Source organism: Netta rufina (genome assembly GCF_964035555.1).
Source record: "Netta rufina genome assembly, chromosome: 8".
Taxonomy (NCBI): domain Eukaryota; kingdom Metazoa; phylum Chordata; class Aves; order Anseriformes; family Anatidae; genus Netta; species Netta rufina.
The window spans coordinates 21291622-21429295 of NC_140131.1; the positions used below are offsets into that span (position 1 = coordinate 21291622).

General features: G+C 56.6%; 3 protein-coding genes across 29 annotated transcripts; 2 read left to right on the forward strand and 1 right to left on the reverse strand.

The window, feature by feature from the left end:
• Positions 1-6136: 6136 nt before the first annotated feature.
• On the forward strand, positions 6137-74002 carry CACNA1E (calcium voltage-gated channel subunit alpha1 E; the record flags this gene model as incomplete). Its single annotated transcript, XM_084291173.1, has 49 exons — positions 6137-6507; positions 9066-9187; positions 11656-11751; positions 12171-12310; positions 19438-19541; positions 20162-20314; positions 20537-20718; positions 28801-28904; positions 38243-38358; positions 39442-39495; positions 39705-39839; positions 39945-40154; positions 41103-41215; positions 41297-41409; positions 41492-41623; positions 41880-41952; positions 42307-42424; positions 42736-42803; positions 43664-43761; positions 46109-46165; positions 47196-47795; positions 47896-48158; positions 48356-48515; positions 48900-49029; positions 49555-49614; positions 49894-50000; positions 51807-51818; positions 53136-53232; positions 54004-54164; positions 54497-54634; positions 55069-55270; positions 55420-55584; positions 56243-56353; positions 57178-57261; positions 57350-57475; positions 57645-57710; positions 59264-59355; positions 59453-59618; positions 59764-59891; positions 61728-61824; positions 67411-67516; positions 68542-68649; positions 69113-69213; positions 69356-69462; positions 70007-70115; positions 71013-71141; positions 72511-72691; positions 72809-73002; positions 73466-74002. The coding sequence occupies exons 1-49, from the start codon at positions 6138-6140 to the stop codon at positions 74000-74002; spliced, it is 7095 nt and encodes a 2364-aa protein (XP_084147299.1). The 5' UTR covers position 6137.
• A 22430-nt stretch (positions 74003-96432) lies between these two features.
• On the forward strand, positions 96433-106141 carry LOC311212253 (uncharacterized protein). 9 transcript variants are annotated; one of them, XM_084291505.1, is made up of 6 exons: positions 96433-96551; positions 96927-97082; positions 98179-98252; positions 98426-98757; positions 99742-99897; positions 102470-106141. In XM_084291505.1, exon 6 carries the CDS (start codon positions 102582-102584, stop codon positions 103746-103748), a length of 1167 nt encoding a protein of 388 aa, XP_084147631.1. In that variant the 5' UTR covers positions 96433-96551; positions 96927-97082; positions 98179-98252; positions 98426-98757; positions 99742-99897; positions 102470-102581; the 3' UTR covers positions 103749-106141. The 9 variants fall into 9 exon arrangements, with proteins under 9 accessions (XP_084147631.1, XP_084147634.1, XP_084147638.1 ...); XM_084291508.1 differs by lacking the exon at positions 96927-97082 and adding an exon at positions 101497-101613; XM_084291512.1 differs by lacking the exon at positions 96927-97082 and having other exon boundaries at positions 102470-102556; positions 102631-106141.
• Positions 106142-124130: 17989 nt separating this feature from the next.
• LOC311211964 (uncharacterized protein) lies at positions 124131-135778 on the reverse strand. 19 transcript variants are annotated; one of them, XR_014618652.1, is made up of 5 exons: positions 135546-135778; positions 132634-132721; positions 129255-132318; positions 129024-129121; positions 124131-127342 (listed from the first exon to the last, which is right to left on the reverse strand). XR_014618652.1 is itself a non-coding variant. In XM_084290988.1 (5 exons), the coding sequence occupies exons 1-3, from the start codon at positions 134127-134129 to the stop codon at positions 129385-129387; spliced, it is 624 nt and encodes a 207-aa protein (XP_084147114.1). In that variant the 5' UTR covers positions 134130-135535; the 3' UTR covers positions 124131-127342; positions 129024-129121; positions 129255-129384. The 19 variants fall into 19 exon arrangements, 1 of the variants encoding a protein (XP_084147114.1); XR_014618654.1 differs by having other exon boundaries at positions 129255-129389; positions 135546-135773; XR_014618655.1 differs by adding an exon at positions 133525-133598 and having other exon boundaries at positions 129255-132721; positions 135546-135581.
• Between the last annotated feature and the right edge of the window lie 1896 nt (positions 135779-137674).

The window sequence follows — 137674 nt, forward strand, 5'->3', positions numbered from 1 at the left end:
CCCGCTGTCTGTGTGGCTGTGTGTGCACAGCCTCAGCTGGGGAAGCTGTGCTGGTCCCCAGCACGGGGAGATTTGGGGCTGGAGATCAGCGGGGCTGCTGCAGCCCTTCCTAAAAGGCACCCAAAAGCTGGGGCTGATCCTCACCGTGGAGCCACCCAGCTGCAGGAGGGTTTGCCTGGAGGGAGCAGCTGCCCTGGCAGCTTGGGGCACAGCGCTGCCAAGCTGGAAAAAGCTCTGCAAAATCGGTGGAAAGCACACGATAGCATCCTGAGCCTCCACACCCCAAGGAATTTCCCAGGGGCTGTTTTTTTTTCCCCACTGCACCTCGTGAGATGATACCACACCAGCTAACACCGCAGCTGTCCCCTCCACACATTTCCTCGGGTGGAAACGAGCCTAAATATTTTTATTTTGTTTTCAGAAGGCTTTTTCCCCGTGGAGGAACCTCAGGAAGGCGATGAGGTGTGCTCCGCGAGGGCGTTCGCCTTCGCAGAGGAGCTGCAGCTCGGTGCCCACCTGGTGCCACGGGGAGGGGGGCGCTTCTCGCACCTCCCAGCGCCGAGGAGCTTTCGGAGAGAGGTTTTTGCTCCCTGGCCCCTTCTCTTTCGCAGGTTTGGGAAGGCGCGAGCAGCATCTCCTTCCCCTGGCTGGAAGCCAGGGCTGGTGCTCGTGTGGCTGCCTGGAGCATCAGCTGCTCAGCGCCAGTTCAGGCTTGCCGGAGAATTTCCACAGCTCCATCTTCTCCTGGCTCTCGTCCTGACAGCGTAATTTCACCGAAGCCACCCCGTTTGCTAGCAGGCGGGCACGGTCGCTCCTGAGAAAGCGGAGCCTGTGAGCTTGGCTTCGTTGTGTCGGGGATGGGGATGGTGGTTTTCTGGTTTGGTTTTCTGGTCTGGCTTTCTTTTTATTGCTGGGGGGATTTTCAGGAGGTCGCTGTGGTTGTTTGACTTGAGCCTTTGTGGAGGATGGGATAAGAGGATGTTCCTTGGGCACGGAGAGCCCAGAGTTTGCCTGCCTTTTGGGGGCAGAGGGGAGATCTGAGGAGAAAGTCTGCTGGCTTTGGCAGATGTAAAGGGGGCCAAGAGGATGCTGGTGGAGGAAGGGTGCCGGGGGGGTGACAGGGCACAGGCTGCCCAAAGAGCCTGGGGAGTCTCCTCCTTGGAGACCTCCAAAAGCCCCCCAGGTGTCCTGCTTTGAGGGGTCCCTGCCTGCACAGAGCTGTTGGTCCAGGTGATCCCAGAGGTCCCTGCCAACCTCAACTGTCCTCTGGATGGGAAGGATTTCCTCTGCTTCAGGTAGCACAGAGTTGGAGCAATGCCTGAAGGACCCTTTGCACCAGCAACAAGCTTTCCCCCGTCGAGAAAGGAGATGGCCATGGGACGTCTCTTCTGAGCTTGGTCTCCTGGGTCCTGTGCACACGTAAGGCTTGGCAGCTGAGCTGGGATGCTCCTTAGCCAAGGGGAGAAGCCACACGGAGGGGTTTTGGGGTTGGAAGCAGGGATGGGAACTCGCTGGTACAGACGGGAGGCAGGCAGGGAGCTGTTTGGGTGCTGGGATTGCTGCGTGCCTGCCCGGAGCAGCCGGGACGTGGCTGCGAATGCCAATTAGAGCCCGACTTGCCAGGCTAAATAAAGCAGCGGGGCACTCCAGGCAATTTATTAACGGGTAATTATTTCAGGGCTCTTCAGCTGAGCTGCAAAGCCTCCCAGCCTAAAGCTACGAGAGCTGGCCCAAGGCAGACGGTGGTCACGGAGAAGAGGTTTTGTCCCACAGGGGTCCCTGTGGCGAGCCTCTGCTGAGCCCCCAGCAAGTCCTGTGCTCTTTGGTGATGTGTGCTGTTTGGTTTTGGCATTTTGGAAGCTGTGGGCAGCCCATGGTGGGGCGGGTGCCTGGAGCAGAGGTTGCTGAGTGGTGAGACCAAGCACCAAAAGCACCTTGGGGCTTATAAACGCTCGGGACCGTGGGCTTTTTGGCTGTCTTTAGGTCCCTTCCAACTTGTTCAGCTCACAACCACTGGCTTTCCCCTGGTGCACGCAGCATCCTTCCACTAGCAGCTGTGATGGATGGGACGCTCCGAGCCCGGCCTGCGCTGAAGGGCGCCCAGGGAGAGCACAGGGAGCAGCGCATCCACGCGCCTGAGCTCTGTTCTGACATCTCGTCTGGCTCGTGGAGACACCTCCGGCACGTCTCCCCTTCTGCTTGTACAGGTGGATGTCACAACAGATCAGCCACTGGGAAGCATCTGTGCGTGCGCGCAAGCGCCGGGAGAGAGGGGAGGAGGAGAAGGGCTGGAGACGCGTGGGCGTTCATCCACGCTCTGCCCAGAGCTCCCCGAAAAAAAGGTAGTGAAGATGTGCCATGGGCCCTGGCAGCCCACCGTGGGTTTGGGACGTGTTGTGCTTTGCTTGTCGGCTGCAGAGCCGTGAATGTTGTTAAAAATGGGGCTGGAGTCTCTCTGGGATGGGTCCTCTTAGGGAAACACTTGGGGAAAGGTGAGGACGTGGTGTTGGAGCGTGGTGTTGGGCCCCCAGGATGCCACCCCCCCAGACCCGCCTGGCCCTTCTCCACCAGCATCCCGGCCCCACTGCCCGTGGGGGAGCTGTGCCGGTGGGGAGCAGGAGAAACACCTCTTCCTAGCCCTGCAGGTAATGAATCTGTTCCTGGAAAAAACTGCCAGTCCTGCGTGGTTATAAACACGCCTCTGAGTCAGAGCTACCCGGTCCCAATTTGAAATGGGGCCAGAGCCATGTAGACGATTCTCATTTCAGCCTACTTTTTTTTTTTCCCCCTTTCCGCACGGTTGAAGCCTTACTTAAAAAAATGAAAAAAAAAAAAAAAAAAAAAAAAAAGAATCATGATGCCAAAAGACACTTTCTAATCCAAGTGCAGCCCATAAGAGCTGCCGGGAGCTGCGGTCACTGAAACGGAGCCGTGCCCTGGGTGCCTGAGGGGCCTGACCCCGAGATGAGGGGTCTCACGTGTGATCTTGGGTTCACTGAGCAAACAGGGGATGCATTTAACCATTCTGCCCCATTTTTGGGTGGCAGCACGCGGGGGGGACAGGCAGGGTCCCCTGGGGTCCCCATGAGCTGGAGGCTGTGCCGTAAGGGCGCCGCTGCCCTCTGCAAGGCAAGGAGCGAGCGAGGGGTTGCGGTGGGAGCACGGAGTGCTTTTATTTAATTTTTTTATGTATTTTTTTTTTCTCTCAGGCGGGCTGCAGGGCGAGGCCAGCAGCCGCTAGATGGCGGTGCCGGAGCGGGCAGGGCAGCACCGCTCGGGGCATCACCGCGCTGCGAGCACCGGGGGGCTCCGGGGATGGGGGGGGTCCCCTGCCAGGGGCAGGTTTGGAGACCCCAGCCCTCGGTGTGCTGCTGGGGGAGAAGATCGAGGAAAAAAAGCTTGGGTTTCACCTTGCCATCGCGTGGGGAGGGGAGTTAGCCTCCCTCTGGAAGTCTTAACCAGGCTCCTTCCCGTCCCAGTGCCCAACCCCCCGGTGCCCTGTCTTCTTGGATTTCCTTCATTGACAAAATAATAATAATAATAATAATAATTAATAATAAAAAGCAGTGCAAAGCACTGCCACCGAGCTGGCTGCGAAGCTCCGTGCCATGTTGAATCATGTAGGCATCAGGCACGCTTCTCCCTGACTCACGGATGCCGGGGTGAGGGTCAAGACGGGGATGGCAATAAACATCCTGGGAAGCGGAGCCTGCGCCTCTTGGCACAGCCAGGGCTTCTTTTTTTGTGCCTTCAATCTTCGCTTAAGGAGCTGCTGGCTCATAAATATCCCATCCTTTAGCACCGGCGGAGAGGGAGAGAGGCTCCCAGCAGGGTCATCCTGCAGCGCAGAGCAGGGAGGAGAGCAAACCCAGCCCGGGGCAGAGGTGCCCAGGTAAGGGGGTGCCTGAGCTCCCGGGGGGGCAGAGGAGAAGCAGCGAGGCTGTCACGGCACCTCTGAGCCAGGAAGGGTTGCAGGGTCCAACCTTTTCCACCCTCAGCCTCTGGGTACCTGCCCTGGTGGCGCAGGAGAAGGTTTGGGGATGCAGAGGTCAGCTCAGGTGGGGGATCTGCAGGGCTGAAGATCTGCTCGGGGCAATCAGCACAGCCCTGGGCTTAATTAACAGCATCTTAAAGGGCTGAGAGGTGGCACGATCCTAATGGCACACCGGTGGTGGGGAGGTAGCAGAGGGAACGCTCCCTGGAGCGCTCCCCAAATCGTACCCGGTTTGGTTAGGGCAGCGTTTTGGGGTGGATCAGTGGGGCTGTAAGGAGTTGGTGGTGGGGTGGCCTCCCCCAGCAGCAGCAGGGTGAAATCCCTGCCTTTTGGGAGGGGGCTGCCCTGGGTGCTCCGCTCCTTGCTGTGATTTTGTGGTGGCAAAGCTGGGAGGGGGCCTCGCCAGATCCCCGGCAGCACCCTCACCGCTCGTGTGGGTGCAAGGCATGGCAGGTGGGTGTTTTGGAGAGCTGGTGGGCTCGGGGGACTCTGTCTGAGTGCTGGCGCAGCAATCCCGTGGCCTTTTAGCTAAATGCTCCTCTTTTGGACCAAAAAGACAACCCCAGGGTGGTGCCTGGAGGTGGGGATGTCGGCGGCGAGGTGCTGTCGGGCTGCCTGGTGGGTGCAGCCCTTGCCCAGCTGGGCTGATGAGGGCTGATTACCTGATTAAGGGCTGCTTTTATTTCATTTTATTTTTTGGGGGGAGGGAACGGGCGACGCCTGTGAGCATCGCTTGGGGGATGTGCAGGTGTGAGTGGTGAGGAGGGAGCCCTGGGGTGGGGTGGATGTGGGGTCCCCCACCCCGGTAGCTGCGTGCCCCAGCAGGATGGGGTGGGTGGGGGCAGCCACAGCCCCGTTCGCCTCCCCCGTGGGTACAAAAAATTAATAAAACAGCATGGGGTGTATTTGGGGAGGGGGGTGAAGGAGCCTAATCTAGAGGAGGGCTCTCCCTGGGCACCAGGGCAGCCCGGGGGGAGCCCCCAGGTTTCCCAGGGCCGCGCATGTGCCTGGAGAGGAGCTCAGTGCAGGCTGAGGTGGGGCGAGCCCCTCGCCACCCCGACCTGCAAACAGGGGGGGGGGGGGGAAAGCAGAGACCCCCAAAACCCCGTCTCCACCAGCAGCCACTCGCCTGGGTGCTGGAAACCCCTCTGCAGCCGGCGAGCGCTTGTTGCAGGGGGGGCTCCGCCGGCGCCTTTGTTCCCTTCAGACCCTCCCCTCGCCCGCTGCCTTCCCTTTTCGCAGCGGCTCCCGTGCTTGCCAAAAGAATGCACTGGATGGAGCGAGCGAGCGAGCCGGGCGTGCGTGCACGCGTGTTGTGCGCGCCCGCCTGCGTGTGTGCGTGCGGGGTGCGTGTGCGCGTGTGTCTGTGTGTGTGTGTGTGTGTGTGTGTGTGTGTGGTGTTGCAGCCGACTTCATTAAAGCAAAGCCAGCCCCGAGCTGCAGAGGCGCGGCGAGCGAGCCTTCGATTTGGTGGCCGGCTCCTGCGGGAAGCCGCCGGTGCCTGCGTGCTCGTGCCCTGGCAGCCCAAGGCTCCGGCATCCCTGCGGCGGCTGCGGGCCCCGCTGCGAGGCCCGGCGAGCTGGGCCACCCGGGGGGCTCCCGGGGGCTGCCGAAGATGGAGCCGGCGGGGGGAAGTTGGCTGCGAGGCTCCAACTAGGCTGGACCGCGCTGCAACCTGTTCCCCCGGCCTCCCCTGCGCTGCTGTGCCGGGTGCTGTGGCGGATGGAGGGCTTTGGGGTGCAGGGCTCGCCAGGAGGGGCAGGGAAGGGGCTGGTTTGGGTGCTGGGAGGGATGGGGCTGCTTTTAACCCCTGGCATCACGGCTGGAGGCGCGGGGGCTGCTTAGGGACGGGGCGCCGCAGCCTCCGCCGTGCCCCGGGGGCTCCCCGCTGTGCCCCCCCCCCCAGTTTGGGGTCCCGCTGTGCCGCGGGTGCCGAGCCCGGCGCTGCCTCTCCCTCCCCACGCGGGTCTCGGCTCCCTGGGAGGGCTGGAGGAGCGCCGGAGCTGAGCATCACCCGGAGAGGAGGAGGAGGAGGAGGAGGAGGGGGCCCCGCAGCCCCCCCACCCCTCCACCTCCTCCCTCCCTCTTCTCCCCCGCTGCCTCGGCCGCGCGGCTTCGGCTCACCTGTGCGTTTTCTTCCAGGATGGCTCGCTTCGGGGAGGCGGTGGCCGGCAGGCTTGGCTCTGGAGATGGGGGCTCGGAGCAGAACCGGAGCCGGCAAGGAGCTCCTGCCCCTGCGGGAGGGACCCCAGGAGCCTTCAAGCAAACCAAAGCGCAGCGAGCCCGGACTATGGCTCTGTACAACCCCATCCCCGTCCGGCAGAACTGCTTCACCGTCAACAGATCCTTGTTCCTCTTTGGGGAAGAGAACATAGTCAGGAAATACGCCAAGAAGCTCATCGACTGGCCATATCCTTTCTGCAACCCCCCCGGCGAGCCCCCCCCCTTGCTCCCCGTGCCCGGATTTGCCTCGGTGGCCTCCCAGGACACGTGCGAGTGGCACTGGCTGGCAGGTAAGCGCCTGCCTTCTGCTCTCCTTCGGCGCGCGGAGAGGGGTGCCCTGGCACCCCAGAGCGTCCCCGGGGATGCTCTCCTCGCCCTGCTGCTGCTGCTTCCCCTCCCTTGCTCTGCTCAGCGTGTGCTGGGGTGGGCTCCTTCTCCCTTCTCCCCCCTCCGGGTGACCCCAGCCCCTCTTGGGGCTTGAACTCGGAAGCCCCCCCGTGCTGGCGAGGGGCTCTCCGATGCGGTTTTGGCACTGCACGTTTCGGGGTACCTTTTCCTCGGGCACGGGTGTGTGTGGCCGGGGGGGTCACAGCCTCTCCTCTGCGCCTCGATGTCTCGCTGGAGTTTTTGCCACCCCACCCAGAGCCACCCATCCTGCTGGGGACGGGCCCCTGCCAGCCCCCCAGCCTGCAGGGTGGCGGCTTCCCTGTCCCCTTGCGGTCACCTGCGTGTGCCTGCTCGCTCCCTGGCGGGGACATGGCTGTCCTCACCCTGCAGCCTCCATCCCACTCCCCTGGGAACCAGCTGCCCCCTCCCTGGGGCACAGAAAGATGCCAGCCCCTCTGCCTGCCCCCTGCTGCTCCCCACAGCCTCTGGGATCTGCTCTGGGGACCGTGGTTCACCCCAGGAATCCACGATGGGTGGAGGAAACGGGTCCCCACAGCTCCCCCATCCTTCCATGTGCTTCTTTTCCCTCCCGCCCTCCCTATGGGTGCCCCCGGGCACCGTGGCTGGTGCCCAGCACCGCAGCGTGCTCCTCTCCATCCAACCTGTGCTTGGCACCCCCCTGCCCCCTGGGTCCCCTCCTCGCCGAGGACACAAGCCCGAAGTTTCCCCGTGGCCACGTTTTTTTTCCCGGAGGACCCTCCCCGTAGCGTTTTCTGCAGTGGTGATTACGTGCGGCTCTTGCTGGCGCTGGCTCTCCCTGCAACTTGTTGGTTAACTTGCCGGCTCCTCCGCCGGGCGCGGGATGGAGGCACCTGCCCTGGCACCGAGCAGAACCGGCGTTATTTGGTGCAACAGGTGCCTCGGGGACACCCTCGGTGCCGCGGGACGCGCCACCCCCAGCGCTAAGCATTGCTGGGGAGATGACCCCCGTGGCGTGCTGCTGCATCGCCGCCTCCGAGTCCTGCCCAGGCAGCTGCAGAGGATGCTCGGGGGGCTGGCTGTGCTCTGGGGGGTGCAAAGGCACCCCGGGGTGGGGGGCAGCTTCGCCAAGACCCCCTGCGCCGTCCCCAAATGGTGCCCTGGGAGCGGCGGTGCGGCGGCGTGGGTAGGCAGGCTCAGCCAGGCGGCAGCTCCGCTCAGAGCACTGCAGGGCGTTCGCCGGGCCGGCGGGGCTTGTTTTCCAGAATATGCCAAATTATTCATGTGCTTTTCCAGCGCGGTGTGGGAGGGCCCTCGCTGCTCAGCTTTGCTTCCAGGCGCTGCTGCGGGCCGGGGTCCCGTGCTGGCGTGGTGCGGCACCACAGCTCGTCTGCCGCGCTCTCCCGGAGCCTGGCGCTCGGCCGCCACGCTGCAAAAACCCCTCGGCGTTATCCTTCCACGGCATTTGCATGGCAGGAGGGAGATTGGCTCTTTATTTTTTATTTTTTTCCCTAAAAGAAGTGGCATATCCCTGGGTGAGTGTGTGGAGCTGAGCCCCCATGGCCGTTCTCTGCGTGGCTGCCAGCCTGCTCCATGTCGCCCACCCTGGGGCTTGCAGCGCGGCACGGCGGCTCTTCCCTTCGAGCTCCCGAGGGCAGGGCTTTTTGGTGAAGGCTTTGTACCCGTTGCGTGAAATACTGGGGAAAAGGGGGCCTTCAGAAGGTGTTCATTTCTGCTGGGAAAGGCAGAAGCCTCTCCTGAGGCTCCGTGGTTGTGCCCGCTGGAGAGGACCTCGGTGCCACCTCACTTTGCGCTAGGGCACGCTGCCCAACACGCCGGGCGTTGCCAAAATGCCCCGTGCCCAAAACCTCAGGGCTTTGGGCCACACCAACCTCGTGGCAAGGTCTCTGTGGGTGGAAGCTGGTGTCGGTACCGGTGGCCCTGCGAGCTGCTCCGCTCCTTGGAAGCCTTTTGGCAGGGCCAGGGGGATTTGTGCGCATCTGGCCCGCGGCACCCGGGGCCGGGATGGAGCGAGGGGAGGAGTGGAGGCTCTTCTTCATCCAGCTCCAGTTGACTAGGTAATAGGGCTAAAAATAACCGGTGATTCAGGCCTGGGTATCTGCTGGGTAACTGTATAATTATAACCAGCAGCCTCTGCAGTTTGGCTTCCCGGTGTAAATAGGGATGATGCATGGAGGGGAAGGAGGAGAAATACGATGAACCGGGGCCGGGATTCAGCTCCGTGGGGAGAGCGAGTCTTTGCCGAAAGCCCGGCTTGCTACCTCTGCCGGAGCTGCTCTTTTCTCTGCTCAGGCTCAAAACGCGAGGCAGCCGCTGCTTTGGCTGTGGGAACATCTCCTCCTCGCTTCTCCTCTCCTCCCGAAACAAAGCCCCGCTCTGCCGGCCAGGCCCTCAGCCCTGATTTCATTTGTTTGCCTGCCTGGAGAGCCGCAATTCAGTTAGCGCACGAGATGGGCTGCAGCTCCTCTCCCTGCTCCGTCCTTCATCCGCCTAATCGCATTTGACCTGGACAAGATCCCTCTCCCTCCCCAGGAGGGCCAGATGACAGGGGGTGCCATCTCTGGCTCCGTCCCCAGCCCCTTGGTGAGCCTTCCTCATCACCTTCCTCTGCGCCCGTGGTGACCTCCTGGTGCCCAAGGCCGTTCTTGGTGGCCACCGCGAGGAATGCGCGTGCCACACGGCAGCGATTTGGGGTGAGCGGGCACCCCCACATCAGCCTCTTGGGCACCGTCCCTTGGGGACAGCGGTGGCCTCTTTGTCCCCATCGCCTCCCCTCCGCCACCATTTCCCTGTGGGAAGAGCTCCACTGCGCCGTGCCGCCCTCGGGCACCTCCTGGCGCTACCCAGGAGCATCTCCTCTCCTCCAGGGCCCTTTTTTTGGGCCCTTCCTTCATCCGTCGGGGATTTTGAAGCGTGGTCTTTCGGGGAGGGGCGGGTGGGTGCAGGGCAGGGCCGTCTCTGGCAGCCGGGGCTGGAGCGCGGCCGCCCGTCAGATGGCGAATTCGGGCAGAGGCAGCTGTTGTCATGGCGACGCCAAGTTGCATCCCGTTGCTGCGGCGACCAAAGTTAAAAAACTGATGTTAAGGCAGGAAAATCACATGATGCGGTTCTTTTTTGTTTAAAAAAAAAAAAAAAAAAAAAGGAGTGGGGTGAAAAAAAAAAAAAAAAAAAAAAAAAAAAGAAAAAGGTTTTGGTTTCCAGTTCTGAGGAGAAGGCTTCTCCCCGGAGCTGGCTGCACGTGGCAGGCAGGCGCCTGCGCCCACGTCGCTGCGGGCAGCTCCGGCCTGGCTGCATCCTGCTGGGCTCAGCCCTCAGGAGGGTCCTGGGTGGGGACCAGGTCCCCGTGTCCTACAGGCAGAGGTGGATTTTGGGTTGCTCAGAAGCACAGTGTGGGGATGGGGGCACCCAAAAGGCGCCCGGTGGGGACGGCTCCCGGTAGCGGTGAGGTGGCAGCTTGGTGCAAGCGGGGTGAAGCCCCCTGATGGTGTAGGAGCTGAAGCTCCATCGTGGTCACAGCTTGGGAGCAGGGAAAGCCCTGCAGGGGAGCAGGTCCTGGGGGAAATTTAGGGATCTTTGGGGAATGGAGGCTTCGGTTTATAGGAGATGGGTTGGGGGATGCTGGAGGGGTGAAATCGCTCCTGCCCTTTGGAGGCTGGGTCCTTGGAGATGCCCAGGAGGCTTCTCTCTGCTCCTTCTGCCCCTACTGGCCTCGAAAGTGGGGAAAAGCACGAGCACGGAGCTGCTTCTGCTGGCAGGGGAGGTAAGGGGAGCTCCCTGTGGCTCCCAAACCTCACCTGGACTCAGGGAGGGATTCACATCCCACCCAGCCGCTCGGTGAGGTCTCACCAATGTGCCACCAGTGTCACAAATCCCAGCTGGGAGCTGGGCACGGTCTCCACGTGAGCGATATCTGCTGGGTGGGGATGGCAGGGCGAGCTCGGCATCTCCACCACGGCATCGCCACCACCAGTGGGGACACGGGTTGGGGACACGGGCTGGGGACACCGTAGCCTTGGGGCACCTTCCCCACCCCGAGCACACCAGGCTGCAGGTGTGCAGGGGGATTAGCAGAGTTGCTAAGGAAACGAGTCAACTATTCAGGGGCGAGAGCGTGGATAAAGGAGATAAATCAATAAGGGAACCTATTTTTATCGGCTCCCTAATGATCCTCCCGGAGAAGCCAGACGAAGGAGGAGGAGAAGGCTGGAGGGAGATGGGCTTTCATTGCTGGGCTGGGAGGGAGGTGCTCTGTGGTTTGGGTGGCTGGAAGGTCAGGGCATTAATGCTTAATGAGAGAGGAAATGATGTGACCGAGCGCTGTCCGGCCCCGAGCTGGGAGGACGCTTGCTGGTGTGTGGCTATTTTCCCCCTGCTTTGGGCGGCTGTTCCTGCTGGCCCTAGGGGAGGCTTTTTTTCCCCTCGGGCTCCCCAAACCCAGCACGTCAGGAGTTGTAGGGCATGGTGCCACGGCCCCAGCTGTCCCATGTTGGGAGAACTTGGGTCTGAGCTGGCCGAGCACGGGGAGATGCTCACTGTGCGCATCCGCACCCTCTGCACGGGACCCGTGCGCCGCAGAGGTCTCTCCCGGTTTGTTTTTGCCTCCCCAACTATTAATTTCCCTGAGTGGCCTTTTAAATGCCTTGGCTGAATCTGTTCTGGCTCCTCTCCCTAAATAAATCCCAGCTCCTGCAAGCTTTGGTTGGCTGCCCCTCCTGGCAGCCATCCTGCTCCGGTGCCCGTCCCGCTGGCACCGGAGACGGAGCCCACGTGGCTGCGGGGTTTTGGCAAGGTGTGAGAGGGTTTTGGTGCTCGGTGGTCACCGCTGCTGTGCCGCGACTTGCCATAAGCCTGGGATTTGGGATGCTGGCAAGGGTCTAAGCACATCCTGCTGATGAGGCACTCGTGGTCTCTCCAAAGGGTGGCTGTTGGTGGCAAATGTCCTGCCTGGAGGTGAAAGCCGGGCTCTGTGCATGCTTTTTGGGGATAAAAAGGGTGGTAGGAACTCCATCCACCTCTGCTCTGCTCCTTGACTCCCCTCCACGCCCTTCGAGTACATGATCCTGGCCACCATCATCGCCAACTGCATCGTGCTGGCCCTGGAGCAGCACCTCCCCGAGGACGACAAGACGCCCATGTCGCGGAGACTGGTCAGTGCCAGCCGAGGGCACCCCCTGATGATTTCGGCTGTTTTTTTGGGGTGGTGGGGCAGGAGGGCACCCCGCCAGCCTCCTCCTCCATGGAGAGGGTCTGGGAAGGTTTAAAAATCCTAAAAAGTGGGGTGGGGAATTGAGCAGCTTGAGTGGGTCACAGCCCCCGCGTTGGGTTTCCAAATTTTGGGTTTCCAAGGTTGGTGCTGGCTGAGAGAGGGCTGGGAGAGCTCCTGGGGGGGGGAGAGGGACTGGAGAAGGTGGGATGGGACTGGGGAAGGTGGGATGGGACTGGGGAAGGTGGGACGGGGCAGGAGCTGGGCACAATGTGAGGTGAAGCCACCCCACGTGAAATGTCCGGCGCTCTTTGCCCCGTGTCCCCCTACCCCTCACCGTGTCCCCCCGTTCCCCTCCGGCAGGAGAAGACGGAGCCGTACTTCATCGGGATTTTCTGCTTCGAGGCTGGGATTAAGATCGTGGCTCTGGGCTTCGTGTTCCACAAGGGCTCCTACCTGCGCAACGGCTGGAACGTGATGGACTTCATCGTGGTCCTCAGCGGGTGAGTCGGGCGGCGCGGGGACACGGCAGTGGCCGGGCGGGGGACGCGTCCTGGTGGTGCCACGAGCTCCAGGGCACGGGGTGATGCTGGCTCCTGGCAGCAGTGCTGGGGGTGGCAGAGCATGGCGGGTGCTGGTTGTGTCACTGCTCGTGTCACCTGCTGGGGACGTGGCCCAGATTCGAGCCCTGCTTGGGCCGTGACGAGCTGTGGTGGTGGCACAGCAAGGAGCGGGCGGCTGCGTTTGGGCTTCTGCTCGCTGGCGGTGGCAAGGGGCTCGAGCAGAATCGCCTCGGGGTGATGGAGGGAAACTGAGGCACGGCACCAGGCGTTGTACCCAGGGTTCTGCCGAGCTGCACAGCCCTCTCTCCTGGCCTGCAGCCTGCTCCTGTGTGGTGTCACCGCGTGGGATGTGGAAGGAGGGGTTTGGAGGGGACACTGAGCGTGGTGATGCCATGGGACGTGGCGATGGGCACTGCGTGCCCAGGGTGGAGAGATGTGGGCCGGGAGGAGAATCCTGGTGTGCCCACGGGCAAGGAGCTGGGCCAGGCCCTTGTGGTGGCACCTCTGGGGACAGCGGGGTGATGCAGGGACCGGGGGACGAGCCACGGTGCAGGGCTGCATCCACCCGAAGCAGCAAAGCGGTGACGGGGAATGCCCGCGGGCTGCAGGCTGGCCCAGCTGGGCATCCTTTGGGGCTCGCAGCCAAGGGGAAACGCTGTGTTTGGGGGTGGGGACGGGGCCGACGGGGACCTCTCCTGCGGGTCGGGACGGGCTGGCTGCGGCCGAGCCAGTGCTGAGTCAGCGCTCAGCAATTACTCACCCGCCAGCTCCCTCCTGCGCCGGGCCCCGTGCCAGGGAACCGATCGCCCGTGCCGGGCTGCTGGTGTGCCCAGAGGTGCCAACCCCCCCCCGGCACGCTTATGAGGCACAGAGGGGCTGCTCCTTCCCCTCCTGGCATCCCGATATGTGCCTCAGCAGATGGAAAAAGCTCTCCCCCCCGTGTCGCTTGCGCTTGGAGAGGCGCGAGTAGAAGTGGCGGCGGCACCTCCCCGCACCAGGGACTCGTGTGTGCGTCAGCTCCCCCAAATTTTGGGTGAATTTCTCCAGGAAGTGCTGCTGGGCTGGCCGGCAGCCTGCGGGCAGCCCGTGGGGGATACGTGCACTGCCTTGGGTGGGTGGCAAATGGGATCTCTGCGCGGGGTCTGGAGATGGTGCGAAATTTGGTTCGCGTGCCTCTGGACAAAGGGCTAGGGGAGGGAACAGGGGGGACATCCACAGGAGCAGGATCTGTCCTGGTGGACCCAGCATCACTCTTGCTGGCCCTTGTCCTGTCCCTCCATGGGTTTATTTCCTGCCTGGGTCTATTTTGCCACGTGTCTGGTCGGAGAGGTGCTCCATGCTGCTGGCATCTCCGCCCAGGCACCTCACTGAGGTTCCCGTGGGGGCACAAATTACCCCAACGAGGGGCTGCAAAATGAGCAGCCTCCCGGGACCCTGCGCAGGGATGGATGGCACCTCGGGTTCAACCGGTGTTTGCTTCTTATGTCAATAAACCCAGGTTTTTCATCTCGGTGGAAATCAACGCCCACCCAAAACTCCCTAATGCTAAAGCTTCCACCGGGGAACTAATAGGCACGCTTATAAACCTGCTCCGTTTATAACCTCTGGTTTCCAAATCATCGTCGCTGCCTGAAAAACAGCCTGTTCTCCCCTGGCCAAAAATACTTTTCTCAGAAAATGTGCAGTGAGCTGCCTTCACGGGTTTTGGGGCAGAACCGGGATGGGGATGGAGATGCTCACCCTGTGCAAGCCTGACCTGGCCAGGCACCCAAGCTGAGCTTGGGACCTGCTTGGTGCAGGATTTCTTGGACCAAAAAGGGGGAAAACCGCTCAGAAATGGTCAGAAAGGGCTGGTGGATCATGGTCACTTCTTAACCAGTGGTTCCTAAGAGGGAGAGGTTGGAGGTTAATGGAGCATCGGCGATGGGAGCGTCAGCTCCCTGTGCAAGGGCTGGGTCTGGAAGTGGTGTAATGAACGGAAAACCCCGACCCAAAACAGCCCGCCTGGTCCTGCACTGGACGGGAAAGAGCTCGTGGAAAAGAAGGGTTAATCTGGCTCTGAAAGCTCCCAGGCAGGCGTGTGCTTCGCCCTGTGTGCCGGCTCTTCTGGTCGCAGCAGCAATACAATAAGGCGCCACGTGCGAGATGAAGGGGTGGGGGAACACTTCCAGCGACAGGGAAAAAGGAAAACGGAAATCAAAAGGCCCTTGTGGAGTTGTGTGAAGGCCAGATGCTGGCACAAAAGGTTTTCTTTTCATTCTGACTGCTGGTACTACTTGTCGGGGGGTCGCTCTGCTTTCCAGCACGTGCTCTCCCTTCCTGCGCCTCCCTTTGTATCGCGGAGGTTTGGGGAAGCTCGTCTTTGGGCTGTGCCAGCCCCGGTGTCCTGGCGGTTATCCCTGCTGAATACAGAGGGGATAAATGCCCAGGTCGATAGAAGGAAGAGCTGGGTCCCTTTTGTCACCCCCTTGGGCACAGAGGTTTCCACGCGGGTGTTTTGTGGTGTGGAGCACAGCCAAGGGGCGGCAGGGTGGCCACAGCGTGTGCCATCAAAGCCTGCCTGTCCCAGCCCTGATGAAGATTAGGGCAAGTCGGTTTGGGGCTCATCATCATCAGCAAATGGGCACAGGATTTTGGGATGGCCACCTCGGTTATCCTTTTTTTTTTTTTTTTTTTTTTTTTCATGGATGGAGCCAGGCTCCAACATGGTGTCTCCCCCACCTCTCACCCCTCTCCCCTGCTCTTCCCTTCCAGGACAATTAGTAAAAGTGTTTGGTCTTTCGTTGGGATGAATAATTAATTCCCGAGCTTTGTGAATGATTCATGTGCCATATGCCATGGCAACGGGACGTGCCTGCCACCGGCACCTTGCACAAAGGGCAGGGATGGGGAGCGTCCAGGCGCAGGGGGCGCGTTAGGGCTGGGGGGCTCGGGGAGGCCCCTGGGCAGGCAGAGCCAAGGGCTGGGGTTGGGGGGCACAAAAATCCCCCCATCTTACTGCGTGGCCAGTTTAGGAGCCAGAGCGGCTCACCCCGATGCTCTGCACCATTTTCAGCTCAGGGTTTCCAGGAGCAAAGCGCCGTTTTGTTGCAGTTTTATTCATTTTCCATGACTTGGCTCGGTGACCATGTGGCCGTGTCCCCGTACCAGAGGGGATGCTGCAGCCCTGATCACAGGAGGTGCAGAAGCATCCTCCTGGAGAAAGACCCTGATTTCTAAACCCTAAAGGGTCTGGGCTCCTAATGCTTGGGGAGAGGGAGCTGTGCTGCTGCGTTCCCCGGGTTCAGGATCCATCCCGTGTGCCACTCACACACCTTCACCTCATCTTTCCCCACCCAGGAGCCACTGTGCCATCAGGACCAGCAGCTTTGCAGCCCCACAATCCACTCATGTTGCAGCCCCAAAACCTAGAAAGAACAAGGAGAAAAAAAAATAACGTCTTTCAGGTCGCTCCAAACCATGCTGTGGGCAGGGTGTGGGGCTGGCTTGTGTCCCCGTGGTGCATCCATCACTTTTTGGGAATATCAGGGCAAGCGGGGTTGTTGTTTGCAGGACTGCTGGGGTGTGTTGGTGTGCGAAACTGGTGCTGGTATCTGCAGAGAAGGGGGTGATCCAGTGGCCAAAAAGGGGAAGAATGGGGTAAATTCACCAGGTAGCTTCTTTTCCATGAGCCGTTTGACCAGTCTATTAATTACGCGCTAGTCTCCCTCACGGAGTCAGGTGGCAGTTCAGGCCTTGAGGGGCCTTTCCACTTAATTATAAATATTAATTTGTGTGCCAGCCAGCACCCTGCCTGGCCCAGATTTGGAGCTGGGATGGCTTTGGCAGCTCGCTGGCACCTCCAGCCCCGTGCAGGGCCCGGGTGGGCATCGCCGGGGGGTGCTCGGTTTGGCGAGGGCGAGATGGAGCCGTCTGCTTTGGGGGTCAGCGTTTGCTTGGGAAAACAGCTTTGGGATACGCATCAGCAGGGTCCCTAAGGACAGAGCTGCCTGTTGGGAACTTGGGATGTGATTTTTTTGTTTTGTTTTTCTTTTCCTTCCCCTCCCGGGACAAGGGCTCCAGCCCCAAGGTGCCCCCGGAGCTCACCATGCGCTCCAGGGGCTGCACGTAAATAAAAGGAGCGCATCCCAGCTCCGTCCGTTTATAATTTATTATTATTTATTTATTTATTTTCTCCTAAGCATGTGTTTGTCTGCTGCTGATTGCTCACTATTCGATGGTACTCTGCGGATTAGCATATCTTTCCCATCCTGCCTCCTCTCTTATTTGCATCCTTCCAGTGGATCCTCTCTGCTCCTTTCTCCACCTGAATCTCTCTTCCCCCTTCCCTTCGAAGAAGTAGAGCTCGCCCCTTTGCCTGGGTGACCTATAAAAACGCCTTCACTTTTTTTCCCTTTTTTTTTTTTCTTTCTTTTTTTTTTTTTTTCTCCGGTACATATGATGAAAAGCATGAGATCACTGGGATTTTTATAGCCCAATCTGGCAGCTTTTTCAGATAACTTGGATGGCGAGATGTAATTTTAGTTTGGGTCCTTGCCTAAAAATAAAGAATAATTATTAGTACCTCAGACGTGGATATTGTAAAGCGTTCGAGAGGGTTGAAATTGTTCTGCAGATACCAGAGCTGCCTCCTCGTATCGGCACGGAGCCGTCCCCTCTCTGCAGGAAGCCACGAGACACCAAAAACGGCATGCCAAAATCCGTGGGCACGTGCCGAGGGGATGCTGCTGCCCGGCCCTGGGGCTGATGCTCGCCAGCGGGCTAGGTGCTGGAGCGATTTTTATCCCTTGTTTTTCACATTTTGGCTGCTGAAGCTCGTTTCCAATTTCATTTCGGTTCGTTTTAGTTGACGAAGCTTTTAAAGACGCCCCTGGAGCAGATTTAAAGGGGGGAGGAGGAGAGGCTGGACCTTCCCCGGGTGGTTTCAGAACCAGGTCTTTCCCCGAGCGATGCGCGTGGCGCTGAAACCGGCTCGCGCCTTCCTGGAGCAGAAGTGGGTCGCGCGGCGCGATGTGGGTCACGCTGTGCCAAAAAAGCACACCTGGGAGGGTTAACGAGCAATTAACAGCTGCCCATGTCCAGAAACGCCCGTGTCCAGAGCAGGAGGGTGTTTGGAGCATCCTACGAGCAGAGATGTCTGTGCGTACAGAAGCCTGGCCATGGGGAGATGCGATGTGTTTTATTAGAGCAACCAAAGGGCTTGGAAAAAAGCAGACAGAAGCCAGGCTTGCGTGTCTGAAAGCCTGCTTGTTTTTTTCCAGCCACCTCAGTTGGTCTAAAATGAATCCTGGGCAGCTGAGCCCCTGCTCAGGGCCGTGTGGGTGCTCTCGGACTCTGGGCTGGCCAACAGCAGCTCCAGCGGCGCGCCCTCCTTCATGGGAAGGATGCGTGGGGTCATCTTTAGGCTGTTGGCTGGGGGAAACATCTACAGTGCCACCACCTCGCTTCGGGGATCTGTCCGACCCCCCCGGTGGCAGAGCTCGTGATGTGCCCTGTCCCCCCGCAAGGACAAGGAGCACGTCACCTTGCCACAGAGGAGTCCCATTCTTAGCAGCGAATTTAGGGCGCGGCGGAGGGCTGCCCTGGAATCGCATGAACCTTGCCTGGAGGCTCCTCGCACAGGCTCCCGAGCCCTTCAAAGCAATCTGGGTTAGCAGAGGACTTTGCAGCCAGGGCTGGTCCGAGCTCGTGGGGTGTCCGGCTGGCACTGGAAGCTGGGGAGATGCTGGTGAGGTTGGGATGGCTCCATCTCCATCGCTCCCCCAGGCTCTGTAGGACCAGCTCGGTGCAACTGCATTTCCTCATCCCTGTGGGACGCAGGGACACGAGGAGCAAAAGCTGCAGGTCCTGGGGGCCGTTTGGCACAGGGTGTGCTTCCACTGGTGTTTGGGGAGTGCTGGATTGTCCTGCTGTCACTGCAGGTGGCTCCAAAGACGTGAAAGCACCCGCGCTCCTCTCCCTCCCGTGCGCTGCCGAGTGGCCGCGCTGTATCGATTATCGATTTTGATCTCACAGACGATTTAACAAAGCAGCTCTCCTGAGCTTCTGGGTGCTCCTGGCTTCATGAAGCCCCTCTCCTCTCTCCCAGCTGCCTGGTGTCAGCGTTCAGCAGGGACTGGGGCTTGTCCAGAAGGTGCTACCGTGGCTGTGAGCCCAGGGGTCCCTTGGGATCGGGCCCTGGGTGGTGTCGGGGTGAGACTGGGGCAGGCTGTGCCGCCCTTCTGCAAACAAAACCGGCCTGGTAAAATGGGGAGGAGGGCACGGAAACGGGCTGTAAGAGCCTGCTGTGCTGCTGGGAGGGTCTGGTGCCAGGAAACCGAGCCGCCTTCCCGAGGGGCGCCGGGCCCTGCGTGCCTCGGGGAGCGGGGCAGGGAGCGAGCGCTAATTGCTCAGCGCGCCAGAGAGCCGCTCTGGCCTGTAATTAGGTGGATTAGTGGAACAATGACCCAATTTCCCTCGGTTTTTGGATTGCTGCAAGCAGCCCCGAGGTGGCTGCCGCCCTCTGTCCCGCTCTCCTCCCCGTCCCCTCCTCTCCTCCCCTTGCTCCTGCTGCCTTCTCCTCCTCCTCTTCCTCACCCAGCCCGGGTGGGACAGGCGGCCACAAGCTCTGGTGACACCGTCTTGTGCTGTCAGTGTCACCAAGCCCCCCGATTCCTCCTGCACTGCCAGCACCTCGGGTATTTCCACTGCTGGCCCTGCTGCGTGCGCTGGCCCCCTTCTGCCCCAGTTTGTTTTCTAGAGATTGGGAAATTTCTGTGTTTAAAAAAACACCTCTGGAGCCCTTCCCGTGCCTTCCAAGGTCATCAAACTTTCATCGCTGTATATTTTTGAATGTTTTTATCTATGGCGGGGTGATCGCTGGGGGTTCCCAGGGTTGGGGAGCTTTGTCTGGCTGCAGTAGCCTTGTGAGTTCCTGTTGCAGCATCCAAGGGGGCTTTGGTGGCATGCGGGCTTTGGGAGGCGCTGGATCCCTGCACCCACACCGGGTCCTGCCCGTGGGACCTCGTTCCCTGGGTGGGGGATGCTCCACGGGGCCCTAACCCCGCTCTCTCCGTGTCTGCCCACAGCATCCTCGCCACGGCCGGGACGCATTTCAACACGCACGTGGACCTGCGCACCCTGCGCGCCGTGCGCGTCCTCAGGCCCCTGAAGCTCGTCTCGGGCATTCCCAGTAAGTCAGACAATCCCAGTTCTCCTCCCGGGGTGTTCGTGTCCCTTTCCCGTCTCCTCCAGACCGAGGGGAGCTTGTTTCACCTCGGCGATGTGGGGTGGAAATTGTGGGAAGGGAGGGGAAGAAGCTGGTGGGTGACAAAGGGAGGTGACCAGCTGGTGTCCCCAGGTCCCCTCCGGCCCACCAGTGGCTTGGTGCCCCCTGCCAGCTCTGGGGTCTTGCTCCCTGGCCAGCAGGCTGTGGGTGGATCCTCCCAGGATTTGATTCAGGGGAGATTTCATCTTTTTGCAAGGTTTCCTCTGCAGGAACAGGGATAAATAAATAAAGTAGGCTGCTGCCGTGGCTTCCCTCCTTGGGCACCTGCTTGCGTTGCCCCGAGGAGATGCCCACCTGGATGCCCAGAGCTTTACCACCCCCTCCCAGGAGACTGTAGGGGTGATGTGCTGCAGGCAGCGAGCAGTTTGGGATTCTGGGGGTGTCGTGGGGTTTATCCCAGTGATGCCCAGGTGGTGCTGGGGAGCTCACCCTGCCCCCCTGGCTGTTGGTGAGGTGGGAGCGGGGGTACCTGGTTCTGAACAGCGTGTGCTGAGCTGAGCTGGGCTCTTCCTTTTCCCTCCCAGGCCTGCAGATCGTGCTGAAGTCCATCATGAAGGCCATGGTGCCTCTCCTCCAGATCGGCTTGCTGCTCTTTTTCGCCATTCTCATGTTTGCCATCATCGGCCTGGAGTTCTACAGCGGGAAGCTGCACCGAGCCTGCTACACGAACAATTCAGGTGAGGAAGGCAGCTCTGTGCACCCTAAGCATGCAAAAAAAAGAACCAAAACCAAACCAAAACAAAAAAAAATGGTTTGCTCCGTGTAGTGCATGCGACCCCTGGCTTGCACGTGGGGTGCATCAATTCCTCGTCGTGCCCTGCTCTGTCCCCAGCCCCCCTGCGTTTGGGCTCTTCTCCTCCCTGACCGCCGCGTCCTTTGGCTCTGCCCTGTGCCCGCAGGCGAGCTGGAGGAGCTGGACCCGCCCCACCCGTGCGGGGTGCAGGGTTGCCCCCCGGGCTACGAGTGCCGGGAGTGGATCGGTCCCAACGACGGGATCACGCAGTTCGACAACATCCTCTTCGCTGTGCTGACCGTCTTCCAGTGCATCACCATGGAAGGGTGGACCACAGTCCTGTACAACGTGAGTGGCGAGGCCGGGGGGTCCGTGGGGTGGCTGGGTGTGGGGACGGGGTGCCGGAGATGGCAACTCTGTGGCCTGAAAGGCTTTGAGATCCTGAGGGATGGAGATGGTGCCAGCGCGTCCCTTTTGGGTGGGATTTGCCCCGGCTCCCGTAACGCCTGGAGGTTCGCGGGGTGGCGTCGCTCTGCGGGAGGCAAATTGCACGGCTTGGCATGGGGAGATGTGCTTCAACGTTTGCTGAGGAAGACTGCTCTGTAACCCCAGAAAAGGCGGTGCGCTGCAAGTGTCGGGACCTTGTTCCTTTTTATTTGTGCTGAGGGATGCGGGTTGGCATCCATGGGGCTGATAAACCACCCAAACCCAGTCTGGGGGAGCGTTTCGTGGCCAGGGCTCCGTCTTGCCATGAGGTTTCATTTTTCCTCCCCCTAAAGGAGCTGTTGGTGCCTGGCTCTCGCTGCTTTGGTGGGGAATGGGGCAGAATTGAACAGCCATCACACCAGGGGGATGCATTGATGCTAATCTGGGGTTCTCAGGGATGCTGGGGACTGGGTGTCCGGATGATTTTCCCAGCAGCAGGCGCCTCGGCGGCCAGCTGTGCTCTGTCATCCTGTCCCCGACGGCCAGGACATCGCGCTGCCTCCCCTTCCCGCTCCTCTGCAGAGTACCAGCTATTACTTACCCGTAATGGGAAGTATCAGGGACCTTCCTCGGCTGCTAATTGAGTGAGGACTTGGGTCTTGGTGGTAAAATGCTGCTGATTCACTTTGCACATCCCTCGCCCTCCCCCTGTCTCGCAGGGATGCGAAGGCTGCGGGCACTCGGTCCCCGCACGCGACAGCAGCAAAATGGGCTTTGGACCCTTTTTATGGGGAAAAAAGCAAATGTGGAGGTGTGAGCAGGCATGTGCATGGGGGGCTGTGGTCCCCAGGGGGGTTCTCACTGCCTCTAGGTTTGGGGAGGTTGGCCAGGGGGTCTCTGCCTTACGCTGCTGGTGTCAAGTGATGGGATCGAGTCCCTTCAGGTGAGCGAGGCAGCCTTGCAGGGGAGAGGAGGTGGCAGGGAAAACGCTTCTGCAATCTCTCAGAGAAATTGCTTACTCTAATATTCCCCCGCGTAGCTGCTTCGTGATTTTAAGACCCATTTTCCCCCAATTTTGCCAGGTCTTGGAGCGCGGCTCTCACAATTTGTAGAAAGCGTCGCGGAAAGCTAATCAGCCCCGCGGTGCTTTCCACGTGTGTTATTTTGTGGATGCGCTCGGCTTTCGCCTTGTTTTCAACAGCCTTGCCTGCGTGAAAGGCAGGCTTGCTCTGCAGAAATTGGCGTGTGCTTGGGGGGAGGAAAAACAAGCCTCAGACTGCGGGGTGCTGTGTCTTTCCCTGGGAGCTTGAAGGGTTTAATTCTTTTTTTGAGGTGGGTTTTGGTTGGCGGTCCCTCCAGCTGTCCAAAATGGAAGCTGAGGAACATTTTGCTTTTCCTGCTGCTGGAGCAGATCCCCCTCGCCTGGGATGCTCTGAAACCAGACCTGATTTCTGCTGGGACCGCAGGGAAACCCCCACTGGCAGAGGGGACCCCTGTCCTGCCTCTCTGCTGCAGTGGCGCGGGGATGCTGAGCACGGCGGGGACGCTCAGCCTGGTGAAAAGGCAGGGAAGGGAGCTTGAAATCATGACTTCCTCCACAACACCGGCTCCGAGGGCTGTGTTTATTGTTTATTCACCAGGATTTGTTTGTTTGCTCCAGCTCCGGAGGCGCTCGGCTGCTGTTTGCAGGTAGCAGGCAGGAGCGTGTTTTTGGGAGCTGCTGGCAGCTGCTTCCCCCACGCTGCTGGGAGCTGGGATTTGGGGCAAAAACACCCAGTGAGGGCACCCAGTGCTCACACAGGCTGAGGAACGTGGCCTCGGGATAGGGTTTGACCCTCGCCTGTCCCAGCTGTGTGCTTTGCCCCCGGCACTGATGGAGCTGGGGATGTTGGCTGCGTGGTGCGGGGATCGCAGCCCGTGCCAGGTGTTGGTGCAGGACAAGAGCGTGGAAAAAACCTTCCTTTCCTCACTGGGGGAGGGATGCTGAGGTGGGAAGAGGCAGCCCCAGTGAAATGAGGGTGGCTGGAGCAACCCAAGGCAGACAGGAGGGCTGGCACAGCCCCAGTAGCCATGCTGAAGCTGGGTCATGCAAGCAGCTGGCTCCGTTTTTGCCCAGGGCCACGGCCGTCAGCACTAATGGGTAAAATCCTTCTGCCTCCCGAGCAGCACTGGAAGAGCATCCGTGCTGCTAATTAAAAATGTATGGCAAGGCGTCAAGGGAGCAAGCAGGCCACAGCTGCTTGCTGTAAACCCCAAATCCCTTTTGCAACACAGGAGGCAGGACTGGGGAAAAAGAGGGTGGTAAAATACAGGGGGTGCCACGAGACCAACATTTTTGGCACTGGCAGGCCCTGAGCATGGCTCAGGTGCATTCAGCCTGGTGCCTTTCCAAGGGAGAGGAGGCAGAGGGAGGGATGCTGGCGAGTGAAGGAGGTGGGAGAGGTGTCAAAAGGAGGAAAGCTCTCGGTGGCTGAGCCCTCCATGCCCTGGGACACCGCCAGGCGCTCGAGCTGGAGCCCTCGCCGAGGGAGAAGGAGTCCTGCTGCGTGTGCTTCAAATTAAAACAAACCAAAAATCCCGGCTGGGGAGGGATCAAAATTTAATCGACACACCATGCCTTCAGCAGGTGCAGATCTTATTACCTCCGTGGCTATTTTGGAGGGCCAGGGAAGACGAAAAGCCCTGAACACCACAGGACAGAGCCCCTTCTGCTCCTTGCCTGCAACTTAACCACAGGTTTAAAAGGCAAGTGAGGGCTTCAGGAAGGAGGAGCCGAGGAAGTTCCACCCCAAAGCCATAAAAACATCCTAACTTTTAACTATTTGAGCTGCTTTCCCCCCACCCCGAGGTTGCACCTGGTCGCTGCGCCCTGCTAGGTGCTGCTGCACGCACCCCGAGCAGAAACGGGCAGAAAGCCGGGTTTTTGTTCCCCTCCTGGCTCGGCTCTTTGTTAGCACTTAAAGCCAGACCCTCTCCAGCTTGCCAAATGTTCCTGCTTTTTTTTTTTTTTTTTTTTTTAAATGTGTGTGCACGCTGAAATGACACAGCAAGAAACAAACTGTGTCTGCTGGATCCACAGCTTCGCAGGCATGTTCTGTCGCAAGCTGCCTGCCCACACCCTCTGCCTGCCTGCCAGGGAAAGTCTCTGCCCTGGGCCGGCTGCTGAAGGCAGCAGAGCCTGGGATGCTCTGGCACTGCCCAACGAGAACGGGCAGGGGGCTCGGACCCCTCCTCATTAAGCCCAGAGCCTCTAATTGCCTTTCGCATCCCAGCAAAGGTTTCCTTCGCAGCCCCTGGAAGGCGGTGCTGGGGTGCCTGGCTGCGACTTCTCAGCAGATCAGAGTCGAACAGAGCCAAAACCAGTCTCCACGCCCGTTTCAGGAATTTCCAAAACACTTATTTTTTTCCATAATGCTTTTAGCATCATTTTTTCCCAGTCAAAAATTTAGAAAATAGAAAAATGAAATAGAACGGAGTTTTTTTCCCCATTCTTTGTTGTTTTTTTTTTTTTTTTTTTTTTTTCCCCCTCTCCCCATTCCTTCCCAGCAAGGCGTGTGCCCATGCGCTTCAGCCCTCGCTGAGCATCCCGTGTCCTGTTTTGGGGACCTCTTCCCACTCCCCATCCCCTTTCCCCCCGGGGTCTGTGTGGTGCTGTGGGCACAGCATCGGGGCGCCCACCAAGGGCAGGATGCGTCCCGCCGGGGGCCGGCCCTTGCTCGGTGAAGGAAATGTACCAATTTCCTCATTAACCTAATTTGGAGAAGAAAAGCATTTTCATTCAGATCTTGTACAGCACCGGGGTCGCTGATGGATACCAGGCGCGGCTGGCGGGGAGTGAGGCATGGCCCTGCATGCGGGAGATGAAATTACTGCTATTAAAGGGAAGAAGGAGATCTGTTACTGCGCTGGGGAGAGCAGCAGCGGGTGTCAAGGTCTTGAGGGAGCTGGTTAGGTCAGGGAATCTGCTGGGAGATTTTTGTTGTTGTTGTTGTCTTTCTTTTTTGCTGGATTGCGATGCTGCGCCTGCTGGCCTGTGCGCGCGGCTCACCTGGATGTGGCTGCGGTTTGTGGGGATGAGGAGGGATGGCTCCAGCCACCCCAAAAAGCCATCAGGAGATGCCAAACCAGGGATCTGGTGTGCGAATCGTGGCGCCCCGTGCTGCGCGTGTCCCCGAGCAGGTGGCCAGGCGGTTGCAGCATTGGCTGTATATCACCCCAATCCAATTACCTGCTGTCTCGCTCCAGATTCGAGCAGAAATCGTGGAGGCTCTCCTAATGCAGATGAATTTTGACAGGGGAGGTGGCTGTGTGCGGGCCACCGGTGTGTGCAGGGCACTGTGTGGGTGCTGGGCGCAGCGACCACCTCCACCAGAGCACAGCTCTGCTCCTTCTCCATCCACCCATCGCCCTTCCTCTCCTTCCACTTTCCATCAAGCCACCGGGAAATAAGGACGAAAGGTGCCCTGCAAAGGCAGAAGGCGCTTTCTGCTTATTTTTAGGTAGGAGAAATTGAGTTTGTGGTTGTTTTATTATTTCACCCCCCCCAACCCAGCAAAGAAATCCTGAAGTTTCCTATGCGAGCACAGCCTGAGGGAGGGTACGTGTGGGCTGCAAGCCTGTGCTTTGCATTCGACGGCGGGATATATTTAGACTTCTTTAGATTTCTGGCCCCCGAGTGAGACCTGCTTTTGCAGCTCCCTGCGCCTTTTCCTGCCCTTCGGAAGCACAGGGGCTGCCCAAAGAGCAGAGCTGCTCCCTGGGGTGCCCGGGTGCCCGCTGGGGTGGCTGCAGGGCTGGCTTCATCACCCCTGGGGACAGAGCTGTGTAGGGTGGCTTGGGTCCCTTGTAGGCTGGAGGCACACGGTGGTGTCTCAGGTATTCCCGAAGGTGGTAGCGAGCATATTTCTTGGGCAGGTGGCCATGGAAGAGCACGGGTGGTGGTGTTTTGGGGGCTGAGGTGCGTAGTGGGGTGCGCAGGGCTGTGGGGGCGTCCCATCCCTGGAGGTATCCAGGAGACATGTGGATGTGGCGCCGAGGGGAATGGGGAGACTTGGCTTGGATTTGGTGATCTTGAAGGTCTTTCCCAACCGAGATGGATCTAAAATTCTATAGTAAGAGGGTTGCAGCTTTAAAGTGAAGGGGAGAAGAAGGATCAGCCATCAGGCAGTGCCTTGGTTTCCCAAAGGGCTTGTGTGAGCGATGGGACCTGGTCTCCAGCACAAGGAGATTAGGGATTGTGTAGACTAGGGATTAAAGTACCGTGGTGTGTCTGCCCTGGCCTCTGCATGTGATGGATGACCAAGGGGAAAAACCTATGGGAAGGCACAGGGGACCAGGCCAATGAATTATTAACTGAGGAAGGTTATTAAAAATAAATGGTGCTCCAAAGGGTTGGGAAAAACAGGCTGCTTGGTAAAAAGAACGACACCTTTGTGCTGAAGAAGTGCCAAAACTGAAGCCAACACGGACCTCATGAAGGATGCTTGAAGGGGCAGCAAGCGGTTCCTCGCTCTGCCACTGGAAGAAGAAGGCTGGGGATGTTCCTGTGCTGGATGGACATCTCGCCCCAGCTTTTGGTGAACACAACCACAGAGGCAACCAGAGGTTGGGCAGCATGACCGAGAGCGTGGCCATGGCCCCAGCCCATGGTGCCCATCGCCGTGGCGCTGGGCATCGCCTCCCCCCGCGTTTTGGGGGGAGCTGGCACACGAAATGGCAGGTCTGGTAACGCGTATTTATAACAGCTCCGGCGTGCTGGGGGAGGCACCAGCTGACTGGAGGAGAGCGAATGCGATGCCTATATTTAAAAGCGGGGGGAGGAAGGAAAAAGTAAGGCAGGCAGGAATAAGGCTGCGAGCCTGACCTCAATTGCATGCCATTTCGGAACAGATTTTGGAGGCAAAAGAGGAAAATGAATCATGGGTTTGCCAAAGGTAGGTCATGCCGGGCTAACCTGGCAGCAGAGGACAGGTTTTCTGAGTGCAGGAAACGTGCAGAGCTGCTCGTCATAGTAAGGCTTTTGCTATGGGAAAGAGGTGACGAAGAGGAGCTGGTGGGAAGGGAGCAGCTCCGAGGTGGGGCTGGATGGGGCTTTGGGACCTGCTGGTGGGGTTTCATGGGGATGAGACACGTGTGTGCGGGAGGAGAGTGAAGACACCCCCTAAGAACCCGGGTTGCTGTGGTTGGAAGTGCCAGGGTGGAGGCGGAGGGGCAGGAGGAGAGGTTTGCCATCAGGATGATGAAGGCTCACAGCATTGTGCTGGGGTGCCCTGGGACCCATTGGGATGGCTCTTTCAGGTCTCCTGTGTCCTGGGAAGATGAACATTAACCATGGGCTGGAGCAGGGAAGGGGCTACTAGGAAAATCAGGGAGGGAGAGGCAGTGATTTAGGAGAAAACTGGGGGAACCTTGCTTTATCTAGCAAGGCGGAGGCTGGGGATGGCCGTGATCGCTATCTATAAACACATCGGGATGGGAAACGAAGAGCTCTTTAAGCCAAAGGCCGATGCTGGCAAGAGAACAAATGGGTATAAACTGGCCACAAATAAATTTAGGCTGAGAGTTAGGGCAACCATTAGAGCGTCTGCTCGAGGAGCCTTCCAGTGGGAATAGTGCGTTATTCACGGGCTGGCCTGCTTCAGCCTTGGGGTGGAGAGGTGGCCACGACGGGCTGGAGAAGCAGTGGGAAATGCCGAGCCCCTCAGGCCACGAGATCCTTGGGGGAGTAAAAGGACAAATTCTGGCCATTGGAGCAGGGCAGTGCTGGTCCCCAGTGCCACCAGTTTAGGCAGTGCCCGCAGAGCACAGTGGTGTTGGGGTGCTGCTGGTGACCCTGGGGAAATTGCCCTGTGTCCAGCCCCAGGGGAAGATGTTCACCCGTTAAAGACTCAGCTATTTTGCATCTTGGGGGAAATCCCCTGGCTTTCAGGCAGGGGCCAGGTCCGAAAGGGACCGGTCCCAGCATGGGTGGCAGGCACCCAACGGCACTGTGACAGCAGGCTGGAGTCCCGCGTGGGCTTGGTCCAAGGGGTGCACAGTGCCTTCAAGGCTGATGCCTTGGAAAATGGGGCTGTTGGAGAGCAGTGGCCTGGAGCCAGGACTCGGGGAGGTCTGGGTGTCCCTGGAGGGTGGTGGTGAGCGTTGGCTGCCTGAGATTCCCATACACCGTTCCCAATCCTTGTGCTCACTTCTGGCCCCAAGGAATGGGGCTTGTGGTGGAGTAGGACCTCGAGAAGATGTGTGGTGCCCCTGCTGCCAAAGGAGGAGGGCGATGAGCCTCCACAGGTGCTTGCCCTGACCCCAAAGAGGTGCTGACGGGATGGGGTGAAGCCAAGGCACCCGTTTGGGGTGCCCATGGAAGGGGCTGGCAGGCAGCACCGGGGTCTCTGCCCATAGCATCCCCCTCCGTGTGCTGGTCAAGCGCTGGGATCCTCCGTGCTGGCACTGTGAGGACACTTTGGTCACTGGAGGAAGGCTTGAGCATGGTGGCTTTCTCCTCCCTTCCAGGAGATGGGCTCGGCTCCTGCGCTGGCCGGCGGGGAGACGTAGTGCCAATGAGTCAGACGAAGATGAGGGCTTAATTAGCACGGGGAAGGGAAGGGGAGGGGGGGGGGAGAGAAGAAGGAGAGAGAAAAGAGAAAGAGCCTTTCATCGCAACAAGATTGATGCCACCTCCCCCAGACAGTCACGTTCTGCCGCATCACCCTCCAGCCCGGCGTCATGTGCGCGCTGCCTGGCGCCCGAGGACAAATGGGGCCGGGGAGCGGCTGCAGGGTACTGGGGGGGGCACTGCCTTATTAAAAGCCCCGGTGAATAATTGCCTGGAGCTGCAGCTTGCTCCTTGGGGCTCGGGTGGGATAACTCAGCGGGGTGACAGCAGGAGCCCATCAGGTTTGGGGGCACGGTTGTAATGCCCGGAGGAGGGTGGTGTGGTCAGTTTGGGGGGAGAAGTGCCCCCGTCTGCCTTGGGTGTAACCTCACACCTGTGTTTTCTTTCCCCTCCAGACCAATGATGCCTTAGGAGCCACCTGGAACTGGCTGTACTTCATCCCCCTCATCATCATTGGATCCTTCTTCGTCCTCAACCTTGTCCTGGGAGTGCTGTCGGGGTAAGCGAGATGCTGTCCTCCTCCGGGCCGTGCCTGAGCCCCAAACTCTGCTCTGCTGTGCCCCTCAGGTCCCCCTGTCACCTTCCACACCTGCCCCACAGCAAGGGGTTGCTCCAAATGTGGCTTATCTCCTCTGCTCCCTGGGGAGGGATGCCGGGGTGGGGATCTCCACCGGTGTCCTCCCCCTTCCCCATGGTCTCCGCACCACCCGGTGCTTGTTTATCACCCTCGTTGGACATGCTTTGGTTCTCCTTCCTGGCGAGCTTGTGATTTTGATCATGTTCGAGTTGTTGTTGGCACAAATCTGCAACCTGCTGGTGGGGACAGGGCACGGAGGAGCGATATGGAAATGGGTACGAGCTCGGGACGTGTCTGCAGCGAGGTGCGCATTTGCCAGCTGCTGGTGCGTGGTGGGCACAGGATGGGCTTGGGGCACCTCGGTGCTCTTCCCAAAGGAACGGAGATTTTAATCCAAGCCATCAAGCTGGGTTTGGAGAGAAAAAGGCTTCTTGTCTCCATGACGATGAACCAAGGTTGCACTGGCGCATCCTCAGCTCTGGCAGAGGTTAGAGAGCGGGGAGGGAGTGAGGCTGTCGGGAGCGAGGGGTGGCTGCGATGAGGGCAGGGGGCACTGTGAGGGTTTGTGCTGGGCTCCTGGTGTACGAGCAGCATCCCCACGTAGTTTTGTGGGCACTCCGAGCTGCTCTTTTGGATTCGGAGATAGCATTCAGTGAGAAAAAAAGACTTCCCTGTGTGTGCAGGCTGGTGCTGTGAGCAGCACGTTTCTCCTTGAGCTTAAAGCCATGTAGTACATTTCCTTGGTGCTTGTTTCTTAATGGTTTGTGATTTTGGGATGTGGGTATCGAAGTGGAAGCTGGTCCTGGCCATCTCTATCATCGTCCTAAATATCCCTGTGTGTTCAGGGGTGGTGTGGTGGTTTTGGACATGCTTCTAGAGAGGCAGGCAGGGCTTTGGCATCTCCAGGTGGCTTGCAGCTCCCCAGGTCCAGGTGCAGGGGCTGTGGGGACAGGCTGCAACGAGGTTACACGCTGCCTTGCGGAGGATGAAGAATCCCAAGCAGCACTGGGTGACTTTTGTGTTCCTTATGCCACGTCCAGCTTGGGGATGCCAAGTCTGGGGTGGACGCGGGGACACCTGGCTGTGCCCCGGACCCCCCTGGGTGCTTGCCCCCACCAGGACCGTATGGGGCAGCCCTTCCCGTGCCTGCCGAATTGGATGCAGTTGTCTCGGGCTCTTCCCAGGCGCCGGCTGGCATTTCCACTGTTTGTTTATCGCTGATAGGGTTTGTATTGGGGAAGGATGCGCGTGGGCGGGTGGCCTAATTGGCAATGGAGATGCTCTTGTGGCGTGCCAGCTACCTAGGGAAAAGCACGGCTGCTCAGCTCCCGCGGGGCTGGGCGAGCTGGGCTCTGCCATGGGTGCAAGGCCACCAAGGGGGCTGTGGTGTCCCCAGCACCTCCGTGGGTTCAGGACCCCCGTGGCAGCGAGGCTGGCTGTCCTCTTGCTGAGCTGGTGGAGGGTTGTGAGGCTCGGTGCTTCTGCATGCACGCCCCGTGCGTCCTTGAGCGAAGGTGTGTGAGGGCTCCTTGCCTCGCTCTGCTTGCTGAGGTTTTGTTTTTAATGCTTCTCACCCTTCTGTTGTGCTGGAGGAGAGCTCCGGGCTCCGCTCCAGGAGGCAAAGGTGACCTCTCCATCACCGTGCCCTGCAGCCGGGGTCCGGCCGCATCCCCCTGCGCTGGGCTGAGCGGGGAGGAGGAGGTCATGTTGGGGATGAGCTCCATGGAAACATCTCCATGGGAAAGAAATGTTTCCTGGTGTAATAGCGCTGCTCTGGGGGAAGGAAAAAAGGCTGTGTGTGGCCAGCTGAAAACACGGTTGCTCTGCTAACTCGGGGCGCTGCGCTCGGCAGCGAGTCCTGGTGGCCCACGTGCTCGGTCCCATCTGCTATTGTAGGGGAAAAGCAGGCAGGAGTCTCTTCTCTGGCTTCTGCCCTCCTGTTTGCCATGACTTCGGCTGAGACAGGGTTACAGCGATGCTGCTGTGCGTTGGCCAACCCCAAAAAATCATCTGCGTGACCCACGACGAGGAGCAGAAACCTGCAACCTGCACCGACTACTGACAAGGTCCCCTTGGTTCTTCCAGCCTCCTCCTCTTGCTTCATCTCGCAACTATTTTCACCGAGGAACCAACCAGACGCCCCAGGCAGGTCCTGAGTGCCAAGAGGCTGCAGGAGGACATTTGTTTAATGTGCCACCATCAGAAGAAGTTCGCCGGAGCCCAGATTTAGCAATCTCCTGGTTGCGATGCGCATCTCTCCCAACAGTCAGTTCCCCAACTGTTAGGCTGAGGCATGACCTCCGTGATGTAAACAGCCTGGATCCATCTGCTCCCGAGCACAATGTATGTGGGAGAGGAAAAGAAATGATTTCCATCCTAGCGAGGCTCCTCAGTTCTCTCTCTAAATACGCACACATGCGCTGGAATCGCATGCAAGGCTATTAAGAGGAGATGGAGTCGCTCCAGGCAGGGGCTTGGAGAGCAAGTTCTTCTGGGGCTTTGGCATTTATTACCGTGTCTATTAACTTTTCCCCTCTATGGGTGCAATTACGGATCAATTAATTCTAACTGAAAGCAGAAAGGAGAGGGGAAAAAAAAAAAAAAAAAAAAAAAAAAAGGAAAAAAATTGGCCCCATTCCGCTTTGAGAACATTTTGCAGGTATAGAGCCCAAGGAGATGTGACTGCTCAGCTTTTAAAGCTACACGGCTCCTGAAATAATCCTGGCAGAAGAGCTGGAGCGAGCGAGGATGGAGCACCAGCCAAGATGCCCTGCTTTCTGCCTCGTCGCAGCCTGTGGATCAGGAGCTCAGGAAGAACGAGGCTCACAGCAAGTCGTGTGTCCCGGGGCTGGGCTCAGCCTCGAGCCAGGGGGATGCAAAAGCTGCCCCGTGCTGGAGATTTGCAGAGGTCTGCAAATTTGTAGAGTTTTTTTTCATTTTCCTCGGTTGTTTTCCATGCAAACCAATTTGGATCCACGTGTTCGGGCTGCATCTCCAGCGTGGCAGTGCTTGGAAGCTGCAGAGACCTGGTGGGAGCAGTGATGCTGGCCTGGTGTGGTGGCACCTCGTGGTCTGCAGCATGGACGGGGATGGGGACTGACCCAGGGAGGCCCTGTGGTAGTGCCAACGAGAGGTCCTCTGGGAGCCGATGGCAGAGCAAGAAGCTGAGCACGATGGCAGGAAAAATGAGATCCATCTGCCTTGTACCAAACAAGAGAGTAATTTAAACCCTGCTAATTGCTTCCACTCATCCTGGTGATGTTAAGTCTTTTCTCCCTTTAAGTCTTTTCTGCCCCCCACCCCCAGCTCTTGCACTAAGCCTTTGAAAGAAACGACTAATGTTATAATTAAAGGATCAATTTGGCAAGATTTCTTTGTCTTAAGATCTTCTTTCTTTCAGGTTGGGTTAGCGCTGCGCTCCCGGTCTCCGGAGAGCATTCTTCAGCTCCTCCAGGAGCCTTCTGTACCATCTCTGAAATCTTTTCACTTGGCTTAATTTGAATTTTTTTCCTCTCCAATTTTGAGGCATAACAAACGATGAATAAGATTAAGTTTTAGCAATTAATAATAAGGGCGTTGAAGGAACGAGCGCACGTTTTCGACGGAGGCAGGGTTGGGTTTTTTTATTTTTTGACGGCTCCGCGCAAAACCCGGGCCCCGCGTTCGAGCTGGATCAGGTGCTTCGAAGCCAAGCGCTGGGAAGGAGAGGATCAACGCCTGGGAGGTGGGTGGTGTGCGGAGGGGAAAGCAGGGAGACACACTGCCACAGCACAGAAAAGCTGGTGGGGACGTCGGCAGTGACAGCAGGATGCCACCATGTGTGCCCGGAAAGCGGCGCGTTGGATGCGTGGCGCTCCCCGTTGATTCTCCTTGGGGATTATTTGCTAGCAGGTCTCAGCCACGTTGTGTTTTCTGGGCTCTGTGCCTTCCTGAGGATCTGCTCTGTAGGCTGGGGGGGGACAGGTTGGGGTTTGATGCTCTTCACAAAGCACTCAGTGGAAAGCTCATGTGTTGTTTTTGGAGTTTCACTCCAGGTCTTCCTTAATTTCAGTTGTCCTGGTTGGCGATAGCTGTCAGGTTGATGGCTGGACCCAATGATCCCAAAGGTCCTTCCCAACCCAGGTGATTCTATGACTCTGTGATGATCCCAAAGATCTTTTCCAACCGAGGTGATTCTGGCCTTGGAAAGGTGCCGACCCACGGTGACCAACACCACGTTACAAGGGGGTGTTTGGTGCCGGTGTTGGGTGGGTTGGGCAGGATCCCCTGAATGAATCACTTCACGTTGCCAGCTCTCCGCACGTCGTAGGAGGCTGTTTGTTTGTTTCGCAGCAGCAGAGTGACATACCTAGCGGATGCGTTGTGGGTTTCACGCTCGATGCTTAGCTCTGGATCCATTGTGTTCGCTTGGAAGCCATCAATTAGAGCGCTCCGCAGTTCCTGGGAAGTTAGCGCCATGAGACGTTGGAAATCGGTGGCTGCTTTGTGCTGCAGCTCACTCGCAGCACTGGTCCCACACCTTCTGTTTGCTGTCACGTGCAAAGGGGGGACAAAACCCTCCCTGTTTACAGAGACAAAATCCGGGGAGGGGATGGGAGGAGCGATGCGGTGTGAGCTGGGGGCAGCGATTGCTGGCAGAGCCCGGGGCGCTCGAAGCAGCACTGCCTGCACCGGTGCTGCCCTGCCTGCAGCGGAACAAAGCCCTGAGCTTCCACCTCTGCTGCTCTCGTTGGGCTGCCAGACGCTCCTGGCAGCAAGGGCTGACCCTGCTATGCTGCCTTCGATGCCACCCCCTCCGAGCAGGGGGGACGGAGCTGCGAACCCCCGCGCTGTCACCTCGGGACAAACGTTGGAGCTGCCACTCGGCGGCTGGCTCCCTTTTTCCATGTGCTGTTTGCCCTCTTTGACTTGTTTTCCTCTGTTTGGAAACAACCAGCTCTGCAAGCTCTCGGCTGCTCTTTTCTCTCGGGTCACGGAGTGCTGCTTGCTCCCGGAGAGCGAGCGCGGTGCGTGCGCAGAGGTGCTGAGCTGCCCTGGGGCTGGCGGCCCCGTGAAGTGCAGGGCACCTGCTCCACCAGAGACATCCTCAAGGGACTTTGCAGTGACACAGATGCCTGGCCCCGATCCCAAACGATGGTGGAGCTTGCTCTGGGATGGATGAGAGCTTGTTGACTGGAGCCAAGTGCAGACAAGAAGTTGCTGGGGAGAAGAGGGGAGGTATTTAATGCGCTCAGTGGGCTGCCTTCGCCACCAGCAGGCGCAGTGTGAGCCTCTCCCATGTTTCTCACTGCTCTGAGCACCTCGAACGCAGCGGGGGCTGCACTGAGATGCTGCTGCCGTAGCTGGGAGGTTAGGAACGACTCCAGCCGTGGGGATCCGTGGGTTTTGTGAGTTTAGATCCAAAGACTGCAGCCTGTACCTCGAAAGGAAACCTGAAGCTGGAAAAGTCCAGCTGGCTTGGACGGAGGGGCTGTGCTGCTGGCCCCAGTGGTTCAATGTGTCTGTGTCATCCCCGTGTCTCCATTCTGTCTTGTCTCCACTCTGGCTCATCCCCCGGTTATTTGAATTTTTTGATTTTATTTTCAAAGCTGCCCAAAGCCCAGGCCCGAGAGATCTCCAGGGTGCCTGCTCTCTCCTCCCATTGCCCGTCAGCAGCAGTGCCTGTAACAGCATCGCTCCTTGGGAAAAGGGAGGTGTCCCGTAAAATGACCAGCCAGTGGTGGCTGTGTCCCCACTGATTTTGGACCCGACGTGGAGCCACAACAGCCCACATCCCTTTGAGGGACCAGCTTATAGAAGGAGCTCTGTGGTGCTGGGAGTTGTGACTTCTCCTCTGGAGATTCCTCACCCTGGTAGAAGACTTCCAGCAGCACCCGTAGGAAAATCTGCTTTAAATCACGAGCTTTCTCCCTGGGAGAAGGCAACCACCACCACCTGCCTCTCTTAAACGCTGTAAGCATGCCCACAGGAGTACAGTCGGGGGTTTTGGACCCTCAGGGTCCCTGCTCCAGCCTTTGCTGTCACCTCGGTGCCACCACCAGACTTTCTGCCTGGTGCTGCCAGCCCTGCTCCCTGCTTGCCACCCTCTGTTTAGGCTCGGGTGCCGGGTTACAGGCTGCACCATTAGTTCAGCACGCTTACTGTGGTTCCTTTACGTCTCTTGGGTAAATACCATCCGATCCTCCTGAGTTGCACCTTTTCATCCCTGTTTTCCAAACCGCCTGGTGTCCATTCTGTCCCGTAACCTTTTCTGACACCCTCCTGGAGCGAGGGTGTTTTTCCTCAAATTGTGGTGCTTGAAGCTGGACAGGAGCCGTGTGCCAAGACCTTGCTGGTGCTGAGCAGAGCAGAAGTGTTACCTGATGCTGTACAGATGGTTCTCCTTGTCGTACAACCCACCACAGCTGGCTTTTCCACAGCAGCATGCTGCTGCTGCCTCCTCTCCAGCATGTAAGCCAGTACCTCTCCTCTCCCCACCCCATCCTTCCAGCTGCTTCGGGTCATTTCAAGACCCTTTTGGTAGCAGGTTTGTTGGAGGCATGTTTAAAGGCAGTGAAAGGTGATGAATAGATGGTTTTGAAGATGGTTGGCTTGTTTCAAAGCATGGAAAGCACAGTGTTGGTGTGACCACTGCTGTATCCCCTCTCTGGGCTCAGAGAAGCTCCTGGAAGGATACAAGTGGGCTGCAGCACCCATGATATTTTTTTCTTCCCCTTATTTATTTATTTATTTCCCCAAAATGGGGCACTTTTGTGGATGTTTTAACATGTTTCTTCTATTAAGACTGGATCTGGGCCCTGCAGAGCAGTGATGCTGAAGCAGCATTGCCGTGAGGGCGCAGGAGCCTGGGGCAGGAGGCTGCTGAGCATGGCCATGCCCCCGGGGTCTCCACCAGGATGCTCTCGCCCTGCGTCAGGGGAATGCCAGGGCTCTAAATGGGAATTTTCTTCCCTGGGAGGAGCGAACCATCTGCTCCCATCGCCACGGAAGGCTGGGCACAGTGTCTGGATGGTTCCTCGCCTGCAGGAGGATGATGGCACACTGCTTGCCAAGCTCCCCCTGCCACCTCCATCCCTCAGTGCCCACCTTTGGCTTTCCAAAGTGTACAGCTGCAACCATGCCAGGTCCAACACATCCCCGTGCTCGGCACAGGCTTTTCCATGGGGGAAAGAGAGGAGGCTGGAGGCTGAAACCCCTACATCAGGCTCTCTGTGCACACTTTCACCCTGCCTTTACAGATTTGGAGAGCCCCCCTGGCCTGGGGAGGGATGCCCTGCTCAAATTGCCCCCCCGGAGCCCCTTGCAGAGCCGAGCGGTGCCATCCCCTGAGCCGTGACCCGCACACCTCGGGGAGCAGCATCCTCCCGGGGGGCCAGCCCCGTGCCTGGAGCGTTCCCAGGCGGCTGCCAGTCAGCGCGGCCGGCCCCGTGCTCGCACCGCAGCGCTATCTCTACCCGCTGCTGCAAATTGGCTCTGAGCAATCCTTGATCTGTCAGCATCGCCTACCCACTCTCAGATGTCACCAGCCCCCGCTGCTGCCCCGCTCGGTAACGTGTCTCTCTGAGATGTAATAATTCATTAACTCGAATTTAACTTTATTTTTTTTTCTTCTTCTTCTTCTTATGCCTCCTCTCTGCCCCCCTTCCTCCTCCTAATGGACAAAAGCAATTAGGCTCCATTAGGGAGCAGCAGTGTGGGAAGCGGCTCCCTCGGAGATGCTGCCGCAGCAGAAGGGACCGCGGTGTCCCCGGGTTTGTGTGCGTGGCACCAGCTTCTTGCAAGCTAGGGCTGCACGAGCAAGCACTTGGACACGGGGAAGCGTTGGTGCCTGCTTCTGGCACCCCCCAGCTCCGAGGGACAAAGGACACCCAAGGGACAAAGGACACCGAGGGACAAAGGCAGCGTCCCCGCTGGCTCTGGCTGCGAATGGCAGCTCCCCGCTTCTTGGCACCTCGAGTTCGCTGCTGTGCAGAAAGCGGCGTGGGGGATGAAGCCAAAATCATCCTGCCTTTCCTCCGCGCCAGGCGAGGAGCGTTTTTCACATGCCGTGCCCAAACCGGCGAGCGCCTTTCCCCGCCGGCTGTGGGAGGTCTCCTCCTCGCTCTCCCCCCCACCCTCCTTCCCTCCGCTTAGGCTGCTTTTTTCTCTTCCTCCCCTTTTGTTCTCTTCCCCCTTCCCTGCCCTAGGAAGAAAGTCTCATTTCAGTCTGAAAGCCGGAGCTGGAGGGGGAGAGGCATTTGATGCTTAATGCCGGAGCGGCAGGAAACTTCACCTTCCTGGGGTGGAATTAAAAATGCTCGAATTGTCTGGGGATCTTAAACAAGAGATGCAGGGAACATTCAGGGCTTTTCACACAAACACGCGCGCGCACATGCAAAAGCCCACACAGCATTAAGGGTGTAATAGCTCAGCTGGGGTAATGCACTTGAACTCCCTCTGCAGCAGACAGACCGATTCTTTCGCTTCTTTTGAGTATTTGGAGGCTGGAGGTTGCTGCTGCTGCTCTCTGGGGAGAGAGATGCTCGCCTCGAACGGGAGCGGAGCTGTTTGTTCTTCCCCATCTGCTGCTCATCTGGGCACGGTGGGGCGGGGGTGCTTGGTGCAGGGCCCATCCTGGTGATGCTTGTGCGAGAAAGGGTGTGCTGGGGGATGTCTTTTTGCAGGGGGGGACACTTTTTGCATGTCAACGTGTCCAGCAGTAGAGATGGAACGTGTGGGTGGAGATGCCCCAGGTGTTTGGGATGTGCGAGCATGGGTGTGGGACTTCCTTGAAGTCATCTTCCATGTAACGCAGCGTGCTGGTGTGAGGATGATGTGCGTGGGGCTGCCTGCTTTGCCACATCTGTGTTTCTTGCCAAATATTTCCATTTCTTGCAAATTCTCCAGGCTCCTTCCCCATGCTCCATCCTCTGCCCTGTGCGAGAGGAGCTGAGGGCGCTGCTCCCCTTCCCTCTTTGCTCATCCCATGTCCCTTGCAAATAACTCCCCCATTCTGGAACTGTCCCTTCTGGCAGATTTTTGCTCATCCAGGCTCTTGGTCTCACCTTGCTTTGCTGGGTTTGGCCACCAGATAGGTGACAACAGCCACGGGGGACATCAGGGGACAGCTGGACACGAGGCGAAGCAGGGGACAAAGCCACACAGGAGGTGGCAGAGCCCAACCTGGGGGCTGCAGGGTGGCGAGGTGGATGGGATGGGATATCCGTGGGGCAGGAGAACCCCCTGGTTGTGCTCTCACCTCCCCCTCTGCCCTGTCCCAGGGAGTTTGCCAAAGAGCGCGAGCGCGTGGAGAACCGCCGAGCCTTCATGAAGCTGCGGCGCCAGCAGCAGATCGAGCGGGAGCTCAACGGCTACAGGGCCTGGATAGACAAAGCGGGTAAAGGCTGGGGACCTCGGGGGTGGAGGTGGTGCTGAGGGTGGCTGAGATGGGGACGGATCTCTGGACATCACCCAGCGTAACCCCAGGGCTGTCTGGGTGCTCTCATGGTGACCTTGGGCACACGGACGGGCTCAGCCCCAGCAGGAGTGATGCTCCAGTGGCTCTCCAGCCAGGCTGTGAGCAGGGACATCCCCAGCAGCTGATGAAACCTCGCGTTTTGTGGCACAGAAATGTAATATTTGGGGCGTGAGGCACGTAGTGTCACCAGGAGAGGCAGCTGAGCCCTCGCGGCCGTGAGCCTTGCTGCGCGACACGTCCCCGTCTGCTGGTGCTCGCTGGAGCTTCACGCAGAGGTGGGCAGTGGGGAAGCAGAGCAGTGAGCGGCACCAGTGGTTTTCCACCTGTTAACCTTATTTCTATTTTTATTTTTCTTCCCCTGGAGAGGTGATGGCTCTCAGGTTCCTATCGTTCCTCTAAACAAGGGTAGCACTGCTCACCTTCAGCTCTGCCTCATGCGCCATAGTCGGCTCCTTTTTCTGACGTGCCACTGCCTGCCCCTGGGACCCAGCTTTCCTGGCATCCACAAGACTCAGATAAATCCCCAGCTTTTTTTTTTTTTTTTTGGCTTTTTTTTTTTTTCTTTCTTTTCTTTATACTCATGAATTCATGAATAAAATCAGCTTGTGAGTGAGTAGAGGGCAGATGTTTTGTTCCTCCGAGGAGTTAGCAGAAGGTGAGGAGCCCTTCAGAGACACAGAGGATACGGAGAGGGGTCTCCTCCAAGAGCATGACTCAGAAAAGAGACTTTCTGTCTACAATACTCAGCTTGTTTATGGAGGCTGGTTACAGAAGCCAGGCTGATCAGAAGTAATTTCTCTTTCTGATGCAATGTGTGGTAGCTGCCCCTCGTCACCCCCAAAGAATTTGCTTTAGGACACTGCCCCAATGCTTGCTGAGAGTTTGCAACCTGTAGCGACCACCTCTGGGCTGGGCGAAGTGCTTAGGTACCGGGCAGTGACGTGTGGTGTGCTCCGCCTTTGGTGTCTTGTCTCCTGATGCTGAACTGTGTGTTTTGCGTAGAGGAAGTCATGCTGGCCGAAGAGAACAAAAATTCCGGGACCTCAGCCTTAGAAGGTAAGAGGAGCCAAGCCCTTCCTGGTGGCTGGCCACAAACGGAGGCTGAAACCCTCCTCCGTGGGTGGAGGGAGGTCTGCAGACGTGCCAGGGGGCACGTCCCACCTCCAGACCCGGGTCAGCCAAGCACTGGGGTGCGGAGCCATGAGCGTGTTGCTGGCAGAGCCGTGCCACCGCAGCTCCAGCACCCCTTCCTCTCCCCCTGCCAGTGCTCAGGCGAGCCACCATCAAAAGGAACCGGACGGACACCATGAACCGCGACTCCAGCGACGAGCACTGCGTCGACATCGCCTCGGTGGGCGAGCGGAGGCTGGCGCAGAGAAGACCTCTCCATCCCACCCTGGGTTGGTCCTGCTCCAAGCTTTTTTCGCCCCGACCTGGCTCCTGCGGGGCTGGGGCACCCGGTTCGTCCTCTCACCTTGGTATCTTCTCCTTTTTTCCCCCCTCAGGTAACCCCTTGAGCCGCTCGGGCCTGAAAGGTGCCAGGGTGGATGGTGCCTCCTATCTGCGGCACAAGGAGCGCCTCCTGCGCATCTCCGTCCGCCACATGGTGAAATCCCAGGTCTTCTACTGGATCGTCCTGAGCCTGGTAGCCCTCAACACCGCCTGCGTGGCCATCGTGCATCACAACCAGCCCGCCTGGCTCACACACTTCCTCTGTGAGTGCTTCGTGCCGGGGGCAGAGCGTGCGTGGGACAGCAAAACCTCCTGCACCCAGGGTAGCCTTTCATCTCCAACACACCCTGGCCACTGGTAGCAGTCTCGGCCTCACAGGGAAAAGTGGAGAAGTGTTCCTGGCCTTGTGCCCTTCAGGTCTGATGGGTTTCTCAGGCAGATTGCAGGATTTGGGTGGATTTATCCCAAAATTGTGAGCAGTGGTGCTCAGTACATCCACATCCAACCTGGCACGCTGCACTGTGCTCAACCCCCGGCAGCCGTGTGTTGCTCCTGAGCTGCTGCAGGAGGGACGCTGCTGCTTTCCCATCCACGTTTACTCTTCTTCACCTTGAAAACGTCCCTGTCAAGCAGCAGGCCTGCCCAAATCTGCATTGGCATGCTCAGGCCTGCCGGGATCCCAGCAGGGCACGGTGTGGGATGGCAGCTGGTCATGGTGAGACGCAGCTTTTGGGCAAGGGGAAGAGCCAGGCTCTGGCCCTCTAATGTTGGTGAAATAGCTTGAGAAGCTTCTCCCTGGCTCATGGCTGCTTGGCTTGGTTACCCTGGCCAAGTTCCAGCCGTGCAATGATTTATGTCCAGCTTGCTAATGTTCCCCTACAGTGCCATGTGGTTAACGTCGTTGCGGACACCCCAACTGCCACCATATAACGCTGAGGAGCTGCTCTGCTCCGTGCCAGCCCTCTCTGGCCTTCTCTAACCACTGGGGCACCAGTGTACCTACCCTGAAGATTAATTTGTGGGGTTGGTGCCCTGTTGTTCACAAATTAGCTCTTGGCAGGCTTGCTTCCCAACCCCGTCCTCTGGCCTGAGAGCTGGGTGAAGCAGCGTGCTCCTCGGCGTGTCCCACCTCTGCCGTGTGCCACGTGGGCTACTGGTGCTCCTCGATGCTCCGTGTCCCAAAGGTAGAACATCTGGGTTTTCTCTTCCAGACTATGCAGAGTTCCTGTTCCTTGGGCTCTTCCTCCTGGAGATGTCCTTGAAGATGTATGGCATGGGGCCACGCCTGTACTTCCATTCTTCCTTCAACTGCTTTGACTGTGGGGTACGTGGCCACGGGGATGGGGCATGGGAAGATTTCCCATCCTGAGCTCATCTTTGACTCACGGCCACGTCTGCTTCTCAGGTCACGGTGGGAAGCATCTTTGAAGTGGTTTGGGCCATCTTCAGACCGGGAACCTCCTTTGGGATCAGTGTCCTACGAGCCCTTCGTCTCCTACGGATATTTAAAGTAACCAAGTAGGTGCCAGCCACCCCCAGATCCAGGCGCTGCTCTCCTGCTAGCACTGCTGCGGGTGCTCCAGCCACGTCTCTTTTCTAGGTACTGGGCATCCTTGAGGAATTTGGTGGTCTCGCTGATGAGCTCCATGAAGTCTATTATCAGCTTGCTCTTCCTCCTCTTCCTCTTCATTGTGGTCTTCGCCCTGCTGGGCATGCAGCTGTTTGGAGGCAGGTAGGTCGTAGCGAGTCTGGGGAAAGGGCATCTAGGAAGTCTGCAGCCTTGCTCTCAGCCTCTGCTGGTACCTCTCCTGCACCAAAAGCTCTGCCTGGGATGTGCTCGGGGCTGGGGGGTCCTTCTGGCTGGGGCATATTTTGGGAACGACCTTCCTTGGAGTGGGGGAAAGCCTCCGAAGCACCAACGAGCTGATGGCGCAGAGCCGTGGCTTGCTGCCCCCTACCCCAGCCTGTTCTTGTCCTCGTGGTTCCAGGTTTAACTTCATCGACGGGACGCCGTCGGCCAACTTCGACACTTTCCCCGCAGCCATCATGACGGTGTTCCAGGTAGGAGCCGGGCTGCAGGGGGACACCACCCCATGGCCTTGGGGCCGTCTGCCCACTGCTGGATGGGGTCTTGAAGCCAAACGGGTCCAGCTGCTAGGACATAACTCCCTCGCTCCCTCTCCTACCACAAAACTGAGCAGCTGGCTCTCTTCTCCGTTATTATCAACTCTTCCAAGGTGGAAGAGTTTCCAAACCCTTCCGAGGAGACCCAAATCCTCAGCAAAGCCCCATAGCTTCTCCCTCAAGGCTGCCCTGTGTGTGCTGGTGGGGTGGCTGGAGGGTGTCCGGGTGACAAGAGGGTGTCAGGGTGACGAGGGTGGCCGGTGACTGACCTGCTGGCTTGCTCTCGTGCAGATCCTGACGGGCGAGGACTGGAACGAGGTGATGTACAACGGCATCCGCTCGCAGGGAGGCGTTCGCTCGGGCATGTGGTCCTCCATCTACTTCATCGTCCTCACCCTGTTTGGAAACTGTATCCGCCTGGCTGCTGTGCTTGTAGCAGGGCAACCCCGCCTCATCTCCCTCCCCGGGGACACCCACCCCTCCCAACCCTCTGCCCCTTCCTCCTCTCCCCGTTGAGGGGGTCCCACCACGCGTGGGGCAGCCCTGGACACCTCGGGCGCAGAGGAGGAGCTGCCTGGAGATGTGCTGCGGGCAGGATGGATGGGATGGGTGAGGAGTTTGTCCCCGAGCTGGCGAGGAGCCCCCAGGGCCACCTTCCCGGGGTGGCTGCAGACGCCCATGTCCTTACCACGAGGCTTGTGCATCCTTAGCTGCCCGCAGATACTCTGCTGAATGTCTTCTTGGCCATCGCGGTGGACAACCTGGCCAACGCTCAGGAGCTCACCAAGGTACGTCCCAGCTGCTCCTCCTTCTTGCTGGTGGGAGCTCGCAGGGCAGTGAGGGTGATTTAGGATGTGATTTAGGGTGGTGCTCAAGAAGCTTGCTGGGCTTGGCTGCTTTTAAGACCGCGCTGGGGAATATTTGGGGAAGGCTGCAATGTTGGGGCGCCCTTTGGGTAAAGCAGGCAAGAGCTGCAGGGGTCATTGCTGTTCTTCAAAGAAGCCCAGAGATCCCACGCTGCTCATTTTTTTTGCACAGCCTGTGCCTGTTCCTTGGCTCCTGTGGGCTCACTGGGTGGCCCCCATGGGTAAATCCAACCTGTTCCCAGCAAACAGAACCAGGCAGGAGAGCCCAAGGTGCTCCTGTCTCCCTGTCCCCCCACGGTGGGTGCCAGGAGCTGTGGCTCGGAGGGAGAGGCTGGGTGAGCCCCCGTGGTGTGCCAGTAGCACCAGTTCAAGGTGATGAGGTTCTTGGAGAGGCTGAATGAGTTAAGATGATTCCCAAGAACTTTTTTTCTGCTCTGGAGATGTGGCCAGGCTCGTTAAAGCTGTATGGTCTGTGCCGGGGTTGTTTGTGGGTCCCTGGCTTCCCGTTCTCTGCCCCACTTCACCCTGTGGCTGTGGAGGAGAGGCTGTGCTGGTCTATGCCATCTGGGGTCGTTTTGGCTGGGTTCACTTCTCCAGGTAGCACTAACGCCTTTGGTGAGATCCAGTGTGATGGGGAAATTGCATCCCCATAGCGTGAGACAAACGAAGGCTGTCTCTGTGCCTTTCTCTTGGCACCGAAGCTCACCCCACCGCCTCCGATGGGCCCACGTTCCCCCAAAACGCCGGCCTCCCCCTAAGCAACCCCTCCGTTTCCTCTGCAGGACGAGCAGGAGGAAGAGGAGGCCTTTAACCAGAAGCACGCCCTTCAGAAAGCCAAGGAAGTCAGCCCCATGTCCGCCCCCAACATGCCAGCTATCGAGTGAGTGACCCCACAGCCCCTTGAGCCCCCTTCCCCTCCCCGGGGGTGCAGAGGGGGACAGGAGGAGATGGATGTGCGCCCTCCGTGAGGCAGACACCAGGCCACCAAAGCAGGTCCTGGGGCTGCCCCATGCTCCCTCACCTCCTGCATACAGCAGAAATCTCCCCAGAGAGGCTTCCTGCCCCAAAACACAAAGCCTCGATAGGTGAGGTTGCTGCTAAGGGTGAGGGAAGAGGCTGATGAGGAGGAGGAGATGGGTGGTGGTCGCTCCTGTGCAGCGTTTCTTTGTGGTGGGGCAGGGGGAGAGCAGCAGGTGGGAGCAGGGGGTCCCAGCAGTGCCAAAGTCTGACCCCCCCCCCCCGGCTCCTTCCCCGGCTGTAATGCGGTTACACGGGATGGAGCAGGCCTGCAAAATCGCATTTCATGGTAAGGGAATTTGATTTGGGGAAGGCAAAAACCCAAACCCACATGAAACCCTTGACACTCTGTTGTTGAGGAGCCCTGCATCTGCGTTGCAGCAGAAGAAAGTTCTGTTTTTCCTTCCTAGACACCTTATTTTTCTTTTAATTTGCCCTGTCATATGGTCTAAATCACATAAAACTTTCTAAGTCAACATTGGAACGAGGCGTTTTGATTTGTTTCCCAAAACAGTACACTTCGGTATGGCTGGAAGGATTTATTTTTTTATTTTTTTTCATAGAATCCCTTCCCAGGGAATTTTAGGTTTCATTATGCTTTGAAACCAAGCCAAGCTCACACACGGCTGCGTCTCTTTGCAAATTTGCCGAGAGAAACCCAGGCGAGCTCCAACCCGTGGGGATGGAGGAAGCAGCGAGGTTCAGCTCGGATTTTGGGGAGCTGCCTGAGCTCCTCGGCTTCCCAGGGATGGGATGCGATGGTCCCCCACCCTGCTGGCTTTGGGGTGGCACGAGTGCCTGTAAGACCTGCCTGGGGGTGAAGAGAGATTCCTAATAAGAGAGAAATCTCCCTCTCTTCCTCGCAAGCAGGATTTGGGGGGTTTATAGGAGAGATGGCAGAGTTTGTGTGTTGTGACCAGCTCACGGGCATTGGCTCTGGCTGCCAGTGTGAACACGTTGGATAAAGTGAGGAAATAAAGGGATTTGGGCTGCAGAAGGGGCTGGAGAAGGGAGAGATAAAAGAGGAAGAGGTGGGAGATGGAATATATTAGGGCACTGAAGGATTTGCCCGCACATCCTTGCTGGTCTTCCTGCCGTTGTCACATCCAGCTGGCTAAGAAAGCAGATTATTTTTTTGTCTTAATTTGTTGTTGTTCCTGTGGCATTGAAATGGGAGACAGTGATATTTGCAGCTCTTTTTTCTAGTTCCTTCCCCTCCTCAGTGTCCCTAGTTCCAGGGGCAGGGCAGAGGGATGTGATGCCCTGTAGGTGATGTTTTCCAGGATCGGTTCGGGTTCGGGTGCACGCAGATGGCTTCGGTGGGTCCATGGCACGGGCAGGTTCGGCGCATGCGTTCGTGCCGGCGGAGAGGTCCAGTTGCCGTCGGGAGGAGTGCTCCCACGTGGCCAGGCTGCCGTGGGTGGCCGCGGTGCAGATTGGAGCACGGCGTGTGCGCACGGGCGCCCGTGGTGCAGATGGCTCGGGCTGCTGGGCGAGTGGGTGGCCAGATGGACGCACGCGGGTGCCGCGACGCAGCGGTGCCGCGCGGCCACTTGCTGCGGGGACGGTGGCAGGCAGCGGGCGTGCACCCTGAGCGTGGCACCGGGCTGTCCCTTCGCTCCTATGATGGTGGCAGTCACCAGCGGGGGGATGCTGGGGCTGCGGGTGCCCTGCAGGAAAGCAGCAGGGAGCGCCCCGACTCGCGCGCGTGAGCTCTGCGCGCACACGTGTGCTCGATCGCATGCAGTCGGGGTGTCTTTGCTCACAGCGCACATGCGGCGTTTGCAGGAAGCAGAAAATGTAAATTGCATGCAGATTTGCATATATGAGCTTCGTATCCTGTTCCGTGGTCTCAGGGCAGCACGCACGGTTGTGGAAATGGGTGGTGATGCTCTGAGCAGCTCGGGGCCGGCCTGGCACATCACCTCTTCTGTCAAAGCACCGTGTGTAGCTGGGTAGGAGTGAACAGCTCTTCCTTCTGCACTGGAAAGAGCTGCTAAATTCCTGAGGATCAGGATTTCTGAGTGGCTGGCGAGGTAGCTCGCTTGGCCACATCCCTCTTGCTCCCCAGAGCAGATCCGCAGCCCCGGGGTGAGCACCGCTGCGTGCATCCCATCACCCAGCGGTGTGTGAGCCCCGGCGGGGTGTGCAAATCGGGCAGGCACAGGAGGGGTGCTGGGGATTGAACGGGTCTGTTTTTTCCTCCCCAGAAGAGACAGGCGCAGGAGACACCACATGTCGATGTGGGAGCCGCGCAGCAGCCACCTGTACGTGGGTCGCGTGTCCTCTGTGGCCCCCCGTGTTGTTTTTTTTTGGGCAGCCCCTGCCCCTCCTGTGGGTGCCTCGGGGCGCTGCCCTGCACCCGTGTCCCTGCGTGCGCTCATGGCTCTGTGCGTGCCGAGCCTCCCCGCAGTGTGTGTGTGCGTGTCGGTGTACCCGTGGGTGTGTACTGGCGTGTGCTCCGTGGGTGAGCAGTGTACGTGTGTGCACGTGTGTGTCTCCGTGTGTCGGGAAGGGAATGTCTGTCCTCGCCAGGGTGTCTGTGTTCGTGTTTATGGCGGTGGAAAGGATCCGTTTACAGCCCCAGGAGGCGCAGCTCCCCCAGAGCGCACCCGCAGGAGCACAGAGGACCCCCGGACGGGGGGGAAGCCAACAGCTTTAGCCCCAAATCCTCGCACACGGGCTCCCTGTGGGACGTGCTGGCTGCACACCGAGATCAGGCAGGGAAAGGGGCTGTGTGTCCAGGGGTGCCCCACTGCAGATGTCCCATCGGAGGGCGGAGAGGGGCACCTCTCAGTGAGCAGGCCAGCCTTGTACCTGGCGCCTTTTCCCTTTTTACTCTCCATCCCCATCCCATCAGCACTGCCACCCAAGCTCAGCCATCATTAGGGCAGCAATGCTCCAAAAAGGAGCCTGGCTCCAAGGAGCTGGAGGAGAAAAAACATCCCTAGTGCCAGAATCCTGGCTGCAGCAGGAGGGCTTTGGCCACATTTTAAGTGGTGTCCCCAAGAAAGCAAGGGAACGGTGGTCACCACCTGGCTGGGATGGGGCAGAGGTCTTTTGGAGGGGCAGGGGTCCAGCTTCAGCCCGATTTCCAACCCCTGCCAGCACCAGGGGGATGCTGCAAGGCTAAAGGGGACTGACCCTCGGTGACCAGGCAGGTGTTTGTGTCTCCTTGTGCACCCCCATGTCTCGTCACCGGGGCGGTGGGTGCATGCAGTTGGGGTGCTGTGGGGTGAAATGCCAACATGGGGGGCTCGTGGCGCTGACCCCGCTCCCCGGCTGTCCCCGCTGCAGGCGGGAGCGGCGCCGGCGGCACCACATGTCGGTGTGGGAGCAGCGCACCAGCCAGCTGCGCCGGCACATGCAGATGTCCAGCCAGGAGGGCATCAACAAGGACGAGCCCCCGCTCATCAACCCCCACGCCAGCATCTTCCGACGCAAGAAACAGGGCGACGGCGTCGCCTTGGAGAAGTGCGACGAGGAGCAGGGCGGCAAGGGCGAGCGGCCGCCGGCCGAGGGCCCCGAGCAGCCGGCCCCGGGGAGCAAGGCGGGTGGCGGGGAGGACAGGAGGAGCCCATCGCCCCGGGCCAGGCGGGACAAGGAGCTGTGGCACCAAAAAGCGTGCCACGGGAACTGCGAGCCGGGCGAGGAAGGGGCAGGAGGTGGCATCGAGGAGAGGGCGCGGATGAGGCAGAGCCAGCGGCGCAGCCGGCACCGGAAAGCCAGGATGGAGGGGAAGGATCCGGCCCTGGGGAGCCGCTCGGGCAGCCAGGAGATGGGGCTGGAGGAAGCCGGCCCCACGGAGGGGACGCAGGATGGGGACCGGCGTGGGGATGCTGCCACGGCGCTGGACCTGATCCAGGGCGAGCCGGAGGCGAGCGGGGAGCCCGCCAGGTTTGTAGCTCGGGGAGGGGAATCTTGTAGTCTCTGTAAATCCTCAGGTCATCACTTTCCACTTATCATACGCCTTTTTGTCCTTCCCTTCCTCCCGCAGGACTAACGGGGTCCTTGCTGAGGAGGGGAGCCCCCCAGCAGCGGCACCCGAGCCCCCCCGGGGGCTGGAGGGCAGCCTGGGCGAGCAGGACTGCAGCAGCCCGGACACCAGCGAGCAAGCCCTGCTGGGGGGAGCGGCGCTGGGGGCCAGCCGCACCGTCAGCCGCAGTGAGCCTGACCTCTCCTCCGCCACCACCAACACCGAGAAGGCCACCGAGAGCACCGCCATCATGATCGATGTCCAAGAGTCCGCTGTGGTACAGAGTGAGGACCCCTCTCTCTTTCCTGAGAGCCTTGGGGGGGAGTTTGTGGGGAGCAGAGAGCTGCTTGCGTGGCTTTTCCCATCCCTGGCCATCGGGTGCCTTCTCCTCCCCGGGTCCCCACGGCAGGGAGCAGGGCAGGGCTGGAGGCAGAAGCTGGCCCTCGCCCCGTACCTGGCAAAGGCTCTCGTTTTTCTGCAGTTAGCAACAAGACCGACGGGGAAGCCAGCCCCCTGAAGGAGGCAGAGAGCAAGGAGGACGAGGAGGAGATGGAGAAGAAGAAGCGGAAGAAGGAGAAGAGCGAGACGGGCAAAGCGATGGTGCCGCACAGCTCCATGTTCATCTTCAGCACCACGAACCCGTGAGATTTCTTTTATTTTTGGCCTTTGTATTCAGGGCTTGGTAGGGCTGTGAGGGGACAGACACCTTGTATTCATGGAAAAGAGGTGATACCTTTGGGAAGGGGGCTGAATATCTCCCAACAACCTGGTTGACGGTGTCTTTCCCCTGCCCGAGAGTGCTCTCCCCCTGTGCCAGCTCCACTCATCGCTTCCTCTTGACCATTGGGTGCTAGCTGGGATTTTATTCAATGCTTGTTGCACACCCCTCCATTTTTCTGCCACCCTTTGCTATGGCCCAGCCCTGGGAGCCTGTACCAATAAGGTCACTAGCCGGGGACGTGGGGTGGGATTTGGGTGCACGGGGCATGCCGGTGGTGAGCGGGTCGGGCGCTGTTTCGGCACAGGGTGCGCAGAGCCTGCCACTACATCGTGAACCTGCGCTACTTCGAGATGTGCATCCTCCTGGTCATCGCCGCCAGCAGCATCGCCCTCGCGGCCGAGGATCCCGTCCTCACCAACTCCGACCGTAACAAGGTGACTGCAAGCCCCCTGTGATCCCCAAACGAGAGGGATGCCCACTGTGGTGTCGCGGTGATGTTTGGGGGTGGGCTGCTGGTGGGCTCCGAGGTGCTGTGTCTGGGCTGGGGGGAGAGCAAATGAGAGGGTAGGAACAAGGAGGCAAGGAGGAAATGGGTTTGGTGTGAAAAAGGGGTGTTTTGGGTTTGGCAGTGAGAGGTAAAACTGAGCTGGAGTGGCACATGTGGCCATAGGGACGGCTCGTGCCCTTGGCAGCATCTCAGAGATGGGCAGGTTGGATGGGGCAGAAAAAAAGGGAAAGCTGAGCAACTCCAATTGGCAAATCCCCCTTGGCCTTCAAGAAAATATTGCAGTGGTTAGGGGCCATGTAGGACCGCAGCCTCACGGGGGGAGCACGTTCAGACACGAGGATGTAGGGCCCAGGGGTCTGGAGCAGGGCTTTGTCCAGCTTAAAGTGGGGAGATAGTGATGTGCCCAGGGACTGGTTCCCCCCTTGGCAGCACCCCTGCCCTCTCTCCGCAGGTCCTGAGGTATTTTGACTACGTTTTCACCGGGGTGTTCACCTTCGAGATGGTTATCAAGGTAAGATAAGGCTGTGCTGGTGGCAGCAGGTCCCACAGCATCCTTGCTGCAGGGGGTGGCTCACGGGGGAAATAGCTCAGTTTTCAGTTCTGGTCCTAAACGTGAACAACAGAAATTTTAGAGCCTGGTTCTTAGCAATAGGAGACAGGAGAGCTCAGCACCACTTATACCAGCCTCCAGGCTCTCCCAAAACATGATGCTCCTTGATGTGTCTCCCAGCTTGGCTGGGCGCTCGATGGCCGAGTTGGTGATCTCCTGCCTGCTCTTCTCCCCTCCCAGATGATCGACCAGGGCTTGATCCTGCAGGACGGCTCCTACTTCCGAGACCTCTGGAACATCCTGGACTTCATCGTGGTGGTGGGAGCGCTGGTGGCTTTCGCCTTGGCGTAAGTGGCCGTCGTCTTTTGGGCTCTGCCTCGGCTGGGGCGGGAGGATGCGGCCATGTGGTGTGGCTACAGGACCCTGATGGGTTTGGGGGGATTTCTCCGTGCTCTGCTTTGGGAACGGCTCCTCACAATAGTGTGCAAAGCCCGGCTGTACCCCTGGTAGCCAAAACTTGGGTAGCCTCAGAGGCTCATTGCTCCCTGCTTGTCCAATACCAGTGAGCGAGGAGGCAGGGAGCGAGGGAGGGAAAGCAGTGGAGACGCTGGAAAGAGGTTGGTGGTGGAACCAGACCTGAAAGGGGCCCTTAACAATAAGGGAATGGGTGGCAGAAGTGGAGCTTTCACCTGCTAAGCATCCTCGCCAGGTATATGGGCTCTGGTGCTGAGTCCAGGGATGGGATGCATCCTGCTCTGAGCTCCTCCTCGCTGTGACACTCAGACACTGCCTGGTGGGCAGCATCGTGGCATTTCCCTGTCCCCAGCCGCCCTCCCAAGGGATGGAGAGGTCCCCTCTGACTTGAGGCAGCTGAAGTCTCGAGGGGCCTGTGCATCTCCACGGATGTTTGCAGCAAACACACGTAACCTGCCCCTCTGGCTGGGCAGTCACTGAGCTGCTTGTGCCACGGAGGAGGGCCCTTTATAACGTAAACCTGCACCATTGTCCCTCTCCCCCGTGTCCCCCGGTGGCTCCTGCTGGAGGAGATGATCTCATAAATTCGGGGGTGAGGGGAACAAAGGCAGCGCAGCGGTTTCCGATGGGTTTTGAATTGCGAAGCATTTATAAGAATGCCTGCATCTGCCATCAGCGCCCGGGAGTGACATGCTGCCACCCCCGGAGCCACGGGGAGTCTGCGGCAACAACTGTCCCGACCTGCCTGGTTCATGGTCTGGGGAGAAAAACTCTCACAGGGCTGTTTGAATTCCTCTCCCCTCCTTCTGCCTCGCTAAGCTCTTCGGTACGGGGAGAACCGATGTCTCCCCAGGTGCCCATCTCCTTGTCGGCAGGCATAGCGATGCCCGCGGGGTGGCTGATGCTGTTAGGTGGCGAGAGCAGCTCGTGGGCAGCTCCAGCACTCGCTGGCAGAAAATTATACGGGGTGCTTTGGTGTTGAATTGTATTTTCTGCCCCCTCTGTGGCTGGTTTACCCCTGTGGCTGCAGCAGGAGGTCTGCGAGCTGGCTCGTGGTGCCACCATCACCCTCCCATGGTGCCACCATCACCCCCTGGCCATCAGTACCACCTCGAAATAAAAAATGAGCTCGTGTCCATCCACGTCTCCAGATGATGTTGTAGTTTGCCCACTCAGAGCCTGCGCCTCGCGAGCGAGAGGCTGCCTGTGCCTGCCTCTTGTTGGCTGCTCTCAGCACGGAGAGCTTAATGCATCAGCCCGAGTGCAGCCTAAATAAAAAGCCTGATACGCTGCCATAAATCTCCAAAGAGCTGGAATTAAATTAGCTGGAATAACCAGAGCCATAACTAAAGACCCCGCCAGCTTTTGCCTCCCGTGGCACCCTCGGAGGAGGCATTAGCGGGCGGCTTTGCGGAGCTGCCAGGCTGTAAGACCTACGTTTGTGGGTTTGCAGCAGGTGGAGAGGCTGAGCAGTGGTCAGTGCCTGGCTCTTGCCACCTCCCCTGCACCTCCTCTTCTGGGCAGCCTTCTTCTGCACAGCCGGAGATGAGCTGAGCTGCCCAAGAGGGCTGCGGTCATCCCCATGCATCTCCTGTGATGCTTTCCTTACCTTCTTTCTCTCTCTCCTCTCTTTTTTTCCCCTCTGTTCATGCTGTTCGGTGGCTCGGGATCTCCGGCAGGAATGCTTTGGGGTAACTATGCCGCCTGAGTGTCCGTGGGGTGGGGACATGGGGAGGGAGAGCAGACGTCTGTCTGTCTGCCATCCGTGCTGCCCCTTAGTTGTGTCCCTATTTGCCATTCCCCGAGGTCTGAGCGCCCTGCTGTGCACCCTGCAGGTGCAGGAAGGATGGAAGGGTGGGCAGGACTTTCCTTGTAAGCAATGCATCTCCCTTCCTTTAGAGGAGGATGCATTCACCACGGGTCACAGTGTCCGTGCACACCCCGTGATGGTGGGAAGCACACCCAGGGGATGGAGAAAGCGCTGTCGGAGCTAAAGGCAGAGGGATCTGCCACAGACCCCCCCTCAGATGCCCCAGCTGCACGTCCAGGCCCTGCCACTGGGCAAAAATTGGGAGGTCGAAGGTGCAGAGCAGGTCCTGGAGCTGTTGGTGCAATCTCTTCCCACCCCTTTGTGAGGCCACGCTCCTGGGGAGGAGCATTAATTAGTGGCTTTGTTTAAATCTGTTAATGATTACGCCCGTTATTGTGCTCCCTGTTGCATTAACCCTCGCAAAGGAGCTGTGTAATTTGGAGCGTCTGGCGTTGTAAGTCCTTTCCTTGGTGTTTTTTTGAGAAATGAGGGTCAAGGGGGTGCCTTAGGGTTTTTTAGGAAGGAACCACCACTGGGGAGCTCTGCCTTGCTCAGCTGGCTTGGGGTGGAGGCGAGCACGACCCTGACATGGGGAGGGCTGACCACATCAGGGGGCACTGATGGAAAAAGGCAGAAAACCTTAGGATGAGGCATCTGTGCAAAAAAACCCACAGATGGTGTGGGTGCTGAATCCTGAGGTTGAACCAGGATGGAAAACCCTTGGTGAGGGACCTGCCTGTTGGGTTCATCCCTTATTTTACTGGGGATTTCTGGCAGGCAGCAGCAGAACGATTTGCAGAAGTGGTGTTTTTTTGTTTGCCCCATCTGGAAATGTCCTGTGCCTGCAGGAGGGGTTGGGGACGTGGGGACATGCAGCGTGCCACCTGGCATCTCCACACAGTAAGGGGATTCCCTAAGGTAGCTGAGACCCTGTAAAAGATGCTAATCCTCCGGGGGAGAGGCTGGCTTTATTTTTCATTTCCGACAAGCGTGTGCATGGAAGGAGACGTGTTTAGGTGGGCTGAGCTCTCCTTCAGCAGCACGCCTGTGACTGCTGCCCAGTGCTGTGGCACGTGGCCCCCATCCCCTCCCTGTGCACGTGCTGGGGGCAGCTCTGAAAGCACCCAGCCCCAGGTCCCGAAGGTTATTGTGTCTCCTCTTCATTTTTGGGTGCCTGCGCCTCCCTCCCACGCGGCAGGACCAACAAGGGCCGGGATATCAAGACCATCAAGTCCCTCCGTGTGCTGCGGGTCCTGAGGCCCCTGAAAACCATCAAGCGGCTGCCCAAGCTGAAGGTAACGCTGCCCGCCCCCGGCACTAGCGTCGTGATTAAACAAGCCATTTCCAGGGCGTTTGCTGTGCTTTAGGAGCCCTGTTTCCAAACACGGCTCCTCTCAGACTGCTCCACATCTGGCGGTGCCGTGAGTTATTTAAAGGCAGCCCAGCAGATAGATCCGAGCCGGGTGCTCTGCCAGGGACATCGGGGCTGGCACAGAAAGCAGGCAGCAAAGCCCAGCTGCTCTGCTGGTGAAGTACACGGCCCCGGCTCTGGGAGAGCTCAGATCCCTCTCCAAAGTTCATTATCTTTCCCACCAGAGCAGCTTGCAAACAAGCCCAGATTTTGCACGCTGTGCTGTCCTCGTGTCACAGCAGGGGGGTGGTTCCCTGCTGAATAGCGGGATTATTCATGCAGTGCAGGTAGGATCGTGGATTTCCCTGCTTTAGCTGATGGGGTATGGAGCCAGAAAGGACTAAGAGACCAAGGGAGCCCTGAGTGATCCCCATGAAGGGATATTTTTGGCTGGTGGATGAGGCCCAGGGTGGCACCCCAGAGACAGTTTTTTGCCCCAGCTTTTCCTCCTGGTGGGTGGATGGTCTTTGGCTCTTGTCACTTCATTTCTGGGTGTCTGCTGCCCTGATTGCAGAGAGCACTGGAGGCTCTTTCCTCTTTCCTTGCTCTCCTACTGGGAGTGGGAGACGTCTTCCACCTGGTAGTGTTGAGGAAGATTTGGGCCCTGCCCCGTGCCAGGGCTGCTGCCCACGGCGAGCTGTGCCCTCTCCTGCAGGCCGTCTTCGACTGCGTCGTGACCTCCCTCAAGAACGTCTTCAACATCCTCATCGTCTACAAGCTCTTCATGTTCATCTTCGCCGTCATTGCCGTCCAGCTCTTCAAGGGGAAGTTCTTCTACTGCACTGACAGCTCTAAGGACACGGAGAAGGACTGCATGTAGGTGCCCCGCGCATTGGGCCGACAGCTCTGGCAGAGGCAGGGCGCTGGGCAATGCCCCTTTGGGTACCCAGTGGTGGAGTCCTTGGCTTGGTTTTGGCTGTAGTTTCTTGGGATGGGCGATGTAGGCCGAGTCCTGTCCCATTGCTCTGTATCAGCACTCTGCATCCTGTTCCATCTTTCCTCCTCTCCCATTTCTTGCTCCCTCTATTTCTTATCCAGCCTCTCCCCCTCTGTGGTGTCCCCTCACCATGCGCTGCCCCCAGGTTTAAAGCCCCCATCTCCTGTCTGGCGATGTAAAGCAAGGCCTCTGCTCTCTCCCAACCCTGCAGAGGGAACTACGTGGACCACGAGAAGAACAAGATGGAGGTGAAGTGCCGGGAGTGGAAACGACACGAGTTTCACTACGACAACATAATCTGGGCACTGCTCACCCTGTTCACAGTCTCCACGGGCGAGGGCTGGCCCCAGTGAGTATTTTCTCTGTCCTCTTCCCTTGAATGGGGTGGGCACGTCCCCGTTGTGTTGGTTGGGTTAATTGGATATACCCAGGTGGGACGGGGATTGAAACTGATGGTAGCAGGGAGGAGAGGAGGGCTGAGAAACTAGGACAAGACAAAAGAGATTTTAACCCCTAGATGACGTTGGTGTTAGCTTCTTCCTTAGAAAGTGAATGATGGATGATCCCTGCTCCTGCATGGCTATAAGATATGATATATCAATTGTGGGTCAGTTTTAGCGTTGGCTGTAGGAGCAGCCCTCTCTTCATGCCCAGGAGAGCCTGGGACAGCACGGACAGCCCAAGGTGGCTGGCTGCACGAGGTGGATCCCATGGGAGGTGCTGTACAGCGGCAGTCCCAAGGGACACATCTCTGGTTGCTCTTCTTCACCTGTCTGCCCACAGGGTGCTGCAGCATTCGGTGGACGTGACGGAGGAGGACCGCGGGCCCAGCCGCAGCAACCGCATGGAGATGTCCATTTTTTATGTCGTCTACTTTGTGGTCTTTCCCTTCTTCTTTGTCAACATTTTCGTGGCTCTCATCATCATCACCTTCCAAGAGCAAGGAGACAAAATGATGGAGGAGTGCAGTCTGGAGAAGAACGAGGTACAGTCCGGGGAGGGTTTGGGACCGTGGGGCTCCCCGGGCATTTAAAAGGCTGTCCAGTGGTGCAAGTAACCCATAAAAGAAGTGTGGCAGCCAGTGTTCCCCACGTCACCATTGGTCAGGGTCTGACACACATGGTTTTGTTCCAGAGAGCCTGTATTGACTTTGCCATCAGTGCCAAGCCCCTGACACGCTACATGCCCCAGAACCGGCACACCTTCCAGTACCGGGTCTGGCACTTCGTGGTCTCCCCGTCCTTTGAGTACACCATCATGGCCATGATCGCGTTGAACACCGTGGTGCTGATGATGAAGGTGAGCTGGACAGGGTCAGGCTGCCCTGCTTAGGGTGGCGGGGAGGAGGAAGATCAGATCCTGTCCTGAATGGGACCAGAGGGTACTGAGCTTGTTCTTAGGAGATGCTTTGAGGCAGAGCCTGAGCGTGTTTTTGCTGCTTGACAAAAGGGTTAGCCTCAGCTCCTGGTGTCTTTAGTATGTGGTCCACAGTGGCTGTGACTGGTGAGTGGTCCACTAGAGGACCAGAGCAGCTTTTCAGAGGGCTCTGAGCAAGTCCCTGCAAGTTTCCACGTCCAGGTGAAAAATGTGACCACGTAGTTTGCTTGTCCAAACAGAGTTGTTCGTTCCCAAGCCTGGGTTTGGGGACTTTTTCCACTTTCCCACCATGAAAACTTGTTCTCTCCAGCTCTTGAAACTTTTAAAAAGTGAAAAGGAGTAAGAAAACTTCCAAATCCTGTAAAGGGTTATCTCTGCTGCAGGAAGATCTACAATTATTCTGTTCATCCTTCTCAGAAGCAGAGCCCCTGTCCTGGGAGAGGGGTGGGGAGGGGATGAAGAAGGTGGTCTCTAGGCACCGTGGGCAAGGAGCAGGGGCCTCCACACCTTCCTGGGGACAGACATCAGTCACAAGAGGCTGGCTGGCCCCCTCCGAGTTTGCAATGTCTGTCTCCATCAGTACTACTCTGCTCCATACACCTACGAGCTGGCCCTGAAGTACCTGAACATTGCGTTCACCATGGTCTTCTCCTTGGAGTGCGTCCTCAAGATCATTGCTTTCGGCTTCCTGGTAAGTGGCTGATCCTGTTGTTGACAAGGGCGTTAATTTGCACTTAGCACACCTCATCCCTCCAGTTCACGGAGGGAAGGTGTTAATAACACCAGGCCAATGCCATCTATTTTGGGTCCCAGCCTGGGAGCTGTTTGGAGGCTGGCGGTTGGAACCATTTCTTTGGCTCCCGTTAGACTTCCCACTGCTAGATGCTGGTTTCTCAGTCAGCATAGACCTTCCAGGCTTCCCGGGCCAGCAGCCAGAGCTGCTGCAGGTTGTGAAGCCCAAAGGGATCGATCGGTTCAGCCTGCAGCAGCAGGCATCCTGCGGCCAGAGCTTGGCACTGCTCAGCTTTAAGCAGATTTCCACTGCTGCGGGTGGGTGTTGTGCTGGGGGAAGCCATGCTGCAGGGCTTTTTGCCTCGTTTCTGCTGTGCTTGGGGCATGGACCATGTACCGTGCAGTCCATGCTGCCACCATGCTGGTGGCAGTGGTTTCTTGTCCCTGGGAGCCACCAGGTGCTGGTGCATTGAGCCAGACCTGACCAGCAGTGAGACCTCTCCATCTAATTCCTGGTCCTCAAGTCCCCAGCTGCTCGTTTAAGTCCCGGGCTGCTTTTTCTTTGCAACCCTTGGAGGACACAGCAGCCTTGTGGCCCCAGGGGTTGGTGTGATGAGTTATTGCCACCTGTGGCCACCAGCAGGCTGGGCATCCCGGTGCCAGAGCAGCCAGGGAAGGGATCCGTGCGTGCCTCCTGTGAGCTCTGCATGGGGATGTCCCAGCACCCTTCAGACTGGCCACCCCAATCTCAAATCCTTGCTCCTTCTCTGTTTCCTCCTGCAGAATTATTTCCGGGACACCTGGAACATCTTCGACTTCATCACCGTCATCGGCAGCATCACGGAGATCATCCTGACGGACACCAAGGTGACAGGCTGGGCTGGGCTGGGGGGGGCTGGCAGGGCTTGGGGGGCTCTTGCCATCCCCTGACCCCCTCCTCCTCCTCTGCTCGCAGCTGGTGAACACCAGCAGCTTCAACATGAGCTTCCTGAAGCTCTTCCGAGCGGCTCGGCTCATCAAGCTGCTGCGCCAGGGTTACACCATCCGCATCCTGCTCTGGACGTTCGTGCAGTCCTTCAAGGTAAGTTCCCCGTGCCCGGGGCTACTGAGGGTGCTGCTCCCTGGGCCTTGCTGCCCTGCTGGCTCGCAGGAGAGCTGGTTTGGAGCAGTTTACCTGCTCGCTGCTCTTTCTGTATGCCTCTGGAGCTGGACCCGAGCTGAAGGAGATGACTCATGTGCTTCCCTCGCAGGCCCTCCCCTACGTCTGCCTCCTGATCGCGATGCTTTTCTTCATCTACGCCATCATCGGGATGCAGGTGGGCACGGACAGCTCGGCGAGCAGCCCTCTGGCACGGCAGTGTGCTCAGCACCACACTGCACAGCAGCCAGCCCGGGTGCCCAGGGAGGTCCCAGGGGTGGGAGAGCTCATCTGGGAGCTGCAGAGCCTGTGGCACTGCTGGGACTTAAGCTGCCCTCCTCACCTGTACCCCTGGGGACATGGGGGCTCAGCTGGGCACCCCGTGTGGCAGCTGCTCCCAAATCACCACCCCTTCATCCCACAGGCGTTGTGCTTTTAGGGGTTGTACCCAATACCTCTAAAACCAAAGGGACCATGGCATGGCCACCTGCAGCCGTGCACCCACCCATCCCTCCACCTAGGGTTTTTGTGGGCTCGATGCTGGTGGGATCCCAATTTGAGGGCCCTGCAGCGACCTACCAAGGGGAGATGTGCAGAGCCGTGAGCTCCCCACGCTCCAGCCTGGTGCAGAAGCGGCACGTGAGCGAAAGCTCCCGGTCAAACACGTGCCAGCGGGGCTGCCTCGGTGACTAAGCCCCACGCTGAGGCTCTCACAAAGCATCTCTGCTCATGCTCGGGGTCTGGAGCCGCCGGGTAAGCCAGCCACCACGATAACCAACGCGCTCAGTGCTAAGAGGGGTCGGGGAGGGGAGGGAGCAGATTTTGGGGAGTGGGCAGCGCGGTCGCCTCCGGCTCGGGCTGCTCGGCAGCGCTGGTGTTTGGCCTCCTCCCGCCCCGAGAGGCGCGTGGCTGCTCTTGGCCCACACATCCCAGCACCGGCTCCAGGTGTTCTCCGCGCTAAACAACTGCCATCTGACTCAGCCCCCCTCCCTGCTGTGTGGTAGTATTTGATTTATTTTATTTTTTAACACTATTGTGAACAAATCCCCAAGCAGTAAAGTCTGTGGGCGTTATTTGAGCAAAATAGCTGGAGGCAGAAAATATTCTACAATTACACATTGCAAAAAAACCTGTACAGGGAAAAAAATACTCTGCAGTTGGTGTATTTTTAGATTCACGGAAAGTGGAATAAATATTTAACAGTAATAACAGCACATTTTTCCAATTTGAGGCACTTTGCAAGCGTTCCTTGTCCTATCGTGGCCTTGGCTGTGGGTCATTGTTAGGATATTACCCAAATCTGGGGACTCATTGCCTCTTTTGGCCCTGGGGACCTCCTGGGAAGGGCCGTGGGCTGGTAACCCCCAGTGTCTGTCTGTCTGTGGTGAGCTAGTGGTCCGTCTGTCCCTTGGGCACTGAGCATTTCCCCACCCTGTTTGTGCCACTGTGCCCGACTCCAGCATCGCGGGTCATCTCCAGCGGCCAAATTCGGCTCATCCCAGACCCCCTGAGCCCCCATTTCCATGGCAGCTCAGCCTCCAGCAGCTTCTACCACCTCCTGTCCTTGCTGGGCAGGATTTGTGCCCGCATGCCCTCACGGGGCTGCTTCTCCACCTGGGCTCTGGGGCAGGATTGATCCCACACCACATCGTGCGCCCCAAGCCAAGGTGAGCACGCAGCCACTTCCCCAGCACCGGCGGTGTTGCCCGAACCTTTTTCTCCCTCCGGCAGGTTTTTGGCAACATCAAGCTGGATGAGGAAAGCCACATTAACCGGCACAACAACTTCCGCAGCTTCCTGGGCTCCCTCATGCTCCTCTTCAGGTAGGGAACCGCAGGTGGGGGGCTCACAGACGGGGGTCCACCCTCCCTGCTCCATCCTGCCTGCCGCGGGGTGCTGAGTGCGGTGCCTTGGGCGCAGGAGTGCCACCGGGGAGGCATGGCAGGAGATCATGCTGTCCTGCCTGGAGGGAAAGGGCTGCGAGCCGGACACAACAGCGACGTCCGGGCAGAACGAGAACGAGCGCTGCGGCACCGACCTGGCCTACGTCTACTTCGTCTCCTTCATCTTCTTCTGCTCGTTCCTGGTGAGTTCCCCGGCCCCGTGCTGTGCGTTCTCGGTTCCTCGTTTAATTCCATCTCACCCTGACTTCCCTTCCTTCTCTCTCTCCCTTCCCTTCTCTGCTCCCTCTCCCATTTCCCTTTTTCTCCACCCTTTTCCCCCTCGCCTAGATGCTCAACCTGTTCGTGGCCGTCATCATGGACAACTTTGAGTACCTGACCCGCGATTCCTCCATCCTGGGGCCTCACCATCTGGATGAGTTTGTCCGGATCTGGGCAGAGTATGACAGAGCAGCGTGGTATGTAGCCAGCTCCTTCTCTCCCGGGCAGCCTCTCAGAGCTGGTTTTGAGCAGTGCCTCTGCCTGCTGCTGCCAAAATCCAGCTGCAGTGCCCAGGGCAGGGCTGCTCTCACTCACGGTCCTTACAAAGGTACCAGCCAGTTCCCACGACGCCTGGTGGCACAGGCACCTTAGCTGAGAGCCTGAAGACATCCGTGGCTGGCCGTGGTGTTTATCCTGAGAGCTGGAGGCTCCTGCTCCCCCTCTCCTCCCCTGCCATCCCATGGGCAGGTCCCTCTCAGCATCCTCCCCAGCCTCTGCCCAAGCAGCCTCCATGGCTGGGTCCCCAGTGCCCCCGGCTCCTGTTGGGGCAGGGCAGAGGGTGGCTTGTCCCAGGCCTTGGGGACATGCTGGGGGCCTGCTGGGCTCCTGCCAGGTCATCTGCAGACGAGATTCAGAGAGTTTTTGAGGGGTTTGGGGATTGTGGAGGCTGGGCACGGGCTTGCTTTTCCCCCAGCCAGCCCCCACCTCTCCAAGGTTGCCAGCCCCAGCACCGTGAGGGTGGCTCGTGCCACCCCCAGCGTGGGGACAGCCTCTGTGGAGCCGTGTCCCATCGCCACCGTGCCAGGGTGATGTTGGCTCAGCACCCTCGGCAGATGCATGTTCCCTTTGGAGACCTCACCTCCACTGCTGGCCTCCTGCCTGGTGAGAGGCCAGCTCCAGCCACAGTTTCATTTTTTATCTTTTTGAGCCTAAAACCATAATCTGCCCCAGGAGACTGTCCAGGACAGTCCCTGAGGAAGCCCCCCTCTGATTTTTGAGCAAACCACGGTGGTTAGGGGCCGTGCACGAGAGCTGGTGGTCCTGGGGCCACCGGGGCAGCCCCGACCCCCTCTACGGGGCGAGGAACGGGTGAGTACATCCCCAGGGGTCCCGGCACCCACGCAGGGCAGCAGCTCTCCCAGGAGGGGTCTCGTGGGGACAGCACGCGGGTCCGAGGCCAGGCAGGCTCAGGGACTGGCTCTGCCCAGACGGTTGGCTCAGCGATGGAGAGGGGACGGGGGGAGGAGGGCGAGGAGAAACCAGAGGCAAAGAAGGGTAGGACGGTAGCGCTGCTGCTCTTTGCCTCCTCGTGCGGTTTCCCTCCCAGCTTGTCCAAGGATGCCCAGGAGGCTGCAGCACGCTGCACCTCAGCACGGCCCCCGTGCGCTTCCCAAAAGGGCTCGGAGCTGGGGCTGGGGGCTCAGCACCCCTGCGCCCGGCCCTGCACAGCTCCTGCATCGACTGCTTTGTTACTCCAGCCGGCGGTGGGTGGATACGGGATGTATCCTGCCGCGATAACGACTGGGCCTGGGGGAGAAGGGGTGCGTGTACGGGATAATAATGTGGACCCTTGGCACAGCGTGCTCTGGTGAGAGACCTAGGTGCTAGCGCCAGAGCCAGCGGTCACATTATGTCTCCCTGCCTCGGGGTCCCCAGACACCGGAGACACGATTCGCTCGGCTGCCGGCCTCCCGGGCCCTCGGGAGGAGCAGAGAGCTGGTGGCACTGGGGAGGACGCGGTTCCACCAGCAGGGCTCGTGGTCCAAACCGGCTGCAACCTCCCCCCCTTGCCCCAAAAATCCCAGCCCTGTCCCAGCACCAGGTGTTGGTGGCCAGGGGCACGTGGGGCAGAGCGAGGAGGCGTGAGCTGGCCTGCGATGGAGAAGGCGGCCACCGATGCTCCCAGCTTTCCCCTCTCTGGGTCTGACGGAGCCAGAAGGAGAAGAGCCGTGCCCCGCAGCTGGTCCTAGCCCCCCTGGTTAAGGTCTCCACCCTCTCAGTGTCCTATTAACCCACCTGTGCTTCCTTTGCAGCGGCAGGATCTCGTATAAGGATATGTACAAATTAGTACGGGTGATCTCGCCTCCTCTGGGCCTAGGAGAGAACTGCCCCTACAGGGTGGCGTGCAAGGTTTGCCTCCCAGTCCTCCGCCACAACCTGGCCACGGGACGCACCATCCACCCCTCCTTCCCCCCTGCTCCACCACCACCGCGCCTCCCGAGGGAACCCTCACGTTGCTTTCCTTCGAGTTTAAAGAGGTCCGCGGCCTGCCAGGGCCAGCAGCTGTCCCCCCCAGGGGGGGCCCGGAGCCTCCTGGGGGGGTTTGGGGGTGTTTGATAAATTGCACTGCCCCCAGCCAGCCCCCAGCTCCGCCAGGACGCGTGCCACCGTCCCCGCTCGGTGGCATCAGTGGGACCAGGGCTTTTCCCCCCCGATGCCTGTTTGGAAAGGGGGCTCAGGTGTGGTTTGCTCCTGGGGATGGAGGATCTGGGGCTTTTGTTGCTTGGGAGAGGGAGGGTGGGACGCCAGGGTGACCCTTCTCCCTGTAGGACATCTGGGGACATCCCGTGGCACCCTCTTGGGGAGCCAGGTTCTTGTGCATCGTGCCCATGCCTTGCCAGCCCTGCTGGGAGGAGGTGTGGGGGCACTTGTGGGGCCAGGCGGGCTCCATGGGGTCTGTCCCAGCCCCAGCCTGGGCTGCACCTTTCACCCGGGGGCCAGCGGCCACCTGGGCTCCTTCCCGGCCTCTGGAGCTCAGCTCTCCCTCTGCTTGAGCCAGCTTCTCAGCCTTAAATCCAAGGTGGTGGCCAGGCCTCCTTGTGCATCTCTGCACCTCCTTTTACGCTTTTCCTCGGGGTGGCAACCGAGCAAAACCTTGTGCCTGCCGCCTTCTTCTTCCTAGTGCCACGCCACCCATCTCCATGGCACAACAGGCTGAACCAGAGCTCCTCCTTCCTCTTCACCCGTCGGGCATCCGAGATGTGCGAGGGGAGCTCAGGCACCCCTGGCCGCAGCCTTCATCCTGCGAGGGAGGAGAGCCTCACCCCACTGCTGCCCGAAGTCTTATGGGATGGGCTGGCACCAGGAGCAGGGCAGAGGAAACCAGACATGATAATCTCATTTATTGGGAGGGGTGTAAGGAAAGGTGGGTGCTCCTTTCAAGACCCTCAGATGTCTCAGCCCCTCAAGGATGGGGTCCCCGCAGCCTTTCCACTTTTCTCTGCCGCCTTCCTGGCAAAGGCTGGGGCTGTGCTGAGGCCCCGAGGACAGAAGACGCCTTCAGGAGGAGTTCCTGCTCTTTATCAGTTGATGTCAGGGCTTAACTGGAAAATGCTGCCCCCCAAAGCTGGGGATTTTGAGGATCTGAGAGATTTTCAGGGGTTCCTGCTGGCCTGGAGCAATTCCCAGAAGGGAACCGATAAAGAACGAAGACCCCCGTGGACGTCACGCTTTTGACACCGTGGACCAAATCCCCAAATGCCGACCCTACACTCATCTTGCAGTTTGGTCAGCCTGCCCCATGCAGCGCACAGGTTCCTGGAGGCAGCAAGAGCCCTAGCTTCCAAAATAACGTCAGAGAGCAAGCCCACACCCCTTTCCTACCAGGCAATTTGGCAACAAATGCTAGCAGAAAAGCCAAAAACGTGTCTGTGACGTGGGGGACAGGGTGCTCTGGGCAAGGTGGTGCCTGGGCATCCCCAGGGTGCTGCATAGGGGTGCAGCAGGGTGTGGAAGTGAATCTGCAGGTGGGTTTACAAGGGGGCATCGATGCAGAAAGCCTTCCCGTGGAGATCCAGCAAACTGTCCTTGTGCTGGGGAGAGCAGGTCTTGTAATCGTGTCTTGCTCCACTCCTTGGGGCTCTTCTTGCCTTTCTTCAACCCCTTCTGCCTCTGGCAGTCAGGCAGAAATGAGCCAAGAAAGCAGGCATCGCTTCTGCTGCCTGCAAGCATCCCTGGTGTTCGTGTCCCTACGGACATCTGCTCCCGAACCTACTCCCTCCCCGCTTCGTATTCTTGTGCTCTCTTCCCAACAGCAAGCGACGGCACGGTTATGGTCATTTCCTACCCGTGGGAGGGCAGATCTGCCCTAAATTCCTCCTCCCCGGGGACGTGGTGTCTGGGCACAGCGCAGTTTTAAGGCGTCTGCTCCGGGCAGATGCAGAGCGTGCAGCCCGTCTGAGAACAGCACGGTCCTCATGCAATATTTGCTGGGGTTTGCTGCAATCTCTTTATTTTCACGGGAATCTGTTCCTCCTTCGTGGTGCAGGGAATCTCAGCGCACAAGACAAAGCCTGGCATATGCTGTGGGTGCTCAAATCCGCCCCGCAGGGAACGGCGGGTTCAATTTCACTGTCTTGCTTCCTTTCCGAACAAAGTTCTCAAGTGTGAAGGCTTGAAGTCACCTCGCTGTGAGGCACAGCAAGTCAGTGCACAGCCAGCTCTGCAGCGGTGCTGCTTACGGACTGCTGGACCTGGATCTTTTCCCTTCATCATCCCACCTAACAGCCCCTGCTCTTGCTGTCATCCTCCCTCCGACCCTTTTAACATCTCAGGTCTCAAAGGGGACAGCTTGTCCCACCTGCTCTGTGCCCCAAACCCTCACTGCGGGTGGTCTCTGTCTCATGTTCACCCCCAAACCACCAGGACTAATCTTGCCGGGGGCTCTTTGGCCCTTTTTTCGCTGCCTTTTCTCTCTGCTCTCAGCACGGGGCTGGGGACGCAGCCAGCATCCCAGCAGGAGCACATTGTTTCCCAGCACCCTCCTCCCAGCCCCGCTGCGATGCAGCAGCAGAGGTTGGTGCCTCTGCTTTGCTGAGGTGTCCCCTGCCCCGCAGCCACCCCAAATATTGCAGCAGCTTGGCACGAGGGGAAGAAGAGGTGGCCGAGCCCGGCGCCCCCCCCGGGGAGACGCATTTGAGCATCCCGCTGGCTGTATGGCGAGAGGGAGGCACAGCCCAAACCCCTCAGCCCATCGCGGGGCATTTTTTGGAGCACCCCTCGCTGTGGCGATCCTAGGCTGGCCCTACGAGTGGAGGAGCGCGAGGCGGGGGTCCCTCCGTGCTGCCCCCCCCGGGTGAAACCCAAAGGCACCCCAATCGATGTTGGAAGGGCCAAACAGCTGCCTCTGCCGAGACTCTTTAAACTCCAACCTGGTGGAACTTGCAGCCGCATGCGGGAGAGAGCCAGGGCGGGGAGCATGGCATGCACAACTTTTTTTCCTCCTGATTTTCTTTTTTTCTTTTTCCAGCCGATTTACAGCATGCCTTTTTGCACTGCTGCATGGTGGGGACGCGGTCCATCCGCAGAGCCAGACGGAAGCAACTGGGCATCTTCCTTTGACAAGTGACCCTGGCCCACTGCCTTCTATGCAAGACGCTGCCTCCCAATTGCATAGACCCCACGAGATGGGGATACACAGCCTTCTGGCTATGGGTTAGGTGGCCGAAGCAACCCCCAGACCCCCCCCGGGAGGGAAGACAGGACACGGCGGCCACCGAGCGCTTTTGAGTCGCTGTGGGGCGCAGCGCCCTACCCCCGATAACCCATGGCTCGAGCGCCGTGTATCTGATTTATACCACTCGCACACAGCCCCGGAACCCGTGGGGCGAGCTGGGGGCTGCCGGGGGGCTGTAGGGACGGGGTGAGGCAGGACGAGGACCCCCGGGCTGCTGGCGGGGCAGGCGCTTTGAGGCCAGCAGCGGAGAGAGGGGTGAGTCGCTTTCCGCCGGCATTCCTGGGTCTGTGTGAGCAGTGCTATAAATCCGCAGCAGGACAGTCTCTCGTGTATGATTTGCCTTGATTAACGGGTTTCCTGTTCTTTTCCTGTTTGTCCGTTTGTTGTTTCTTTCTTTCCTTTTTTTTTTATTTTTTTTTTCTTTCTTTCTTTCTCTCCTGTTCCCTGTACTATTTTGTCCGTACGTTGTTTCCGCTCTCTGGGAATGCCTCCTTCTCTTTCTCTCTCTCTCTTTCTCTCTTTCTCTCTCTGCATCTCCCTCCCTCCCCTTCCCCCTCCATGAGCAGTGGCCGAATCCATTACACTGAGATGTATGAAATGCTGACTCTTATGTCACCACCGCTAGGCCTCGGCAAGAGATGTCCTTCCAAAGTGGCCTATAAGGTAGATCAACCCTTCCTTCTACGGGGGGCTAGAGCCCGGCAGGAGCTGGCGGGAGGTGGGGCTGGGGGAGCCGGGGAGGCACCGGGGGCTTCCCACCCGTCCTCAGCTCCTGGGGTGTGCCCGCAGGGGTCCCGGCCACGCTTTCTGGTCTCCCCTGCCCGTGCAGGTGATGCTGGCATCGTCGCTTGCAAGCCTGGGGAGCTGTGGGGTGGAAGACCCCTGGGGGAGAGCAGGGAGAGGGGCAGCAGTAGGGGTAGCCTGGAGGTGGAGAGGATGAGGAGCGGCCCCGTAGCACTCTCAGGAAGGTGGGATTTTTTGCAGGACCACGCTGGCCCAAGTTCATCCCCTGGGCTGGCAGCCACCCTATTCCCAGCCAGCTAAAAGCCTACGGAGGTGGGATCCCGCTGGGCTGCAAGGATACAAACCACAGGAACAGCCCCATGGGGTGTGAAGAGCCAGGCACATCGGCACGAGACATCCTAAGGACGGCTCGTGCGGGGCAGACAACAGAGCCAAACCTCTGACATTCCCCCCTACAGCTCCCGGGGCAGCCCTGGCCCCATGGGAGCAGAGCAGGCACCCAGGGAACCCTGAAGGATTTGGGGTGGGAGCCCCTAGGACAGGAGCCGGCGCTGTGCAGCCACGTGCTGCCCGCCTGGAGCGAGCTGGAGCTTTCCTTGGCTGCCCCTTCTCCAGCTCTCGTGTGTTGGTTCACACGTGTGCCAGCCCCCCAGGAGAGAAAGGGAGGGTTGAAGGCAGGGAGAGGACACGAGGAGCCGGGGGATGAAGGACTGGGAAGGGAAGGGACGACCCCAGGTGTTCTCAAAGCAAAATATACTCTCTGGAAAGTGGATCTGGTCACTTCGGTTTGCACCCCGCCTGCCCGGGGTGGGGAAGGAGCATGGCGTGTCTAACCTGCCTTGGTTGCCCTCCTCTCTTTCCTCCTGCACTTTTTCACCCCCCCTCCTTCCCCTTCCCCACCCTCGGATAATTCGGACCCTGTGCATGTGCTGGCAAACTTCATCTCTGAAAGACGCAAAAAGGGGGCGCCAGGATGTAGCATGCGAGAGGAACCGAGCCGAAGTCCCCGCAGGTTAGGGACCCTCCTCTCCCCTGCCCCAGCTGGGAAGGGTTGAGAGCTGGAAAGCCAAACCACCCGGGAACGGAGACCTGAGCCCCCTCTCCCCCTCCCGAACATCTCCGACGCCTTGCTGGCTCAGCGGCGTCTTCCCCAAAATGCCAGGAGGTGCCGCGGCAGCCCCGTGCCAGCCTCGTTTTTTTGGGGAGGGGGCCCAGGGGCCGTTCCTGGGGCGCAGGAGGAGCCCTGGAAGGCAGTGAGCCGGTGTCCTGGGGTGGAAGGAGCCGGGGGCGGGGGCGGCGGGGTGATCCTTGCCCTTCTTTTTTGGCTGTGCTGTTTTGACACTCTTTGTTGCTTTTTATTTTTATTTATTTATTTTTTATTTCCTGTTAATTTCCTTTTCTTTTCATTTATTTTTTTTCTTCCTTTCGTTTAACGTTTGATTTCTTTTCCTCCAGCCCGGTCGATGTGTTTTTCGATATTGTTTTCCGTCCGCTGTTTTCTTCTCTCTCTTGCGCAGAGACTGGTGCTGATGAACATGCCCGTGGCCGAGGACATGACGGTCCACTTCACCTCCACCCTGATGGCGCTGATCCGCACCGCCCTGGACATCAAAATCGCCAAAGGTAACGTCGGGGGGTTGAGAAAGAGCAGAGCAAGGAGGTTTGGGGGAGGTCCCACGGGCATCACAAGAGCCACAGTGGGGTTGAGCCTCGTGGATGGGGGTGATGCACCCAGGCAGGCAAATATCTGCCTCCTTCTGCAAGAGAAGCTGCTGCTAGAGAGCAGAAATATCCCAATGCCCAGAGTTTAAAGGAGGAGAAGAATTTCCTCTTTGGTGCAAAACCAAACCGAGGAGGGAGACAGTCCCGTGTGCCTGGCCTCCTAGGGCTGTGGAACAGAAATCCGTCTCGCAAGGAACATTTTATGTTCAGAGCAGAAAAAAACCTGCTTTGTTGTTGTTGCTGAAAACGCTCTGATTCATCGGATCAAAAGCTTTCTGCGGAAACATGCCACTTGCAATAAATCGTCCCCTGGGAACAGCTCAGAAAATCCAACCCAGGGTGAGCTCAGCAGAAGCCCGGTGCACAGCCCGCGCCCTGAAACACCAGGTTTGAACCCTGGCTGGATGATAAAGCAGGGATTTGAGCCTGGCCGCGTTCCTTCTCCCAGGATTTACTCCCTGCTTTGGCACGCGTTAGCAGGGCTTTCAGCACGGCAGATCCTTTCGCCGCTGGCCAGAGAGCTCTGCTCCCCTCCTGCTCGAGGATCTCAGCCAGGCAGAGCTGCTCTTGCACCAGCACATGATCCGCTCCCCAGAAAAGAGAAAGTGGGGCAGCAGCAGGTGTGTGTGGGCTGCAGTAGGATCGGAGCCGCAGAGACGGACCCAAGGCGAGCTCGAGGATGGCAGCTTTGAGTGGGAGGGCAGGGGATGGGAGGTGGCGGCACATATGGAGGGGATGGCAGGAAAGTTTCCCCGCAGGAGCAGGAGAGCCGGCTGGCTGATGCAACGTGGCTCTCCCAGCCCTGAGAGCTGGTTTGCTGCTTGTCTTTGCGAGGGGGCCCCTCTTCGGGGTGGGAAGGGGGTGTTGGGATGGGCCCAGGCGCCAGCTCTTGGTGCGCGCTGACCACTGCTTCCCTGCTGTTGAAGGTGGTGCAGACTGGCAGCAGTTAGACTCCGAGCTTCAAAAGGAGATCCTGACCATTTGGCCTCACCTGTCTCAGAAGATGCTCGACCTCTTGGTCCCCATGCCAAAAAGTGAGTCTCTGCCAAGTTCTGCAGCCCCGGTCCTGTCTGGGGAAGAGGTGGGATGAGGGCTTGTGCTCGTGGGAGTTCTTCTGAAAAAAAAAACCCTTTGATGAACCCAGAGTTTTCCGTAAGTCATCTCAGGAGCACATAGGGGCAGGAGGCTGAGCACCACTTGGCTGATCCACGCGGTGGCTGAGGTTGGGAGGAACTGCTGGAGGCCACCTGGCCCAACCCTCCTGCTCACAGCTCCTCCACATCTGATGGTGGCCTTGGTGGTTTATCGTGGTGCTGCCAAGCCACCTCCATCTCCCCTGGGTACCCGGGTGTTCGGTGCCCTCTCTGCTCCAGCACCGAGCAGATTTTGAGGGCGACCACAGCAGGGCTCTTCCCGAGGTGAGCGCTGGTGCCTTCAGACCCGCAGTTCCTGTTGCCATAAAAGCATCCCCCCTTCCTTCCCCTGCTGTGCTCTCAGCCTCTGACCTGACTGTTGGCAAGATCTACGCAGCCATGATGATCATGGACTACTACAAGCAGAGCAAAGCCAAGAAGCAGAGGCAGCAGCTGGAGGAGCAGGTGAGCTGCCCTGTTTGTGCATCCTCAGTGGTGAATGTGAGCACCCCATCGCCTTCCCAAGCGGCGGAGCCGTGCTTGGCAAAGCGCTGGATGCTCGTCTGCGTTTCGTCCAGGCTCAGCTTCTCCCTTTCCCCCATCACAGAAAAACGCGCCCATGTTCCAGCGCATGGAGCCCTCCTCTTTGCCGCAGGAAATCATCTCAAACGCGAAGGCTCTGCCGTACCTCCAGCAGGACACCCTCTCGGGCCTGTGAGTATCGCCCCGAGGAGAGGTGAGGTTTTTCTGCAGCTTTTCTGCTCCTGGAAGGGGGAGCGCTGAGGTGTCCGCACGGACACCTTGTAGCAGGAGCATCCAGCTCTAAGTGCACGCTCTGACCCCAAACCATTTCCACCCAAATTCTGGCTGCAGGACAGCACTGAGCCTTCCCTCTTGCTGTCCCACGGGGTTGTTTTTCACACCAGCTCCTGCACTATGTGAAACGGGTCCCTCCTGCAGGCTGGGGTGGCGCTGAAGCTGGGGGCAGCCCAGGTGGTGCAGGGCCAGCAGGGGACCCCAGCACCCTGGCTGAGGGCAAGGAGATGGTTGAATTACTGGTGCTGCATTTGGAATGGCTCCTGGCTGGCTGCCATGGGACATGCAACGCTGGTGTCCTCTCCTTCCCAGGCACCATTTGAGCTCTCCAAGGAGCATGGTGTCTGCCCTGGGGGTCTCAGCCCTGGAGGGTGAGTGTGGGGACCCCCAGTGATGGCAGCACCCCGTTTGTGCTCTCCCTGAAGCCAAACCATCCTTGCAGGAGCAGCCGGAGCGGGTTCCCCTCGCTGAGCCCGCTCTCGCCGCAGGAGATCTTCCAGCTGGCATGCATGGACCCGGCCCACGGGCAGTTCCAGGAGCACCAGTCTCTGGTAAAGTCACGCACTGCCTCCGGGGCTCTTGTCTGTGGTCCCAGGAGGACGCTGGTGGGCACGGGGAGGTGTGGGACCGTCGGCGTGGTGGGCTCTGGCCCCTCGCCTCCTGCAGCCGGAGCCGCGAGCGCGGCGCGATGCCCTGCAGTAAAATATCCTTCTCTCCGCAGGCTGCTCTTTTTTCCCCCGCTGAGCGCTCGTTTCAGCGGGTCACCCCGTGCTGAGCGATGGTATCTGATGTTTTCGGATCCGTGTTCATTTTGTTGTCAGTGCTGCTGCCCCCCGAGCCAACGCGAGCTCCCAAACCATCACTCCGGCGGGCGGCAGCCGTGTCCGTGTGTGTGTGTGTGTATATATACGTACACATATATACAGATACATATATACATATACATATCTCTGCCTCTCCGTGTCTGTGCGTGTGCAGCCCTGCACCACCCCGACGCCCGTCAGGCGCGGCGCTGTGCCCCCGTGCGTCCCCAGCCCGCTCCGTGTCCCCGTGCTCTGTCGCACCCTGTGAGCTCTGTCCCACGCACACGTGTGGCCCTCCCCGTCCCCGCTGCCACGTCCTGTGCCAAATTCCCCTGTGTTGGGAATTGGGAAGGAGGCAAAGCCCGGGAGGATGGGCTGATCCAGGCAGGGCTTCCACTGCCACCATCGGAAGGAAAGAGGTGCGAGGTGGGCATCAGATGAGCGTGAAGGTCCCCATATGGGCTCACCTGCACCAGGCTGTGAAATGCAGATCCTTTTCGATCCTGACAATCTGTCTCAGACCCTTCTGGCCCCCTGTGAAACCCAGCCCTGGTGGACCCGGGCTGTCCCCTGCAGAGCCGCAGGAGCAGCGTGCTGCCGTGACCCAACCCCATCCCAAGAGCGTGGCTGTGTGTTTGTTTCCAGGAGCCAGAGGTTAGGGAGTTTCAAAGAGTGCAGCCCTCTAACCGTGGCAGCTACCTTCCCGTGGACACTCAGGACCACGCTGTCTCTGGGAGGGCCTCCTCCATGCCTCGTCTCACTGTGGATCCCCAGGTAAAACCAAGCAAAGCCCCCACGGGTGCCGGGTCCGAGCAAAGGTAATGCTGGTGCTTCTCTCCACGAGGAAGCCACCCAGTGGTCCGTGGCCCTATTTCCCCATCTTTGGGGTGCCTCACAAGGAGGACAGCTGCTGTCCCCGTGTCTGGTGGGGACCAGCAGTGGAGAGCAGCCAGGAGCACCGAGCACCTGGTCCATGGTGGAGCAGGACCAGTAGCAGGGCCCCCAGGCAATGGGGCACCCCTCCTTTCCTCCAGCCCCAGGCTCTGGGTGAGGTTTTTGGGGTCTCTGCCCGGCTGTAAGGTCCCAGAGGATGAAATGCCTTCTCCTTCTTTTCCCTTTGTCACGCCACACGTGCTTGTCCGCATGTGTCCTCGGACAGTCTGTCCGGGGGAGCCCAGGCCACATTTCACCTCCTCGTTTGTCTGCCTGGTTTCTCTGTTGTTCTGTCTCGTATTCAGCCTTGGCCGAGGCACGGGAGCTTTTTGGGGGGTCAGTTTTGCAACCCTTCACCATGAAGCCGGTGGTTTCTGACAGAGGTGCAAGCACCCCGTGTGGGTGCGGGTGCAGCGTGGCGTTGCTGAAGGGTGCTTTGGGGACGTGAAGGGGAAGGGAAGCTTTTTTTGGTGGACTTCCCTGAGCATTTGGCAGTGGGGGAAGGTGGTTGGGAGGAGAGGAGGAAAGGAGACAGGGAGAAGGACTCAAGGTTGGAGAGGTACAAAGCTGTTAAAGCAAAGCAAGGGAAAATATATAAGGGGGTGATGCTTTCCACAAAACATATGAGAATGCAAGCTAGAAGGAAGGGAGAAGGTAGGAAGAAGAATGGCAGAGCAAAAGGAAAGGAAAATTGATAAAACAACAGTGTGCGTGGGGAGAGAGGGGATGAGTACAGGGCAAGGGGACATGGGGATAATACAGGACCAGGGAGGGATGTGTAAAAGCTGGGGAAATAACCACTAGAGAAGGCAGGGCCCTCCCTGCCTCCCTTCCCTCGTAAGGATTTCTTTTTCCCTGCCGCTGTTTGCTCTGCTGGTCCTGTTTCTGAGGCGGGAGGGATGCCAGGACAGCACCCGTGCTGTCCCCGTGCCATGGGCAGGATGCTGCCGCCCCTCCTCTGGCACCTGGCCGTGCCGCGAGCCACGCTCGCACGCTTTGCTGAGCAGCACGCTTCAGCTCAACCCACTTCCCTCCTGCCCCCGATCCGTGCTGAGATCATCCTGGGGGACTGTGCCCAGGCTGGCCGCTCCCCAAAACCTCCCCATTGCATTAAGGAGCTGCGGGTGTTGGTGGGGGTCCTGCTGGAGCATCCCACGGAGCTCCCACCTTGGTGCTCACCCCGTCCCCGGCCGGCCGGGGCTGCTTGCAGGTGGTGACGGACACCAGCTCCATGCGGCGGTCGTTTTCCACCATCCGGGACAAGCGCACCAACACCTCCTGGCTGGACGAGTTCTCCATGGAGCGCAGCAGCGACAACACCTACAAGTCCCGCCGGCGCAGCTACCACTCCTCGCTCCAGCTCTCCGCCCGGCGCCTCAACGCCGACTCGGGTGAGCGGGGTCGGGTGGCTGCGAGCCCCTTCCCATCCCCAAAAACCAGCCCAGCACCGTCCCTTCTCATCCCCACTGCTGGGGACGGAGAGCGGGGACTGATGGGGTTTGCTGCAGGCCACAGGTCCGACGGGCACCGCTCGGGCGGCAGGGAGCGGGGCCGATCCAAAGAGCGCAAGCACTTGCTGTCCCCCGACATCTCCCGCTGCAATTCAGAGGAGAGGAGTCCCCAGGCGCACGACGAGTCCCCGGAGCGGCGGCGCGAGTCCCGGTCACCCAGCGAGGGCAGGTCGCAGACACCCAACAGGCAGGTGGGTGGAGAAAACCTTCGGAAGTGCAAAAGGAGGCTTAAAAACAGAGCTCGCTGCCAAAGCTGGGGAGATGAGCCCCGGTTGTGGGGGCTCTGCGGTGTCTCTCCTCCCAGTGGTGGCATCTGTCCGTGTCCCCTGGCGTGGCACTGGTGGGTTGGGGATGCCCGGTGCGCCCTGCGGTGTGGTGGGGAGAGGGGACAAGGGTCTTGGTGCCTCTGGAGCCAATCCCACCACCGTGGCACCTGCTCCCTGCCAAGGCTGGGGTGTCCCAGCTGCAAAAGCTGGAGATGGCAGCGCTCCGAGCAGAGGGACCGGCAGCCAGAGAGCAGTTAGCACTTCCCACCACGGCTTTGCAGACTCCCTGCTCTCGCTGGCCGCGGCATGCCAAAATCTTTTTGTGCTTTTCACCACCGTGAGCAGAGCTCAGCCCCTGCATTCCCCCTCGTGTCTCGGTGCCTTGCAGGGAACGGGCTCGCTGAGCGAAAGCTCCATCCCCTCCATCTCGGACACCAGCACGCCCCGGCGAGGCCGCCGCCAGCTCCCCCCGGTGCCCCCCAAACCGCGTCCCCTCCTCTCCTACGCCTCCATGCTGCGGCACGCCGCCGGAGACGCCTCGCCGCCCCCCGAGGAGACCGAAGGGGGGTCCCCGCTCCTCTCCAAGGAGCCCAACGCCGCCGGCTTGACCGAGTCTTCCAGCTCCCCGGCGGGGAAGCCGAGCCGGCCGTCCACCCCGCAGCGCTACATCTCGGAGCCCTACCTGGCCCTGCACGACGACTCGCACGCCTCGGACTGCGGCGAGGAGGAGACGCTCACCTTCGAGGCGGCCGTGGCCACCAGCCTGGGCCGCTCCAACACCATCGGCTCGGCCCCGCCGCTGCGGCACAGCTGGCAGATGCCCAACGGGCACTACCGGCGGCGGAGGCGAGGGGCCGGGCAGGGCGTGATGTGCGGGGCCAGCATCGACGTGCTCAGCGACACCGAGGAAGACGACAAGTGCTAGAAGGCTGCGCCCCCCCCACCGCCACCGCCGCTGCCGCCCCCGCCGCCCTGCCCTCCCCAATGCATGCTCTTCGCCGCGCCTGGGAATGAAACGAAACCAAAACCAAACGCAAGGGGAAAATGAAAAAAAGAACAAAAAAACAAAAATGAAAAAAAAAAAAAGAAGAAAACCCAACTGACCGGAATGGGGAAAAAAAAAAAAGTCTTTGTGCAAAAAAAAAAAAAAAATTAAAATCTGTCGACTTTCATTTATTACGATCACTTTTTTTTTTCTGCACAGAGAAGCATTTGACCGGAGGTGGAGCGGCCCCGGCCGGGGACGAGCAAGAGCCCCAGGACCCGGGAAGGCTCGTGACGATGGTTTTCTGCTCCCCGCGGCCGGAAAAACCCCAGCAAGGGGGTCCCAGGGCTCAGTCGCTCGGGTTTGTGCTGCCGTGGCTTTGAGCCTCCATCCCCGAGGGTCTCAGACCGGCCCAGGGAAGGGGCGAGGTGCGGGGGGCCAGGGTGCACGAGGCGGCTGGGAGCGGCTGTGCCTGCCCCTGTGGGCCATGCCAACGCCAACTGGTTTGTACTGGGGCAGACGGGAGCAGCGAGGGGGGCTCGGCGCTGCCGAATGTACCCCGTCTGGCAGCGACCTAGCTGTATTTCTACACGGAGAACTAACTCTAGGTGTGCCTGTGCGTGTACATACGGTATGTGTGTGTATATATATTTATATGCTGTATATATAAAGATATACACATACATGGATTCGTTTTAGTCATCTGACCAAGCCTCTGCGGGGTTCGCTGCATGTCGGTGGATGTGACAGAGAAGCAGGGATGTCCCCTTGGTCCCCTTGTCCCCTTGGTCCTCTTGTCCCTTGGCGATCACAGCGGTGGGAATCGCGCTTTCTGCCTTAGGGGTGGCCCGGCCATGCTGTGTGGTGGCAGCGGAAACGGGATGCCCCATGCCGGTCATTAATTAATCTGGTAATTACATGGCCCCGTGGTGCCCGGTGGCCCGCCCTGGCTGTGAGTTTTGTCTGTGGGGAGCCAGAGCATGGCCATGGGGAGCAGGAGGGTGCTGCGCCCTCTGGAGCGCTGCGGGCCGGAGGTCTGGATGGTGCTGAGTTGGTGCCCTCAGGTGGTGTGTGCCCGCCGGGGAGGTGATGAACCTCATCCTGCCCTTCTCATGCTCTGCTTGGTGTCCCCAGGGCTGCCCCCGGCACTTCTGGCCGTCCAGGCTTGGCTTTGGTCCCCGTTGCTCCCCACCGAGAGATGCTATGGGCACGCACGGCCCCGCTCCTGCATGTGCAGATCAGTCCCTGCCCCCAGGGAGCTCCCCCAGAGCTGCTCTGCTTTGCAAGAAGCAAATCCCGCCCCGTGCCGGGCTTCGTCGTGAGCCAAAAACCCTTTTTCTAATGGCCAAAGCGCCCTCTGTTCACCCAGGAAAGGGGTTTCCGTGGTGGAACCAAACCCCTAGTGCTTCACTGCCCGGTGGGTGCACCTCTGCTGGCCCTGCCAGCCCCTTATTTTTTCTGATCGGACACTTCCAGCTGCAAAATGGTCCCCGAAGTCCCCCAAAAAAACCCCTACATCACTCCCAGCCTCCATGCTTGGGGACGAGCCATGCCCCGTGGGGGACAGGGACGCAGACGGGGCTGGCAGTGCTGCAGGGGGAGATGCTGTAGGTCCCTAAAATGTAGGTGCTGGCATTTTCTCCTTCCAAAGGCAGCGAGGAAGAGCCCGAGGGCAGGGGAGGAGGCAGCTCTTTGTGTCTGGCGCTGTGACCATGACCACCGGTGGCAGGGACTTGGGCGTGCAAGGAGGCGACGTGGCACCAGTCGGCGAACCTGAGCTTTGCTACCTGAGAGCTGTGTTGTACCAACATACGGAAACTGTACAAAGCAAACCAGAGCCTGTTTTTTTTTTTGTTTGTTTTGTTATTTTTTCCCCTCGAGGGGGCACGAAGATGCCCCAATCCTGCCTCTCCCGCAGCAGCCATCGCTCCTGCTCCCGTGGCAGGCAGGGACACGCGGGGACCAGGCGGCGCCTCCAAAGCAAGCCTGCGAAACCAAAAAGGACCCCGGGAGAACTGCGGGAAGGACTCCGCTGAGGGGGGAGCGGAACCAGCCCCCGGGCACTGTTGCAGCCCGCGTCTCTCCTTTTGAAGTCGCTGGACTCACGTTGCTGCTGCACGACCTCTCTTCCCTGGCTTTTTGGACCTTTCCTCCAGCTCCGAGCCCCCGACCCACCGTCGGTGGTCGTTTTTGACCATGGGAGGGAGGAGGGGGACAGAGGGGCGTGGGGGTGTGCGGGGAGATGGGGCAGCCCCGGAGCATCTCCCCTCGGGGCCGGCCGCCCCCTCCCCATCCTCGTGTCCCCCCTGAGGGTCTCGGAGGGCAGAGACCCCCGGTGTGGCCGCCAGGAGCCGAGGGGGGGTGGGAGATGTTCCGCCGCCGGGGCGGGATGTTGTAACAAACCGTGCTCGTTCGGACCCGGATAGGGAAGCAGACCGACGGGCGGCAATGTACAACTTCAATGTTTTTTGTCAAAAGGAAAGAAAAATAAAACCTTGTTGTAAAGAACCGCCCCGCGCCCTGTCTGTGCTGCACGCGGAGGTCGGGTGCTTGCAGCTCCTGTTGCCCGGCCTGGAGCTTTCGGGTGGGTTTTCCACCAAAGATGCTGAAATCAGGGCTTACGTCGCTCCTGTGCAGAGCTGTTGGAAGTGCTAAAAGTTTTCGGGCCAGCCTGCAGGCAGAGGGTGGAGCTGCTGTGGTGGAGCCCTTTGTGCATTTTTCCTTTGATTTCCCATCACCGTGCTACGTTCTGGTAGCGTTATGAGGAGCATGGCTCCTCCTTGGTGAGCCACAAGTCTTGCGTTAACATTTTTTATTTTTTTTTTTTGGCTTAAATCTGAATTGCCCCAAAGGTTCTGGGAGCAGGACTGAGCGTGCGGGTCCCCAAGAGGCTGGTACCACGATGAGACCTCCCTGCGGAGGTGATGGATGGCATGAGCTGAGTGCTCGAACACTTCTCCTGCTTTCCCACATGTCTGGGGCCATGGAGAAGACCCCCAGAGGGATTTTGGGGGAGGCAGAGCTTCGCCCTAGCGAGGGAAAAGGGGGCTGCAGAATGGGGAGCCTCTCCTGCCAGAGAGGCAGCGCTCTGCTGGCAGGCATGGAGGCTAAAAAAAAAAAAAAAAGAAAAAAAAAAAAAAAAAGAAAAACCTTGACAAATGGAACAGAAAGGTTAAAATTATCCGTACATCATCTGAATAACAATGGCGATGCAGATTGTACCTGCCTAGAATAGCTCCAGGAGACAGGGGATAAATCGGGAACAAAAGTTCCCCGGGAACAGATGCTGGCGGGGGCGCCGGGGCTGCTCCTCCTGGCAGGGCCCTGGGGAGCTGTGGGGACACCGGTGGCACCCAGAGGTGACCTGTGGCTGCTCCGGGTCCCCCTGCAGAGCCAAACGAAGGCTCCGGGTGCGTTTGTCAGCGTGCCAGACCTCGGTCCTGCTGGCGAAGGCGTCCCCGAGCAGCCCAGGGGCCGGTGCTTTCCGAGCAGCTGGGAGCTTTTCCCGAGCAGCTCGGAGGGGAGCTGCCGGGGGTGGTTCTCGTCCACCCCTTCCCTTTCTCCTTCCTCCGATGGTGCCTACAGGCGCGCTCTCCCGGTGCCGAGGATGTGTGTGGGCTGTGAAGTGGGGCTGTGCTTGCTCACGCTGGGAGCCACGTGGCGGGCTGGCCTGGGCGAGCACCTGCAGTCTGTGCTCCGCTCCTCGAGCAGCCTGGGTTTTAGTTATTTTCATCCTTCCCCTGTCCTTACGTCCCTGGGCAGCGACCTTCCTGCTGCCCTTTGCTTGGTGCTTTGGTGCTGTGCTGTGCTGAGCTGCCAGGCCCTATGGGAGCAGGTGAAACACCACAGGGCTGCCCTGGAAATCAGCCCCGATCATCTCGAGCTGGTGAATGCTGCCTGCTGGGAGCACTTGGGGAGCTCCTTCGGGTCACCTTGGGCTTTACAGGAGGAGAGAGAGGAAGGATGGGGCTTGTCCTGCCTCGGTACCCACCACCCCTTCTGGTTAAATGGCACAGAGCAGGGAAGAGCTCCCCAAAAGCCTCAGTTTCTCCCTTTCCCCAGGTCGAGCTGCCATGGGCACGATGCTCTGACATCCCAGGGGAGGCACGGGTACCACCCGGGGAGCCAGGGGTGAGGACGTAGGGGTGCCTGGCCGAGCCAGCCGAGTGCTCCCTCCCACGCTGCCTCCCCCGGGACCCAGGCAGTCGATTCACGGAGCACTCTGCCATAGCTGATGCGATTTGCAGATTGATTTTCGCAGATCTGCTTCGCGAGCATCGCAAGCGATGTGTTTTTTCCTTTCCGAAACGGGAGGAGCAGAGGAAGGAAATAAATCCAGGGGCTTTGCCTCCCAGCAGGGATCGTTCCTGTGCTCAACTCAGCAAGCAGTGCCCGGTGCCGGGGTCAGCACTTGGGGACAAAAAGCTGCACCTCTGCAGCCTCTGGATGAAGCAGGGGTGGCCGTGGCTGAGCCACCAGCCACCCTGGTCCCCAGGGTGCTGAGGTGGGCTTGCAATCCACTGCTCATTTCCTTCAGGTCTCGAATCAATCAGCAAAAAAGCAGTGTCAACACACCTTAAAAATATTTTTCTCGCCAAGGTGTGGGTTTCACTTACACAGGTGGCATTTTGGGAGGGCCTGTGTTACACCATGGCAGCAAGTCTCGCCTTTTTTTTTGCACATCTGGGAGCCAGCGTGAGCTGTGCAAAGGTGCTGCGAGTTAGCAAGCCCTCCCCTGCCCCTCGGGGAGCATCGTCTCGCACCGTGCAGCAGGAATAGCTGCCTTGTGTGGCACAAACAGGAGCAGAGGGGTGCAAGAGGGTGCTGCGGGCAGGGGGAAAGGACCCGGAGAGGTGAGGGTACTTTGGGAACTGCTGGTGTGCTCAAATTGAGGATTTCCAGCAGAAATCTGTGTGCTGTGTTCCCTCTCCTCCCTGCTGTCCTGGCCTCAAGCTCAGGTGCCTGTTCCCTGTTCCCAGCTGCTGTGTGAGCTGAGGATGCTGCAGGTGTGTTGCATGAGCCCCTTAGGAAGGAATTACACCTTATTTTTAGCCACAGATGGCTTTAGCCCCGGTGAATTAACTCCGAGATGTTATTACAGGCTGTGGGACCAGCTCAGGTTTCAGCCTGGGGAGGAAGCAGATCAACGATGGTCTGTGGCAGTCTCCTCCCAGCTGAAACGAGGCCAGAAAGCTGCTTTTGCACACTCTGCCCCTTCACTCAGCCCCTGGTGCTGTAGGGTGGGAGGACGCTGCCCTGCAGGGGCTTGGGGCAGGGGGAGCTTGTTTGACGTCTGTATTTTTCCACGAGCTCCCCTTTCTCTGCGTCTCTGTGCCGTGGATGAGAGCAGCCCCCAGAAGCCCGAAGCAAAGCCAGGCCCCTGCGTGCTGCAGGCAGGCGGGAGCAGGGGAAGCCATGTCGGCACCCTCGGTGCACGTGGGGACAGATGTGAAACATGGCTGGGGTGCAGCCTGGGCTGAGCACGCTGCCCCTCGAGCTGCCACGCTTTTATTTGCATTTCCAGGGCTCTGGCAGGAGCAGCGAGTGGCTGTGGGTTTCTGGCTCGCCACCCTGCTGGGGCAATCTGGGCGCTTGGCAGCCCCGCGGCTGTCCTGGTGGTTGCACAGCGGGGCTGGCTCGGAGCAGCAGCTTGGGAAGCTGTGGGCTGGACCAGCTGGCTGGGTTTTTTTAGTGGGTTTCGGTCCGTTAAGCTGAACCTCAGCCTGGCTTGGCTTCTCTGGTGCTGCTGGTTGTGGATTAAATTGTGCCGTGTGTTCAAGTGCACGGTGGGTGTGGAAAGGGAAGGAGGGCAAAAGCAAAAGGGAGTGGGGAGAGCAGTAGGGCTGGAGATGCCCACGCAGGCAACCCTAAAAGCAGGAGGGTGAGGCTGAACTAATGAAAATAAAAGGAAAAACCACAGCCTGATGGCTGCTCTTTCGCACCGTCGTAGCGCTGCGATGCTCGTAGGGCAGATGTCTGCAAGGTGGCACCACAAGGTCCCTGAGCACCCCCTGATGCTGTCCCCAAGCCCTGGGCTCGCTGCTGCGTGTGGCACGCTGACAGCTGGACCCACTGCTGGGGGGCCATCTGGGCGCACAGGAGGAGGTGATGCTCGCTCCCTGAACCACGTCGGCTCAGGGTGGAGGAAGCAAATCCTATTTAATGAAGGCAGGAACAGCCCCATCAAGCAAGGAGCTTTGACTAGAGGTGGCTACCGAGGCCAAAACATCGTGGCTCTGGTTCCAAGGGTGAGTTATCTGGAGATGTGAGCTTAGTGCTGCTGAGAGCAGCTGCTCACGGACAGCTCGCTGCTGTTAGGAGGCAGCCTGGATGATATCTGGGCTGCTTCTCCCCAGCTGTGCTCACACGCTGCTGGGCTCCCCCCGAAAACCTGCGCTGCTGCTGAGCCTCAGCCCCGCCGCCCTGGCTTCTCTTTTACCTGTAGGTTTGTGCAGATCCCTCACTCCTCCAGAAATAAAAAGAGGCTGCACGGCAGTGGCTCTGCGGCACGTGAGCCCTGCGGCTGGAAAAGATGAGTCAAGGTGCTCGAAGAGGCTGCAGCTGGGGAGTGAGCTCAGCCAGCGGGGGCTGCCGGGAGCAGCAGGGCACGGATCCCCCGTAAAGGGGGCTTCTGGCATTTTCCAAGCCCTCCCATCCGCAGCATCTCGCAGCAGCCTCCCCCGGGCAGCTCGTCATCTCCCCGTGCTGAGCAAGGCAGCGCAGCGGTGCCGCGTGAATCACGGCAGCCAGCAGAGCGCACGGCTGGAAAGGCGCTCAGGCGGGCGTGGATTTGGGGACAGGGCTTTGGTCGCTTGCCCTGAGCCGTTCCAGCGAGCACGGCGTTCGTGCTGTGTAATGAAACCTGCCCTCGGTCTGTTGCACGTCCTCCTGTCCCCACGTGGCTGCTGTGTGCTGGGGTTTGTGCCGCTCTAAGCACCTCCCTGCCCTCTGTCTGGTGAGCTTAAACAAGTGTCCCACTGGTGGTGGGAACTGGTGCACGCTGGCCCCTTCCTGCTGCTTTTTTACTGCCTGCTGCCTGTCTTTGCTGCTCCTTCCCTCTTCTGGAAAGCTGGGGAAATAATCAGGAGTTTGCAACAGTTTCCTAAGGAGCCTCTGCTCTGATTAAAGGCAAATAGGAGAGGCTCTAATTGCATCTGTGCTTTTATCTCCTCCCAAAGCAGCACTGCTTGTGGGGAGAACGAGAAAATCCTGGGTACCCGGGGCCGAGGAAACTTCTCCAGTCCCTGTGGCTCACCAGAAGCAGCAGGGCTCGCTGCCTCGATGGCTCTGCTGCCATCAGCAGTGTCCCAGCTCGCATCCAGCACGTGAGAGGAGACCCTTGGGACCAAAGGGAGGTTTGGCAGAGGGGTGGCCACCGGCACAGGGCTGTGGTCCTGTCCTACCCAGGAGAGCAGACACGGCTGGGTGAATCACAGCATAAGTGCTGCTCCACCGGAGATGTCACCTGGGGAAGGATGCGGGTGGGGACAGCCCCAGAGGGGGTGCCCAGACCTGCCAGCAGCAGGGCCACCAGCCCTGCACCCATAAGGGTTGGGGTCCTGCCGTGACACCCTGCTCAGCCCCCTCTGGGGCCGGGGGGCTGCTGGATGGGTGAGATGTCTCCTGTGGTGCACGAGGACGAGCCCTTGCGCGTTCCTCGCTAACCTCCCTCTCTGCTTCATGCATTTTCTAAGCAAATCTCTATGGAAACAGGTGCTGTTGGTAATGAAGCCTCCGTTTTTCACTCTGCTTTGCTGCTCGGGAGGAAGGAGGGGGCAGAGACCTGTGAAGGGCAGGCGAGGTTTGGGTTTGGGCAGGGAGAGAGGCTTCGGCTGCCCTGGTGGAGACGGGAGCTGCTTTGGCATCCCTCGATCCTGCCCTTGCTGGAGTGAGACGGGGGCTGAGATCAGCCCGAGCCCTCCTTGGCTGCCTTGGTTTTTGGCAAGGACTCGATGTCTGGCTTGCCCAGCCCTTCCTCCTGCCCCAGCTGGGTGGGGGAGCGTTGAGGTGTTGAACCAGAGGGAGGGCAGAATATTACCTAGAATTAATAACACCGATTTCATGTCTCCCCAGCAAGCTGCCAGTATTACAGGCTACCTCGAAGGTCACTCAGTGCTGGCCTTGGCTCAAAATACAGCCAACAAGGCACCACGGGGACCAGGTGAGCCCCCTCTGGGGGGCTGGAAACCACCCCAAGACGTGAGGACGCACAAGCCCCTGCCGCCGTGGGACGATGGAGCTCCGTCATCCCGCAGAGCTTCCCGCCCGCAGCCTGCTCCTCCCCGGCTCGTGAGCTTGCTAACTTGCTTATTTTTGGGAGGGTGTGTGTGTGTATGTGTGTGTGTGTTTCAGGAGGAATTCAGCACCAGATCGGCACCCTCCCTGCATCAGGCAGCAGCGCGCCGATGTGTGCTCGGAGCTGCGGGAGGGAGCTGTGTTTGTCGGCGCCTGCTGCAAGACACCCTTGATATTCAGGGCAATTCCAGGGGATGCTGAACCCAGGGGATTTTCAGGATGCTCCGGGCTGTTTCTATTTCCTGCCCAAAGTAAGCTTGGTCTGGAATCAGGTGTAAAAATCCTGGGGTGCAAAGGGGAGCCCAGGTGGGTGCCCAGCCCTCTGGGTGGCCAGGAGGGTCGCCCGCCCATCCAGGTGCCCAGGGGTGCTTGGCCAACAGGAGGGCACGCTGGAAGAGCTCTTCCTCTGCCTCCTTGCTTTTCTCTGAGCAATTCTTCCTGCTCAGACCAACCCAGCCATGTGCAGCCTTCCTGGCTCGCTCCAGACCACATCCCCGCTCCACTGGAGGTGCCAGTGCTGGTATTTGGGGACTGCCAGCGCCTTTCAGGGGCACCGAGCATGGAAAATGTTCCCTTCCCACTCCTGTTTCTGGGAGAATTGTATTGCTTTAAGAACAAGGGATTCAAAAAATAACACTAATGGTGCTTTCTTCCAAAACGAGTCAATATTAGAGTCTTTGTGGCTCTGCTACAATTACAATACGTGATTACTGGGGTTGAAACACTGGTTAATTACCTAGTCATTTGTTGTAATGCTCCCAATTAGCTTGTGAAAGCGTAGCAAATGCATTACTTCACACCTGTTTTTAATGGCTTGTACAAGGTTATTCATAGATAGTGGAAGATAAACCATTGTGCACGTGGTTTTAGGGTAGTATTGCATTTTGCTGCTTCATTACGTGTCCTTCTTTAGGCTGGGGAGGGCAGGAATTCGTACCCGAGATGAGCTGGGCGCCTTTTGCTCATCTTTCATGGCTTTGCATGGCTTTCAGGGTGGGTGTGGGAGCCCAGCAAGGTTCAGCCTGCTGGGAAAACGGCTCAAAAAGACGTCCCCCAACATCGCCCACCTCGCCAAGCCTTGCATAGTGTGGTTATCCTGTGCCAGAGGGAGCAGAGGAAAGGTTTTTGTGCCCAGCTGTCCCCAGCCCTGCTTCTGCTTGCGGCCGCTGCGCTCTGCCTGATTTTGTGCCCACCAGAACGCGCGCGTCGAGGCAGTGTTTGCCCATACAAGTGCCTGTTTGCCCACACAAAGCATTTGTACATCTGGCTTGGCAGATTGGTGCACATGCAAAAATGGGCAAGGAAACACGGAGGCCTGGATGGCAAAGCGGGGCTGGTTTTCTTCTTTTTCTAGGGAAGGTGCTGCTCGCAGGTACCCAGCTATGACTGCGTTGAAACGTGCCCTTCACAGGGATTTGGCTCGGGGTTTTTGCACTCTGACGGTTTAAATTTTGCCTGTGTTCAATGTGGTAGGTCATCTGAAACATTTGTTAGCTTTTTGCCCCTACAGCTTTCTAATGAGCCTTTCCTGACCTTGGCGTGGAGCGTGTTTCTGGACGTGGCTCTCTTGGCCTCCTCCATCTCCCATTCCTCTCTCTTTTAACCCAAGATCTATCAAAGCCTCTCTGCAACAGCTGAGATGATACATGGGTGTCTAGGTGCTACTCCTCATCTGATTTCCTCCCTCAGCAAAGCCATGCTCGAGAGATTATCCCAGCCCAGCTGATGGTTTTTAACCACAATGGCCATGAAACTCTCCATTATGCATCTCCAAGCTGCTTAGCGATAAGGTGGGTGGAGAAGGAAGCCACGTTTCCTGCTCAAAGAGTGTGTGGGAATACCTTTTCAAATGTTAATTTCTCATGTTTTTCAAACAGCTACCCGAAGGCACTGGTCCGAGCAAGCGCCGAGAAGCATGTGCATATGCAAACCAGCTACTGACAGAGTAGGATTTAAGAAGTCTGCAGAGAGATTTGTTGGTGGGGGGGGGGGGGGGGGGGAAGGAAGCAGAAGGAGCTGTGGGAGAAAGCCTGCCACCGTTTTTCCCCCACTTAAAAGTTAAAATGAGGTGTGTGTGTTTTCCCCTTATCTCCTGCTGGGAGAGAGGTGCTGGATGTGAAAGCCCAAAGGGAGAGGGACTCAAACACCCAACATCAAACCCAACACTGCTGAATGTCCCTCTCCCAAATCCTTCACCCTATGGCACCCAACATCAAACCCTGACCCACAGCAAAGCCCCCATGCAGGGCTGGCCTTGGGTAAGTGCCCAAAGGACGTACAAAGCCGCGTATCCTCTGTTCTACACCCAAAGTAGTTTGGTTCCCCCAATATTAAGATGTCCCACTGCAAAATTCTGCAACTTCCAGGACTTTATTATTGATAAAAACCCTTCCTGCAGGAGCCGCCCAGGCAACGCGTGGCTAATTGTCTGTTGTTAATACATATCCTGGGGTGTTCAGTTGGAGCTTTTGCTTTAAAAACAGGAAAAAAAAAGAGTAGTGTGTGATTTTTTTTGTTAATGCAGATCTGAAAGAAAAAAAAATCTCTTGGGTCTGTACCCACCGCAAGTTTTAAAGTGCAGAATCTATGTCTGTTATTGAATAAGAAATGCATGCTGACTGCCAAATTTCAGCATGAAAGCAGCCAGAAGCTATCTGGGAAAAAAAAAATAAAAAATGTTTTGCAAATACCTTTTGTAATTGTAAAAATTAAAAGGAAAGAAAAAAAAAAAATAGAAAGAATTCACCAGTCATTTATTTCTAACCTTTGAAAAATAAGAGATCTTGCATAACTCAGAGACCAGAACGACATCTAAGCTAACAGACTCTTCAAACGTGAGTTTATGGTTTGCATCCTATTCCTCGCAGCCAAGCAGTGTTGTAACCAGTGTCCCTTCATTTCCAGAGGTCTGATGCCATTTCCAGGTCTGAGGCCAAGGTGCTGAGCACAACTGAGCGGTGACTTTTTTGGGGATGAAGATCCAAGGTCCTTTCACCTCCTGCAAGGTAAGGAACCACAGCCTTGGTTATTTTTTCCTGGGAGGGTTTTGCTTGCATTTTGGACAGTCCTGGGACCGTAAAATCCCTTGTTTTTAAGACTGGAGGTTGTCATTGTTGAATGGGGAGTACAGAATTGTCTGATGGGGGTACAATAGGTACAGCTCTCCCCTGTCTCAGAGCCCCAAGTGTGGGACTGCACAGCTGATGTTGATGTGCTTTCCTCACCTTGGCTCTCCTGGGAGCCCCTCCTGCCTTACTCAGCTCCCACTCTACCATCAAGCCACTTAACACACAAAAAAGAAGCCTTCATGATGCACAAAGCAGAGGAAATCACTGGGAAAGGCTCTGCAAAACATGCTTTTTTTTTTTTTTTTTTTATTAGAGGTCAAGAATTTCACGACCTAGTGGAAGTCACGAACAGTACGGGACCAGGCATTTGTAACAGTTGGTGCCTGCTCTGTGTAGCTGCTGCTGCTAATATCCCCAGATAAATTCTTCTGTGACTAATCTCTTGGAAAGAAAAACATAAAGAAGCTGTCACATGAAACGAGATGATTTTGATGTTTGTTTTGTGTTTATAAACATAAATTCTGCCTCTTGGGCTGTGTAATGTGCTTTATCTAAAACCCTGTTAGTCTCTGGCTAGGAAAATATTTGTTTGCTTTCTGTCCTCGTCCCATCCTTCCATCTTCCTCCAAAAGCCAGCCAAGATGTCCTTATCCTTCCTTTTGGACTCAGGCAAACATCTGCATGTTTTGCTGGAGATCTGGAGGTACAAAGTCTTAAATTCTAAAAATAATTGCAATTTCATTCAATGTGATTAAACTATGGAAAAATTCTTTTTTTTTTTTTTATAACAGCAACAATAAAAATAATAATAATAAAAAAAAACAACAACCAACAAACCTGTTGGCGTCATCAGAACCTAAAAATAACAGGAAGACGACTGCTGGTGCCAGAACGATACCAAACAAAATCTATTATTGAATTAGATTCTTTCCAATTGTTGTTCTTAGGAATATATTTCCCTTTTCCCCTCAGGGTTTGTTTGGAGCCAAAGTATCCTGCCTGCCAGTGCCATTCCAGCACTCAAATTAACAAGAAGTGATGTCTCTTACAGTAAAAACCAATATCTATTAAAATATTGATGAAGATGAGGAGTTTGCGGTGTCTGGTTCCTGGCTGGGGATGGTTTGCAGGGATGGCAGCATGGCAGCCTGGAGCAACCACGTGTGGTCCCAACAATGGACCAGGAGCATGAGAAGAAGCCCAACACCAGGTATTGGTGTAGCCTGTGGTGTGCTGGAGGCACCTGGCTTTTTTTCTCCCTATTTTTCTGATGATGCCAGGTCAGCAGTTGCTGCTTTCTCTCCAGGGTAGGTTTAGAGGCCCTGCTTGCTGGGCTTTGCTGTCCATTCACTTAAAAGATTTCATCTTTTATTTATTTTGCCCATCTTTCTCTCTAATTAAGCTCCGACCAAGCTTGTTTCACTGGAGCTGAGCAACTCGGCAGCCGTGGGACATTCCCCTGTGATGGAGAAGGGACTCAGTCCAACAGGTCAGCTTTTATAGCTTAATCTACACCTCTAGCATCTCAGCACTACTTCAAGGCTCTCCTGAAACCATCTGTCTTCATCTCTCAGGGTATTCCTTGCTCGTTGGCATCTTATTTTCAGCTATTTCATTGTGACCACGGTCTTGGCCAGAAAAACTACATGACGGACCTGCCGTGCTCTGGGTGGTTTCTCCTTGGGTGTTGGACACGTCGCACGCGATGCCTTCAGCTCCGCCATCCAGACGCGCACTAAATGGCACCATCCGGGCTGGAAGGAGCCGTGTGTTTTCTTCTACCACCGTGCTGCCAAACACATCTCTCCTCCTTCCTCTCTGTACGGTAACTTTGCACACACAGACGTCAAACAGCAGCTGCTTGGCCGGGGTTTTGAACAGCAACTAGCGATTTCAGCTGCCTTAATGCCGGAGCTAGGGTTTCCACTCCACGCAGAGAAAAGGCTTCCTTTTCTTTTCCACTAGCTGGAGATGTTTTTACCAATTTTCTTTGTAAATGCAAGCCGTGGAAGCAGTCAGGCCTTATCAGGCGTGAACGTCTTTGAGGTTTCCCCTAAGTAGAAAGAAAATGTCACGGTGCCTGGCGGAGCCTCGTTAACCTGGCTTCTCTTGCTGTGATTAAGTGTGAGCAAACTGTGAGGTGTCAGATGTAAACAGCGAGCTGGATAATTCTGGAGGTCACTTCAGTGCTGTGCTTGGGAACTCGAGCAGAAAGCTGTGCTGAGAAAGGGTTTCTCAAGAAATCTTTGCTCCAGCCCCAAAATTTCTGGTGCTTTTACACTTGGAACAAAACGGGTATGTTGTAGGGTTGGAAATGAGGACCTGAGAATCCTCCAAAGCAGCCAAAGGAAGCCTAAGAAATGCAGCTGAAGGAATTGATTTTTAGGGCAGAGATTTCGTTGCGGTAGCTGAAATTTCACTCGTCAACAGGTTTGTTTTTTGCAGACCTCCCAGCTTGCAGTGCGTGGCTGCTGCTTTTCCAAGAAGCGCTGGAGAGCAGAAGGGAACCAAATCCAACAGGTAACCCCTTGGGAGCACTGCAGGAATGAGTTGCTATTCACTGGCAAAAAGGCTAGAGGATATGATTTTTATTTTTTTTTTTTTTGGTGTGTGTCCTCATTTAACTTATTTGATGACACGAGAGTTAAAAATAGTTTTTTTTCACCTGTGCTGGAAAGCAGTAGCACAGAAATCCTAACTGCAGGGATTAAAGTGCTGCACCAAGGGGCTGAAGACACCTATGGAGATGTGGAAGAAGGGGCATGCCTTTGTATTGCCAGAGAAGGGGGTAAAGCTGAGTATCCCCCCCAAGAGCACCTCCAAGGGGTGGTGTTGATGCCCCAAAGCACACAGGAGAGCCAGGCAGTGTCTGTCTTTTGATCAGAGTCAACGCTGGGACAAAGTGTCCCAGAAATTGCTCACCCTCCTGTGGATGGGGGTCGGGCAGGGACATTGCAGCGTGCGGCTTTGCCTGCAAGTCCCACTCATCACGCACCAGGTTGTCTTCTGTGTAATCCTCCCTTCTGCCACACGTGGCTGAGTGATTTCATCACAGCCAGGCATTGTCCCCGGTAACGTGATGGGAGGCGACCGCCTGAGTGGCTTATGCCAGAAAGTGAAAAGTATGGGGTAAATGCTGGAACAGATTGCGTGCGGGGTTACGGGGCCTGCATCCAAAAGGCTTGGGTGCAGAGCCACTTCTTAAGCATTTCTGCCTGGCATGGCTTTTCCTGGAGCTGACCATGCCCTAGCGTTGGAGAGGCAAATGGCCAGGCTGCTGCAGTTCCCTTCAGCCCTATTTTTCATGAGTTTTGTTGTATTGCTGCTGGAGATCAGGAAGTATAAAAGTGAGACTCTGTCTTCTCTTATAAAACTAGAAGTAAATGCATAACAGCTTAATTGAAATTACTGACTTCCCCAGACAAGCTGGATGTAACTAGATCTACAGTGATCTGGTTAATGCAGAAAAATGGCTTGTGATAGGGCACGGATGAAGGCACTGAGGACGGAGTGGCGAGACAGCCAACCTCCATGGGGAAAGAAGAACATGTAAATTCGTAGCTGACACGAGAAGGATAACTTGAGTAAACCCCAAATCTGGTAGCTTGACCCTAAAGCAGGAATAGGAGGGGACAAGGGATTGGCTTAAATTGCACAGTCGCTGGGGTTTGGGTTCTTTGTAGAGTTCGTTGAGCAGCTTCCTGATGTTCTGTACCTCATCTGAAGGTTGAGTACGAACTACAAAGTTGTAGATGAAAAGAAGTCATTTAAGAAGGTAATTGAAAGCACAACAAATCCATTGAGCTGAGGGGCTGAGGTGTTTTGTCCTTGAATTCATCTGGAAACCCTTTACCATCTGAAGGACAGGCTATAGGAAAGGAGGACTACCTAAAAAGCATCTGGAGAGGGGCTTCAGGTGCTCTTTTCCCTATTTATATTTATTAGAGATAAAATTGAAGAGCAACGTGATTGAATTGTGCGTATAAAGAAGAGCTTCCACAAACAAGAAAACATAAGCAATGTGGGAAGGAACAGAACTGCAAAGAGAACGAGAGGAGCGAAACCGAACAGGATGCCAAGCTGCAAAAGACATTTCAACAGCACCTAATTAAAACTGTTCGCATTTGCAACAGACAGAAGGTAAAGACATTCACTAGGAAACAGAAGAAAGGGGGAAAAGAAAAAAAAAAATTATAAGGAGTTATTTAGTCAATCACAGGAGATTCTGGAAAAAATAACAAGCTCGAGGAAAGGCCGGCTGCAGAACATGAAATGCATCGAGAGTTTGGGGGTTATTTCTATTTGTCTTACAGCAGAGCTGAGAGACTCCAGCTGGTAGTAATGAAAAAAATCAGATCACATAGCAACCAGCCTGGGACTGGGAAATCAACCCAGTTCTCCCAGGTCCCGCTCCACTGCCTTAATCATGAGATTATCTGCCAGCTTCTTTTGTTAATTGATGAATCTTAATCTTTTGGCTTTAGAAACCATAGGCACAGCCGCACTGGTGAGGCTGAAAATCTAGCGTGATGCCTTTGGTAGCAGGAGGAGCTAATAACAATTTTTCTCCCATGGCACATTTCAAAGTCTGATGTGTTCACCACTGGTTTGCCTGGTTTCAGCCGTGTAGCAGAGCAGCAGCACCTTAAAAGTGGAATAATCATGACAAATGAGTCCTCAGCCATCTTTCAAAGAGAACAAATCAAATCTTCGCTGGTGTGACAAAAACACAGAAGATGAAAAAGCAAGATGAAGAAGCTACACTGTGCTTTGCTTGTCTCTGTCTGAGCAAAATCATTTTAATAATTGGCAAACATGGAATGAAAAATAACAAATAACATTTGAAAGGGAAAAGACTCCAGTGTGGCATGGCTGAGAATGAAAACAGGAAGGTGTTTTTTTTTTTTTTTCCTTCTTGTGGCAGAGCCTCCGCTTTCAGGAAGAGCTAGCTAGGTGAAAACTGAGCTTTCTTGCTGGAGAGAGGCTGATTTATGTGTACACGAGAAATCTCGCTGTTCCCAGATAAGATACCTAAGTGCTTCGTTAACGATGACTGATGAAGAAGTGGGCAGAGCTGTAAGAAAGAGCTCTTCGTTAAGGAAACCAGGAGCTGTCAGAGGCCTTTGGTAACCAGTCTAGATGCTGTCTGAGATCTGGTCGTCCTCTCCTTGTCCACCCATGATGCTACGTGGAGATGCCATAAATCATGTCTACAGTCATCAAGAAATAAGATCAGACCACAGGTTAAGCAATCCCATGCTGGGAGGATGTTCGTTTTTCCTCTCTGCCTGGTTAGGTCTGAAATAATGAGCCCTGCCTTGGTGGATGGCAGCTGGCAGGGGTGTCTTATCTCCCCTAAATTCCCAGAGCAGGGGGTGCCAAGGGGCTGGAAGGCCTTCTCAGGCCAGTCCTGGTCACTCTCTTGCTTTGGCATGCTTGTGATCTGTTTGTGGCAGCCAAGGCCAGGCAGAAGTTGTGTCCCCAGCCCTGGCTCAGCCATTTCGTGCTGGGCACTCAGCTGCGTGCTCTTGCTGACCACAGTAGGAGCACCTGACACAAGAAACCCGCTCCTAAACGGGACAAGAAAGCATAAAAGCCAGTCTCTTTCTTTCTAAGCTGCTTTTGCATGGAATATCTTGAGAAATGAGCGGTGTCACAGGGAGACAAGTGGCCTAGGCATGTGGCTGCAGTGAGCATCCCCTCAATATCATCATTTTTGCAGGGGGAAGAGCAAAATCCCTCTCCCCCCCCCAGACTGCCTCCTCCTCTGGGAAGTGACTGATGAGCCTGGCAGCCTCTGAACAAATATTTCCGATGCAGAGAATTCACTTGTCAACGTGGAGGAGCCCCGGGAGGAAATTTCCAAAGCAAATCTGTCGGAGATAATGACACCGCGCGAGGAAGCCCTCCTTAGGAGGAATGTCTTCAGAAGATGTGGTGTGTCTGAAAATACCATCCTTCTGTGTGTTGCAGTTGATGAGCTAAAATTCAGGCAACCGAGGCTGAGTTTTTAACCTGTGAGCTGTAGCAGATGAAGCACAAGGAGGAGGTGATTCACTTTTTCACCTTCCCTGATGCTTCCTTGGTCAGCCAGAAATATTTTTTTTTTCCAGATCAGAAACCTCCCTTTAGTACTGAGATAACTCACTGTGTTCTGCCTCGTCTGGATTACAAAGCAGGGATTTTCTGTGCATCTGGATGTTTGTGTAATTGCCTAACAGAGTGAAACCCCATCTCAGCTGAAACCTCTTAGCTCCGCTGCAAGATAAAAACCAATTAACAGTAACCGTAACCAGAAACATTTTTAGTGTGAGGACGGGCAGAGAATGGCAAATAGATACATCAACAAATCTGTTTTTGCCTTGTACTTTGCTGTTTGCAATCAATGGGTCATTAATTTTTATGTGGCTACCGTGTACTTATAAGCAGTTTGGGAATCTTGGAGTTATTACGGATGACAGGGGCTTTGATTATGTTGGCTGCTCTGCGTTGCCCGTGATCCTTTGGTTTAAAAGTCACCCCAAAGGACACAGCAGGCAGAGTCACGCACCAGGGAAGACCTGGTACCCAGAAGAAACATGGCCACGGGCTGTGCCCTGTTCCCTGCTCAAGCTGGTTGAATCTCTCAAGTGCGTTTCATCAAAATGGGGCTGGATCTGTAAAGCCATCGCCCCTATGAAAGCTCATCAGCATGCATGCTTAGTAGGTGTTATTCAGCTTGTTCTTCTAAGTAAGTGGTATTTTATCCTGTCAAATATGAAATTGGCTCAGGTCAGAAACTTTGTGCTGAGCTAGACAATCTTCGTGGTTTTCAGTAATTAAATCTGGGACAGATAACCGATAGATTCTTCAGCTGAGCAAGAATAACTATTTTAACCTCTTTTTTCTAGGTGTTTTTGATTATTTCGTATTTTCTAATTCATTAGCTCAAGTTTCAGTTCTCTAGGAAGGAAAAAAAAATAACACAACAGAAACTGTTAAATACGTAGGGCAATTTAAATTTTACTTGGCGAGTTGATTGCTTTATATAAAGTACGGTTTATTTTCTGCAAAGTCACAGAGGCATCTGTACAGGATATATGCGTAAAACCACGTGAATAGTGCTAGTTGGATTCAAGCAAGTGATGCTTTTTTAATCTGAATAATTGCAGAGTTTCCAGTAAGGAAATACAGAGACATCAAGGATGAGATTGCCTGTTATCACACTCTGCACTGGAGCAGTGCTTCGGTTATCATATGTCTTAAGCTCTCTCTCCTGGTTTGTTTTGTGTTAGTCTGTGTCTCGAGATAATCTAGCAGTGATTACCTGTTTAGTATTATATCCTGTTCCCTTATGCACTCATTCAGGACTTCATTTGCTCCCCTCTTGCAGACGGTTTTAAAGGTTAGGCTTGCTCGTCCATATGGAGCCGAGCTGCCTCTGCTGCAGGTAAGTGTTTCGTGAGATCTCCCAGGTGTAAGAACACCATACTGCATTTGTTACACTTCAGATCAGAAAGGCTGACAAATGCAAATCAAACCAGACCCTCAGCGTCTCGTAGGTTAAGAGGGTTTTGCAGAGACACTTGTACATTTAATATGTAGCTGTGTGTCCTGCTCGGCCCATCGGTAGCATGCTGTGGGCAGTACAAAGGCAGCATGCTGGAGCCATTCAGCCTGGCAAGCTGTGATGCTGGCACAAACCTCACCAGTGCTGCCACAGCCACCTCGTGCCCATGGGACAGTACAGACTCAGCTCCCTGTCAGTGAAGGCAGAAATAAATAAATAAAATAATAATAATAAAAATAAGCTTCTCTGCTGCCCTGAGTGTGCCTAGTTCCACAAAAACATCTCTTTTGTGGGTGATGACAGAGAGCAGTGGCTGAAAAACAGCCAGCTGGGGCTCACTAGCTGCCCATCAGTAAGGGATTTTTATGTCTTGACTCTTCCAAAAGGGAGCCAAATGAAAAGGCATTCATACAAATATGCAAAGATGGACACCTTGGTCATTCAGCAATCTGGTCTGGTGGAACATGTCCCTGCCCATGGCAGAGGGGTTGGAAAGTGATGATCTTTAAGGTCCTTTCCAATCCAAACTGTTCTGTGATTCTATGATCTGTGGCCAAAATATTCAAGGCAGATTGATTCTCGCCCTTGAACTATGTGATCTTTGTGAGGATGGTCCTGCAAGCGGGTGCATAGACCCCAACAGAGATGTGAGAGAGATCTGTTGTGGTAGAAAACCGACTGTGTCAACCAGTCAAGCTGTGGTCCAACAGTTAATCTACTGAGAGTTTGCAGATAGGAGAAGGGAAAGCAGGTGTTCCTATAGATTTCTGTTTTTCCTCCTTGCTTCTTTTTTAAAAAGGATAAATCTCTGCTGTGCAAGTTTCCCGACAGCTGAATGCAAGCAGAAGACAGCCTGTCTTATCTCCATTTGCCCCCTTCTGTGCAAACGCTTCAGTTGCTTCCCTGCAAATTCAATGTTTCTCCAATTACTGACGTGCTCCTCTTCCCCGCACTGCAATTATGAACCAACGTGCTGATGTTTAAGTAAAATGTTTTGTTTTTAAATGTGCGACATCCAAATTTACAAAAAAAAAAATAAAAATTCACCTGCCTCCCCAGATTCTCTCCGATGGTAATTATAGAAATCTCAGCTCTCCAGCAGAAGTGTCAGTCGATGGAGAGTTCAGCTCCTTTTCTCTCTTCAGAGACCGAAGCTCTGGAAAAATATTCTGGGGATGGTGCAAACAGCTGGGAGGTGTGGCAGGTACATGCTGGAGGGGAATGCTGAGAGTTTGGAAATGAAAAGAGACTTGTGGGGCTGCCTGTCCCCTTCTTCCCACCACACCCAGAATATTGCTGGGTCTTCATTTTTAAATCCTCTAACACTCTGCTGTCAAGGCACGCGTTGTTTTCACAGAGTTGGCACCCGAAGTTATTTTTTTCCAGCTCCATTTAGAGAAGGGTAACAAACGTTCTGGGTTTGCTCTGAAATCATTACAGGAGGAGTTCCCGGTTTATAAATCACGGTTGCTCCTGCAATGAAAGCGCAGCTCTTCTGTCAGTGTCAGCTCCGTGGTGTTTCTGGCTGCTAGGACAAGGTCCCAGACTCTGTCCCCAGCACGACAGAGGCTAAGGGTACATTTGCAAAGTCACTTCAGGGATCGACTTTTTATTAGGGATTCTTATTTACTTATTGCACTCCCTTATTGCACAAGAAAGCTGGAGGCATTTTTTTTTTCCTAATTCATTTTAGAGGCAATCTGACATTTTCTAATGGCTCTCAGGTATATATAATTCATCCTGTTCCTTGTGTGCAAATATATACTGGAAAATTATTTGGGTTCCTGCTTTTTTAGGACAATCATTATTCTCACTTTTTTTTCCAGGTTGACCTATAAATGTCCATATGCTGCAGGATATTTGCAGTAGGTGTAGGTTCCTTTGGAGACAGTCTTGTGTGGGAGACAATATGACAGCTCATCTGCATAGCACAGGCATCATACCCCTGACTTGATTTAGCAAAGAGTCCTGGATCTGGAGGCTTCTCCCCTGCAGCCCGTGTATTTAGGGGATTGCTCACACACACACAATGCACTCGCACTCTCTCACACCGTCATTCCTCCGTTATCCGTGGGCAGTGCAGGTGGTTTGTGCAGAAATCACGGCACACAGCAGGCGTGGCTGACACCCTGCTCGGGGGCATCGCTTCTGGGCTTGCTGGTGGTGGATCCCCCTCATGCCACCGGACATCCTGCGTTATTAAATGGGTGTTAACAGTCTGCTGCTCCTGTGATGGCGTGGTGCTGTACCCTGATGTGTTTTTTGATGGCTAGTGTGACCACGGTGTGCATTCGTTGCTCTTTGGCTTCCTTGGCCCTGCTGGCTGAGTGGTTGTGTGAGGAGGGGGGTATCGGGGGACATCGCTGTGTCAGGCGATGGTGGTGTGACAGGTCAGGGGACAGGGGTGGTCTCAGTGCGACAGGCACACGGTGGGTTGGAGCAGGGGTTGTTCTCTGGTGGCGTTGGTCACACAGGTGTCTGTGATGGGGACTGATCTCAGGGCCTTGGTCACAGCAAGTGACAAGGCTGGTCCCTGGCTGCGTCAGTCACCCTGCGGGTGTGATGGGGCTGGTGGTCCTCTGCTTGTGACAGTCCCTGGGGGTGTGATGGGGCTGGTCCCCTGCCTGTGACAGTCCCTGAGGGTGTGACAGGGGCTGTGCTCTGCCTGTGACAGTCCCTGGGGGTGTGACAGGGGTGATGCCAGGTTGTGACAGTCACACTGGCGGTGTGACAAGGGGCAGTGCTCTGCTTGTGACAGTCCCTGGGGGTGTGATGGGGCTGGTCCTACACCTGCATCAGTCACACTGGGGGTGTGATGGGGCTGGTCCTTTGCCTGTGACAGTCCCTAGGGGTGTGACAAGGGGCAGTGTTGTGCTTGTGACAATCCCTGGGGGTGTGACAAGGGGCAGTGCTCTGCCTGTGACAGTCGCTGGGGGTGTGACAGGGGCTGGTGCCAGGCTGTGACAGTCACACTGGGGGTGTGACAGGGGTAGTGCTGTGCTTGTGACAATCCCTGGGGGTGTGACAAGGGGAGTGCTCTGCCTGTGACAGTCCCTGGGGGTGTGACAGGGGCAGTGACAGTCACACAGGGGTTGTGACAGGGGCAGCGCTCTGCCTGTGCCTGTCCCCCCGGGGCTGTGACGAGGCTTTATCACTCAAACTGAGGGAGGAACAGGGGCCGGTCTCCGGGTGTCAGTCACACTCGGGGAGCGCCGGGGGCCGCTCGGTGGCCGCGTCCCCGGCCCGGGGGTGTGGCAGAGCCGGCCCCGGCCGTGCCAGTCACGGGGGGGGTGTGCCATGGCGGGCAGGCGGGAGGCCTCCGTCCCCTCCTCCTTCACACCGATTGGCGCTCCGCGGTGCCAGTCACCGATCCCCGCGCGGCGATTGGCGAGGAGAGCCGTCAGTCAGGCAGCGAGGCGGGGCCTGGCGCGTCAGCGGCGGGCAGCAGCCGGGGGGCTGCCGATGGTCCCGGCAGAAGATGGCGGCCGCCGGCCGGGCCGGCCCCTGAGCAGCGCCGCGCCCGCTCCGCCCGCGGGGCCGAGGCCGCCGGGGGGCAGCGCCCGGCCCCGGCCGCACGGTGAGGGGCAGAGCGGGCACTGCGGGCAGCCCCCGGGCCCGGGGGGGCGAAAAGAGGGCGGTGGGACGGGATGGGGGACCCGAGGGGGTCGGGGGGGCGCGGGGCTGGCTCGCTGAGGGTCGGGCGGAGCGCCCCGGCCCTGCGCCTTTTTGGGCTGAAAAACCTGCGGAGAGGGTACGGCTGCTAAAAATCCGCGGCTGGAGCTTCAGAAGGTCCTGCTGGAGAAGTGTCCCGCTGCTGAGCGGCTGCTCCGGGAGGTACCAGCAGGTACCAGGAGAGCTGCAGGGCTCCCAGACCTCTTTCATTTTTTTCTGCCTTTTCTGTTTTTTTTTTGTTTGTTTGTTTGTTTGTTTGTTTGTTTGCTTGTTTTTGCAGCAAAATGTGTAAAGATACGGCATGTGGGCTGATAACAGATACACGATTCACCCCCCTAAAGCCCCAGCCCAGAGGGGTGGCCTTGCCCGTGCAGCGGTTGGAGTTGGCAGAGTTGGGCTGGGGGCGTTAGCAAAGTCAGGCGAATTCTGCACAGAGGTTTGTGACAGCCCAGATCGATACCTGCAGGAGAAAAGGGAAGTCTGAGAACCTGGAGCATGCCAGAAAGGCTTCTTGCAGTCCTCACCTGGTTTCCTCCAGCTGATTGTGCCTTGGTGACTCCAGATTTTGTAACAGCGCCTGGCGTTGGCTGTAGTGAGGAGTTGTCTTCTAGTTTGGAGCTGTTTTCTCCACACGTTCACTTATCTGAACGCCTTATTTACAGGATGATAGTTGTCTGGGACCCCAAGACCTGGAAGGCCCCAGAAAGCTTTGCAGAAAAGGAATAAAGCCTTACATGCCTTTAGGTGACTAAAGGTAGTGCAGTGATTCCTTGCACTGGGTCACTTGAGAGAGGGCAGCATCAGATCCTGAACCTTCCTTGAACTGCTCTCAGCAGGGTGCTGCTGTGCTTGTTCCCTTTCTGTAGCTGTAGCGTGTGTTATAACCAGCACTGGGAGGAGAGAGCTGCCCCCTGCCCCTTGATTAGGGCTTATTTTGCTGTGCTGCAATAAATCATCGAGGCTGATGGAAAATGCTTGGAATGTAGAATTTAATGAAATCATGTGCTTGTAAGTACAACGTTTGAAGCAGGAGGCAAGCTATGTTCCAAATACCTCATTATTAGGAGTAAAATTAAAAAAATATACAGAACTTGATGAAGCCAACTATATTAGCCTGAAAACCAACATGCGAGTGATAAGATCTCTGAGCTTCATTTTTCATTTTATTCTTTTCATTTAGGTTAAAAAGGTTAGCAGGGTGGCCTGCTCTTCATTACTGAAAGCAAGAGGCTAATGTGGGGACTGTGCTCGTGATTTGCATGAGTGTATCAACACTTCTGTGGGTGCAAGTCTTGGGGTGTGTAAATGCTGGCTGTGTTATCCTGACATAAGAGCCCTTTTCTGTCGTGTCTCAGAGCAACAACAGGAAAAAGTGTAGTGAATAGAGTTGTCCCGGGTCCTCAGTCTAACCCATGAGTTAGCATTTGGAGTGTTCTGAGTTGTGTATTACTCCTAAAGTATTTTGAACTAAATTGACATCTTAAATCCTAACTTTGCCCAGCAGATAATAAAATTCTTGTTTATTTTGTAAGGAATCTGCCCTGGAAGAAGCCAGCCATGAAAGGTCATGGGAACTTGTGCTGCCTGTCTCCACAATTACTAACAAGTAAGTACTCTGTGACTCTAGAGGCTGGAGGTGGACTTGGTTTCTGTTAGTGACGATCCCCACACAGGTGGGGAACACTTGGGTGATTCCAGACAGCCCTCAGAGTTGGTGGGCTGCAAATCCAGCCTCCAGCTGGAGGTGGAGGAAAATTACTCACCCCCATCTACTCCTAGGTGCCTTCCTGCTGGACCATCAGTTTGAGAAGACATTCGTATAGAACTGCAGTCTGAAGAAGAGGAAAGCTTTGAAACTTGCCACCAGAAACATAATTCAGCCACCGCTGGGGTTTTTGACACCTCCAGTACCAACTTAGACCTGCAGAGTGAAGACAAAGATTTAGAGCGCTGTTCCTCTGAACGCTCAGAGGAACCTCAAGGAGGGAGAAGCAAGGATGATGCAAGCATCATTCTTATTAATGCTTTTGGGGAGGAGGACCTGGAACCCATCTCTAGAGATGCTTTGACTTACAGGAGAAAGAAATGCAGTGCCTATTTCCAGGATGCAAGTGAGTTGCAGGAACTCAAGCAGATTCACCTTGTGGAAAACCCGTGTCACTGTTGGTAGCAAGCAGCTCTTCCTTACTGCAAATTTACAAATGCACATATGCATTGTAGTGACAGGCCACATGAGTGTCCAGGGTGTGACGAGGGTTTCGCTGGCACGGCTAGTATCTGGAGGCAGCTACCCAGTGTGCACAACATAGAGCACTCAAAGATTTTAGGAAATGGTGTGGCTGGGAACCCTTGGTCTCAAGTACACAGGACCCAGGAGGATGAGAACAACATCTATCAGGAATATTCAGATGACCATAAACCTGGAGAAGAATGTAAACCGTAAATCTGTCCAACGTGTGGCAAAGGTTGCCATGAACTTAACGTGCTTTCCAAGCACAAGGGGCTCTACTGGCAAAGTCACCACCCTCTCTCTGATGCTGGTTTTGCAGAAGTCTCACTGCAAGGCTGCACAGCCCGCTTGGCCAGAACCACTCATCATCCCTTCTTTCCATGCATCCCCTCGTGTTTTAATGTATCAGTCCTAATAACCCATGATTTGTGTGCGTATTGGGTTTGGGTTTTGAACAGAAAATGACCGTTTATCACCTGCACCCCACACAAACGTGCTGGCTGTTGGTCCCATACATGCTTCTGTATTGCTAGGGTCTTCCTAATGAATACTGATGAACAAAGGGATGTGTTAGGGACAGCGAAGAGGTACGTGACTTTGTGTGTCATGGGTCTAGGTGGAAGAAAGCCTTTGCTGTGCCCAACTGCTGCATTACAGTAAGAAATGTCAAAGATTTTAAATTCAGAAAAAATGCTTGTTTAAAAAAAAAAACCCTCACGAGTTTTTTCCTAGTTTGTGAGAGTTGAAATGACAGCTCTTTCTCTGCAAGATTCTCACAGCAAAACTTAAATGCCATATTTCCATGCTAATAATGTACACTCCTGTTTGGTTTTGACTTCATCTCTCCATGTGCTGTTATTTGTAGATACCCATTTTGAAAACCTGTGAGCTTTGTTAAGAAGATCCACCGAGACAGCTGTCCAATGTTCGGCATAACTGCAATGCTGAAAGCAGGAGCAATCTCTGCAAGATCATGTGGTGGTGCTGGAGAGTGATGGTGACTGCAGGAAGCACCGCACCGGTCAGTACGATAACTGGGGGAGGAACGTGTAGTGGAAGAGAAGCTGTTGGGAGGTTAATAACGGGGCTTCACGGGGACTGCAGCTTCGACTCTTTGTGTTGAACAATTAGTCTGATGGTGCTAATGCAAGAAAGGAGTTGTGGGAATGAAATGTGTTGATGTGGAGTATGAACAGAGCTGCAGAAAAATAAGAAGAATTTGGGAAGTGGTGGTGGACAAATGGTGAAATTTTCTGCTTCAAATTTGTGGCTTATCAGGTGTAAAGGAGGGAGGAAAGGAGCCTGAGAATGCCGGGGACTGCTGTTGTCCTGTGGCTTTGAAAAAGCTAGCTGGGATCCTAGGATGTGTCAAAGGACTGCCATTAAGAGTAAGGAAATAGTGCCAGGTAGTGGAAGGCCTGGTGAGACATCAAAGAAAATGCTGCGTGCAATTCTGGGTGTTGAGGCTGAAGGAAAAACTCATTCAAACAGGGAATGAGGCACAGGAGTCAGGGAGGTGGCCAGAGCCTTACAAGCACACAGCCTGTTTCTTCTAACAAACCAAAGCCTGGAATCAAATCCAATCGCTGCCGAACTTCTGTGGAAAGATGAGCAGTTACTGTTGGCAGGGGGTAATCGTGAGCTCCCTGATAGCCCTGGGGCTGTTCCTCTGCCTGTTCTTGCAGCTCCAAGCAGCAAGGCCACCCAGAGGGGCACTGGGGGGTCACCCTGCCACCAGCTGCTGTGGGGCTGGGTACGCTGTGACTGCACTGCCAGCATGGGGCCAAGCTGAGCCCAGGTTTTGATGAGAAGCCCCACAGGTAGTGAGCAGGGCAGGGAAAAGCGTGGTGTTTTCATTTTGCCTTAATTTTTCCTTTTTTTTAAAGCCTGCATCATGATTTAAATACTTTTCCCCCCATGGAAACCAGGCGGGCATGGTCAGGGAGTTTTATTAAGCCGAGCAGTGCCAGCCTGCTTTGAGAAGTTCTTCTTCGACAAAGGAAAAAGCAGATCAGTGACTCAACTAGGGATCTGAAGGTGTGCCACGGGAGATGCTCGGCATCTTGTAGGGAGTGAGGAATAGTTCCTGTTTTCATGCAAGTAGTATTAAATTAGTGGGAACAGTTGAAGTTGGTGGGTGAGTTGAGCCATTCTGTTCCAGGCAGTGACTAATGAAGACGACCGATTCAGGCTTGTTTTCTGCATCACAGAAGAAGAAAGCGCAGTTTGTGTCTCGAATGAAACCGGCCTTTCTGAGACGTGAATGAGACCTTTCACTTAAAGCACGCTGCTATACTGCCTTTATAACTATTTAAGCGAACTGAAATCAAATAGCCAAGCTTTGTATTTGTGTGCATGTCAGTATGGAATTGTATCCATGCATACACACGTGCTTACATGGATCTGTGGGGGTATATATGTGCTTGTGTTCAGAGAAGTCTTACCCAGACAAAAGCAGCCATGAGGAAGTGAAGAAACAGTGGGAGTGCAGGGAATATGAAACATGGGTGTTAAGGAGAACGTGGGGGTCAGGGACAACCAAGGGAGTCATCAGGATGGAAAAAAAATGTGCTTTCCGAGGTTAGATTAGCAATTCAATGCAAACACGTTTTTAAACCAGGTGATTGAAAGCTCCCCGTGGAGCTGCTGTCATCAGAGGCTGCTGGGACAAATCTAGAAAACCTTGCAAATCCACAGCTTGGGATGGCATAAATGAAAACATCTTCCTCACAAGAAGGTTTGTGACTCATGCGTTTTGGACCGATTACCTTTGCATATATTCATATTCTCTGTTAGCAAGGTCAGTTTGCAAGGGCTGTTTACCCAGAGTATTTGAAGCTGTCGCAGCGGACCAGCTCTGGAAGATTACTAGCGGCGCTTTGAAGCCTGGGAGGATGGTTAGTAAGCTTTCTGGACAGCTCTTTGATACCTTTTCTTGCCTGTTGCTGCAGAACAGCAGTCTTCTCTGCATGGTGCCAGCTGATGGTGGCACAGGGGTCCCAAACATCCTCAGGATGCTTCAGATAACGCTGGTAAAGATGACCGAAGGTGCTCCAGAGCTCTCCAAACCCACCTTCTGTACAGAGCCTCTTATTGCTGCTGGGTTTGGCTGCTTGGCATAGTCCCGCTGTCTAATTGCATTACCTTACCAGTCACAAGGTGCTTTCCTCCAGTAACAGGTTCTTCTAGTTTTATTTAGCAAAGTAAAAACAAACATGAGTCCTTTGGATAAAGACTTGTGGGGGCAACTAGGGAGATAAGTGCAGGACTTTGCCTAAAGCGTTTGCACCCTGGAGTTCTGAAGGCTTCTTGTCTTTAAGTGAGTTAAAATTGTAAGTTGTTTAACAATTTATATTTGTAGAGGAGGCTGAATTGTGACAGAGGATTTAACCTTGTTAAATGTAGTCTGTGTGTATTCTACATGCTGAATGTATATATTCTACAGCTATAATAGCAGAAAAATGGTTTTTCTCCTTCCACATAAATGACTGCCTGTCTCATTCTTTTAATTAAAAAAAAAAAAAAAATCTTTACTGTGTTAACTTCTATTAATACCAGAAAATCACTGTTGAAACGGGTGTTTTATTTTCAAGGGAGGACTGTAAGGAGAGCTGAGAATGAGATGGACCTACCATGAAAGACTTGACTCTCTTGGCATATGCATCATCAAGGAGCCGCAGGTGAACACGGCGTACACAGCAGAGGATGGATGTGAAGGTGGACTGGGGCTCTGAGAGTAACTCTTGTGACACAGGTGAGAAGCAGTCAAATTATTCCAGAAAGACCACTGAGGAGGTGGGCCACAAACCTAACCTTCAGGAGGAGGTGGACATGAATTTCTCAGAGACATCCAGTCCTTGTTGCAACTCTGCTGGACTGCCAGGTAAGCAGGAGCTTCCAACAGAGCTGCAGAGCGAAGACAAGGAATCCTATGAGAGCTGCTACCAGAAACGAGGTGAGAGCACGGCTGGGATATTTGTCCCTTCCAGTACCAACTTGGACCTGCAGTGTGAAGATAAAGACGCAGGGCGCTGTTCCTCCGAGCGCTCCAAGAAGCCACGGAGAAGAGCGCGTGGTGATAATGAGAACGCCATCCTTGGTGCTGTGTTTGAGGAGGACGTGGAACCCATCTCTGGAGAAGCTTTGCCGTATCGGTGCAAGAAGTGTGGTGCCTCTTTCCAGGGGATGAGCGAGCTGCAGGAGCATAAGCAAACTCACCTGGTGGAAAACTCCTATCGGTGTCCTGTCTGCGCCAAAGAGTTCTTCCGCGCGGCCAATTTGCGCATGCACAAGCTGATCCATTCTAGTGACAGGCCGCACAAATGTCCCGAGTGCGACAAGGGCTTCATTCGCACGGCCGATGTCTGGAGGCACCTGCGCAACGTGCACAAGATAGAGCGCTCCATGGTGATTTTGGGGAATGGCATGGCTAGGAACCCCTGGTCGATCGTGCACCGTAACCAGCAGACTGTTGAGTACACCGACCAGCCTTGTGCGGAGAACCACAAGGCTGAGGAAGAAGACTGTAAGCCTTACGCCTGTCCCACGTGCGGCAAAGGCTTCGATAAACCTAACCTGCTTTCCAAGCACAAGGTGATCCACCGGCAAGAGAAGCCCTATAAGTGTCAGGAATGCGGCATGGCGTTCGTGCAGCTGCTCAGGCTGAAAAGACACCAGCAGACTCACTCCGGGGAGCGCCCCTTCTACTGCGAGGAGTGCGGAGGGACGTTCACCCGCCTGGCATCGCTCCAGCGCCACCAGCGCATCCACACCGGGGAAAAACCCTACTCCTGCGACTACTGCGGTCACTCCTTCACCGAGTCAGGCACCCTGCGGAGGCACGAGCGCACGCACAAGCTGGACAAATCCTAATTCTTAGTTCCTTTGTGGCTGCGGTCTCCTTTGGTTGCTTCGTAGCCTGAACGAGGCCTGTTAAAGAGGCCTGGGGAAAGCACTCCACTGCATGCACTACAGCCAGTCTGGACCAACTTGAGCGAGGAGCTCAGGAACTTGTGCTGGTAGAGCTTGCACTTACTGGCGTTAAACTGTCTTCGCGTGAATAAATAGCTAAATTACCACTGAGTAACGAAATGTGAGACTTGTGAAGACTGAAATAGCTCACATGTGCTGGCACTGTGTCACCACTGTGAATCGGAGATGCATCTGCTTGAGCTTTTTGCAAGGATGCATGGGCTATGAAACTTCTCTCTGCAGTCTTGGTCACTGGACAGATTGGCCCTGCCCTCTCGAGTGTGGTGGCTCCTTGGCACTGGGTCTGGAGATCTGTTGTTGCAGGTCTTTGCTAAGCCAGAACAGTCCGTGGTTGTCCTTGCGTCCTCCTTGCATTCTGCAGAGTTTTTCTTTCCATTATGTATTTTTATTTGGAGGGGAAGTGTCATGTTAGTTACTTAAAAAACAAACAAACAAACAAACAAAAAACACAAACAAAAGACCTACCCACAAAACAGTTCCTTAATAAACTAAACACTTATCAGCTGTATTTCATAAATGTTTCGGTCCAAGGGAGCACCAGTCCTTTATGCACCTTTGTGTTACTGGTTGAATGACTGTTAATAATGAAGAGAGTTCTATTTTTGTTATGACACTGCATGTTCTTGGGGCGAGGGATTTGAACTCATTTATATTTATGATGGGACTGTGCGCTCTGTATCTGTCCAGCTGAGTACGACAGTAACAAAAGCTTGAGAACACAAAAATTGAAAGAGCAGGAGAAAGACCCAAATTAAGTCACCTTTGCTACTTGTTGCATAGGAATCTTTTCCTAAACATTATTTCCTAAACATTTTTGGACATAAGGAAGCTTCTAACAAAACCATGTTTTTTGCCCTGTCTGTGTACTACTCAAAGTGCGTGCTAGACTCTTCACTTTGATTTAGATTCAAACGATCAGTGAAGAACAATTTCCTTAGAAAATAGCCAGGCAGACTCGAGCAGATATTGCCAAATACCCCAGGACTATAACACTGAAAGAAGCATGTAGTGACACATTATGGCAGTGGGGTTTGTAACGTTGAAACGTACTTATGGCACTTAAAGTAGTCTATTGTTGAGCACTTTGGTAGAAGCATCCAGTTTGTCCTTAAGTGACAGCCCAAATTTCCTTTCTGTGTCAGAAAGCTTTGCTTCCTTCCCCTGCCAGCTGCTGTAATTTCACTGGTTTCTGTCTAATGCGTTCTGCCTTTTCAGCAGGAGGCTGTGCAGCAGGGTGAAAGTAAAACTTCAGGGTAATGTACCTTTGCATTTCCTACCAGGCTATTTCATGTAAAGAACTGATGTGCCATTTGTTTGCAGATTTCGTAAAGTAAAAATGACTGGCATTCCCCCGGATTTCGGTGCAGGTGTGAAGTCCAAGCTCCACGTTTCTGTGGTTAGCTGTGATGCTGTTTGAGGGGTGCTGACTGTTCAGCTGAGCAGAAGAGTTACAGTCCTGGTTACTGGAGAGTAAACCACCATCCTCTGCAACACTTTAGCCTGATTGTGAATGGGAGATGAAATCTCCCAGTCTCACCAGTAGATCACTACAATTTCATTCCTCAAAGGAGCCTCCGGATAAGGGCTCTGATCTGCATTTCAGATCTTAGGGATGTGTTACGCCGTCTCTGAAGTGATGTTACACAGATACCTGCGCTGGGATGGATCTGGACCCTGCGTACCATTTGCATTTACTACAGCTGCGAGAGAGACTTCTCCCACCTCCCCCCTGCAGGTAGTTCCAGTATCAAAGGGCTTTTCAGAGACTCTCAGCAAAGGGCCTTATCTGAGGGCTGCTTTGTCTCTGTGAGAGGAGAGATCTTCACACAGAGAAAGTTCTGGCTAAAAGGCAATAGTGGGAAAATGATCCGCAGAGAGAGGTCTGTTCTGCAGGAACCGTGCTGTTCCACATAATCTGGAGTGCCCCAGAGAGAGGGAGGATGGCAAGGTGACAGAGCTACCTTGGAAGCTGCCATGCACTGAGTTTGCACCCTCATCCTCTAAGCCCGTTTTTAAGGTGTCAGCTACAGTCTCCCTTTTTCAGCATCCTCCTCTCCCTTGGGTGTGCAGTACTCTTGCCGTAGGGGGGTTTAATATCCAATTAAGCTGCACCAGCGTGCACACCTTTATGTTGTGTGACTGTTCTGCTTAGGCAGTTGCTGTAATTAGGAGCATCGAGTTGTTCTGCTGATTGGGGTTAGCAATTGGTGGGATTTGTACCTGGGAAAGCATAATGGTGAAAGTGTTTTGAACAAAGGCCTGCTTAATGGGAAAAGTAAATGGCTGGTGAAATGGAAACTACTAGGCTTAACTAAAAGGTTATTAAAAAGATACTTGCCTGGAAGGTTGACTTGGATGTGTGAAGAGAGTAATTAAAATGTACGATGGTTTCTGGGAAAAGTCTCTTGGACCCTCTTCAAAGAAACTTCCACAAACTCCTGCAGAAGCTACAGGAAATCCCTTGCAACCTAATTTAGCCCAGAGCTCGTCACTTCTGTGTTTTACGTTTTTAATGTCAAGGTTTGGAATTCACTCCTCTCTCGGTGTCAGTGTGAGTTGCAGGTAGACTGCAACAGGCATAGCCAGTCGCGATGGTGATCAAAATACACCTCGTCTGCCCTGCAGCCCCTGGCCAGTCCTTGCCCTCTGCAATGCCCTTTTTTTTTTTGTTGACAGAGATGTTGCGTGGTAAGCAGGCCTGTGCAGTGGAATGAAATCCAGCAGTGGCTTTCTGCCTTCGCCAGCTCTTGAAGTGCATTCGGTACCAGCAGCAGCTGTGGCTGTAGGTGGGTGTAGCAGCCTCGCACAAAGGAAAGGCTGCTGTAGTACAGCCTTCTGCTCCTCTGCGTGCCATCTTCCTCCTCTCACAGCTTGCCTTCGAGTGTGGAGGAGTCTGCAGCAGCAACCTTTGATGTAAGCAGGGAGTGCTAAGCAATCCATCATTTGTCAATTAATCTGAGCAAGGGGGATTGAAATCTCGGGAGCTGGCAGCTCTGATTTAACGTGAGGCTTCGTCACGTGGTGATCTGCCTCTGATCTTGTCAAGTTCCTGGTGGCGTGAGGAGCCCCCGCTGCGGCTTTCCCGTTTGCAGACTGAAAACAAGCAGAGGCAGAGATCTCACCGACAGAGCAGCAGATGAATAGCATTTCACTCGTATCATATGCTGGAAGCAGAAGGGAAAACTGGGGGTTTTATTGTGGAGGCTCCAGTTGTGTTGGATGCTCACAAAGTCAAAAATTCATGCCTCTGTGCAAGGTTGGAGTCATTATAAAAGCAACCACCGAATGAGAAGTAGCCCGTGCAGCAGGTAGTATGGATCTCTGCATATTTACAGAGTGCATCCCCCCCGTAAATTCACCGTAGGGTGGCTGTGCCTCTGAACGTTGCTTTCCAGAGGAGAGCGTGCTAAAATTAATGTGCTTGTGCAGGCACAAGAAGGCAGGAGCTGTGAGTTCTGGGTGGGTCTGTTCCTGCACAAGCCACCAGCATGTTGTTGGCTGCAAGGACTCGTTAAGAAGCAAGTCCCTGGGCTCGGAGCCGTGCACAGGTACCAGCGAGGTAGGCTGGCTGCCGACTTGCCTGACCTTTCTTGAGGGACCTCTTGGGAAAATCACTGGTATTTGTGTCTCAGTACTTGCATTTAAAAAGCTCTTGGGCCAGTCGTAGCTAGATTTCATATTTATACCTCGCTTATTTAAGAAGTCTGGCTGTGCATAACGTTTTGCCCCAGGAAGCTGAAAGAAGACAGGCTTTGTACGGTGAGAAGAGTCTGCTGGTGCCAAGTGCAGCGGGCTGGGGATGGTTTTTTTACCCATGGCAGCGTGCCTTGGGGCTGGGGGATGCATTTCCTGAGCACAGAGGTGGTTAGCCGGTCCCATTTTCGCACTCACAGCAGCTCCTGGTCACACTGCAGCATTGTGCAAGTACAGTGGAAGTGGTACATGGAGGAAGGTACCTGGAGAAGGTTTGTGCTTGTGGTCCCACAGGTGAAACCTCTGCTGAGACAAAGCTGCCTGGACACTGTCTGCAGAGCCTCCCTCCAGCCTTGTGCACCATATCCCAAAACCAGGGATACCTGCAGGCTTGAGCTGAGGCCCAGGACGACATCTGTGAGTAGATGCAAGACCTCAGGTCCTGCTCCACCTCTGGATGTGTGCAGCTGCGCACCCACTGCGTGCAGTTACAGACACTGAAACGTGCTGTGTCTGTACAAATACCTGGCTTTGCTCAACGCCACTGCAGCACACGTGGGCTAAAGCACAAGAGACTTTGGTTTTAGCTGTGGCAAATGAGTAAATAGAGAGTATTTACTTTCCCATGTATTCACTTGAGATACAACAGCAGCATTAAAATAGCTCCAGGACTGGGGATTTTGTGCGAACACAGAGAATATCCCCGATTTTAAGCACGTTATTTTCTTCTCTGTTCACACAGCATTACGCAGCATCCACTTCGTAATAGACAGTAAGCACTGCGAGACTGAAAGACAGAACTGGGCTCCCCCCAGCCTGGCCAGTCGCTGGCAGTTAAAATACTTTAATGCTACAAGCACGTTTATTCTGAGCATGTTTATGGATCAGCTGCAGATATATTTCTGTGCATTCAGTAGCGCAGCACGGCCAGGTGGTCTGGGACCAGGGCTCGGCTCTGCAGCAGGTTTTTACCACGGTGAAGGACAGAAGAAAAAGTCGTGACATTCTGCACTGCTCGGGTGCTGCTCCCTCGCAGAGGGTGGGGAATATTGGCAGCGGTGTTTTTCCGAAGCTCTGACCCACCGAGGAAGCGATGTCAAAGACCTCTCTGCTCCTCTTCCAACTGGAAATGAGGACGGCGCTTTTTGGATGTGCTTCCTGAAACTGATGTGCTTTGTTGTCCCAGCTGCGATAGAAGACAAGCAGCTCTGAGCAAGAAAAGGCCTGGCTTGACCTGTTTTATTCACACTCTTAGAAAGGAGAAGCAAATCTGGGAGGTTTTCATTGCAGAGCCTTGCTGAGTGCACTGTGCACTCTCCTGTCTTCTGATCTGACTTTCTTTTTAATTCACAGATAGCTGTAATTGCATTTTGGCTCCTCTACCCTTAAGGAGGAGTTTTAAGTGACTTCTCTGTCACATATTGTCAAGATTTTGCTGGCTGACTGCGTACAGGCCTGTAAAACATGACCAGCACAGCATCCACCTTCCTTGCTCTTCCAGACTAGATCCCAAACCCTTCCTAGAAGAGCCTCACCCTGGAGGTTGGACGAGCTGAAGCAGAGCACTGCCGATGCTGGAGCAGCTTACACCCACTGTGGGTTCTGGGTTTTAACCTTGTGGGGCAAGGGGCTGCTCATCCTAAAACCCCAGCGAGCGCTGTGCTCCTTTTCAGAAGGTTAAGCAGTCAGTCTTCCGTGCAGGAGACTAAAATCTTAATAAACACCACTTTTTTCTTCTAGCTGATGAAACAGGTGGAAGGGGCTTTTTCTCGCATGCGCCAGGCTCTGAGCCCTTCCAGTGAGTAGCTGGGCAGAGGAATCTGGCTGGCAAAATGCTTTATTTTTGTTTGTTTTTTGTCACCAACAGATAAACGGGTTGTTGACCACTAAATATCACTGCCATCATCTGGAAAACCCCTGGGTTCCAGCAGCTGGGGAGGCAGCAGTAGCTGGCAATTAATGATCAAAAGAGAAGGAATTAAAAAAAGTCAAAAATGCGTCTTGCCCTTTTGTTCTTTACAACAGGCTGGCGAGAACAGGATGTTCCCGGCAGGAACTTTTAATTATTTCACCACTGCACATCTCTCTTATTCTGCAAGTTAGAAATGTCAGTTTAATTTTCTTTTAATTGCCTCAGCTCTCAGGTACTCGAGAAAAGCCATTTTTACCGACCGGCTGGTCCCTGTCCGTGGCCTGAGAGCAGCTCGCTGCTGCACAAACACTCGGAGCATTTCTGCTTTGGGAAGGGGCTGTCCTGGGAGGAGAACGAAGGGTGCAAACGCCTTGCTTGTAATTACTTTATCCAGCGTGCTCTGGGTGAAAGGGATGTGGTTTGCAGTGCTTGGCTTGGGACCAGCACAGATTTTGGGCTTCAGTGTGATTTTCTTCACCCATTTCCGCACAGAATTGAAAGCTGGGATGTGCCCATCTCCAAACACGTTCCTGGGGCTGCTGCCTGGGCTCACCGCGGTGTCCTTGGTCCTTGGTTTCCTGGCCACGCTGCTGGCCTTGATGATGGTGAAGGTTTTGCTGTCCTCCCCCTCTCCAGGTGGCACATGCTGGCTCCCCTTCTCCTCCAAGCTCCTCCTGGGCCAGGAGCTGGTGCCTTGCCGTGCTCCGCCTGTGCAGCAGGCACGGATATCTCTAAGGATCCGGGCTAGGAGCTGTTGCTGAACAGGAGCTGGGGATGGTTCAAAAATCAGAGGGCGAGAGAAAGTCACTGGAAGAGATCTGTGAAATGGGAGCCGGCCTCAGCTCATCACGGCGTCAGGGGCAGCATGGACCCATGGTAAGCTGGCATTGCCATGCCCCGTCCAGCCACACTGGGTGTTTTGGGGGGTCCCTCCCCATGCACAGCTCCCTGCCCAGGGCAGGATTGCTGCTATGGCCAGTTGAAAAGAAGAAGAACTATTGCAGAAGGAAAAGGTAATGTTGATGAGCATCCCTTCTCTTTCAGCCCCTCAAAAGAAGGGCTGAGCACATAGTCAGGGAAAAATACAGCAGCCTGTCCTCCCTGCTCCTGTCTGCGAGCAATGTGCTCCGGGCTGATTCCATAAATGCAGCAGAGCTCTGTGCTGAAGATGCAGCCAGAGGAAAGCCTTGTGAGGTGCCATATAATAAAAAAGCCCGATGCCTGCACCCTGGGTGGGGAAGCAGCGATTTAAGAAGACATCACAAGATCCCAGGGCTGTATCTCGCAGTTTACAATCCTGCAGCAAAACTGTCGTGGCTGTTCTGCTGGTGCAGCAGCGCTGCTTTGTTGTTTCCTTGCCTCTTCCTCCTCCTTGAGATCAGTCCCAATCCCAGCCGTGCTCTGGCCTGCTGTCCCCAGCTCATGGTTTTGGGATGGCAGCGGGGATATACGGCCTCACGGTGTTTTCCTGGTCTCTCCCTGGGGGAACCTAACTCAGCGATGAAGCTGAAGTCTGTTTTGTGTGGCTCGCCTGCAACACTCACTTAAAACCTGCTCTCCTCATCTCCTTATACGAAGCGGAGCGGTAGCAGTTGGGGCAAAGAAGAGTTTGGACGGGTGTCAGGGAAGGATCAGTGACAGCTTCAGGGCGCAGCTTCCCATATGGAGGAGCCTGACGTGTTACAGGGAGCAGAGGAGCCCTGCTCTGCCTGTCAGCACGATGAGGCAGTGCCATTCTGAAGGCAGGGTATGGGGTGAGGAGCCAGGACCCAAAGTGCCGGGGGAGCTCCAGAGATGGGCTGAAGTCCTCATCCTGCAGCACACAGGTGAGAGCATTTGTTTCTTTGTGAAGCCCTCCCTTTTCCCTTGTGCTCTGCTCTGAGATCCAGGTGTTTGCACTGGTTACTGGGACAAAAACTGCATTGCACGCCTGGAGAGGAGCACAGAGAGGTGAGGGGAGCCCAAATAATACCTTGTCCCAGCTGATCCCAGGCACATGGAGGGCACAGAGGAGATGGGAACCCAAATTCCAGGCTCAGAGGGGCCCACTTATAAAGTGCACAGCTTCAAAGCATTTAACAGGTATAGGTGGAAACCCTGTTCCTTCTCTGAAGGTGAACTTCCAAGCTGCAGGTAATTACCCTGTTCTCCCTTTGATGGCTTCTTTTGTTTTAGGCTGTAGAAACAATATGTAGGTGCTTGAAAGTTTAAAATAAATCGGTGTCTCTTGGTTTGGCTGTGAGCTACAAAAAAGAAAAAAAGAAAAAGAAAAAAGTGTTTGCAGGTGGTGAAAGGCAGGCACAGGGGGCTAGAGGGGTTTGGTGGTACCTAGAGCGTGGGTCACCAGGGCAGTGCTTGGTGACGGGGTCTTGCTCTGAGGAGGTTCAGGGCACTGATTTCTCTCCAAAACAGCATTTATTTCATCCAGATAAATTTCTGAAATATTTTGCAAGCCATTTATTGCCCATAAAACAGGCTCTATGGTGATATTTTGCCACAGCACACCACAGGGGTGACACCAGGCTGCCGGTACCCTACCCACCGGGGTGCTGGCGCTTTGCTTGGCTCTGGAGATGTCTTATTTTTACTCCTCGGTGCAAAACCAGCACAAAGCGCTCCAGGTTCAAAAAGCAACCCCCCCATGAGGAGAAACAGCAGCGGGTACCCGACCTGCAGGCATTTACAGGGGTGTCCTGGCCGGCAGCGGGCAGCAGGTGGCATTGTCGCCCTGCGAGAGCTGCGGGCTGCGCCAGCGGCTGGGGACAGGAGCGATGTGACCCCCCCTTGGCAGGAGCCACCAAGGCTCAAGCAGAGCTGGGGACCCATAGGGATGCTCCATAGCCCCCCGGTTGTTCCATGTGGGGACCAGGGTGAGCGAGGGGGCAGCAGGGGCACCCACTGCCCTGCTTCCCCCCTTTCCTGTCCCCTCATCCATCTGAAGCAGCCCCAAAACAGTCCTGGGTGTCCTCCCAGCTGGATTTGGACAGCTGGGGAAACTGAGACAGGGAGCGTTGTGCCTGGGAAAGGGCACTGGGGACACCGTGGGGCTGGTGTCCCCCACCCTGTGTCCTCCCCCTGGGGCCACAGGGCACCCCCGAGCTGTACCCTGGGACTTTGCGCGGCCGCGCTCCCTATCTGATGGGAGGCCAGCCAAAACCAAAGCGGTTTCTTCTCTTTTCTCCAAGCAGCTCCATCGCATCTTGTATCAGGCAGGGCTGCTGAGCTCAGGGAAATGGGAGCTGTCTGCAGCCAGGGCAGGATCCCAAGGAGCAGCCGTGGGATTTGCTCTTTCCCCCGGGATAACAGTGTGCCTGCGGCTGCGTCGGTGGCATGGGGCTCCCTGCGTGCAGGCGGCAGCTTCTGGGGGCCACCACCACCTGCTGCGGGCAACAGCAGCAGCCAGGGCACCATCACTGCCTAGTGATGTGATGGAGAGGCCAGCTGCTGTTGGGAAATAATTTTTTAACTGCTAGGAGCTGTTCTGTGGGTTCCCATGGATAAAACACGTGCCATCTTGGCTGGGGGTCGTGCTATTCCCGGGGAGAGGGGCACTGAATGTGGGCTCCATGCTCACAAGTGCTTCAAAAAGTGGCACAAGGCACTGAAAAATAATTAATTTCTTCCAGCGGAGAGCTGCTGATCCAGCACCTCTGCTTTACAGCGGCTGTGAGATAACAAGACGACGCAGTGTGGCACTCATCATGGCCAGGTATCTCCTGATTAGTGCAATTCAGCGATAGTGGCCGTGCTCTCTCAGCAGGCTGGGGACACAGGCGGGGGTTAGCGAAGGGTGCGTGGGTCATGGAAAGGGGGCTGGCACTTTGTGGCTGCCCTGTCCCCAGCCCCGAGATAAGGGACATGAGCACTTTGGAAGGTGCTGGCTGTAGGATCAGGTCTGTGTGCCATATCTTGAGCCTTGTTTCTCCCTCTCGGGAGAACTTGTGTGGCTCTGATTTCTTTTTTTTTTTTTTTTTTTTTTTTTTTTTTTAGGCTGGGACTTCAGGCCCCTAGCTTGGTGTTGGGGGACTGGTACCTCTACCGGGGCAGTCCCAGAGCGGGGTCAGCACCAGCAGAACAGCCCCAGCACCAAACACCATGCTTTACCCAGCAGTGAAATGTCCCAGCAGGGGAAGCTTTGCAGCAGGGACCCCCTGGGAAAAGGGCATCTCCAAATGGGAAAATTTGGGGGGGGGCGATCCACGAGATGTTTGTATCCCTCGCTGCTGTGTGTTCCCAGGCTGATACCTCCACGAAGGTGCTCGAGTGGGAGAAATCAGGCTGAGCGAGGAGGTCCTGAGCAAGGCTCTGGGGTGATGCCGTGTGTGATTTCATGTGCTGTTCGTTTCATTTTTTGTGCATTTTTAGCCCTTCACCAAGACACTTGGCTCGGCAGCACCAGCAGCAGGGGTGTGATGTGAGGGCACGAAGTGGCTGCGGGCTGCAGGGGCTGGAAGGTCCAGGAAAAGCTGGAAGCGGTGAGGAAGACAACCCTGCCTTGGCATCGAGTGCAGAACTGAGCTGGATCATTCAGCACTTGCTCTGTGTCCTGATCATTCACAAGTCCTGGAAAAAAATCACGGAGAGGGGAAAACAACAAACCCACGAACACACTGCGTGCTGTCAGTGCCCTTCCCTGCAGCAGAGAGATAAGGAATATGCAGGCTTTGCAGTGGGGGAAGGAGCCTGTTTCATCCCAGCAGCAGATGATGCCTATCTGCTGGACATTGCCTGTGCCACGTAAACCTGCTGGGGGCCAGATTGCTGCCAGCGTTATAAACCTCTGTCGTTCTCTGGGTGCCGGTAAGCCTTATCTCTTCCAGGGAATCTTAATTAACAGGGAGTGGACTTTGCCACCTGTATTGTGTTCTAGAAACCTTCCTCAAGGTTCTTCACAGCCAAACAAACTGGGGAGGGTTTGAGAGGATGGAGGAAAGGAAAAACAAAGCGGTTTCTTCTAATGCCACCCTGGGTGGGCACCGCTCTGGGAGCAGCTGCAGCTTGGGCTCATGCTGAGCCCCTGCTTGCAGGGCCGTACTTTGGCAAAGGAGAACATCACAAGGGCCCTTCCTGGGCCTGTGACAAATTAATGTCCATCTCTGTGCTCCCAGGGAGTCATTCACTGGTGGCCTGGGAAGGGAAAGGTCTCCATTTCATGCCCCATCTATGTGTGAGGACAGGGCAGCCCTGCAGCCTGCCGTCCCCGTGCAGCGTGAGGAAAATGCAGCACGTTTCTCTTGTGCTCACTGCATGGGATGCAAAGTGCTGCTTAAACCCATCAGCATGCACCATGAGGGTGCTGAGGGACCACGGAGGGTCGTGGAGATGCCTCAGTCCCTCCAGGTGACCTCAAAGGCCTGGCGGGGCAGCCGTAGGCCCGGCGGCCATGCTCAGAGGCCTGCAAAGCTTTGTGCTGCTCCGTCCCATGTCCCCTTCAGCAGAGGGCACTGCGTGTCCATGCACAGCCCTCCTGGCCATGGGGGGATGTCCTCTCCATGGCCAGGGCAGGCATGGACCAGCTCCCTGCCCGGCAGCCCTCTCCCCCTGCTCCCCGACAGCCCCCGGCTTGGGGCAATGGAAAGCTTGGGGCTGGTGAGGGGAAGGAGGAGGCGCTCGCCGCAGCGGCTGGCAAATTTAGATCAAACGGCAGGAAATCCGCTCTCAGCCGTGCAGGAGGACTTGGAAAGCGCTGGTCCTGCAGGAGGTCGTCCAAGACAAACAGGGAGCTGCCTGACGGGGCGGCCCGGGCAGCCAGCAGGATGGGCGAGCGCTGGGGAGCTGGGACGGCCAAGCTGTAAAAGCAGCTGGGCTTCGTGCCTCGCTGCGGTCGCTGCAGGGGGGCAGGATGGTGCCCCAGCCCATCGCCATCCCCTGAAGCCATCTGCTGTTTTTTTTTGTACGTCAGAATGAGATATTTGTCAGAGAGGCATCAGCGTGGGCCCCTGTGCCCTCCGTGGTGGGAGCCTGTGTTTGGGGACAGGCTTCAGGCTCTTCTAAAGGGAACTGTTTGTGTGCAGACAGAGCTGACCATCCCAAAGGGGAAGGCTGGATGTACCTGCTCCCCAAAGGGAGCCAGGTGCTACCTCAGGCTTCGCTGTATCACAACCAGCTTCGATGCAGCAGTGACTTCTCCTCGGAGGAGGTCTCTTTGGCCACCGAGGCAGAGATCAGAGTCCCGTGAGTGCTCTTTGAGGCATGTCCTGCTGGCTTTCACGGGGCAGGGAGGGAGAGTGGCAGAACTGGGGAGCGTTTCCTCTCCAGTGTCTGTGCTGGGTGAAACCTGGGCTTGTCCGAGCACTCCGGGAACCTGCCTGGGAGTTCACTTCTTCACTGAAGCCTTATCAAGAGAGTGAAGGTGATTGTCCAGGCTTGCTGTCCTTGGGAGATAGCCTGCTTGGGGCTTTCCAAGAGGCTGCAATCAGCAGCTGCCTTCTGACAGCAGCGAAGATAAAGGCCCTTGGAGGTCAGTGTGCTGCGGCACACCCAGATGCTCAATCCCCAGCAGAGGAGCTCAGCTCGCTCCCTCCAGCTCCCTGCTGGACACAGGAAAGGGAGAGGTCCTCAGGTGGGTCCAGCTGGCGGCTGGGAGGCTGCTCCGAGCCGAGATAAGGGCCTGTGGCTGTGCCAGCCCGCCAGATGGACGTGGAGGTGAGCTCCAGCAAGCTCTGCACCGTGTCCGTCCTGCAGGAGCCGGGCTCACTGGCTTGCCATCGGGATGCAGCCTGGGAGGCTTTCCTCAGATGAAGTGCTGGGAAAAGTCCTTGGCTTCTGGGCTCGCAGGGATTGCACAGCCCACAGGCTGATGAATGTGGACAAGACCTCTGCTCGCCGCTGGCAGGCAGCTGGTTCAAGTGCTTCCAGAAGGCAATTGTTCTGTGCCTTGCAAACAGGTTGGGGTTGGGTTTTTTAGTGCCCGTCGGTCCCCTTAGGAGCCTGCCTCGGGGACCTTCCCTCTCAATTGTTCACAATCTTCCACCGACTTCCAGCCCAAACGCATCCGCGGCCGGCTTTTTGCTCATTTGTTCTGGAGCCAGAGGCCAGTGCTGGCACAAACAGCCCTTCTCCCTGCCCGCGCTCCTCGATGTTGATTTGAAATAGTCTTTCTTTGGCCTTGGGTTTCAGAGGGATGCGTTTCAAAACCAGAAATAAATGGGCTTGAAATATTTCCCATAATTTTTTGCAAGATCTTGACCCTCTGATAGCAAGATTAGAATAAAGATAACAAGAAAATCAGCATTCAGGCTAGAACCACTGTTGTTAAAGTAGACAACCCAGCAAAGCCAGTACTTTTTGTTTACAACTGAACTCATGAATTTTTAGATATTAATGTATGAAGGATTGAGTAAACAACCATTGTGCCTCTAAGGAATGAGTCCCAGGCTGTCCTGAGCTGGAATACTTTGTACTTTCCTGATTGCCTTCCAAGAATTTCAAATTACTTTGTAGCAGAAAAACAAGCCTGCTTCACGAGACGTGTGCGAGCTTCTCGGGGCAGCCTTAATTCATCCGGGCTGTGATGTTTTTGGGGCAGAGCTGTGCGTCGGGGCCCGGGACGCTGAGCACGGTGTTCACGGTAAGGTGAGGACAATGCATGGAGAACAAACTGCTCACAACGGCAGAGCCAGCCAGGCTCTTCTCCTTTCAGGAGTATCTGGGATGCTCTCAGGCTTGGGTGCACAAGAGCAGCCCCAAGGACCAGGTGACAAAGGGATGTGTGGCCACGGCGTGTCCCCAGCACCATGCCAAGCTCTCCAGGAGGCTGCAGCCTGTGTTACGCACCCACAGGCTCCCCGGGCTTACCAGGGCGTTTCTGAGCACGGTGACCCTGACCACAGGCTGTGGTGTGCTTGCAAATTGCCCCATATTTCTGGGTTTCCTATGTGAGTGCTCTCCAGGAGCAGCCAGCCCCTTTTCTTCAACCAAAAATAATGTTTGGAATTGGAGACCAGGGTGATTTAATGTCCCTGCCTCTCCTGCGTGGCCCCAGTGCCATTTGCTTAATGTTTGCACTCCTGTCAGTGCAGTCCTGTCCTGGCATCGTGGCCACGCTTTGGCAGAGTGGGCAGGATGGGTCCCTCGCTACCTGGGTCGTGCTTGGGTATGGTTTCAAAGCCAGCAGCCTGGAGCTGTGGAAAGAGTCATGAATTCGGGTTACCAAACCATCTGCTGGCTGCATTTTGAGAAGCAATTAAAGCAAAATTGTTTCCAGCCCTTCTGTTTGCAAGATGTAGTTTGAAGAGAGCTAGCCAAGCCAGGATTTGCCTGATCCTGCCACAGCTCCAAGTACGAGTTAATTTGCTCTGGTACCCATGGTGTGAGGTGATGAGATCCCCCCCGAGGAAGCGTGCCAGTAAGGGGCTGTTAGCAGAGAGGCTCCAATGGCACGAAACCCATGGAGCCCATTTTGGTTACCGTATTTATTGCTTTTAATCAGAAATTGTTAAATAGGGTAAAAAGTGTAGGGCGCAAAACCCCTTCTGTAGGGTAGAGGATGGTGCGGAGAGGACTGCATCAAGGTGACCCTGCAGAGATGCTCTGGTGGTGGCCCTGGCACCCATGGGACCCAGACCCAGATCCAACATGTGGGAGTGGATGCTCAGTGCTTCCCTGATCCCAAGCCCCTTGGCTTTGCCTCCTCTTGGACACTGAAGCTGGTCCCCTGTGGGGACAGTTTGCCTTGGTGGCACCTCTTGTGACTGCTTCTGCAGCGCTCTGGGTGCAAGGCGGAGAGAAGAGGTGAGGTCTGATGTTATGGAGGTACTTTTTTGGGCTGAAACATCTCTTTTTTTTCCATCAGAAGAAGGCAGCAGCCTCAGTGCTGGGCCTTGACGGATGGCGGGGTGGCCTGTGGGATGGCACGGTGGTGGCTTGTGGCGTTGTGGGATCCGAGCATCGCTAATGGGCACGGCCAGCTGAACTGAGCCTGGGGAGAGGCTGCGTATCGGGGAGAAAATAACCACAAGGGGCTCACAGTGAGGCAGGAGAGGGGTCCTTCTTGGCTGGTGGAGTGGGATGCTGCTTGGTTTGCAAGAAAAGAAGAAAAGAGCCCCGAGAACAGCGCCGAGCTGAGCCGGCTGCTTATGCAAGAGCTGGCAGTGGGGCCGGCCGCACCGAAAGCCAGCGGGTGCCAGCGGGGCGCGAGCGGCTCCACGTCCTCCTGTTTGCTCAGCAGCTTTCGTGTGGCGGGGGAGCGGGGCGAGGGCGCGAGATTCCTGCACACTGAACTCCTCTGTTCCTCTCGGCGGGGTAAACAGGACACAAAACAAAGCCCCGAGCCAGCGCTCGCCTCCGAGGTAGTGCCCTGCCAGCCCCCCGGGGTGCGCGGCGGTGATGGGGCCGTGCTCGGCTCCTCCGGGGGGTTTCTGGATGCTGGCGCCGTGGATGGATGGATGGGGGTTGTCCAAGGGTGAGGAGCCAGCAGGAAAAAAGGGGGTGAAGCACCCCAGAAAGCGTGGGCAGGGATCAGACAACCAGGCCAGCATCCTCGGAGAGCTGAGGACGCGGTGAGCCCAGGCACCGTGCCGATGCCGACCAGGTTGGGTGCCCCCTGCAAAGGGATTCACCTTGCCCCTTTGTGGGGGACCGAGCCCCATCGGATGTGCGAGGAGGGAATGAACGCCACCCCTCTCTGCACTGAGCTCCCTGCACAGGGTGTCACTGCTCTCGCAAAGCCCTGCTGCTCTATTTGCAGTTGCCCCGAAGGAGTGGTTTCCAGGCTCCCTCGTCCCCAGGCGAGATGCCTGTCAGTGACAGAGGGCGATGGGGCTGACCTCAGCCCTTTCCCAACGCGCTGTTAGCTAATCCAGCTCCCCGGGGACACAGCTGTGGGGCTGGGCCCCCCGCCAGCCCAAGCCTGTGCCAGCTCCCCTGCGTTTCCACAGAGCCACGATTGCACCACCGCAGCCTTGTGCGGGGCAAGGTGAGGAGGCAGGGAGCAGGCGCTCGCTGCTGCACCTCCACACACTTCTGGGAGTTCCCTTTCAAGAAGGATTTGCACCCAAGGCTCCCGTAGCTACCTTGAAGTCACTCAGTAGGGGAAAAGCAGTGGCCAAGCACAAGGTGTTTTGGTGCTGCTCTCTGTCCTGGCTGTCCTCCCCGCGGGATGCTGCGGGTGTGTTATCCCCAGCGCCCTGCCCTGCTCCTCGCAGCACCTCGTGCAGCAGCACCGCTGGCTTCTGCTCCCCAAAGGAAGAGGTTTTCTGCTCCGAAAGCTGTTTGCCTTGCCATGACCTGGGGGCTGCGTGCCCTGCCCATAAAAACCCGTTGGAAATGCAGAGGTAGGGAGGGCAGTGACCACGGGATGCCAAACCCCGGGGATGCAGCGAGGGATGCAGGAGCGTGCCGGGGGTCTGGCGGCTCAGCCTCCCCCCTTCACCCCGCTCTGAGGCGCAATGTGGTCACAAGCTGCGTTCGCAGGAAGGGATCAAGCACTCAAAAGCAGCGCGGGATCAAAGCTTTCTAAACACTCAGGGCATTTGGCCCGGGAGGTTTTGTTCCGTCTATTTATAGCAGTGGGGCCAAGCGAGTTCAGAGTTGGGAGGCAAACTTTTCCAAAGCTGGGGGACGTTTGGAGCGGGGAGGGGGGAAAGGGAGCTCGGCCAGGCCCGTCTCCAGCAGGCGTTGACTCCTTCCCTTAGGTATGTGTTGCTCTCCATGACACACCAACAACAAGCCCGCATAGCAGCGCCTGGCCGAGGCTGCAGAGATTGAAGCAAAAATGTGAATTGGCTGGGAAGGGGAACGTGAAATAGAGAGTTTCCAAACAGCAAAGCCAGTTTGAAAGTGAAAACGGTTTCCCTACCAGCATGTTTCTGCCCCCGGGGGCACCATCCTTCAATTACAAGTATGCTGGTATTGTTTTCCAGGGGAAGGCTGGTGATGATTTCAGGGCAAAATAAAGGGAGAGGGCTTCCTGCAGCGTGTGCCGTGCTTAGAAACGGAGAGGAAGGGTCTTCTAACCCTTCAAGGTGACACTTCGGCGATGTAACCGAAGAACACGTTGTTTTTCTGTGCTACTCCCTGTAGTCCAAGCCAAGCAAACAAACCCAGGAGCACAGATGTGAAGCTGTGCCGTGGTCACACTGCTGCCCTTGCAGGGCACGCAGGCAGGAGCTGGGGTTTCCTTGCATCCACCAAGTGACTGGTGCTAGCAATGCTTCATAGCGAGGGGCACGAGCAGCACGCTTCGGATACACAAAGCAGCTTTTGCATGCCTAGATCCCCTCTCTTGCTGGGAAGGCTCACTACAGGTTATAAAAATACCTCGCTAATTACCAGGAGCTTCCTAGCACGCCGCCAAACCTCCACCGCTCTGTGGGAGCAGCATCTCCGAGCTCGCTTCTCCATGAGGAAAGGGTGCAATTAGGCTCGCAGGTAATTATAACCAGCGTAACGAGGGGGTGGCTTGAGGAAAGGGGGTTTGGCAGCCGGGTGGAGTCCAGCCCAGGTGCTCTCCTGGCCGGGGTTGTGCGGGGGTTTGGCACACTGCTGCGGGCTGCAGGAGCTGGGTGCTGGGTGAGCGTGTTAGCGAGGCACACAAGTGTCCCACGTGCGTGCCCCGGGTTGTTTTCAGAGAGAGGAATGCACAGCTGGAAGGATTCCTTCCATCTCTGCCACCACAGCAGCTCTCCGGAGGCAGAGGGTGCCCATCCTGGCTGGGGAAGCCGAAGCGTGCTCCTTCAGGAAACGCTGTGAGAGCCTGGTGGGTTTTTAGAGGGAATGGGGTGACCTGGAAGGTGGGAGCAATGACTGATGCAGAGCTCAGTGGTGTAAAACAAGTCTTTGGGCTTGAGGAGCAAGAACGTACGATAAGAGAGGACTTGACATTGTCTGAAGGTGGCAGAGAAGAGCCTTGGACTATCCACAGGTCTTGCAGTGGCTGTAAGACACCGCCTGAGTGCCATCATGCGAAAGGTGGATGCACTTTTAGGGGACTCTCATTACAAGGTTTCTCCATTGACACCGAAACCTTCAGGAAAGCCCCGCTAAGACCTCTGCTGGAGCAGCAGGTACAGACCTTCCCCCAGAAGATCATCCTCCGGGTAACCATCCTTCAGATGGTCTTCATCCCCCTGCAGATCCTCCTGCCCCCAGGAAACGTGGGGCTGGAGCGAGCGCACGGCCAACCCCTGACCTGGTTGCTGGCTGTCCTTCCCCACCTTGGCTCTCCAGCTTGGCAGCAGCAGGCTCTCAGCCTGGTTTCCACCCCCACCAAGCAGCAGAAAATGTTCTTTTTTCCCTCCTAATGATGGTGACGAGCGTTCACCTCTCGCTCTGTACGTGTCCGTGCTCTGAAAGCCCGTCCTTGTGCTTGGTGCTGGTGTTCCCAGCTCCGGGCTTGGGAAGGGTGCACCAGCCAACTGGACAGTCAAGTGCAATTAACAGACAAAATGCCCACCACTGTGGCTGGAAAGAGGTTTTAATTAAAATCCCTTGGTATTGGCCCCGGCCGGACTGTGAAGAGGAGGAGGGCAGGGGCCTGGGTCATGCCTTGGGTCACCCCAGCAGAGCATCCCTGAGCTGGGGCTGAAGACAAGGCAGGGCCTGCTTTTTAATTGCGTGCTTTTTTCTCTTTTCTTTTTCCCTTGGGTGACCTGCCCAGTGGACATTGGCAAGCTGATAGGAGCACAGAGAGCCCAGCCGACAATTGGGACAGGTCCACAGGTCATCTGAGTCCTAATGAGGAACCCTGAATAGACGCTCACATCACTCTCAAGGGAAAAGCACCTCGCCCTCTTCTCTAATGAGCACGGCTCTCAAAATCCCTTTGTCTTGGGCTTTGCTTGGCTCGCAGAGGTACACGGGGACACGTCTTCCAGGCTGCCCTCACCTTCCCTGCCTCCCCTTCCAGGACAGTGCCTCGCTGTGCTTGGTGGCCGGGGAGGATTTGGCGGCATCACGGTGAGCAAAGTACGGGGCTGGTGGGGTCACAGAGCTGCATTATGCGGCTGGTTTGGGTCCGAGGCACCTTAAGACCACCTAGTTCCAGCCCCCAAAGTCCCATTCAAGTTGGCCTTGGGCACCTCCAGGGATGGGGATACCCCCGGGTGGATGATCCCTCCGTGCACGTGCCCGTGACATGGTGGACGTGAGCTGCAGGTGCTGCTTGGAGCGATGTCTGCTCCCCTGGGAAAATTAACAACGAAATCCCACAGCAAAACTCACGCAGACATCACCCAAAAACCCCCAGGAAGCTGGAAGCAGGACGGGGTCCCACGTCACCCCGCTGGTTTCCAAAGTAGCCAGCCCCCTGGGCCTGTTTGTTCCCGCTGCTCGAGACAGTGATGGATTTTCTGGCCTGCATGCTAACGAGCGGGCAGAATTAAGAAATAACAGCAGCTGAACGGGTGCCAGCCCCAAAGCTTGGCACTCCAGGGCCAACATTAGGGTCTCACCATCCCTTGTTACCCATCAGCACGGCATCGGGGCTGCTCTAAAATATATTTTTTGAAAACTCGGGCTGCTCAAGTAACTTTTAGGGGTGAAAGCCCCCCTCGTTTTCATGCTCCAGGCCCAGAGCCAGCCCTTGTGCAGCAGGATGGAGCGGACATCAGGCACTGTGAGCAGGGAGGGGGTTTTCCTTTTTGCTTGCTCTCTGGCCTAGAGCAATCAGCGGGGTTTTACACGTAGAAGAATAAAATCAATCCTTTCCTGCTGCCACTTTAGGTTCTCTTCCCAGCTTTGGGGTGTAATTTTGGGGTGTAAAATCCTCGGAGAGTCTCAGCGTGTGCTGCTGAAGGAGGAGATGGCACCGGGATGAACCAAGGCTGGTGGCTTCAGCCGGCCCCACAGGCAGGTGAGCGGATTTGGGGTGGGTTGTGCCACGCACAGCACCGCGTGTCCCGTCCATCAGCTGCCTGTGGAGGTGGCACGGAGGTGGGGGGATGAAATTTTGGGGCAGCAGCAGGGTTTTTTTTCCTCTTCCCCTATAAAAATGCCCATTTTGATACCAAAGCCTAGCAGACAAAGGGGTTGGCCGTGCTTCTCCCCTCCCTTTCAATCCCCTTTCTGCACGGTGACATTTTCCCCTTCCAACCCCTGCTCTTTTATTATTTTTTTCCCCCTTTTCCCCTCCTATTTCCCCTCCCTCCCCCAGAGCCCCCCCGGGGGCAGCCCCTACCCTGGCTGGGTGCCCGCAGCGGCTCTCCCGGGACAAAGGGGACATTCAGCCGGGCACCTCGCCGCGAAGAACAACCCTGGGGGGAGAGCGGGACCCCCCCGCCGCCATCCCCGTCCCCCCACCGCCTCCCCAGATGGCACCAGGGATGGAAACAAAGCGGCTGAGGCCGTGTCCCAGCGCGCTGGCGGAGGCGAGCTGGAATCCAGCGCCACAAAACGCGCCCTGTGCGCGCTCCACGCGCGACGCAGGCGCACGGGTGTCTCCATCCCCCCCCCCCCAAAAAAAATCTCCAAATCTGCCCGGTAACACCAAAGCGGGCTCCCTTTTTTTCCCCAAGGCCCCGGCCAATGTGCGCGCTGCCAAGGCGGCGTCGCAGGGAACGGCATGTTTTCCTCCCCTGCTCCCTTTCTTCCTCCCGAGCCGCTTGTTTTTCTGCGGGGACGGAGGAGGAGGAGGAGGGGAGGGGGGGGCGCAGGGCTCAGCTCGGAGGCTGCCCCCGCTTTTGCACACGCGTCCTTTCCCCCCAAAAAAACACAATATAAACAACAAAAAAATACATATATATTTCAAGGAAGCCTTGTTTTTCACCACAGGCAGAGCAGAGATTTTTTTTTAGGAGCGGGATAAAGGCAGGAGGGGGGAGAAGAGCAAGGCGAGCAGGGCTTCCCCCTCCCCAGGTCCAACCAGATCTTTTCTGAAAAGCCCCTGGTTGCTTTCCCACCCCCTCCCAGCTCCTCTGTTTTTCCTCTCCTGGCTTGCAGCAGCTGCTGCGTTTGCTGGAGGCTGGGCTGCTGTAAATCAAGCCGTGCCGAGGCGCCGGGAAGCGGTTTTATAGCGGCTGCTGGTGGGGCTCCAGCCCTCCCCAAAGCACCCGGTGTCACCGAGCACACGGGGTGGCGAGGACGGTCACCCCATCGTGTCCCTCTGTACAGCCTGAGCCCCCCAAACCGTGGCTTTCCACAGGTGCCTCCGATTCAGAGGATAATTACAAGGTGAAAAAGAATAATTAAACAGTTTGGGGGTTTTCTGGCTTGTCTGTGGGTGAGTTTGCCAAGGAGGGTGTCAGCAGGCAAAGCGTGAGCTGCGCTTAGCGGGGTTGGGATGGGGAGCATCAGGTCGTGGTGCCTACCCCTGACAGAAATACAGATTTTTGGCTCTTTGGCAAACTTTTGGCCAACTTGTCCCACGCTGCCTGCTCACACACAGTTTCTCCAGGCTGTAGCAACCGATGAGAGCCAGGAGCCGGAGCTGGAGGAGCTCTGTGTGCTCGGCAGCAGGTTCGCACCCTGCCGAAGCCTCGTCCCAGCAGCGGGCCAAACTGCGGGGCAGGAGCTGGATTGTGCCAGTCTTTTGGGAGATGTCTGCAAGAGCCTGGCGAGGGCACGATGTCCCCGTGGGGAGCTCCACCCCAGGGAGAGGCCGAGCCCGGGGCTGCTTGCATAAACTGTTTGTGCAGGGGGAGGAAAGCCACGGAGCAGCTCGGGACGTCCCGTGGCAGCTGCCCCGCGTCGGCTGCCAGCTGGGCCGTGCTGGATCTGCACCCAGGTGGTGCTTCTGGAAACAGTTTTGGGGTCTTTTGCTCCTTTATCGTCTGTTTCTCAACATTTGCCCCTCTCCTTCAGTCCACCGAGTTACATCGGGATGTGCAGCAGCCAAAAAGCTCCCGTGGTGCACAGCTCACCGGCACCACCGGCCGCCTCCTGGCCCCGCACACCTCCGGCACGGATGCCGAGGATGACACAAGTTTGGGTCGACGTGGTTGCAGGAGGAATAAGGATGCACGTAGGGACACCGCAGCTCCGGGTACCGTGGATTCAGAGCTGGGCAGGGGGCAGGTGCAGGGCACCCAGGGCTGGTTATAGGGGATCCTAGAGAATATCACAGTATAGGACACAGGCACGGTGTGTAGGGGATCCTATAGGATACCATGGTACAGGATACAGGCATTGTATGTAGGGGATCCTATAGGATATCATAGTATAGGATATGGTGTGTAGGGGATCTTATAGGACACCATGGTACAGGATACAGGCACGGTGTGTAGGGGATCCTACAGGACACAGGCAGGGTTTACAGCCAGCTATAGCAAACACCAGGCAAACCACCAGCTCAGGAGCTGAATTTCGTATGGCACGTGTCACGAGCTGCAGGAAATGGGCTGGTTTTGCCCAAATCTAAAGTAAAACGAGGAGAATTTCAGGGGTTACGGCCTGCTGCACCTTCCCTGCACCAGCTCTTCGTCCTGAGGTGGCCTCACCTTCCTCACACACCCTCCGATCCAAGGGGGGGGGAGTGCAGGGGATTTATTAAATCCCTTGGGAGACAGATTTAGGGGCTGCGGGGCATGCCTGGTCAGGAGGAAATTATTCGGAGGGAGGCTGGTATTTTTTCCGGCCTCGGTGCCTCGTGCTGCCCATTCCTTCGCACTTCATTAAGCTGCCCCAGCCCCAGCCACGGCGGTGGGGGCTGTAAATCACCACCACGGGACCCACCTTTAGCCACGGACACTCGGCCACGAGCCAGCCCGAGCAGGGATCGGAGAGGAGAAACAAGATTTACAGGAGGGTGAGCCTGGGAATGGCACTGGATGGGACTTGGGTGGGAGTTAGAGCTCTGGTTATGTGGCAGGGCATACTCCAGGGGCCAGATCCCGTGTCTGGGTGTCAAAGTGCAAAGAGGTGAGAAGCCTGGCATGTGGACGTGCACGCCAACGTATTTATTGCCTCTCCGGGGCTGCCTTGCATCTCAAATTTATGGTGCAGCCTCTCTCCCAGCAGCGTTTCCAGGGCCCGGCGCTGGTTTCCAGGACCACGGGGATGACTCTGGCGATTGGCATGCAGGGGGTTGCTCCTCAGCCCCCTCTGCCCGGGGGGAGCCTTTCCTCTGATCCCTGCAGCTCGCATCCCTGCCGCTCGCCTGCTGCACGCTGCAAAGCCGGCCTGGCGCTGAGCTCGGATGTTTCCTTCCAAGTGAAGCTTCCTCCAGTAGTAAAATATGAAAATAAAAAAGGGAAATGTGGTTTGTGTTGCAACCAAGCATTATCCGTGCCCCGTGGCTCTGCCCCGTGCATGTGGTTACCTACACAGGTATGGCAAATCCCTTGGCCCCATCCAGCCCCAGGTGCCCTCTGCTCCAAGTCTCCTTTGAACGTCTCCACTCTCACACCCCCAAGGGAAGCCGCAAAACCCCAAAAAAGCTGATGAATTCAGGAGGTCAGGCTCGCCCCCCCCGTGCCTGCATGCCAAGGAAGGCTGGACAGTTCTGCCTGGAAAACAGCTGATGCTGGAGGTTCCCCTGCTGCTCTGCTCTGCCTGGGGCTACGAGCCCTCGGTTTCCAGCAGAAAAAAAAATAAATAAAAATAAATAAAGAGGCTTTGAAACGTGCCTTTGCAGCTCCTTTGTCCCCCTCCTGGTGCCATCCGTATGGTTTCACATCGGCGACACAACCCCCCTGGGCAGGGCTGTGTGAAGCTGACCATCCTCTTCCTCACTCGCCAGCTCATCTGATGGACCACAACGATTTTATTTGACCAGGTTAGGGGACTCTTACAGCTTTAGTGTTTTTTTTCCAGGGCAGGAGCATCCAGTGGCATCGCCAAGGGCTCCTTTGGCAGAGCCGACAGGGAGCCCGGCTCCCCAAATGGCGCAGGGGAGCTGGAGAGCTGTGCTGCTTTGGGGAGCGCTGCGGGGAGCAGGCCTTCAGCCCTGCTGCCTGAAGAGGGGGCAGTTCACACGGCCATCGCTCCCACCGGCCTAGAAAATGGGAAAAAAGAAACCTTTAAAGCAGCTTATTACGTCTCTGGCGCCTTTGGGGATGGAGCCCTTTTGGAGATGGGCGCCCTTTTCTGCTATGGCACCATTGATAAGGAATAACCCAAGCCAGCAAGCTTTGCACAAGCAGGTGCAGAGCCCCACGCACACCCCAGCCCCACTGCAAGCTCAGCACCCCCTGTTCCCCAATATCCCATCGTGTAGGGGCCTGCAGGCAGCTCTGTGCATCCCTCCCCTCACACCAAAGCCAGTATCATCCCCAGGACACCTCTGCTGAGCCCAGAGGGTGTGTGCACAGAGGTCCTCATTAGCTGGGGAAAAAGACGTGGGCAGGCATTAAAAAATTTAGCACCTGCTCCAGGATCTCCGTAGCTGAAGCTGAGAAAGCACGCTGCAGGTTTGGAGGGATAAAAATGAACCATGCTCCCGTGTAAGTCTCCGGAGGAGCTGGGCTTGGAGCACGGCTGCGCTGCGAGCTGGCTGGCTGCTAGGATTTAGTGCATGGCCAGACACATCCCGTGCCTGTCCCAAAGAGGTGACATTGCAAAAGGAAACCTGCCCAGAGGCAAAAATGAATCAGGCTGTGCCACGGTGGAGGCACAGACCCTGTCCTCCAGGCACGTGCAGCTCCTCTCCTGCAGCCCAGCACCTGGGGATGTCCGGGCATCCTGCACGGGGCACAGCGGGGACCTAGGGAATAACGAGGTGCTGAAAATAAGGAAGCAGCAGGCAGAAAATAAATCACTCGCGGGAGCCCAAGGCTGGGAGCTGCGTCGGGAGGCTCCGGCTGGCTACGCCCTGATTTGTGGTCTGACCTCGGCCGCGCTGATTGAGCTGCTCGGGCCCTGGCTTGGCTGGCTGGAAAACTGAGAGGAATAAAAAGCCGGACGGCGGGGCTGGGCCCGGAGTTTGCTTCTGCAGATAAATTGCCAGGAGGTGAGGAAATTGGCGGCGTGCTCAAACAGCTTGTCCTGGTGGGACGGCCGTGGGGAGGGAGCTGGAGGCATCCGCTGGAGGATGCTCACGCCCCAGCAGGTGCCTGTATCCACCTCTCACAGCAAAGATTTTATCTCGAGGCACCTCTGGCACCTGCAAAGCTTCTTTGGGGGGACACCAAGTGGTGAAGAGATTATTAAAGCTCATGGGGACAGAGCAGTAACCGCACCCTGCTCTCATTTTCCCCACAGCCCCCAGCAGCAGGAGCAGGTTCCTTCTGTTCCTGATCCCATCTCTGGCCTTTCTGCGGCTGAAACAGCAAAAGCAAACGGAGAGTTGTACCCTGAGGAACGGCGCGGATGCAAGAAGCAGAAAAAAAAAATCCCCTGTTATATATAAAAAGACATATATAAATGCTCATTTAGTGTTCGTCTGGATGCCTGCCAGAGCTGCATCTGCTCTTCAGACGGTCGAGCGCAAGCCCACTATCTGGCTATTAGATGAGAAGAATTTCAATAATTTTTGGCACGTGTAGGGAGAGGGGGTGGGTACCTTGCTGGAGAGCCTTTCTGCACCTAAAGCTCACGTCCACTGAAGGCTGTATGAAGGCTACCAGGCCATGCGTTGTTATTTCTCTTTTTTAGTGCTTTCCAAAGCTTGTACCATTTCACACGCCGAGCACCACGGCCAAACCAAGCGAGCGGCAGCTACCACAAGGTGGGCTCACCTCCTTGGCCTCGTGTCGGGGTCACTTTGGTGAGCCTCTGCAAACATGCCCGGTGTGCTTTTCTTGGAGAAAAGCTTCAGGGACCAAACACCCTATTGCTGAGTGTTTGCAGGGATGGGAAAAAAAATATTAAAAAAAGGAGACTCCTAAATGTCCTTTCACCACCACTCCAAGCAGGTCCACGTGCAGCTTTTCATTGCAGTGTGCTCAGGCTAGGCTAAGCAGAGTTACCTGACTGATACACGCTCGTGTGCCTCCTGCTTCGTGTTCAAGAAGAGAATAAAATATCTTTAGTTCTGGTTTTCACATGAAGTTTCACGGATATTTTCTTCTTCTGTACCTGCAGTTTCCCAAGGGTTTTTCACTCTGGAAAGCAAAGCTCAAAAGGACTTGGGCTGTGGGCAAGACACCCTCAAAAGCCTTTTAAATCCCACAAGGCTGTCTTGTGCAGACCCTAAAATGCTACCCCTGGTGTCCCACAGCACCAGCTCAGCAAATCAAGATTTTCATGGTAAACTACCTCAGGAAACCCTCGGGACACCCCCAGTTCACCCCTCTCCATGGGCTGGAGAGCCCGTGGCACCCCTTTCTCCCTTGTTCCTTTCCATCCCTCTCCATAACCTCTTTGGAGAGCTTAAAGCCATTTATCTGAAGCCAGGGAGGGAGAAATACAATTAGCAGGGCAGAGATTTATCTCCTGCAAGGCCCCCAGCAAGCGGCGTGTCTGCTGAAACAAAAACCTCCATTCGTTTCGCCCCCATAATTGCATGAGCAGTGCCGGATCCGGGGATGAAGCATGGCCATTCCCGAGGAGTCACCTTCGTCGCTGCTGCATCTGTGCCTGGTTAGCTCTGCCCAAGGCTCACGGGGCAGGAGGGACCCCAGCAGCTGGGGAAAAGACCCCAAAATGGGCTTTTTCATTATATCCATCCCAGAAAAAGGCACGTGGTTGCTGAGCAGAGCTATCTCGGCTTTGGGGTGGGATGTTTGTCTGCGGTGCCCGGGATGGGAGCAGGGATTTGGAAGGGGAACGCTGCGCCCCGCTGGGTGCTTGTGTCGTGTGTTAAACTGCCTGAAAAACTTGGTGTAAAACACAAAATAGTGCTTAACTGGGAGGATCCCAAGCCCTGCTGTGCTTGGGTTTGGCCTGGGGTAGGGAACAGAGCTGGAAGGGGGATATAGTGAGCAGTAAAACATAATCCGGGGATTACAGGCAGCAATTAGCATAGCTCACATTGCTCCGTGCTCCTTGACTGCAGGCTCAGGGAGCAGGGTGAGCACCTCCAGAAACAATCTCCCCAGTTTTGGGTAGGATCCGTCCCCTGGGCTTGCGCCACACTGGGATGCCCGCAGCACGTTGGCATCGCCAGTCCTTAAGGAAATTCACACAGCAGAGCCTGGAGGGCTCCAAAATGTGCTGGCCCAGACCTGCGAGCAGGGGGAGAGGTGCTGGGGGCCGGGATGGAGCAGGAGCTGCACCCCGTGCCCAGCCCTGCCCTCGCCAGGGGGAGCGGGCAGGTCGCAGGCAGCTTTCCAGAGCTGGGGATTAATTACAGGCAGCGCTTGCCTGCCAAGGAGGTGTCAGGAGGCAGTGAGCAGCGTGCATTTCCCGGCCCCTGTGAGCCTGTTTTCCGAGGAAGACAGCTCGCATGATAAATCGGCACAGAGGTTTCGCAAACAGGCTGGTCTGAGCTGACCCCCTCGGACAGCTAATCCTGCATTTCTCAAAATCCGGGCCGCTTCCCAGCGAGCCGTGTCCAGGAGAGGGCAGGGCTGGCCTCGGCCAGCAGGCATTTCGGGAGCTGGCTGCTGCCAGGATCTCCAGCCAAGGTCAGCAGAGGGTTTCACCTTTTTCCTTCTTGCTTCGGGAGCAGAGCCCCTCGCGAAGCCTTCAGGCTGTGCCTTGTCCTGTTGCTGAGCCATCGGCCAGGCTTTTCCACGTGTGCCCCGGAGAACACACCTGACGTTAACAGAGGGATCGCTTGCGAGAGGAGCTGCCCTTCCAGGAACAGGGGCAGAGCTCTGGCTGCTGTTTTGCAACGGGCTCAGCCCCTTGGCAGGGACGCTGGAGCCTCACCAAGCAGCGCGGGAGCAGCAGGGCTGGTGGAAGCCCACCTTGGTGCATCCCCAGAAGCTCTCCCCTGGCCAGACAGAAGGCAGGAGATGCAAGAAGTGCCCTCTCCACGGGAAAACGCACTGGACAGCTCGGCAAGCACCTGCTTGACCATAAGAGCTGTAGGAAGTGGGTGGGGAGGAAGGCTGGGAGCTGAGAAGGAGGATGGAGGAGCAGCCAGGTGGGAGATGCCCGGCGCATGGACCACCAGAGAGCGGGGACACTTTCTGCGCACTGCTTTCTCCCAAAACAACTCCCTCCCCTTATCCCCTCCGGCGACTCCCCTGGCCTTGCCCTGGCCGCAGCCCCTGTTAATGTTTAACCCCCCGGACAGGACAGCAGGCTGGGGCCGCCACGAGGGAGGTGTCACCTGGAGGCGTTGTCACAGAGGGGGGGACACCTCCTGGCACCAGCGGGGGGACCTGCGTGCCCGCTGCCGTCAGCGGGCACCTCCGTAAGCCCCCAGGCTGAGCCGGGGCCAAGCAGCTTTGCCTGGGGCACGCGAGGGCAGGTGGCCACGAGCCACACGGGGCTGGTCCCCAGGGAGCTGCTGGCTTCAGCCCCCCTGGGAGGGTCACAGCTGAGCCACGGGGTGATGCTCTGCACGAGCCGTGGGGTGCTCGGGGCTGGGGGGAAAAATAAAGCCCGGTGGGGAGAAAAATACAGGTTCCTCGTAAGCAAACAGAGCTGGACTTTATTGCCTTCGAAATGCAAGCAGCACAAACAGAGGCAAAAGTGCAAACACTGATAATGCCCAGAACATTTTGAGCTGTGCAAACAAGCCAGGGGTGGAAGGGGGGGGTGTTGAAATGAGGGGGTGATGGGGAGCGAGTGTGGGATTGCTGCGATGCTGAGCCGGGGCTGGGGGTGGAGGCAGCCCCCGTGCAGCCAGGGCAGACACACTGCATGCACCCTGTGCTCCCCAGCAGCTTGCTCTCGTCCTCTCATCATGCCTCTCCCACCCCAGCCATCCGAAGTGGTGATCCCTATGCCGTGCCACACACCCCGGCCCTTCCCTGCCGGCTCATTGCCCCCAAGCCCCGTTGCCAGCACCCGTGCTCCTCGGGGCACGTTTTGCAGAGCACCTTGTGCCGTGCACGGGAGGCTCAGCCGGCGCCGACGGCCAGCAGAGCACCGTAGGTGGGGATTAAGGTCCTCAAAGGATGTTCAGGCGTCGGCCTCCTAGGATTTAGGATTACCCAGCAAGTTGGGAAAAGTCGGCCACTGCAAAGTGGGTCAAAAGAAAAAAGGGAGAGACCGGGGGCTGATCCCCAGAGAGCCAGGGAGGGTGCACGGTGCTGAGCCTTCATTTCAGCCCTGTGGCTGTGTCCCCAGCCCCGCACGGATGGATTAGCACCTTCTGCGGCTGTCTGACCGACTTGTCCCTAAGCCAGCTCGAGGGGGGGCTTTTTCTACCAAACCCACGTCCCACCCCTATTTTCGCCCAGGCAGTAAGACCCCAATACTCGGGGGGATTTGTTTCTTTGCTGGACCTACCTGAAATCAGCCAGCTTGGCGTGCTGTTGCAGAAGGGACAGGCAAACACCGTGGTGACACTGGCTTCTGGAAGGCTCGAGAAAACAGGCTAGAGCAGAGCACATAAACCAGCAAAAGACAGACAGACTGGGGTGCATTCTCTTGTTTTCGGACAAAATGATTTATTTTTTTTTAATCTAAACCTTCCTTTGCCTCTGCTCCTAACGTTGCAGTCTCTCCCAAGTGAGGATTTGGGAGATGGTCCCAGTTTGCCTCAATTTGGAGAGGCCAGCGTGGGAGTTCCCAGCTGCAGAAGAGAGGTGCTAAACGTCCCAGGTGACACCAAGGGTAATTTCATCCCGGTGAGTCTTGTTGGTACCCCTAATACTAGAGCCCAGAAGGAGATCAGAGTCCCGTGCCTCAGACAGAACACATAAAACCAGCAGTGCCCAAATTTTTGGGGTGCTTAGCTCAGCCCAGCTGTGCCCCCAGACCACCTGAGCCCCCCGACGTCGCAGAGGATGTGAGGGGCGCTCGACGTCGCCGGGTTTTCAAAGCAAGCCCAGCTGTACCCGCCCCTCGGGGCACTGCGAGCTGTCAGGCTAAAAATTCACAGCTCCCCGGAGAGCAGGGAAGCTATTTTAGTGGCTCCAGCGCTGCAGCAGCCCAAATTATTTCCTGAAGCCTGCGTCAAGCTATTCAGGCATCTGGCTGTGCAGGTATGAGGCAGCTCGCTCAGCACTGCTGCTCCATGACCATTTTGCTGTGTTCCCACACTTGCATTTCTTCTCTTTGCTACCAGGATGCAGGGAAATTATTTTTTTTTTCTGATTCAGGATGGGGAAATAAAAGGATTTTGTGTGTGTGCTGTGTATTTGTGGCACCCGTGTGGCCTTGGAGCACAAAACTCACCCGTAGCGGCGACTGCATGCACCCGGCTCTTGGGCAGAGAGTCCCACAGGAGGTAACACTCGTGCCTGGCTTACCTCGGAAAGAAAACCTCCAGGTTGCTGCCCATGCAGCCCATCAGAGTCTGCCTGGGTTTCCTCCGAGGGCAGCTCGGTGCCCTCTGCCAGCCCCACGGCGGGGTCAGGCGGCCGCATCACGCGCCCGCGCATCGCCGCCGGCTGGCACTCGGCAGCTGCTCCCCGCGGGTGCCAACAAATCCCAGCCTTTGTGCCGAGTCGCTCCCCCCCTTGCCTCCCGTTAATGGCCCCTTTCTGCGCCCGGGGAACGTGATCCTGCATCATCCCATCCTGCTGCAAACCCCAGCACTGCTGGGTGCACATCCGACCCGGCCAGAGCCTTGGGTGTGGTAGCAGAGCCAAATTTTGGGGTGCTCGGGGGGTGGTGCATTGAGAAAGGTTCCTGCTGCTGACGGGCAATCCTCCTGCATTTGGCTTCCACCAAAACGGGCGTTGTTCTTCGATCACTGCAGAAGCATCTCCCCGTGGCACGCGTTTGGCAACCAAAGAGCCCAGCGGGCACAGGGAGCCGCCGTGCACGACTTGGGGCATCCCAGCAGGAGGGCTGGAGCAGGGCTGCTATTTGGACGCTGTCCGGGAGCACTAAACACCTAGCCAAGCTGTTCTCGTTTGTTATTCCGCGTTAAGGAAATCTGCACCATTCTCCTGTCATCCTCCCCATCCCGGAGGATAATTGATGCTCACGTCATTTCATTCTGCTCCAGCTGCCAGGCTCGGGAACAGATGTTTTATTGTTCGAGCCCAGCACAAAACAAAAACCAACCCAAAAAGCAACAAAACCCAGCTAATTTGTGCTTGCGGTGAGGTTAGCCGCAGCTTCCTCTCCCCAGAAACACTCAGAGAGGGAACGACAGCCCTAGAGAAGCCCCAGACCTCCAGGAGAGGCAAGATTTATACCCCCAGCACAGATTCGTGCTGGTATTGCCAAGGAGGACCACAGAGCAAGGATGCGCATCCTTAAGCATCTTTGGGAAGCTACCACCAGGCACGCTGTGGAGCAAGTGGAAAATGCTGCGCTGGCTGCCAAAAAAGAGATGTATTCAAAAAAAAAATGCTTAAAAAAAAATTAAATTTCCTCCCCAAACCAACCCTCAAGTGAATGGATATTTCATATTCATGTTCCCTCTGGCACGAGCGCCCCTAAAGATAAGCGTGGCACTTCTCCCGTGCAGGAGCAGTGGGAAATGCTGGTACCTGTCACTCGAAGCGGGGAGGAAGGGCACAGCTCTCTCCTGGCTGCTCCTGCAGACGGTTTTTGCTGTAGGTGAGAGCTGGCCCACGAAACAAAAGGCTCCAAAAGGCAAATCGCTCGGGTGCTCTTCCCTACACGGCCAGGGCAGGAGGCACGGGGCTGCTGGCAAAGCTGACGTGAGCATCTTTTGACACCTCCCGGTGTGTGCCACATGCCTGTCACTGCTGCTGGCAGCATATTGGGTTTTCTCCCTGTTCCACGAGAGGGAGGTGGTACGGATCTGGTCCTTTGGGGAAGCTTTGGGTGCTCCAGAGCTGCCCCGCTTCTCCAGGAAGCCCACGGCGAGCTCCGTAGGTGGTGATTCAAGCCCTGGGACGGCCGCCTGCTTGAGTCACTTGCCGTCCAGCCCCAGCCCTGGCGGGATGTGTCACCTCGGTGCTGGCGACGAGGTCTGTGCGCAGCCAGCGGTGTCACGCTGCCGGCCACGCACCCTTCCCGCATCACACCCAAGTGATGCCGGCACCCAAAAACCTCCCTGCAGCCCATGAGCACCCTGCCACTCGGGCTGCAGTCAGCAAAAAGTGCCGGTGCTCAGCCCAAAACCGCAGCCCACGTGGCTCTCAGCAGAGAGACAAGAGGCCGTAGAAGAATTACATCAGCAAGCCCTGAGATGCCTTCAGGAGATGTGCTGGCCGGCTTTAACCCCCTTGCATCTCCCTCTGCTAGCTCTCTGCCCTTCCCAGCTTTTGACTCACCACGCTGCCGACTCATCGGTCCCTCCAGCCAGCACAGTACGCTCTGGCCTTCTCCTTGACGTCCCCGAGGTCCCCACCCCTCCCCGGGACGGGGTGACGCTGTTTCGGCACCCGGAGCGTGGCCCCTACCTCCATGCCCCAGGACACTTGAGCCCCGGCTCAGCTGCTGGCTGTTGGAGGAGCAGGACGGGGACATGGAGCTGCGGGCTGGAATTTCACTTGCCGCGAGGACCTCGTGCCTGCGGCGCGCTCTAAAAATACAAATAAAGCATCGGGTGGTCAGAAACCCACCCTGCTCCTGCGGAGGGTCGGCCAGCCCCTGCCCGCTGCGCCTGCAGCAAAGAAATCAAGCCAAGGGCTTGAAAAATTGGCCTGCTCCCATCCTTCCCCAGTGTGAGCTGAAGAATATAGCTGGAGATCCACAGCTGCTCTCCGAAATCCTCTCCCGTGGCTGTGCCGCCCAGCCTGTGTGCTCCATGTGCACCCAGATTTATTTTTGGGGGTTCCCCCCCGTGCTCCCTGCTTTGCTCAGCCAGAGCAGCCAAGCTCGCCCATCCCTGTGCCAAAAGGGGCTCCCCCACCACCCCGCACCCCACATCCCATAACACGGCACCCTGACACCCCGAGGAGCCGCCAAGGTCCCCGGGCGGGGAGCAGCTAGCGCAGGGCGCCGATCGAGTTACAGGCCAGCTATTGTATCATGTTTACTCGCTCCCCGCCGCATATCCTGTGCTCGGAGGATTCCTGGAAGCCGGGGCCCATGTCGCACCCTCCCTGCCCCACAAACACGCCGGCTGTGCCGAAAGCAGATCCCCGCACGTGACCGTGGCCAACCCCATCCCTCCTCCTCCTCCTCCTCCTTGCTGCATGCTTATCGCTCTGGGCTCCAGCACAGGGCTGGCTCCATCTCTTTTTATTGCTGATTCTTTTCCCCGCCTTGCCTTCCCGTCTCTTAATTCAAAGCAGAAAGGGTGACTCCGGCAGGAGCGAGGCGAGGGAGCTGGAAGAGCCCAGCCCACGCTGCTGGTTGAGCCCTGCCCTGCGATGAATCAAGGATGTGAGTCAGGGGCGAGCCCCGAGTGGCACCGACAGACCCGGGGCTCTGTGGGGTCAGAGGATGCTGCAATGCGTCCCCTCGCCGTGCCAGGGCCGTGCTGCTGCAGGAAGGCTGCCGGTGGGCATCACTCCTGGGGAGGCCCTGAAAAAAAGCAGCAACTTTCATTTTTCCCCTCTCTTTCATCCCTGTTAGCCTCCAAGCAGTGCTGCTGGAGGGAGGAGAGGTCCTGGGAAAAGCTGTCCCAGTCTTTGTGCGCTTTGTGCTTCCATTTCAAGACCCACCTCCTCCAGCCTTCGTGCTGGCACAGGATGAGGCCCCTCTCCAGCCCCTCAAGCCCCTCTGTGGTCAAGGGGGGAGGACGCTGGGTGCTTACAGGGGCTGCTCAGAGGGATCCTCAGCCTTACCCCGTGCCCTTCTGGACGGGCATCATGCAGCCAGCAGCAGGGTCCTGCCCGCAGCATCACCCCTTTGCAGGGCACACGAAGGCTTCGTGTGTCTGCATCGTCCTATTTTTGTTCAAGATCTCTTTTTAAGACAGGCTGTTAACTATCCTGAGTTGACCCCAAGGTTTCCCTTGGTTGTATTTACACATGCAGGATCCCAAACCTCTCAAAGACTTGCAGGAGGCAGGGGGCTGATCCGCAGCGTGCCTGCCCTGGCACAGCGGTGATTTGGGAGGACACCCGTGTGGCTATATGCGTGTGAGTTCTCTGGACACTCACTTTTAGCTCGGTGTCCCCATCACATCTGCGTGCTCCTGCCCCCTTTCCGTCACCCACCCTCCCTCCCACCTCCCCTTAAGCACAAACCCATGTATAAGCCCAGGCACGAGCCCCGCTAGCAGCCAGGCTCCTGTCAGCACCCACTATCTCCCTGTCCTCAGCAAACTGCTTAAAAATACCAGCGGGGGGACATTGCTCTGCCGTAGGCATTTTCCATGGGGTTAGCATGGCCAGACTGGGTCATAGGGCTGCTTTGCGCAAGACCCTAATAGACCCTAATAGTCCTCTCCTCGATTCCCAGCACTGTGGAGATGGGACCGCTCCGTCCCAGTTCATCCCAGCTCCCACAT

Bases quoted from the DNA above. Each gene is read 5' to 3' on its own strand.
- LOC311212253 (XM_084291505.1), top strand. From the start codon at position 102,582: ATGGATGTGAAGGTGGACTGGGGCTCTGAGAGTAACTCTTGTGACACA.
- LOC311211964 (XM_084290988.1), bottom strand. From the start codon at position 134,129: ATGCCCCAAGTCGTGCACGGCGGCTCCCTGTGCCCGCTGGGCTCTTTG. The intron at 132,722-133,598 runs GTAAGCCAGGCA...GCTCTGCTCTAG, and splicing joins CTGGAGGTTTTCTTTCCGAG to CCTGTTTTCTCGAGCCTTCC.